The sequence below is a fragment of the Triturus cristatus genome, chromosome 1_2 (assembly GCF_964204655.1).
Source record: "Triturus cristatus chromosome 1_2, aTriCri1.1, whole genome shotgun sequence".
Classification (NCBI taxonomy): domain Eukaryota; kingdom Metazoa; phylum Chordata; class Amphibia; order Caudata; family Salamandridae; genus Triturus; species Triturus cristatus.
This window is the reverse complement of record NC_140580.1, coordinates 190619636-190763814: the sequence shown is the minus strand read 5'-3', so window position 1 is coordinate 190763814 and position 144179 is coordinate 190619636.

Below are 144179 nucleotides of genomic sequence, written 5' to 3'. Positions count from 1 at the left end.
ATTTTTGGTTACTTAGGGCCATATGTAGGAAGCTGTTTTGCGATCGCAAACACTGCGAATCGCAAAAAACAGGGTGTTTGTGATCGCAAAACAGACCGTTCCTATGTAGGAAAGGTTTCCGCTGCCCAAAAAATGAGAATCGCTAATTTTGCGATTACCATTTTTGCGTAACACAGATTCTGCTAATTCTTTTGCGAAATCGCAGTCTGCGTCACATCAGTTGCGAAAATCGCTATTACCGATCTCGGTAATTGCGAATTCGCAAAATCAGTTGTTGGAGAAATTCGCAATTAGCGATTTTAGGAAAATCGCAAATTTGCACTTCTCAATTACCACCAACTCTGAGCAGGTGGTAACCATGTGCAACCTATTTAAACAGGCCCACAATGCCACTGGGACTTCCCACCATGGCTGGCCTGTACTTGATAACCAGGAGGCTGCGAATCAGAGATGCCACACAGAGAAGGAGACACCAGAAAAGGATCTACAGAGCACGCATCACCCTCTTGCAACTGACCGAGGAGGAGATCCATGTGAACTACAGGCTGCACCCAGACAGCATCCCAGATTTAATAGAGGAGCTGACACCTATACTTGAACACCCCACATGTAGGGCACACACCATTCCCACCCATGTTCAGGTCCTGTGCTCACTGCACCTCCTGGCATCAGGGAGTTTTCATGGGGTGATCGCCACAGCAGGAGGTGTCTCTCAAAGTGCACTTTCGCGCTTCTTCCACGCTTTCCTTGATGCAATGGTACAGAGGCTGCATCACCACATATAATTTCCAAGCACACAACAGGCACTAGATCAGACCAAGCAGGATCACATCATTGGCTGCGTAGATGGGACCCATGTCGCAATCTCACCCCCATCACAGAATGAGTATGTGTTTAGGAACAGAAAGTCATATCATTCCCTGAACATCCAGGTAGTGTGCAATGCCCAACATATAATCACTGATATTGCGGCCAAATACCCAGGAAGCACACACAACTCATTCATGTTTCGCCACTGTGCATTACATTGCAGACTCAAAAATGGCGAATTCGGAGAGGCCTACCTGCTAGGTAAATGCATGGCTTACAGACACAGAACCAGTAGAGTTATGTAGTGGCAGGAGAGTATTGAACATGAATCTACTTATACCCTGCAGGTGACAGTGCATATGCTGTACGTGACTACATCCTCACACCGTACCTGAATCCAGCAACTGCAGGTGAGAGGAGGTACAACAGCGCACACACGCTGTGCCATTGAGAGGACCTTTGGAATCCTAAAGAGCTGTTTCCGATGCCTCCATTAGAGTGGAGGTGTGCTACAGTACAGCCCTGAGACATGTTGCAAAATTGTGGTTGCCTGTGCAATGCTACACAACATCGCTATCAAGAAAGGCACCCCAGTGGATCTGACAGACTCTGAATCATCAGATGAGGGGGGACCAGCAGGTGGGGCTGGGGCGGCTGCCGGGCGCATGAGACGAGATGAGATCACACAGAACTACTTCTAAGTGAGTAATGAGGACCCAATGTGACTGAATGGTGTTTAACAGTGATGTTTAGTTCCTTAGTTGCAGGAATACATCTGTCACACAGCGTGACTTTATTGTTAGTGCTTGCACGTATTTGTGCCACAGTGCAAGAATTGCCATCAGCCACTGAGTCAATATGGAATGTATTGCTTCACACATGGCCATTAGTCCCTGGTGTCCCTTCACCTCCTACGTGCATGCCCTGTTGCCCCTCGCTCTGTCTGCCCACTGCCCTCCCTGGAGACATCATCCACTCTCCCCTGGTGCGCACTCCGGTATCTGTTCGGTGGAATTCGGGGAGTGATGCTGCTCCTGCTGGACTGTTCATCCGTATGCATTGCACTAAGTGGGCCTATGCCACCTGTGGCAGCTGCACGCATCTGGTCCACCGCATGTGTTACCTGCACCAGGACACTGCCCACGTCCTGGCAGCAGTGGGCCATCTCACGCTGCATACTGACACATCTTCTGGCCAGCAGGGATGTGGCGGTTGACTGGTGGTTGACTGCTCTTGTGTACAAGTCCAGCCGTGTGTGATGGCGATGTCTCTCCCTGCGCCGGGCTGCCCTGTCCCTCCTTATCTCCCTGCAGAGTCCCTCCAAAGCACCAGTCATGGCCATTACACCAGCCCGCAACTCGGTCATGTTGTGATTGTGTGCAGCCAGTTGGCACTGTATTGACCTTATCCCCTTCACTTGCAGGCACTGTTTTTCAGCATGCTTCCCTCAAGGCCAGAGAACACCGTGTCCTCTTCAACAGGAGCAGTGCTGGTGGACGGCCGTACCCTGTGTGTCAACCCTCTCCCTTTTCTGGATTGTTCAGGGGACTGTGTTGGCTGCTGTCCTGCACGCTGTCTGTGCACTGGCTGCGCCTCTCCTGCTATGTCTAGTGCCTGTGCCTCCAACAGTGGCAGTGGTGACACTATGTTGCGCCGCCTGCATGGTGCAGAGACTGATGGTCTTTCTTCACCCTGCTCCTCCTGCTCTGCCTCGTCCTCCATTTCTGCTGTTTCCTCCCCTCCAGGCGCGATTTCCTGTGTTGGTGGTGGTGCTGTGAATTTAAAGACACACATTAATTCTGTGTCCTGTCTCGCATTTGTATTGCATTACAGTTTACAAAATAAAATTCACATGGGTACTATCTGTCTGTTTCCCTATTTTCATGACAGACTCATCCCTATTCCACCTGGCTGTGTCTCACTGGCCCAGGTCTCAGTGCTTGTGACTACATCTCCCATAATGCATTTCTGGGTGTGCTGGTGGACATGTACTGGAGTTGCACTCAGGTTCCCTTTCGGGGTGTGTGAGTGGGTTGGGTATGTATCAGGGGGTTTTGGCATGCATCTTACCTTGTCTGGTGTCTGTGTGTTCGGAGCTGTCCAGGTCAGCCAAGCCACTCACACTCTCAGGCTGAAGGGTGCCCTCCACCAGCTCCTCCAGGGGCGTTGGGTCTGTTGCTGGAGACAGACCGCCACCGGTCTTTTTGGCCTCGGCCAATCTTGTAGCAACCCTCTCCTTTGACCTTTGCCGCATGTCGTACCACCTTTTTCTGAGGTCTTCGACTGAGCGATGTGGCACGCCAATGGAATTGACTTTTTCCTGGATGTCACTCCATATTTTTCTTGTTCGTGCCTCTTGCACACATAGGGAACTTTTACCAATCAGGAGGTCATGGCTGCTGACTATTTCCTGAGTGAGGACCTCCAGCTCCCTTTCACTAAATTTCTGTTTCCTCTTTGTGGGTAGTTCTTCCTGCTGCTTCTATGGCCCCTGGGACTCCATTTAGCTTGCTTTCAGTAGCTGAGCACAACTCTCCAACTCTCCACAAAGACTCTCACTCAGCTTCTGGCTCTCACTCAGCTGCTGGCAATCAGGTGCAGCATGGGCAGTCGCACTTCTTGGTTGAGATGTCATCATTCTGCACCTGAATTGCAGATTCCCAGATTTGCGAAGGAATCGCAATTTTGGTAATCGCAAAATAATTCTGCGATTTTTGGGGAATTGCTATTATTTTGCAAAAAATTACCTACATTGGAATTTGCGATTCTCAAAATGTGATTCACGGAAAATCGCAATTTCAGAATCGCAAATTGCTTTTTACCTACATATGGCCCTTATTTCTTTAGCGCGGTATGACAAGTCTTCACAAAACTTTCCAAAAATTAAAATCACCTCAGCTCCTCCCTGGAACATTTTAGGTAATCTGTCAAACAGGGCCAAGAAAAAGGGGGGCTCCAGATTACATTTTAGCCATTAAAAATTCCATACAAACTTTAGACACTACTCCAGCCGAAAACACTGAATGGATTTACCCCAAATTTGGCTAAAAGCTAGATTTTTGTCCAGGAAAAGTATTTTTTGTGATTTGGTATAAATACAGTCAGTAGTTTTTGAATAATTAAAGCACAAATAAATTGCATATTTCACATTGTAGAGTGTCCAAAGTGGCAGGTTAGGGTTACCCTGACCCCCTGAGCCTTGTGGGGAGGGGGTCTCAGACAACCAACCCCTGTGGGTATGTAAAAAAATTGGTATTTTTGGTGTTCCATGAATCCGTGAATCCACTACGAGATCCAACACAACTCCCTTAGGTGTCACTCTGGATCCACGCTTTGAAAGTGACACCCAGGGGTGTTGCGCTGGGTGTCACAGTGGACCCGCGGATCCATGAAAATACCCCCAAAAATACATTAAAAAGGGGGTTGAGCACAAACAGGGAGTTTTGGGATGGGCAGGAACTGCCCCTAACCCAACTTTGTGCAGGGCCAAAGGCCATTTGTTGCGAGGGCCTACCCCAAGGAGTTGGCTGAAGGACAGCCTGCCCTGAGGCCAACCCCATGACACTTATGGCCATGGGACATGCATGGATTGGGCTTAATTTACGTTTGATAATGAACTATAACTTAAGTGTAAAAAAAAACTAGAAATTCACTGAAAAAGACCTTGATTAAAGTGGCATTATAGTTAGGAATTGTGATTATATCATACATTACATTAAAAAATCAAAGGTTAATAAGACCTTATGAGGTAGAAATGTCAGTTTAAACATGCAATTTTAAACAAGTAAAACCACTGAAATTCACCAATTATAGTTGACTCAAGGAACTTTACCTCCAGCCCTAAAATACCTGTAACTCACGCCCGCACCATGCACTGATAATTAACCCACCTATTACATCACTCATGACATGATCTATCACATCACTGATAAAATGTTTTGCAATGATATTAGTGCTAATTAATATTTTATTTCTGATATTTTTGTACTTAGAATTACAAGTAAAAGGACACAATTTTTTGGGAAATGATAGTTTGACACAATATTTGTGACAAGCGATATTGTTTAGCTTGATATTGTGTCAATTATTCTGGGCCCTAATATGACCAACTGAATGTGAGCTCTAAATATCTAGCATTTAATGATATAAATAACCCTACTTTGTCACAAAATGTAAAACAGCCACATGTAAAAACGGACACAACTCCCTTGGATGTAACTGTATCTTAACAAAGCACTCTAAAAAAATAAATAATTATACAGTTTCAGTCCCTGTTTCATGATTTCTGTTTCACACAATGAATAGGTGCACCGTCTCCACCAGGAGGCCTGTTTGCTAAGGTGCTATAACATTTTCCAACATAACTAAGATTGATCAAGAATAAACCAGGCCTAATTATCATTTTCAGAGTCAATAAATCCCATTCTCCAAATCTCATAGCAGTTATAACTGAAATGGGAAATATTTTTACTACACCAGAATTAAAGGTCAGAATTATACAAGACAAAAAGTCAATTTTCATGACCTGTGCATGCCGCCGGACAATACACCTTAATCGATTAATACTTAATTTTAAGAGGGCTAGAATATAAATATATTTTATTGCTCTTTAAATGAAGACAATTACTAACCTGTAACACATTGATTGACACAAGAAATATATGTACAAGTAGAGGTCAGTTTTTAAATGCGGTCGTAAAAGGTTAGTGGTAAGTGCAGATTCATTGCTAATTTGGTTCCACATTATTATACTGCAGTGTAAAATGAAATGCAATCTCTGTCTCTGTATGTATATATACATATATTTACATCCATATATGTATATATATATATATATATGCACATTACCCACTGGTCGCCAGTAGGTAGTGATAGTTAGTTCCAAAGTTTCCATAGGAAAAGCATTTTTTGTTTTGCCAATAACTTTGGTGCTGCTTGACAAATCTTCCCAATTTTTTTTAAAACGTCCCCTTTTTGGGGGGCAGAGAAAAAAACAAGGTCCCAAAATGCATTTTTCCCATGTTATGCCTATAGGTATTTTTCATTTTTTGAACATGACTACATCCCGAACTGCTAAATGGAATTATGGTAACTTTGGAAAAAATCTAGATGTTGTTTCAGAAAGCATGCTTTTTGTGATTTGGTGTAAATCCATTCAGCAGATTCAGAGATATATAAGTTGAAAAATATAGATAACTGAGAGCCCAACAGCCTATTGAGACCCTACTGAAATTTCATTGGGTGCCAACACTTCAACCAGGAAGTATTGGCAGACATCTTGGCACTCGGTTGAACCGAATCCCACAAAAATTGCAAAAAGAGAAAGAAATGGGGAAGGGTAGAAACACCCTGAACCCCTAGACCACTTGGATGCATCCTACTGGGACTCATCCAATTTTGACCCCTGGAGCCCCATTCCACAGGGCCCAGCCATACATTAGCGATGGGGAGGGGGGTACATAGCCCCCTTCCCAGGCTGATTTTCAACTCCGGGACCCTAACCCCCTGGGCCCAGCCGCATATCCATAAAGGAGGGGGGCCACCTGGACCCCTCCCGGAGTCATCAATGTATTTGGGTACCCCATCCCCCAGGGTTGGCTCACGGCTACCCCCTTCCAAGACATATCAGTTTTCCTGGCTGCATTGCTGTGGGCAGGGAAACCTGTGTTTGCTCTTGCTTGGCGTGAGCAATTGAAAGTTCACGCCAAGCAAGAGCAAACACGAAGTCTGCTCACAGTTGGTGGGAGCTTTTAAAATGCTCCAGCCAGCTGGCAGCGGACTTTAGATCTGTTTGGTAAACAGATCTGAATATTGCTCCCACCTGCAGGGAGCAGCATTTTGTGCTGCTCCTTGCAGGTGGGAGAAATGCTGGCTCCCACTGAATGATGGGAGCCGGCTGGGGCCACAGTGGCCTTGATGCTCCTTCACAGCCTCAAGAGGGGGGGTGGTGGGTACCCTGGGCACCAAACCCTCTTTGGCCACACCCCAGAGAGATGGGGCACCTGGGGCCGAAATCAGCCCAGAGAGCTGGGCGGTATGCCCCACCCTATTAAAAAAAAATGGTCCTGGGGTATGGGGTTCCTGTGGCCTAATTGGCTTGGGGAAGAGGACTGGGTGTCTACCTCCCACTCTATAATATGGCCAGGTCTCAGGCCACAAATTGGCATTGGGAGGGGGACTGAATGCCCCCTCACTCTTTACAATATGGGCGGACCCCAAGAGATGGGTCTCCAGGGCTGAAATTGGTCTTGAGAGGAGGGTCTACATTCCCCCTACCCCATAAATCCACTGGTAGGACCCAGGGGATGTGGTCCCTGTGGCCAAAAACATGGGTCCATAACACCCTCCCCTAAAATAATGTGGCTGGACCTGGAGAATGGGTTCTTGGGGCCTAAATCAGCCTAAATCAGCCTAGGAAGGGGCACCACATGCACCCCTCCCAGGTTGGCTGCCTTTGGAGTTAACTACAACTCATGCCCTAAGGTAACTAAAATTCACACCCTCGCCATGCACTGCTAATTACCCCACATATTACATCAATCATGATATGTTAAATGACACCATTAACAAGGAAATAGTGTTGAAAATTGGAAATTGAATTCCAGTGAATTGTTCAATTGTGGGACACAACAGGTACATATGTAGCAAAAATATAGGCACACAAACTTAGAGAAAGTGCCACAATCGCAATTCCTGAACCATAGATGGAGGGACTGAGGTACACTAGCTGACATAACACCTAGCAATTTATCACAATGAACACAGGAAAGGGATAACATTATCAGTGCAAATTCATGTCCAAACATCATCATCTATATCACTTTTAAAACACCCACAGGATGGGAACTGTGACAGGATGTCACTAGGGAAAGTTCAGTTCACTTCCCCTACTCCAAGCTCACAGGTACTCCTTTTGAGGACAGAATTGAGACTATCTACAGGAACCTCATCACCGGCTCCCTTCCTACTGACTCTTTGCTCATCACTCTTTCTACTAACAACGCTTCCACCACACTGTTGCATTTTGAATCCTTCACTTCAGAATTAGTTTTAGGCATGATAAGCAAAGTTAAGTCAGGTTCCCCCTTTGATTCTTCTCCCCCACACATAATGGTGGCACTTGCCAATCATTTGCTCCCAGCTACCACAGCAGTCTTTAACCTTTCCCCTGTTAATGCCATTCTACCTCAGTCATGGAATATAGCCCAGGTCATGCCCATTTTGAAGAAACCCAATGTGGATCCTCTAAATCTTGCAAATTATAGGCCCATGTCTCTTTTTCCTTTACGTAGTAAGATCCCAGAAAGCCAATACCTTTCACAATCTGGATGTACAGCTTCCCATAGCACTGAAACAGCGCTGATGGGGGTTCTTGATACCATAAGTCTTTTACTTGACGAGAGCTGTCCAGCCATGTTGGTGCTGCTTGATTTCTCACTTTGTTTTGACAACATCACACACTCTATCATGATTCAAAGACTTTCTGAGATTGGTGTAGGAGGCAAAGCACTTGGCTGGCTTCAAAGCTTCCTCAGTAATCGAACCCAGACCATAAATCTCGGTCCTATTAAATCTCGGGCCATGTAGTGGGCAGAGGAGCTAATCAGGGCTCCTCACTGAGCCCTGACCTTTTCAACATCTATGTGGCACTCCTGGCTCAAGTAGTATGTTCTTACGGTTTCGGTGTCATATCATATGCAGATGACACACAACTAATCCTCTCCATGTGCCCAATCCCGAACTCCACTAAATTGAAGTTCAAGGAATGCATGAGGAAAATTGGTTCCTGGATGTTCTGCAATAGCCTACAGCTCAATAGTGAAAAGTCTGAAATTGTGTTATTTGGCAAGGCCCATGACTACTGGACAAATGATTGGTGGCCACCTGAATTAGGCACCCCTTATCAACCCAAAAAGTTGGTCAAAAACCCAAGCATTTTAATTGACCACTTCAAAACCACAATGGCGGACCATAAATACTGCACCTCACTTTCTGGTTCTTCTTTATTAAACTGTCCGTGCACAACAATTCCTGTACCTGCCATTGTTTGGTACAGCTGCTCTGCAGAATAGAGAATTGTACTTGATATGGAATGGGGCATGGGTAATATTCTTATCCAAAATAATAATCCAGGCAATTTTGTGATTTTGTGATGGATATTCCTTTTTATTTCATTTTCTGATCTTTTTTCATATAAATCATCAAGCCAACATGTCTTGTTAAATTTGCGTTACTTACTTCGTCAGGGCTTCCACATGTAAAGAATTGGAGTGCTCCCACTTAGTCATGTATGAAAATATTATGAGGATCAATCCATACGTATGGCCAGGGGTTGAATGAAACCGTCAATAGTACCTCTAGAGTAACAGTGCCATCCGCACACCAAATATCATGAATATTTGTGCCTGGCTTCTTATTTTGAATAGGAATACTACCGGTGCAACATTCCATTTCATGTACAAAGCATTTTAATTGACAAAAGCCTCTCAATGAGAGAACAGGTGAAATCTACATGCAGCACCTGTTTTGGGATAATTTCAATGGCTGCCTCTCCACACAAGAAAGACTCTAATGCAGGTGCTTGTGGTTAGCTGGGGCGGACAAGGCTAACTCACTGAGGGAATCAATGTCAGTAGAGATATAGGACAGGGTTGAGTACTGGCACCTACACTTTTCTCCCTTTTTATGAATAGTGTTACAGTTATAATCCCTGACCCTGGCTGATGCCCCTAAGCGGGACGGGGGGGGGGGGGGAATTGTGAGGCTATAGTTTGCCAATGATACGATGTTAATATCTAAAACATCATGAGGTGCTCCAGTTGCTCCTAAATCATTTTAAGGACTTCTGCAAAATGCGAGATTTAGAGGTCAACACATCAAAGACAAAGCTTTTAATGATTAATCCTTACAAATCTAATAGAAGGAAACTATCCCTGGGAGATGTTGCGCTGGAAAGGGTTAGTACTTTAGAATACCTGGACATTACGCTTTCAGAAGGTATGTCTTAGAAATCCCACATGTCTAAATTGACCCTGAGGCACAGGCAAATAGCTGGAATCTTGACTAAAGAAAAGAGCACCTCATTTAGTAAACCTGTGTCAGATGCTCTCCAAATGTATAAGTCAAAAGCAGTAAGCTCAGCCCTCTATGGAGCTGAGCTGTGGGGTTTTGAAAGGCTGGATGATATCTCCAAGTCTGAGAACAAGTTTTTGAGGTTCTTGGTCTCGCTCTCCCAGAGTACCCCTCTCCATCCGTTAATGCTAGATCTGGTCAGGGTCCCCTTTACAGAAAATGCTAAGCCATGTCTGTTACTGTACTTGCAGCACATTAGGTCCACCCCTCAGTTGCTTTCATATGAGAACGCCCTTGAGGGAGTTAGTGCACTAGACACACATAACAAGATAGGATGGATACGAAATGTGAAACGCCTACTGGCTGTAATTGGGTTGGAGGGACATTGGGAAGCCAGAGACCCGTCATTGCTTCCTAGTAGAGATCACATAAAAATGCACTATTGGGACTGGGCAGCGCAGGCCACACTTAGCAATCTGTCATGGGGACGCCTAACAATGGAGTTCATTGGAATTTAAATTGATTAGTTGCCTTGAACGTTATTTAGATATCATTAAGTCACCCTTAGATAGAAAACTCTATATGCAGTTCAGGTTTGGGACTCTCCATTTGAATTCCCTTGCAGGTACTTGACAACATCTCCCTGTTACTTCCCAGTATTGCCCTAGATCTACCTTAGTGATTGAGTCAACTGCCCATGTATTTTTGTCTGTTCCTTGTATTCATTCCTGAGCGCTAAGAGGCTTAGAACAATACGCAAATATCTGGGTACACATGGTGAAGGTCTCCACATTCTCAGAATACCCAAGATCAGCATTTGCTTGTTCAATTGCAAAGTTCCTGGGTCACTAGTGGGCAATCAGGAGACAATTGAAGAATATGGAAATAGGTCCCTCTTTTGAATTGCTTTGCTCTATGAGCTGCCCTTATTTTTAATGCAATTATTTATAGGATTTTATTTAAAGTGCACCTGAGAGCTGTGACTGCACAGTGGTCTATGTTGTTATCTTAGGAACAGGCATAGGTTTGTCTTGTTTTGGCCTCCCTTGTGCACTAAATGGCCATTGTATACACTTATTGCATTGTAGATTAATATTTGACTGGTGTTTATAACACAATTCATGTCTATTCTTAACATTTCTATTTTATTTTTATGAGCTGCTTTGCATCTTGCATTTTTATGGTAGGACAACCGAAATACAGTTTTGAAAGCTTGTGGTTATCTCCCTAGATTATGGAAATGCCTTGATGGCAGTGGCTAATGACTCGCTCCTGTCTCGACTACAAGTAGTCCAGAAAACTGCAGCCCATCTTGTCCTCAAGATTCCACCTCGCACATCTTCTGAATCTGCTCTGAGATCACTGCACATGTTTCCTATTAGGAAGCAAGAGATTTTCAAGCTTTTGTGCCTGGTACATAGATCTCTTTCTAGTTAAGGGCTGGCATATCTGCAAAACAAACTCTCAATCTATAAGCCCACCAGAAATCTGAGATCCAAGGATCAATTCTTGCTCTGCCCATGCCGTATCCGTACAGTCAAAAATGGTGGTCAGTCCTTCTTATACTTGGGCCCTTTCCATTGTAACAGGCTTCTGTTTCCTAATCGAGTTTGCTCTGATTTTGTCTGTTTCAGAAATTACTTAAAACCTGGCTTTTTTAATTGAATCTTCTCCTTCCCTCACTTTTCTTGAACTGTGATTTTGTCTTTTTTAATTTCTACTTAACTCCTGGCTCGTTTTGATCATATCTCCTCCTGACCTTCTTTTCTGGAACTGTGCTTCAGCGCCAAGATACCCCTGTGGAGGTGATTTTGCTGTGTTATATTAAATTTTGGTACCATAAAATAACATTTATACAAAAGACTTGAGTGGAGACTGAGGAAACAGAATGCACATAAGAGGAGTGATGTCTTTGAGAGCAAAAATGTGATGTTAAGTCTATAAATACAGTGAAAATAAATGTAATGTCATTTGAAAGGTGTACATGTACAGTGCTCAAACCCTTTCCTTTTCTTTTGTTTCATTGTACATATGTATTTTGAACAAAATACTCCAACTCCAACAATGCTGCATAATGGCCATATTTAGGGTCTGCAATATAAGTTGAAAGGGAGAAGGGAGGGACTCACAAACTGTGAGCAAGACTTAGTTTCGAAACGCGTCAGTGCGTGGAGAAATGTGGATGCTTGATTAATACATTTTGATAATTTAAGAGGTTCACTGACAAAATATCAACACCTAGGGCCCGAGTCCAATGTCATGCGGAAGGCCTCTGAATCGGATTCGGTTTTCCCAGATGAGATTTGTAGTCCTTGTTTACGACCGAATCGTACGATGCCATGATCACATACGCGCCAACCGAATCATTTCCGGGACCTACACCTGTCAATTTGACTTGTTCCTAGCTAAATCATGCCGCGCAATGGAGCCGTATTCTGACCGAGCGCATACGATGCATAATTTGGACAGCTGCTTTGCCTCGATCTCAGCAAGTCAAAATGACTGCCCGAAGCGTACTTCAAGGGGCTGCAGCAGGCCCCCCTTCAATCGGGGCACTCTGAATCTATCATGGGGTGTACCCATGGGTCACTCTGATCCAGGCATTCACAGTGTAGCGGGCACCATGGGGTGCCTGCCACAGGGCGTATGCTTTTCTCGACCCATCCCTTTTCTGCTATGGGAGCCTGTGTACACGTATGTACACAGGCTCCCATACGGCAGCATCGTACTCGCTTGTGTGGACTCACGGATCACCTCTCACTTGGAAAGCCCTCCGGATCCAAGTCATACGGAGGACTTACCTGGCAAGATCGGAATCAGCCCCTAAAATATCCCCATACCACAATATCAAGTTTTAAATTTCGATGACGAAAATATTGATATCCTATATTTATAATGGTATGTAAAAAAATATTGAAAAAAAAATATTGATGTCAAAAATATAGTTGTACAAAATATTGTTTGTTATATATATATAAAAAATGATAAATATTAAATAGTAAAATGAATTAAATAATAATTTATATATAATGTACATTTGAACAAATGTAACAAATATGTAATAAATAATATTTAGATATAAACATATTTACTTTAAAACAATTAATAAATTGCTAGTTTTAATTTATTTTATCATTTTAAAATTATATAAAAATGTTACAACTATATATATATATATATAAAAGCATTGTGCCTGTAAGATTGTAATGAGGCCGAGTCATCCAGTCAGTGGGAGCATTCAAATGGGCCCCAGGTGTGACGATTTAGGACTGAGCGCATTAAATAAACCCATTGAGCTTAAACCCTTGCTGAGTCAGACCCCCCTTTATTCTGAGGGGGTATTGTCTTCTATATTTCACCAGCAAGCTGCTGCTGGTCACCGACACACCCTCGCGATCTGGAGCAACGCATCTGACAGAAACTTTGTTGTGGTATGGAACTACAACGGGTCACCCCCCCCAGTATTTATATATTACAGTGTGTTTACTTTTATGTATGGGGAGAAAGGAAGCAGTATTCCACTGCGGATGGAAGCTCTTAGGGAATGAATTTATTCAAAACAAAGAACTGTTACTGACCACCAGCATGAGGGTGCTACCCGAAGCTAACCTTTTTGGAACTCCACTGTGTGCTCAGGAATGCTGTTTACTGAATGGGCTTTCTCTTCGTGTGTAGCACATCCATGTCATGGTGTTTTGAACTATTGCGCTTTCACCAATCGTCCAGAGAAGCATTGTGCTTTTTAGATTGTAATGGAGCCGAGTCATCCAGTCAGTGGGAGTGACTACAAGAACATTCAAATGGGCCCTAGGTGTGACAATTTGTAGTTGAAGCTGGCACTGAGGAAAGCGGATAACCCTGAAACGCGTCTGCCGAGGCGCTCCATAATTTCTAGGACTGAGCGCCTTGAATAATCCCCTTGAGCTTTAAGCCTTGCTCCGTCGGAGCCCCTTTTTTTCTGAGGGGGTATTGGTATATATATATATATATATATATATATATATATATATATATATATATATATATGTATATATATATATATATATATATATATATATATATATATATATATATATATATATATATATATATATATGTTACCTACTGGCGGGTAGGGTAGGTAGTTATAGTAGACCAAGTTTCCATAGGAAGAGCATTTTTTGTTTTGCTTATAACTTTGGCGTCATTGATGAATCTTCATGAAATGTTCCAAACTAATTCTATGTTCATATCAACAAAGTTAGGGGGTGATTCATCAAGGGGGTGCCAAGAAAAAAGGGGGGTCCCAAAACGTGTTTTCTCCATGTTAATATCCATCGGAAACTTTAGACAAGGCTACAGGTCGAACGGGTGAACGGAATTACCCCAAATTTGGTCTAGAAAGCACGCTTTTGTTTATTTGGAGTAAATCCGTTCCGTAGTTTTGGAGAAGTATCGAAATTTACAGATATCGATAGGTGGGAATTCTGCCTTCTGATTGGCTGAGGCGTTATGAGCATGAGCTTGCTGCTTATTGGCTGCGAGCGGTGCCAGTTGTTGCAACTAGGCAGTGTTGGCAGCCATTTTGTGATTCCGTTGAAGCGAGTAAGGGGAAAAAAGGGCGAGTGAAAATACAGACAGCTAGAAAAATGCATGCGCCAGGAGCAAAGCAAATGGTGGGAATCAAAATCTTTACAAGGCTACATCGATGTGGGTCGAATACCACGCGGCCTCAGAATATTTATTGCCCCAAGTTACGAGAACCCAAACCCAAAAATGATGCAGGAATGGGCACAATGCAATCTAGAATCATCCAGAAATTTGGTCCTAATTCTAATCAAATATGCTGAAATTGACCGCACTGCACTATTGGAACAGATTGACAAACTCAATGAGGAAATCTCAAATTATGAAAAAACTGAGGCAAATCAAACGCAAATTGAAAAATTACGTAAGGAAATGTTAACACGCTTGAAAAGGGAGGAGGATAAAATAAAGGAAAGGAAAGCCTATAAATTCATAAGAGATAAGAAAGACTATGAACTGGGTCAGATCTTCACTTTCTCTAGGAAATACGATTCTCTGAGACGAACCAGGGCAAACGAAAGGGAAAAACAAACAAAAGACACAACAACAAGAGATAACCTGGTTACCCCTACATACAATTCCGATTTAAGCTCCGCAATAGACAGTGGTTCAGACTCTGAATTAAGAGACAAAACGGTGGGAATATCAGAACCGGTGCCGGAGCCAGGAGATGAGATAAATTTTTTATGTATGGACAGAAGGCAAACCCTGCGCCCACGAATCCAACCGATAGAAAATCAATAAACTATAAACGAAGGCAGAGGCGCAAGGCGAGAATTCGGCCCATCAAATCCCAGAAGGAGAGGCAGGGGACGATGGATGAGAAAGTGAATGTAAACGCCGAAACCAAGCAAACAATCATAAACTTATCTGACATTGACTTAACCAAAGCGGAGGAACAAATTCTAAGTTTAGGCCTATCTTTCTGCCCGGAGAGTAACTTTAATTATTCAAGAACCAGGATGGATATTTACAGGAGCATTAGAAAACTAAAATTAAAAAAACACTTTCTACTACAAGAAAAAGAGAAAACAAAAACAAAAAAAGTAAATCCTGAAAATCCGACAACGACAACAGCAACCGGGGTAACTGAGGCTAATCAAGAAAATATACTACTGGATACTCTCAATGACCTATGGTGCGAGGGCAATGTACAACCCGACAATGATCTAATGACAGAGCCGGACAGTAATATCAGAAGGAAAGGAGCGGAAATTCCATCACCTTTCAAACCCAAATCCACTTTCGCACCAATTAGTCAGAGAGACTCTATTGATGTTTTTAATGAACATTTAACTGGGGCCATCAAAAAATTACATCACAGGGTACGAAATGAAAAAATGAGATATAAAAAGAGTTTAGCGGATTACAATAAACTAATGTCAAAATTGAGCAATGAACCCTCCATAGTCATACGAAACTCGGATAAGGGGGGCAACATTGTAATCTGGAAGAAAACGGAGTACCATAAGGAAGCATTATCACAACTCAACGATGGAAAATGTTACACTAAAATAAATGGAGCCGATCTAAAAACAATATACCAGCAGTATAATGCAAAACTATTAAATTGGAGAATTAAAGACCTTATAACCAAGGATGAATACAACTTCCTAAAAAATGACAGCCCAATAACAGCAGCCATGTACTTTATTCCCAAAATTCATAAGAACAGAACTCAACCACCTGGCAGACCAATTATATCGGCACGTGGAAGTTTACTGGAACATACCTCACAATATGTGGACTACTACTTGCAAAGTCATGTACAAGGTTTAAAATCATACGTAAGAGACACAAGTGATTTCCTCCACAAACTGAAAGACATTCAATGGCAGGAGGACTATCTAATGATGGCATTAGATGTAACATCGCTCTACACGAGCATTAAACACTGTGATGGATTACAGGCACTCCGACATTATTTGAGTGGGGGGACGGCAGAATTAACTCACCACAGTAAAATGTTAACAGATATGGTCGAATTTTGTTTAAATAACAATGTTTTTATGTTTAACAACATGCATTATCAACAGTTAACAGGAGTAGCGATGGGAGCCAGCTTCTCCCCCAGCTACGCGTGTCTCCACATGGGCTGGTGGGAGGAGCTGGTTCTGGCCAGCGAATTCAAGGAAACTATGAAAAATAACATTATCATCTGGTTAAGATTTATAGATGATTTGTTTATAATCTGGAAGGGTGAACAATGTGAGGCAGAAAGATTCCTTAACTCAATTAACAATAACAACTTAAATCTCGAATTACTGGCACTATTAACAACTCTGCTGTTAATTTTCTTGATACCACCATTTACATTGATAAAGACAAAATTCAAACCAAACTTTATCGCAAAAAGACAGCAGGCAACTCAACTCTGCACAATTCTAGTGCCCATCCTCGACACTTAATTAACAGCATTCCCTATGGGGAAATGCTTAGATTGAGACGTATTAATAGTGACGAGACAATCCTCAGACAGGAACAAACACTTGCCAAAAAAAGATTCCTTGCCAGGGGATATTCCCACAAAACTATACATTGGGCAATAGCAAAATCTATGAACAGTGATCGCCTAGACTTAATTAAGCCCAAAGTAAAGTCCTTAGTAGTAAATACTATGGAGGATAGTGGCAAAGGAGAATTTCGCTTCATTGTAGACTATAACAACCAACACAAAGAGCTACGAAAAATCATAATGAACAATTGGCCACTCATTCTTAGCGACCCAGTCCTAGGTGATTCTTTGCCCACAAAAGCATCTATCACATACAGGAGAGGAATGTTTATGAGGGACAAACTTGTGACCACAAGCCCAGAAGTAATTGAATCTTGTAGTTGGCTCAAAACACATTATGGTTTTTATAGATGCAAAACGTGCAAGGCATGCCAGTTAGGCATAAACAGGACTACATACACAACACCCTTTTGCAAGGAGGAGGTTAAAATAAAAAAGTTACTTACTTGCAAGACGGAATATGTTATTTATGTTCTAATATGTCCATGTGGGCTACAATATATCGGTAGCACCAAGCTACAAGCACACAAACGGATTCTTCAACATATTAGAGCCATCAACAATCATGACAATACATATCCGGTAGCCAGACATTTCCGTGAACACCACAACTCAAGAAGTCAGGATTTAAGATTTTTCCTAATAGACTGTATTCCACCAAGTAGACGGGGTGGTAACAGAGAGGTTAAACTGAGAAAATTAGAAACCCAATACATCTTAAACCTCGACACAAAGACCCCAGGTGGTCTTAACATCACGGAAGATCTTTATACTTGCATATGAATAACCTCCTACTGGTCCAGCACGTACTCCTATAAACCAAATAATGACATTAATACTGTATAGAATTTTATGAAATTTTATGAGGAATTTTAACATGTGTGATATTTGGACATTGTAAATATTGGTGTATATATTTGCTTATTTTTGTATTTACATATTATATATTTATTTATATATTTATATATTTATGTTTATATTTATGTGAGCGTGATTTTGCACCATATATTTGTGATGTATGTTCGGGTACTACACTAGTGCCTCTCATGTGAATTACATACATATTCACCCATGCATCTTTCTAATCTGCCAATACTGGACACTACTCAGGATACGTTCCGAGTAGAATCAATTTGGAAATGAAACAATATCCAAAAGGAAAACACTTCCAACAGTGACATCGGTGAAACTAAGAGTAATATACATATACATATAAACTTGTAACAAAAATTTTTTTTAAATACGCACTGACACATTTTACTTCTCACTAATATAGCACTTTATAGCACTATTTGCACAATTTTGATCACAGGGCTTCTTTTTTCAAACTATTATACGATGAATTAATTCTGATAAATTGCAGTTTTATTAAGATGATGTTTCAAAAACGAAAACCGCATTTAAGCAATTATTAATCAACAATTTACCATGACAAAAGACGGAATTATTAATAACATGAGGAGCAATTGTTGAATTGTTGAAACATCAAAAAAGCGTAGTATCAATGTCAGGAAATGAATTTGATAATATGACAAATTGAAATACCTTTTCTATGTCCATTGATTTGTGTGAACCAATCACGGAGCACGTTGTAAGTTTAAAAGTGTCTCTGCCGCTAAACAACGTTACCATGTGAACAAGACTCGCAGGAGTTGAAACGCGTTATGGTGGCATCTAAATAAAAACGATTATTGGCACTATCCTGTGGTCCGTGTCCCTGTGTTGCTGCGAAGAAAGCTGAGACGCTGTGGAAATCGTGAGATATATATATATATATATATATATATATATATATATATATATATATATATATATATATATATATATGTTACCTACTGGCGGGTAGGGTAGGTAGTTATAGTATTATAGTAGACCAAGTTTCCATAGGAAGAGCATTTTTTGTTTTGCTTATAACTTTGGCGTCATTGATGAATCTTCATGAAATGTTCCAAACTAATTCTATGTTCATATCAACAAAGTTAGGGGGTGATTCATCAAGGGGGTGCCAAGAAAAAAGGGGGGTCCCAAAACGTGTTTTCTCCATGTTAATATCCATCGGAAACTTTAGACAAGGCTACAGGTCGAACGGGTGAACGGAATTACCCCAAATTTGGTCTAGAAAGCACGCTTTTGTTTATTTGGAGTAAATCCGTTCCGTAGTTTTGGAGAAGTATCGAAATTTACAGATATCGATAGTTGGGAATTCTGCCTTCTGATTGGCTGAGGCGTTATGAGCATGAGCTTGCTGCTTATTGGCTGCGAGCGGTGGCAGTTGTTGCAACTAGGCAGTGTTGGCAGCCATTTTGTGATTCCGTTGAAGCGAGTAAGGGGAAAAAAGGGCGAGTGAAATGGTGCTGAGGTGAGGTGACGGAACACTCGGGGATGAAACCGTGAGCTGATTGCTGTGAACTGATGTGCTCTGGGCGCTGTAGGATACTGGCCGCTGTAGCATAAATGTGCAAGTGGTGTTAGTATGGGTTTAGAGTATAGCGGTGTGAGCTCTGTGGGGTGGTTAGGGTGTGCTACACAGGAAGTGTGAAGTGAAGTATTCACCCCTAGCGGTGTGAAAGTGCTGTTTTGACCAGAGTGAGATGGTGCTGAGGTGAGCTGCCAGTACACTCGGGATGAAACCGTGAGCTGATTGTTGTAAACTGATGTGCTCTGGGCGCTGTAGCATACTGGTCGCTGTAGCATAGCTGCGCAAGTGGGTTAGTATGGGTTTAGACTGTAGCAGGAGTGGGAAGTAAACTTCTCACCCCTACTGGTCTGAAGACTCGAATGGAGGGTTTTAACAATCAGGAATAAAGAAATAATCGTGAAGAATATAATGCAGAATGTTGCAATGCCACAGAAGACAAATGGTGAAATCAGGTGTGTTTAAGAAAGTGGCTGTGTGGGATAAAGCGATGGAGTCTGCAAGTTATATGAAAGGTGTCTTTATGAAAGTGCCATAAATGGAACCACTGGTGTACGAGCTAAGGCATCCAGCTGAGGCAAACTCCAACCGCTTCTGCTGTATTCAAAGCTAAGCTTCTGCATCAGTCAATTCCACATTACATGATACAGTTCCATGTGACATAAACAATACCTATTAGACATGAATGACTGTAAATTGTAGAATGAAAATAAAGGTTGGATACAATTACCACACTGTGCCAACCAGTTCCTAAACAATGCCGTGTTTTCACCAGTTTGTGAACAGAGGCTGAGGATGAGCTAATTTGTGTGAAAGGGCTTCATGGATAAGAGGCAGGCAGAGTGGTGTGTGTACAAAGAATAGATATGGTTTCAAAATGGATGTCGGGTTTAGGCTAATTTAGCAAGTAAATAGCGTATTTGCATAGGCCACACATCATCCATCCCTGGATAGTGTGGAGAGGTAAGGGCCAATAATGAAAACAGAGTTCAAATGCCTAAGCATACTTAGAAAGTTAATATATGAAAATAGTTCAATTGAAGTGTATTACAAAATGTAATAGGAAAAAGTCAAAAAAGTTGGAAAAAAATCAATCCAAGAATAAAGTGAATTTCTTACAAGTCTTGGAGATTGCAGTCCGGAAGTTCTTCAGTAGCTTGATATGCGTAATGTTCCAAGAGGCGTTTGTTGTCATCGTGTGAGAAAAGTGAAGCGATCCAATTCATATCCTCGAAGGGACAGTACTGTTCCTCAAATGTTGGAGCGGCAATTTGAATTGGCAGGCAATCTGTGATGTTGTCAAAGGTCGCACGTTGCAGGAGATCTTATGCGGCTGCGCAGGAATCCCATTCCGCCAGGATACCTTTATGCATTGCATCCGCCATTGCTCCACTGCCCGAACAATCAAGTTCATGGTTTAAAAGATACTCCACTACCTGCTGGATATCGGGAGCGTTCGCCAGTCGATTGGGCAAGTTTTGCAATAAAAAGATGGTTGCACGCAGATTGTATATGTGTAAATAAATGTCATGTTGTAGCTGGCTCCAATAATAGATAGAGGCAGACAGCCGAAAAGTTGTTCCATTTTTTCACGGTATTGATGCAGCTTTGCGTAGAGGCGTATTCTGTCGGACATGTTTGTTACCCCAGGGAGCGTAGCCATTTTTAACAAGCTAAAATTGTAGTAGGATGGCCGCAAACAGAGCGAGAATTATGGGCACTGTTGCTGTTATTCCAGAGATGATCGAATGAATGAAGTCTGGTATTCGATTAAAAACAGTTTGAAAGCCTGAAGAAGGCCGGAGGAGACAATGTTAAAAAAGTGTGCCAGACCTTAAATGTCAGAGGTGTTGAAAATTTTGTAACAATTCACAAAGTGTAATGGGAGGTTCGTATTTAAAATGGAGTGCACTTTACTTGAAATTTGTGCTATCTGCAGTCGATAAATTACTTTTGGAGAAGTGAGGGACACTTCTGTTTGAAACAAAAGCGCTTTCAGTTTGCGCCGTTTAATAAAATCTGTTTTCAAAGTAGGTATTGAAGGCCAAGTTGAACTTTGGGAGATACTTTGTGTGGGGAACCCTGGACTTCTGGAATACCATCTACCTCCCTACCTGCAGTTGAATCTTTCATGCCGTCCTTGGCGTTTTGGTGCTGGCGCTGCTGTCACCGTTTGCGGGTGCCTCCTCGCTGCGTGTCTCCCCACCGCCATTTCCACCCCTCGCGGCCGGAGACCTGAGACCACAGCCCCCAGAGTGCCTTGTGCTTCACACGCGCCCGGAGGCGCATAAAAGAGCGACGCTCTTGTTGCGGAGTGGGAACTCTGGACTTCTGGAATACCGTCTACCTCCCTACCTGCAGTTGAATCTTTCCTGCCATCCTTGGCGTTTTGGTGCTGGCGCTGCTGTCACCGTTTGCGGGTGCCTCCTCGCTGCGTGTCTCCCCGCCGCCATTTCCACCCCTCGCGGCCGGAGATCACAGCCCCCAGAATGCCTTGCGCTTCACACGCGCCCGGAGGCGCATAAAAGAGCGACGCTCCTTCCGCGTCGCGGGACGCGCGCAGGCGGCGTCGGGCTAAGCCCGGGACAAGGGCGGGACCGTCTGTGGCCGTCCGGGGCCGAGCAGGCCGGGCTGGGCAAATCCCTTTTTACACTGAGCACACGTAGTAAGTCGTATCTGGCTACGTTATATGACGTTATATGTCTATTGACTTTTGTGTTACCCTGTCATATTTCATATATTGTGTCCCCACTTGCACTGTGTCAAATGGCTGGAAAGGGGAAGCGTATCACGGCCCCTCCATCAGTGTCCGGGACTATGGACCAATTCATTACTCGAGCTGTCTCGGTACTCGAACATGAAATCGCTATCACCGAAAGACGCCTCTCTATAGATCCCTCGTTTGCCAGACGCTCTTCATTGGGCCCGTTAGCTCTTGTTAATTCACCAAATAAACGCAGAGGGCACGCACGGGGGGATGCACCTTCGCTTATAGAGTCTGAAACACTACAAACTTTGTCATCACCCTCCGGGAGGTTATCAAATCCCCAGTGATGACGGACATCGTACCAGTGGTGGAAGCTGTGGTCACACCTAAGTCTAATGCCACTCGCCTCCAGACCAGGGCTGGGGCCAGATCCTCTAGAATAGCGAACCAGAAAAGGAAAAGGGGTGGGGCCATGGACGGCGCTAGGCTGGCGAAAATATCTAAGTCATCTAAAAATATGGCACTCCCCGACACTTCAAGCCCTATAGCTTGTCCTACTACGACCGATGTTAGCACACACACCCCTTCCCCGTCAGACAACAATGACATGGTCTCTCAGTTAGAACACACGGTTCGCTCCTTAATTTTACCACTATTGGAAAGGATTAAAATGGTTGTAGAAAAAGTTGACAAGTTGGAACAAACTATTTTAGATAATTTTTGTTCGCTAAAGAATGTCGTCCAGCTGTCTACTAGGGATATTGCTAAAACGAATTGCCCTTATGGCGCGAATCCTATGCTCGTTGCACCGTCCCCAACTGATATACCCCCTGCTTCAACCAACATAGGTATTGGCCCAGGTACAGATTTACCTATACCAGTGCCAAATATGCTCCAGCCACTAGGGCGGGAGGAAGTGCTAAATACTAACCAGTCTCTGGGGCGGGAGGGTCGGCCAAGTGATGCACCCTTGGGCATTAACACCAAGAAATCAGTGGGTATGAGAATGGCTACTGATAAAGACCCCTTAGGAAAAGCACCTAGGTCACCCTCAATCCAAATACACTTACCACCTGAATCCCTCCCCTATGTTGTGGTATTAACCGGTGTTCCCGTACTTGCCATTAATAAAACTGAATCCTTTCAGCAACTAAAAAATAAAGCGACACACTGGCTTAACATGCATAGACCAATCCCTAATTACTTGAATGGGCGGATTCTATTTGTCAGAAGAGTACAATGGGTAGGCTCTCAACCCAAAAACATTCAGGGAGTTTGCATTATTGTCAATTTTGAAGATCCACGTCTCCCAAGGTTCATCACTGATTATACACCCTACGGACCCAGAACAGGGATAGAGGCCCATAACTTAAACTTTTTCTACACCCCAGGCTTCTGTGATTGACAATCCTACAATATGATTACTGCCTCACCTCCTAAGTCAGCGAGGGCAAATGACAGTATACTCATGGCTGGTCATGTTGTCACCCCCATGGATACGCCAGGTTCGCACATAATACCCAGGGCCTTACCGTCGCCCCCGCCTAGGTTGGGAGAGAGGGCAAATGTACCTAGCCAGATCATTGCGCATCATATTACTTTGCCTAGTAACCATCCAGGCACTCTTTTGTCTTGGAATTTAGCTGGCATCAAGACTAAAATGGATTCACCTGAATGGGTTAGTTTTGTAAATAACTACGACGTTTGCCTTCTACAGGAAACATGGTCCTGTGAGGCTCGGTTCATGCCGGGATACTTGAATTTTTACGTCCCAGCATCCCAAGGCCCGAAAGGCCGTCCAACGGGTGGACTAATCATGTGGGCTCGTCAGGACTTATTCTCGAGCGCTGTCATGATTGACACGGGGTCCCTGGATATCCAATTAGTGAGATTAACTCTCGATCACAGGGGCTCATTGGATATTTACAACATATATCTCCGTGGCACAAAAGGGAAAAAGTCAAGGGAACTGGACATCCTGACCAGCCTTATAGCAACTAAATCGTGCAGTAGGGACCTCATTGTTGCTGGTGACTTTAATGTCACATTTGAACCCCTTCTAGACCCGGACTTAGAATGGGGCCTTGACCCCGAAGAGGATCGACATTGGGGCATACCAGCTCTTCCACTCTCCCCTATCAAAAGGTGGTCCACGGTAGCAGTGCAGGTAAATGCACTTTGCTTTGATAGAGGCTTAAGGGCCTTGAATGGCAGAACCCAAGGTGATAAGTTGGGAGCACCCACCTTTGACAACGGCCGCTCAGCAAGCCAGATTGACTATGTTCTTTGCTGCTTGGGGATGTGGCGCCAACCTCTTGATATTGTGGTTGAGCCAAGAATACAGAGTGACCACAACCCTATCTGTGTCTCCCACAGCTGGTGGGGGAAACCCCGCTCGGCGAGCGAGGAACCAATACTGGCTCCCACTGGCTGTGTCCCAACCAACGACATGCGGAGGTTAAAGTGGACCCAAGCAAAGACCAATGCCTCAGCAATGGCTAGCATTGACACCGAACTCTCCGTAATTAATGTGAGACTCGAGGAAGTTTTGAGGGTTAAAGATAATAACGATCAAGCAACCAGATTACACGAGACCTTCTTTGAGGGTCTACGTGGCTTTTTTTTCAAACAATCAAGAAAGGGTAGCAAGCCATTGTTCAAGCGATTGAGGTGGTACGACAAAGAATGTAAATGTGCTAGAGGAATTTTGGCACAAGCCCTCTCTAGCGGGAACAAGATATATATTCAACTAGCCAGATCCTCTTACAAGAAGTGCCTCGCCCAAGCAAAAAAAAGATGGGATGAATCGTACTGGCTTGACTTGAAGGAGGCTTGCCATGCCCGAGACACTAGACTGTTCTGGAATGTGATAAAGTGGAACAGAGGTGGCTCGCCTGAAAATCCTTCCAACCATGTTACCCAAGAAGATTGGCTGGGATACTTCAAACCCCAATATGCATGCGACCCTCTTTACAGAAACTCGGGGCTAACCACATATGTTTTTTACTCGTCTGGTCCCTTTAGCCCCAAGGATGTTCTAGCTGCCTTGGCCTGAGTTGCCGCTGGGCGGGCCCCAGGCTTGGATGGTGTTCCATCCGACCTTTTTCTTAATAACAAGACCTCCTAGAGCAAGTATATCGCCCATATAGCGAACGCTGTGGCTGTAGGAGCCCCAGTGCCCAAATCCTGGGGGGGTGCTATTATAATCCCAATATACAAAAAGGGTGATAAAACCCTCTGAGGTAATTACAGGCCCATCAGCCTAATCGACACAATCCAAAAAATCATTGGGAGGATGGTACTGAATGAGGTACTCACTTGGATAGAAGATAATCGGATCCTTTCTAGCTTCCAAGCTGGTTTCTGCAAATTTACCAGCACTGTGGACCAGGTGTTTCGCTTCCAACAATTGCACTGGAAGGTTGTTACGTTAGGCAAAGGCTGTCTCTATGTCACCTTTGTGGATTTAAGAGCTGCCTTTGACCTCGTCCCCCGAGAGCAACTCTGGAGGGTCCTTGAAAAGCTTGGGCTCCCCTTGGAACTATTGACCTTAATTAGGAGGCTCCACGAGCCTAACTTTGCAAAAATACAATGGGGAGGCCCGGGGGATACTACCCCCGAGTTTCCTGTTGAGCGAGGTGTGCGCCAAGGCTGCGCCATGGCACCCACACTTTTTTCCCTGTACATCAATGGAGTAGTTGATTACATGCTTCAAGTCAACACTGATGCTCCCAAGTTGGCCGGAGCTTCTACTCCAATATTGATGTTCGCCGACGATACTCTCATAGTATCCAAAACTCTGGGTGGCATGCAAAGGGCTCTGTCAATTTTTGAAGTTTTTTGTAAAGACCATGGCTTGGAGGTCAATGTGTCCAAGACTAAACTTATGACATTCAACCCGCACCCAAGTTACAGAATAGGCAAGCTTTTAATGAATGGTCAAATCCTCGAGGAGGTAAAAAACTTTGCCTATCTGGGCATACACGTGTCTCAAAATAATAAGTGGAACAGACATCTGGAACTGGCCACGTTGAAACTTACCCAGATTACGGGAACGCTGGTTAACGAGCATAAAAAATCCCTTACTAAGCCGGTTAAACCCGTCCTACAAATATATGAGGCAAAGACCCTAAGCTCAGTCCTGTATGGGGCAGAGCTTTGGGGTATCGACGCACTATCACCCCTAACAGCTGTCGAAAACAAATTTTTCCGTCGCATTATTGGCCTCCCACAAAGCACGCCTCTGGTCCCATTGCGTTATGACCTAGGTAGAAAGGCCATCAAGGACTTGGCCAAACTTCGTCCGGTCTTATACTGGAGGAGATTATGGATTACACCGGAGCTACGGCCTTACGCAATGGGCATCATGGACGTAATGCAGGCCGACAAGTTCCACAAGATTGGGTGGCTCAGGAACCTCCGAGAATCCTTGAAAGATCTGGGAATGGAGGGTCTATGGAACGACCCAGTTGCTGCTGTGTTCCCCGCAAAAAAGCTCCTGAAAACGCTCTACTGGGAACGGGTAAATCATAGGGTGTGGAGTGACTCTACTTCTCCCACGATGACCAGTCGATTTTTAGAGGCAAAGGCCACCCCTCTCTTCGAACCTTACTGGGATTCGATCACCATACCAAGAGACAGGAAACTCTACTTTCAATTCAGAGCAGGCTCCCTCCCACTCGGGGCTTTAACTAGTGGGTGGTTTGGTGTAAGCGCAGGTACCTGCCCTGTCTGTGGTGCTAAAGAAGAAACCATTGCCCACTTCTTGTTTGTTTGCCCCGTATATGCTAACCCCAGACGATTCTGGCTTTCACCTTTATGTAAATTACTGGGCACAAGGAGCTCTGCTGTAGCTATTAGAGTCTTATGCACAAGCACTTTACCTGTCCACTCAATTGCTTTAGCCAAATACTTGGGCTGGGCATGGTCTCTAAGATGTAACGCCATCCGGGGTACTGAGGAGGCACACTCGTAGGGCCTCAACTACTGATGTTGTTTGCTAAAATTTCTTGCTCTACTTATTGTTTTTATCATGTATCTGTATTGTATTTCATCCTAAGTCTGCTTTAATGTTTAATTCTTTTCTTAAATTGTAAATTGTAATTATTTATTGAAAGATTTTATATATTTCTAGTGAATGGGATCTTTTATAATTCTGTTTTATGTACATGCTTGTGTCTTGTATGAATTATTTTTTTAATTCGAATAAAGACTATGATGATAATGATACTTTGTGTGGGTGGGAATAGAGATTGCCAGAGGAATTTATCCGGTTTCAAACAGTAAGGACATTCGGTATGCCAGCTCACATTGTGTAGCAGTCCATGTTATTAAGAACCATATAACTGCTGTTAAAAAAGCTGTTGGTCTGATTGTGAGAGTTGGTGTGCTTTTAAGAAAGCACTCAAGATTGGGGGCTGACATACAACATGACAAGCAACATGTACACCTAGCAGACACAACGACACTACGTACTGTGGGAACCGTGGCTAGCCATGTACACAAACCAAACATGGCATGGCACCTCTGCCACACAATGCAGAATGCGGGGAGAGATGGGAACAAAGTATGTGCGAAGGTGGCAAGTAATTCTCGATTATAAAAGTATACAATGCAAAGTGTTGAGGGGATGTGCCTGACAGACTTGAGTATGCAGAGCACAGACATGTACATGTCAACATACACTGATGGTCTATTGAGTGAAGTCGACAGCGGACGCAACCATAGTAGTAGAGTCAGTAGGGAAGATTATGAAAACATAGCGCGGACGTGCCCCCTCCCCCCCAAATCTTTAGCATAGTATGTTGGCTCAGTGTGCACAGGGCTAGCGTAGGGATATGAATAAAAGTCACATTTCTCTGAGTGTGGGTCTCTTCCGGAATGGCGAACATGTTTGTAAGGACTGCGCAGCTTACACCACCACGAGGCTGATGCTGTGAGCGAAGGTGGCTGTGGGAATAATGCTCTCAGCCTGCTGCTACCCTGAAACTGCCATGGCCGCTGTGACGCACATATGCCCCACAGTTCACCTTTAGACACCGTCGTATGTGAAAGAGGGCTCATCACGTGCCGGCGGATGCACCTGGGCCGAGGTCTGTGAGCTGGGAAGGCTCCTGAGATCATCGCTGGCTACCGCGACACAGGCAGACAGCGCCCAGCCTGAGGTCCAGTACCGTGGAGTGCTCTGTATACTACTAACACAGTAGTCCAACAGGTACCAACAGTGGAACGGTGTCTTGATCCCACAATGGACGATGTTAGAACTGCATCTGAGAGTGCAGATGAAGGTACTCCTTTCGACCAGCTGTAACCAACTCTAGGTCCCAACAGTGGAACGGTGGCTTGATCCCACAATGGACGATGTTAGAACTACATCTGAGAGTGGAGATGAAGGTACTCCCTTCGACCAGGTGCAAGCAACTCTAGGTCCCATCAGTGGAACGGTGTCTTGATCCTGAATGGACGATGTCCGATATTACCTGCTGCTTGGTTTTCAGAAAACTCCCTCCGTTGAGGTGCATCAGACTCTGTGCTTCCGTAGCTAATTGCTGCACATGATCATTCGGCTTGGAATACACCGCGGTACAGCAGGTCCAAAGAGTGAAACGGGGTCTTGATCCCAGAATGGATGATGTTAGAACTGCATCTGAGAGTGCAGATGAAGGTACTCCCTTCGACCAGGTGTAACCAACTCAAGGTCCCAACAGTGGAACGGCGTCTTGATCCCAAAATGGACGATGTACGATATTACGTGCTGCTTGGTTTTCACAGAACTCCTTCCATTGAGGTGCATCAGACTCTGTGCTTCCGTAGCTAATGCTGCACATGATTATTGGCATTGGGTGACTGCAGTTGGTGGAGTACACCGCGGTGCAGCAGGTCCGAAAAGTAGAATGGGGTCTTGATCCCACAATGGACAATGTTAGAACTGTATCTAAGAGTGGAGATGAAGGTACTCCCTGCGACCAGGTGCAAGCAACTCTAGGTCCCAACAGTGGAACGTTGTCTTGATCCCAAAATGGTCGATGTCCGAAATTACTTGCTGCTTGGTTTTGACAGAACTCCCTCCGTTGAGGTGCATCAGACTCTGTGCTTCTGTAGCTAACTGCTGCACATGATTATTGGGCTTGGTTGACTGCAGTCGGTGGGGTACACCATGGTACAGTGAAACGGGGTCTTGATTCTGTGATTGAGGATGTCAGAAGTTAAAGTTTGTGATGATTTGTGTACCCCCTCTGATCAGGTGCAACCAACTGCGTGCTTCCGAATCCAACGGCACGTGGCTGTGAGGCGTTAATGACCACCGCCTCTGGCTTTCACTGTGGTCAGCAGGGCTCACAATTCAGATCGAGTGGTGATTGTTGAATTACAGAATCCAGTAGGCAACTAACTACAACGTCTATTGAAATATACACAATAGCCTTTTAGTATACTTGCTTGAAGAAGTTTTTTAAGATGACTTATAGGTCTAGTACAATGACCAAATTTTTCTTGGTAGTGGTAAAGAGCACTGAATAACAGTGTACACAGTGGACAGAGATCGCAATTCGAATTGTTTTGATTTATTTATTGCAGAGTTTTGTGTAATATATGTTGTTGTATTTTGTGAAGGGGAAGTGAGAAAAAGTATTCATGGAAGACTGTGCTCACTACTGCCTTCAATTTACACTGCAGACAGCAGTGTTCACAATTCAGATCGAGTCGCTATTGTAGATGACGCAGTCCTGTAGGCAAAAGACATTGCTCCAGTGAGCGTTGTCCGCACCACACATACATATCATCACAGGGTCCGCACATGGTTTTTGTTGCTTCGGTAACGGCAAACTGGGCAGCTCAAGTCAACGCCACCTGGCTGTGGGCTCTTGCTGACCGCTCTCTGGCTACACTGCAGACAGCAGTGTTTACAATTCTGATCGAGTCGCTATTGCAGACGATGTAGTGTTGTAGGCAACAGACATTGCTCCAGTGCGCTCTGTCCGCCCCATGAATACGCATCATCACAGGGTCCGCACAGGGTTTTTGTTGCTTCGGTAACGGCAAACAGGACAGCTCAAGTCAACGCCACGTGGCTATGGGCCCTTGCTGACCACTCTCTGGCCTACACTGCAGACAGCAGTGTTTACAATTCAGATCGAGTCGCTATTGCAGATGATGTAGTTTTGTAGGCAACAGACATTGCTCCTAGTACCGCCCGCCCGCAGCACGCATCATCGCTGGCTGTGCACATGCTGAATGCTTTTGATGTGGCTATCTAAGTGAACTAGACCTGCTGGACCCTTTATGATACAATCTTTTTGTGTATTATTTTAGATCTTCTGCCTGTATCTTAGTATACCACAAGTTATGGTTGTTTTATGATAGAATTTTTTCTGTATTATTTCACATCTAGTGTCCCTACCTTACTGCAGCACAAACTATTGACCCTTTTATAATTGAATCTCTGTGTGTGATGCAATGATTACTGTTGTAGTTGATGCTAGCAGCAACCATTCCCTGAGGGCTGGTTAACACTTACCCCACACGCATCCAGCACAGACGTCACTGGATATGTGACCCTGGTAATAAAAAGGAGTAGAGCGCATGTGCCTGTACCCACTTCCACTATCTATCTGTGTCCGTGTGTTCATTATGTATGCATGATACTGCCCCTGGGCCATACTACATTACATTGTGCGGTGGACAGCGTATGCAACATTGTTACCTCTGGCAGTGGGGAAAAGTTCTGTTATGTAGCTTTTAGATGCATGGCTATCACAGGTGGAAGGCTACTTTACAGAGCATGAATATTGATCAAGATGATGGTTGCATGATGTGTGTAGTGTCAGATATGTGTACATAGCAAAAAGTTTTCAAAAACCTCTGTAAGCAGAAGAGGAGTCTCTCATCAAACGCTGTAGAGAGAATGGCTAAAATGGGTGGGGTCCTCCAACTGTTACACTGGGAAATGTTATGAACCAATCAAATGCTTTTCTTTAAGGTCACATGGCAATCGAGCACCGAACACGTAAGGAGGCCGCACCCGACATGATTTTGAGAAAATACTACCATAATATAAGTTTATTACAGTTTGAAATAGAAATGTTTAAAATATTTTAGATTAACGCTTGTTCTCATATACACTTTAAACTTCTTTAGATATAGTTTTGAGACGGAAAAAAAATGAGGGAATGGTGTTCCCAGCGCGACTCCATATGTCTATGACATAACACAGGGCCTGGCAGCGTGCACTCGTCACAAACACAACGCGCAGCGGGCGTGACCCCATACGTACATGACGTAACGCGTGGCTTGGTACTGCGTAACCGTCGCATACCAAAGTAGCAGCTGGCTTGACCACATACATATATGATGTTACGCGGGACGCGGTGCCACAAACCCGTCGGATACAAAATGCTCATCCTTTACGAGTTTAGCAATATGGCGGAAAAGATTCGTGTGCTGATGGAGCTTGGTACACTACCGGTACGGGACTTCAGTTTTCTAAAAAAAAACATATACATACTTTTTTTTGAAGATATAAAACATTAAATTTTTTTCAAATAAAAAAATGATAATAGAGTTCCAAAATATTACAAAAAAAAATTGAAAAATTATAGGTTTTATAAATATTAAAATATGAAATTAACATTTAAAAAACCTTTGAAATTCACTGAAACAACCATAGGTTTTACAGACATTATAGTTAGGAATTAGCATTTAAAAAACCTTAGAAATTCACTGAAAAAACTATAGGTTTCAGGGACGTTATAGTTAGTTGGACATTTGACTCATATAAAACCAGAGAAATTCGCCCGTTATAGTTAGTTGAGCTAACTGTGACTCGCGCGCCCGCAATACACTGGTGATGACATATATATATATGTGTGTGTGTGTGTGTGTGTATATTACCTACTGGCGGTCGCCAGTAGGTAGTTATAGTTAGGACCCTGTTTCCATAGGAAATCCGCAACATTCTATTTGGAATAACTTTGGCGCGAAATTTTCAAAATAGGCGGGGCGCTCCGCTCCGCTCCTACCCTGAAAGTCTCGGGGGGATTCGTCAAGCGGGGGCTGAGAAAAAAGGGCGGTCCCAAAACGCGTTTTTCCCATGCATTTTTCCATAGGACCTTTAGACACAGCTACAGCCCGAACGGCTGAACAGAGTTACTTGAAATTTGGCAGAGAGGTAGTCCTCAGGTCAAGGAAGTGCCTTTTGTAGGTCTGGTGTAAATCTGTTCAGTAGTTCCTGAAAAAATAGCATTTAAATCAATATATATATCTGTGGCAGCTTACGGTGCGCTTACCGTGCGCTTACGGAAAGCTTACCGTACGCGTACGGTGACGTGCGCGAGCGCGATTCTGATTGGCTGTTAGATCTTAGTAAACATTTGAATCGGTCGAAACCAGGAAGCTGCGGCCGCCATTTTGTGTGTTTCACACAGAAAAAAAAAGGGAGATAACTTGAAAAGGGGGCAAGGAAGAGAGTTACAGACCCCCTAACATTTGAAAGGGGGTCAAAGAAGGACAGAAAAGTACAAAAAAAACATTTATTAATTTTAAAAAAAAATCGCGGGGTACGCGTACGGTAAGCTTACGGTAAGCTTACCGTACGCGTACGGTAGAAAAAAAAATAAAAAAAGAAATAAAATTCAGATTTAAGTGTTCAGATATTAGGGGGCTCTAAAAAGAGCCGTTGTGTTTATGAAGTGATTTGATTTTTTAGTGGTACCTACAAGTAAGTACCGATGCAGAGTCTAAGGTTCAAGAGGAAGACTCTGTTCCCTTCATCAGTGAAGTGTACACCATCTCCTCTATAAATGTCTTGCATGTCGTAACGCAAGTTGTTGTGGTAAATGGAACCCATACCATAGTCTCGGAGGAAAGCAGAAACAGATTTGTTGACGTGCTTTCTTGCTTTGTCAATCTGCGGACAAAAATGATTGGACCAGTTCCATTTTTGCCTTTGGCATATGTTAGAATATACAAAGGCAGTTTTAGGGAAAAGTGAAAACAGTTGTGCAAAGGTCTCCTTCATAAGTATTTCCAGACCTACCCCAGTCAAAGTGCCTAGGTCATTGCCACCACAGTGCACTATTATGAGGTCAGGGTGTTGGATTTGCATGAAGGATTTCACCAATGGCATCAATTGGTGCCACTTTAACCCTCTCTGACCAATCCATTTAATGTCTACATTTGGCAAAGCAAGGTCTCTCACCATACCTCTTTTTTCTGCATACTTTTCACTCCAGAAGACATAGCTGTGCCCTACAATCCACACTGTGAACATCTTCAAAGGAGATCTGGATGCACTCAGGAGGTGTCTTTCAGTAGAATGGGAAAAAGAAATGAAAGACAGTTTGGAAATGGAGGCATACATATTTTTTTTAAATAAAAAGAACTGATTGGCTGTTTCATACCATTCTACACTAAAAACTAGGCTGTATGTGTAAATATATAGAAGCATGTTTTGTATTGGTACAGAAAAATGTGTTACCAAAGAACAGTACTATGGATTTGCTATTAGGTTTGAAAAGTCAAGCACTCCTGCTCTTTGGAAATGAAACATTGTGTGGTGAACTTCTGACCTAACTCTACACAGCAGTGTTTCAAGAGCTGTTGCTATGGTAGCAGGCAGAAGTCAAGTTGGGGGAAGGGCACTAGGCTGAAGTCAAGTTGGGGGAAGGGTACTTTTGGAAAAGGGTTGGTTTTCAACCAATAGAAATGTGTGATTACATTTGAAAAAAAGGGGGAAGCACTGAGATTTGAAATTAACATGTATATGTGTGGAAAAAGAGAGGGAAACATTGCCATTATCTGGTTCTGCTGAGAGGAGAGAGGTGTACAGAACAGAGATCCTGGCTCTGATAATCTGCTGTTTGAGTGCCACATTTCTTTCACAACTAACTAATTTTAAAGGTGAGTTATGAGTTTGAGAGGGGATGTATATGGTAAATTAAGAAATGAATAATAGAATTGGAATTCCTTTTGTTGGAATTGTGTTTATCGTTTTGTGTTTTGGGAGAAATTTAAATGTGAGGAACATGTAAAAAAATATGGACTATGTTTTCACCATAAAATAAGGTGTATTGTTATAAATGAGGAATACTTTTAGGGTTTGAGGTTCCAGTCAGTAATGCAAATACATTCAGCATCACTAAGGCTGGTTGCCTTTGCTGGAGTGTAGTCAGTCACATAGGTTACACATGTTTCTGGTCTCAAAAAGCTGTTTGGACATGTACTTTTTTCAGAATCTGAAAAGTGGATTAAAAATGTGTCAGACTGTAAAAGTACTTATCACTTGCAAAAAAAAAGAGTAGTAAGTGTGCTTTCAAATTGGCAAAGAAATTTCGTTTTCTGACTAATATGAAACCATGACTCTGTGTGCAAAGAGGAATTATAGACAGAGATTTATTGCGTATTACTCTGGTAATTTTACAGTTGCATTAGTAGGAAAGGGGGAGGTATTTTTTCTGCAGAAGCAGACTCTTAGCACACACCCAGCTGCTTATCCTGTGGAATCATGCATAGTATTCACAACGGAGTGGGGTTTGAGGTTGCAGTCAGTAATGCAAATACATTCAGCATCACTAAGGCTGGTTGCCCTTGCTGGAGTGTAGTCAGTCACCCAGGTTACACATGTTTCTGGTCTGAAAAAGCTGTTTGGACATGTGCTTTTTTATGAATCTGAAAAGTGGATTAGAAATGTGTCAGACTGTAAAAGTACTTATCACTTGCAAAAAAAAAGAGTAGTAAGCGTGCTTTCAAATTGGCAAAGAAATTTCGTTTTCTGACTAATATGAAACCATGACTCTGTGTGCAAAGAGGAATTATAGACAGAGATTTTTTGCGTATTACTCTGGTAATTTTACCTTTCCATTAGATGGAAAGGGGGAGCTATTTTTTCTGCAGAAGCAGACTCTTAGCACACACCCAGCTGCTTATCCTGTGGAATCATGCATAGTATTCACAACCGAGTGGGGTTTGAGGTTGCAGTCAGTAATGCAAATACATTCAGCATCACTAAGGCTGGTTGCCCTTGCTGGAGTGTAGTCAGTCACCCAGGTTACACGTGTTTCTGGTCTGAAAAAGCTGTTTGGACATGTGCTTTTTTATGAATCTGAAAAGTGGATTCAAAATGTGTCAGACTGTAAAAGTACTTATCACTTGCCAAAAAAGCAGTAGGAAGTGTGCTTTGCAATTGGCAAAGAAATTTCGTTTTCTGCCTAATTTCAAACCATGACTCTGTGTGCACACAGGAATTGTTTTTAGATATTTAATTTGTGAAGGTGTTATTGTGATTTTCACTTGTAGGAAAGGGGTACATAGTATTTTAAGATTTGAAAAGATCATAAAAAATGTAGTAATATATTTAAATAAAATAAAGGAATTTTTTTTTAGTTTTTTTCAGGTATTGCTGAAGAGCAGTGAACAAAATTTAAGATGCCTACAAAATCCAGACTAAGGAAAAACCACAAAAAAAACTATATTTGAAGACAACTGGAGGACCTAAGTTAGTTGGAGCTGCTCATGTTGGGAAAAAGAGAAAGTCTTCTGGTAAGCAGACAAAATAATTTTTAAAGAACATCTTCAAAAAAAGGAAAAATGTACAAAATGTCTGTACTGGAAAGAATGTTTTAAATAGAAAGCAACAGGAAAAAATTGAGCATTTAGTTAATGCAAATATACCTTCAGAAACAATAAAGAATAACTTAAAAAGAAAAACAGCGTTTAAAGAGATACGTAGAAAAATGTTTCAGAGAAGAGTTATGTCCAATTTGATAAAGGATGTGAACAAATATAAGCAAAAGGCTAAATTTTATAAGAGAAAAAAATAAATTGAAGCCATTGCAGCAAAGGCATTAGAATTAAAAAGGAAACTATTCATTTTAATTTTGAACAGGATGCGTACATTAGATAAAATGGTTAATGTACTGAAATCACAAAGCAAAAGGAAAAGAATAGTGAAAAGAACAATTTTTTGTAAAGTGTTTTTAGGAGAATGGATGCATAGTTCAAGTAGTGAACCTTTTTTTAATGAAGAGAGTTATTTTCAAAGTAATAGTTTGCTGCATGCAGTTGACACCAGAGGTCGTGCTTATGAAGTGAAAAATGGTTGTATAATGGAGAAGGAGAAAATGGTTCCAAGAGATGAGGTACAAGTGATGGCGGATGAGGCTATGGGGAGACGTCCTAAAGCCCCAGTGTACACTTGGAATTGTAGTAGTATTTGCACTGTGCGTCAGGAATCTATTGATAAATTTCGTGAGTTTCTAAGAGAATATAGTCAAAAAAGTGTTAAACAGAAGATTAAGGTGCTTCAAAGTCTAGATCCATGCAGAGTGAGAGAGAATACTGGTTTGCAGGGACATTCTCTGGCTTGTCTATCTAGAAAAGTGTGTAAAAGTGTTTTTCATCATTTTAGGATGCTGGCTGTTCATCATACTGAAATGAGAAAGTTTGTGAGACGGTTGTATTTTGCTAAAAGTCCAGCAATAAAGTTAGATGAATTGAATAGGGCTCTGTTCCGTGGATCGGTATCAGATGTAGAGAAGGTTACTGATGAAATTCAGTTTTGTTACTTTGATCCTGAACAAGACAGTGCAGAAAAGGACACAGTAAATGAGGAAGAAGTGGAAGAGAATGTATAACCCTCTGTAAGTAAGACATTTAATGATCACATAACAAAATTTGCAATAATCTCTAATGAAAGACCAAATATTACTTGTATTTGTTGCCGCAGAACTCAATATAGAAAACAAACCAGGAATGTTGATCTCTACAGAAAAAGTGAAAATGAAGATAATTATAAGTGGAAGGATTTTGCCACATATATATTTCTTGAAAATTGTTTTGAATTGGGTGAAGATCAGCGTATTTGTAAATACTGTTACAACAAGTTAGAGGAAAATAGAATGCCGACCAGAGCTGTACATAATAATTTAGAATTGGATGTTATTCCTGCCGAACTTTCTGAATTAAATACATATGAGTCTATACTTATTCAATGTGTTCATCCGTTCCAGACCATAGTACGTATGGAGCCCAAAACTGGTAAATTACCTCCTTCAGATTTACTGAGAGGTTTAAAAGGTAGAGTGGTGTATTTGCCCTTGGATTTGAAAAAAAATATGCAAACTATTGATGCAGATACTTTGGAAACTGAACCATTAGTTATTCTGGTAAATGGTGTACCTACAAAGAATAAGAAGATTTGGCAGGAGCTGGTAGATGTACGGAAAGTACAAAGAGCAAATTTGTATTTGAAAAGGAATAACAAATGGTATGAATCAATTTATATAGAAGAAGAAGAAGAAGATTTACAAGAAGACACAGAAACACCAACTGGACAAATTGAAAAAGTGGACAAGTCAAAGGAAGAAGAAATTTATGAACATTTTAGCATACATCCTCTTCATTCAAAAGAAGTTATGGGAGACAATATTGATCTGTTTCAGATGAAGAAAGCAAAAGGAACTCCTGTGAGTGTATGGGAGGAGAGCTTGGAAGCTCGATGTTTTCCCCAGCTGTTTCCTACAGGATAAGGAGGACGATACGATGAACGTCCAGAACAGATTCCAGCTTCTGAGTATCGAATTACAAGACTATATGCAGAAGATCCCAGATTTCGACAAAGTATTCCTTATTTGTTCCATCTTTTATTTGAAAGCGACTTGTCAGCATTATCATATGCAGTAAATCACATTTTAAAAAGTGGAGTACATTTACAAAATGTGTCTGCTAAGGATTTTATGGAGAAAGTTCAGCACCGAGATGATCATTTGGAAACACAACTGATCAATCTGATGGCTTGTCAGCGTGGGACAAATGAATATTGGTACCGACGTCATGGTGAATTAAAATGCATGTTACGGAATTTAGGAACACCAACATGGTTCCTTACTCTAAGCTGTGCTGAGTACGCTTGGGATGATTTACTGGATTTTCTACGAGAGGCAAATTCAAACATTAAAAACATCGAATACAAGACAGCAGGAGAACTGTGCTCATTGGATCCGGTTAATGTTTGCAGATATTTCAATCATAGATTTGAGGCTATGATGTCCTTCATCTGCAATAAAAAAAATCCACCTCTTGGAGAAGTAGAGGATTTCTTTTGGAGAAAAGAGTACCAGGCAAGAGGTGCTCCTCATATTCATATGCTGTTGTGGATCAAGGATGCCCCAAAGTTTGGAACAGATACTGATGAAGCAGTGTTATCTTTCATTGAAGAATATGCAACATGTGCTATACCAAAAAGCACAGAAGAGAAAAAGTTAAAGGAGCAAGTTTTACGTTTCCAAAGTCATCGGTGTGGAAAATACTGTCGACGGAAATACAAGAGCAAAGATAAATACTACACTAAATGTCGATTTGGATTTCCTAGACCTGTTCTTTCAAATGGAAGAGTAAACAGTTTTATGTCATCTGTGAGACATACTATTACAAAAAAATCACCTAAGAATACCTACAACCTTAAAAGAAAAGAAGAATCAAAAAATATAAATGACTACAACCCAGTCATTTTATCCATGTGGAATGCTAACATGGATATACAGCATGTAGCTGACAATTCCATTGCTGTTGCTCGATATGTAACGTCTTACATTACTAAATCAGAAAAAAATGAATTGAAAGAAATGTGGGAAGAGATTTCTCACGAGAAGACTCTCAGTAAGAAGCTGTACAGTTTCAGTTTAAAGATGTTATCGCATCGAGAAATTGGATCCTATGAATGTTCAGATAGGTTATCTTCTGCAAGTCTCTACTCGAAATCAAGAAGAATAATTTGGGCAAGTTTAGGCCTTGCAGCAATGAGAAATCGGGTACTGAAATCTGTTGGAGAAATTGAATATTTGGCCGAGAATGACCCAGAAAGTACAGATATTTTGAAATCAAACATGTTGGACACATATTATCGCAAGAGAAGTCATCATCTAGAGAACATGTGTCTCTATGAAGTGCTGCAGAACTACATTTATTCACGGAAAGCCACAGAAGACATCAACAATGGAAAATATAAAGTCATTGGTGAGGAAGGATGTTTGGTGAAGCAAACAAAAGGAAGTTTGATAAATCACAGGAAGCTCAGTTGCGACACTACTGACAAAAAGGAATTTTACTACTTGGCTCTTTTACAGCTGTTTAAACCATGGCGTACAGAGGATGACCTACTGGGAGAATTTCAAAGCTATGAAGATTCATTTAATGCTTGCAAAGACACCATACAATGCAGTACATTAACAAATTATGTGCAAATATTAAATGAAGAAATTGAACAGGAAACTACAATTGCAGCTGAAGTAGCTAGAGACAGTTCTCAAGACAGCCAAAGTTCAGGAACACTCAGTCAAGATCCCCTAGGACAACCAATCGTTGAAAATGAAGCTGCAATAGCCATGAATGAAGTGGAAACGGCTATGAATCAAGCTCAAGAAGAATTTATAGACTTACCAAATTTGGAAAGACAACTGAATGAAGAGCAGCAACAAATTTATGAAGAGATCAGAAACAAAATTGATCACGGATTACTACATGAAAAAAAAGAGTGCTCATGCACATCATTTCATCCAATCAGGATGTATGTAAGCGGACAAGCTGGAACTGGAAAATTTTCTTAATGAAAGTCATCAGAAGCTACCTACAACAAACAACAGATTCAACTTTGTCTTGTGTGGTTACTGCTCCAACTGGGTTAGCAGCATATAATATAAAAGGAATCACCTTACATCATTTGCTAATGTTACCAGTGGAGCATGAGAACAAAATACAATACCACAAGCTAACTGGAGAAGCATGCTTGGAAGTTTCAAGAGTATTGAAGAAGATGCAAGTTCTCATTATTGATGAGGTGAGCATGGTATCAAACTTAATGCTTGCCTTTGTGCATTTAAGAATTCAGCAAATTCTAAGGACAGACTATGACGTGTTATTTGGTGGAAAACATGTCATAGTTTTCGGGGATCTTCTACAGCTTACTCCAGTTAAAGGACAACCAGTGTTTAATACTGTGACACATGAAGACACAAAGAAGTCATTGGGAAGCATTGGTAATGCAAATATTTGGTCCTTCTTTGAGTACAAGGAACTTACTACTAATATGAGGCAAGCAAACGATGAAGAATATGGAAGTTGTAGGAGGAGCCAAGATGGCGATCGGGACGGCAGCGTAGGCTCCCGGCTCCGTGAACCTCCACATCCCGCACAGATATCCTGCATGAGATCCTTAGCCTGCGCTATATGCCCGTGTTGGTGGCTGAGAGCGGCAACCGATCGTGTGATTCTGAAGTTTCTGGCGGCGGTACCGCCAGAGAAATGTCCATTTGAAGTTTGCGGCCTGTGCAACCCTGGAACCGGGACCTCGGGTGGACAACATGGCGGGGCGGCAGTTCAACAACAGCGGCCATTGGTGACTGGGTGGAGTCGGAGTACCGGAGCGGTGCGAATATTGGCCTGAATTTCGCTGTGGTCATTCCTACCACTGAGCGTAGCGGAACGAGTGCATGCCCGGGGTGGCAATTCCAGGATTCTCCAGTAATTACCGGAGCCTTCGCCGGTGAGCTGCCCGGACGCTGCCCGTAACTCGTCCCGATTTCCGCGGGCTGCTCCCGGATTTCCGCGGGCGCTGGTCCGTGGTGGGGATGACTGTTACCTGTGGCCACACACTGGATATATATTTTTGCCTGCCCCCGGAACCCTGTTTCCAGTGACATGGAACTTGATGCGCCTGTGCCTGAGTCCTGGTCCCAGTCTGGGATGACCCTACCCGGCGGCCATCTTGCTAGGATGGAGTCTATCATCCTGTACACTGGGTCTCAGCAAGATTGGGAGTGTGTGCCTAAGAGGAGCGTAGCGGAGTGGGCGCCGGGAGCTGTGCTGGGGTACGGTGACCTTCTCGGAGCTCTCGGTGCCCTTCATTCCACCCTGGTTCACGGCGCCTCGGTATTGGGGAGAAAGCTTGATAGTGTTGCTTCAGCGTCGGAACAGTTGCGATCTGCCTGTCCCCAGGTACACAGGGACTTGTCACACTTCACACAGGAGGACAGTGTCGTGGCCGCCCCTGTGAATAGGGGAAAGCTGGAAACTTCGGACAATGTGCCAACGTGTGATCGGCTGGCTGTGGGTCCGGTCTGTTCCGGAGGTTTTGGATTTGAGCGGGGGGTGGTGGCTTTGTCCCACGCGCAGCCTCCGGCGACCCAGGCAATATTCCAGCAACAGTCGCCTGCTCTGGCTGATTCCGCCTTCCTGGACCTTGTGTGTAGTACGGATCCTGGGGCAGTACTGGGAAAGATGGTCCTCCATAATGTTGACTGTGTTGGTGTTCAGAGACGTCCACCCTACATGTGTGTGTCGCTTCCTGGTCTTTTTTGGACGCTCCTCTCCCTTGTAACATTGGACATGGCACTGGGTCGATGGGTATGCATGGGTGGATTCGCAAAGAGTGGCCAAGGATAAGGCTGATCCTTCAGAGGTTGTCATCTAACAGGCGGGCGGGCATAGGGGTTGCGTGCTCTCACGGCATAACTAATAGTGTAATAGGTGCATAATGCTCCCCATTTTTTTCTTTGACATGGTCGATTTTGTGTTTGTTTACTGTTTGCTTTGGGGAGGAACATATTGTGCGGGAGGGAGAAGCCGGGGGCATGTTTTGAAGGCCCTCCTCCAGTTTATTAACACTCTCTCTACTCCCCCGTCTGGTGGGGTTTCCTTTCTTACTCCTTTTTCTCTGTTTCTTCTATATTTCGGGTCTGGTTCCGGGGCGACAGGCACACTGCTGGGGGGGGGGGCCGTACTCATCTGCAGAGGTGCAGGGTGGGGGGTTGGGGGAGGGGATTCTTTAGTTTTTTACTTTGTTTCTATGGCCTCCTTTTTCTTCTCTTATTCTTCTTTGTCTTCTTTTCTGGGGTCAGCACGGTAGGTCTCCTTTGCTGCCAATCACTGCTTTTTTATGTGTGCCTCAATTTCCGTGGTGTTTTCTGGGTCTTAGGGCAGGGGATTGCAGGCGCAAATGGCCGTGATATTCCTCCACATCCTGAACCTCCTGTTTCAGCGCCATTGCCTTGATAGATTGCGGTTTATTGTTGGCGTTTACTATTCTGCCTGCCATTTTTTGCTGCTGGGAAATTGTTTGGCACCTGATCCTTCTATCCCTTATTATAAAATGAAAACCTTTTGTATCCTGGTCCCTACTTGGGCTGTTCAGTGGCCAAGAGTATGCTAGCATGTAGAATCTGCTCCCCGAGGTGCTGCCTGTGATTAAAATTTGCTTCTGTTACTCTGACTGCTTAGCGGCCGGCCCCGGGGGTTGTAGGCCCATACTTGTCTTTTGTTGAAATGTCAATAAAGGTTTTTACAAAAAAAAAAAAAAAGAAAAAAAAAAAGAATATGGAAGTATTCTGAAAGATATCAGAATTGGACTACTCACTGAAGCTGACACAAAAGCATTACAGAGTCGGTTGCTACATAATTTATTTCCAAAGGAAGAAATAGTTGCAGAGAAGATATACAATAACATTGCAGAAAAGAAAAGTGTCATCTGCTTAATGCCAACTCTACGTGAATGCTCAATATTAAATGAGGAGCTTTTGAAATTGGAAAAGGAAGATATCAGGAAATTGGAAGCAGTGGACAAAATTCAGGATGGAAGAATTACTATCACATTAACAGGCAAACTGAAAAATAAATTGGATTCACTAGAGAAGAACATTTCCAAAACTGCTGGATTAGAAAAAAATCTATATGTTTGCATGAACTGTAGAGTATTTTTAAGGCGAAATTTGGATGTTGAAAAAGGTTTAGTTAATGGAGCTATGGGAAGAGTTGTGGGTTTTATTAATTATCAGAAAAATGATGGAATTGAATGTTTAAAAATAAAATTTGATCAGATAGAAGAAGTTATAGACATTTGTCGTTGTACAGTTCGTTTCATGCTTGTGAAAGACTTATATGTACAAAGGAAACAGTTTCCGTTTTCTCTAGCATATGCTGTAACTATTCACAAGTCTCAAGGATTGACTGTAGATTGTGCTTTTGTAAACATTGGTTCAACTGTGTTCAAAGAAGGTATGGCTTATGTAGCTTTGTCACGAGTGAAAACATTATCTGGTTTATTCATGATAGACTTTGATGATTCAAAAGTTAGTGCAGATACAAACTGTGTAAAGGAGTATAATAGATTACGAAGAACCTATGCTCCTCATTTAGGTCAGTATCCTGTGTTAGAGAAACGTGTAGTTTCTCGTAAAAGGAGAATTGAAAATATCTGTAATGAGGATGTAGAGAGGAGGAAAAAAAAGAGGAGTGATGTAATTGCAAGCAAAAAGAAAAAGGAAAATGAAGAAGAGGTTGTAGGATGTCATTTTGAAAATAGCTCTGGTGTCAACTGCTACGCTAATGTAGTGCTGAATGTTGCTTTTTATCTGGAAAGTTTGCAAGAGCAGATAATAGTAAATCAGAGAAAAAGATTCTGTTCTGAGTTGAGTCTCCTTTTTCAAAAGCTGAGTAATGATAAAACTAAAATAGAAAGTGCTACTGAAATTAGAAAACTTTTAGATGTATGTTCAGGACGAACACAGTTTTCTCAAAATGTACAGCAAGACGCACAGGAATTCTTGATGTATTTTCTTCAGGTACTGGAAGAAGAAGGGGTGCCAATTCAAAATATGTTTGGTGTCTCTTATAAATGGGAACATAGTTGTGAAAACTGTTTCAATACATGTGGCTGTAATGTTGATTCTGAAAGGTTTATTTATTTAACATTGCCAGACAGTAAAACAGTCACTTTTGCTAAATTAGTTAAAGATGCTAATCATAGCATGGAATGCGGTGAGTGTAAATCTGACATGTTTTCAACGTTAATTTTAAAGGAATACGGACAGTATGTAATTTTCAATGATGCAACGATGTACAGCTGATGGTTCAAAATTGGATACTTTAATAAAGAAGTTTATAGGACAGCAATCATCAATTTCAGGAAAAACTTTTGTAACAGTTGCAATAATTTTCCATGAAGGACCTACTGTTACTTCTGGACATTACACAGTTTATCTTAAATGTGAAAAAGGCTGGACACTGTGTAATGATTCCCAATTGATTTTCAAGCAACGTTTGCCTTTTGATTTAGCAAATTCCTATCTAATCTTCCTGAAACGTAAATTTTAGAGAGACTTGGCAAGATCTGTACAAAACAATTTTACCATTTTATTGGATTAGCATTGGAATTTTCAAAAAAAAAAAAATTTCAAATTACCATTTGGCCTAATGGAAAGGTAACCAATTGTAATGTGGACTTATTTAATTCCTAAAGAATCTTTCGGAAACCAAAAATGTAGAGAAAATCGGTAACATCTGTACAATTTAAATTTTGGAATTTTATTGGATTACCATTGGAAATTTATTCAAAAAAGATTTTTTAAATTACTATTTGGCCATAAGGAAAAGTAACCAATTGTATTGTGGACTTATTTAATTATTAATTAATCTTTCAGAAACCAAAATGTTAGAGAGAATCGGTAACATCTGTACAATTTAAATTTTGGAATTTTATTAGATTACCATTGGAAATTTAATCAAAAAAGAATTTTAAAATTACTATTTGGTCTAAAGGAAATGTAACCAGATGTATTGTGGAGTTATTTGAGATATATTATTTTTGAGATTATGCTTCTGTAACAAAATTGTCAGACGGTATTTTAAGGAAATAGTTATTGTTATTAGATGATATTTTTTTAGAATATTATGCTTTTCTATAATGTTATGTTTAAGTAAAAAGAGATTCTGGGCTTTTTTTAAAAAATCTTTGAGATTGTTATTTTTTTTTTGCCCGCTGTTATGTGATGAATGCAATTGCTTTCACGATTTATAGTGAAATGCAATATATTCTGAAAACAGCAAAAAAAAGGCAAAAATTTTTTGGGGGAAAATATGTAAATACGTGTACTGTGTTATATAATGATTTATTAAATATTAATACTTTTTTCTTTTTTTTCAGATTGTGAAAGAAAATTTTCGAAAAAAACCTACCATTTTTTCAAGTAATTTCAATTAAATTTTAATTAAAAATTAAATTGTTGGGTGGGTCAGGTAAGTCAGAAATTAGATGGTCCCTTTCTTCCACTTCTCCTCAAACAGATTTTTAGTATTTAGTTATTAATTCCTCTAGGATCTTGAGATGTGGTAATTGATTTTTTGTGTTTTAAAAAAAAAAAAAAAAAAAGTTTTAAAGAAAAAAAAAAAAATTGAGAGGTAAGGTTGGCTCTTAAAAGAGCCGTTGTGTTCATGCAGGGACAGAGGAAAGGAAGAATGGGAACATTAGCTGGTAGGACATATGTGCTGGTCTATTTTGTTGTTAATGAGGGGAAGACTGGTCTCCCTATGAACAATTAGACCATGGCAAAATGAACACCGCATAGTAACCCTCGCAAACCGATGGTTCGTTTCCACAGGATCAGAAAAAGGTGAATCTGCCCCCACAGATGAAGGGCTCTGCTGAGCTTCCGAAGAAGGACTCAGCTGAGCTGCTGTGGATGTGCTTGCTCGACTTACTGAAGGGTTGCCTCTAGTATGTCGTGCATGTTTCCTAGGATGTACATCCTCAAGGTGTCTCAACATAGTGTGATTCCCGAAGGAATACTTCTTGTTGGGATTTCCTCTCGAAAGTACACGCTGGCACAGCTTGCAAGTCACCAATGCAGCATTGACTTTTTTCTCACCCTCAGGAAAACTGAAATACTCCCATATGAAAGAGCTCTTCTGTTTTCTCTTTCTCTGCCTGATGGTGGTGCTGCTAGCCTCACTCTCAGCAGAAGAGTGCTGTTCTGCCATCGTATCACAAAGACAAGTCAGCTCCTTCTCCTAAGGGATCACAAGCAGAAATGAGGGGAATGGGTGTGGTGTAGGAGAGTTCTAGAACTGAAACTACTTTGAACCAATCAAAAGTTTTGTTTTATGATCACATGACCCACCGTGCGTGTACGTTACGCTTACGTTACGCTTACGGAGCGCTTACGGTGCGCTTACGGTAAAAGTACGCATGCGCGTAAAAAAGACACGCGCTCGCGCGCATGCGCATAACAGTCACTCCCCAACTTCCGCGTAACGTGCGCGTGTAGCGTACACGCTTACGAGCGCCATACGCAGTACGCACGGCTACGTAAATTGCGTAACCATACGCAAAATTAGTAGTAATATTACGAACATTACGCAAACCGTACGCTTACCGTAAGCTTACCGTACGCGTACTTAAAAAAAAAAAAAAAAAGGAAAAAAAGAATTTCTATGTTATACTAATATATCTTACCTGTTTGGTTAAAAAAAAAGAGAAAAATTAATATATTGCAGAATTTAAAAAAAAAATAAATAAATAGTGTTTTAAGAGAATATAAAGTTAAAAAAAAAAAAAACTTGCATTTTTTTAAAAAAAACACATATAATATAATAATTTATAATAAAAAAATCATACAAAATCAATGAAAAAACCATGGAAATCACACATGTTTTAGGTAAGAATTATCATTTAAAAAACCATACAAATTCACTGAAAAAACCATGGGTTTCACACACGTTATAGTTAGGAATTAGCATTTAAAAAACCTTGCAAATTCACTGAAAAAACCATAGGTTTCACACACGTTATAGTTAGGAATTAGCACTTAAAAAACCTTGCAAATTCACTGAAAAAACCATAGGTTTCACACACGTTATAGTTAGGAATTAGCATTTAAAAAACCTTGCAAATTCAGTGAAAAAACCATAGGTTTCACACACGTTATAGTTAGCGGACATTTCACTCATAAAAAACCATTGAAATTCCCCCGTTATAGTTAGTTAAGCTAACTATAACTCGCGCACCCGCAATCCACTGCTGATGACGTCACATATTACATCACTCATGACATGGTCAGTGACATCACTCATAATTTGTTCTTTACATGTATTTATGTGTGGAGCAACAAAATTATAGACAGAACAGCACCAGGGAGAGAAAGAAGCAGGGAGTGGGGGGACGGGGGGAGACGGGCAGAATGGCAGGCATGCACAATTAAGGATAGCACAAGTTTAGACAAACAGTGGCCAAAATGAAACACACCAACAAGGAGCACAAGTCACACAACTCGCCAACATCACACCAGTGAACGAGCATAGAGGTGAAAACCACGCTGCATTCATAGAGGATGTGTACAAAGGCGGGTCGTTGGTGTTGTGGGATGTCTGTGGCCGTGGTCATCATGGGTGAGATGCCCAGCACGTGGCACATGGGCGAGTTCACTGTCTGTTACGTTGCAAACAGCTGCACCTCCCTCCTGACACAGTGTTTTGCTCTAATTAGAGCTCTTCAGAGAGGTATAGCTTTGTCCAGACACAAGGGAGCACCCAGTATAAGTCAAAGAAATACCCTTTCAGGCATAGAGTGATGAATAAATTATGCAAAAAAGAAGCAGAGAACTCTGGGTAGTTCTCAAGTTTAGGTGGAAAGCAGCTCCTGTATGGAGCACTCTCAACACCAGCGACACTCTAGATCTGCTCACCTCAAATGTCTGTTTTTCTATCAAAATCTTTAAGCATAGGATTAGCACAGTACCATCCACGCCGAGATAGATAAGGACAAAGTCTTTTGCCATTTGTACAGCAGAGTCTTTAAGCATAGGACTAGCACAGTGCTGTCCTTGCCGAGCTGTAAAATGACAAAAGCCAATTACCACGCCAGGCACAGTATTACAGCTTTGATTTGGTAAAATACCAATCAAGCCAACCTGAAATGAGTAAAAGCAAACCCTGACACAGTGTTTCGCTCTAATTAGAGCTCTTCAGAGAGGTATAGCTTTGTCCAGACACAAGGGAGCACCCAGTATAAGTCAAAGAAATACCCTTTCAGGCATAGAGTGATGAATAAATTATTCAAAAAAGAAACAGAGAACTCTGGGTAGTTCTCAAGTTTAGGTGGAAAGCAGCTCCTGTATGGAGCACTCTCAACACCAGCGACACTCTAGATCTGCTCACCTCAAATGTCTGTTTTTCTATCAGAATCTTTAAGCATAGGATTAGCACAGTACCATCCACGCCGAGATAGATAAGGACAAAGTCTTTTGCCATTTGTACAGCAAAGTCTTTAAGCATAGGACTAGCACAGTGCTGTCCTTGCCGAGCTGTAAAATGACAAAAGCCAATTACCACGCCAGGCACAGTATTACAGCTTTGAATTGGTAAAATACCAATCAAGCCAACCTGAAATGAGTAAAAGCAAACCCTGACACAGTGTTTCACTCTAATTAGAGCTCTTCAGAGAGGTATAGCTTTGTCCAGACACAAGGGAGCACCCAGTATAAGTCAAAGAAATACCCTTTCAGGCATAGAGTGACGAATAAATTATGCAAAAAAGAAGCAGAGAACTCTGGGTAGTTCTCAAGTTTAGGTGGAAAGCAGCTCCTGTATGGAGCACTCTCAACACCAGCGACACTCTAGATCTGCTAAACTCAAATGTCTGTTTTTCTATCAAAATCTTTAAGCATAGGATTAGCACAGTACCATCCACGCCAAGATAGATAAGGACAAAGTCTTTTGCCATTTGTACAGCAAAGTCTTTAAGCATAGGACTAGCACAGTGCTGTCCTTGCCGAGCTGTAAAATGACAAAAGCCAATTACCACGCCAGGCACAGTATTACAGCTTTGAATTGGTAAAATACCAATCAAGCCAACCTGAAATGAGTAAAAGCAAACCCTGACACAGTGTTTCGCTCTAATTAGAGCTCTTCAGAGAGGTATAGCTTTGTCCAGACACAAGGGAGCACCCAGTATAAGTCAAAGAAATACCCTTTCAGGCATAGAGTGATGAATAAATTATTCAAAAAAGAAGCAGAGAACTCTGGGTAGTTCTCAAGTTTAGGTGGAAAGCAGCTCCTGTATGGAGCACTCTCAACACCAGCGACACTCTAGATCTGCTCACCTCCAATGTCTGTTTTTCTATCAGAATCTTTAAGCATAGGATTAGCACAGTACCATCCACGCCGAGATAGATAAGGACAAAGTCTTTTGCCATTTGTACAGCAAAGTCTTTAAGCATAGGACTAGCACAGTGCTGTCCTTGCCGAGCTGTAAAATGACAAAAGCCAATTACCACGCCAGGCACAGTATTACAGCTTTGAATTGGTAAAATACCAATCAAGCCAACCTGAAATGAGTAAAAGCAAACCCTGACACAGTGCTTCGCTCTAATTAGAGCTCTTCAGAGAGGTATAGCTTTGTCCAGACACAAGGAAGCACCCAGTATAAGTCAAAGAAATACCCTTTCAGGCATAGAGTGACGAATAAATTATGCAAAAAAGAAGCAGAGAACTCTGGGTAGGTCTCAAGTTTAGGTGGAAAGCAGCTCCTGTATGGAGCACTCTCAACACCAGCGACACTCTAGATCTGCTCACCTCAAATGTCTGTTTTTCTATCAAAATCTTTAAGCATAGGATTAGCACAGTACCATCCACGCCGAAATAGATAAGGACAAAGTCTTTTGCCATTTGTACAGCAAAGTCTTTAAGCATAGGACTAGCACAGTGCTGTCCTTGCCGAGCTGTAAAATGACAAAAGCCAATTACCACTCCAGGCCCAGTATTAGAGCTTTGAATTGGTAAAATACCAATCAAGCCAACCTGAAATGAGTAAAAGCAAACCCCTAACACAGTGTTTCGCTCTAATTAGAGCTCTTCAGAGAGGTATAGCTTTGTCCAGACACAAGGGAGCACCCAGTATAAGTCAAAGAAATACCCTTTCAGGCATAGAGTGATGAATAAATTATGCAAAAAAGAAGCAGAGAACTCTGGGTAGTTCTCAAGTTTAGGTGGAAAGCAGCTCCTGTATGGAGCACTCTCAACACCAGCGACACTCTAGATCTGCTCACCTCAAATGTCTGTTTTTCTATCAAAATCTTTAAGCATAGGATTAGCACAGTACCATCCACGCCGAGGTAGATAAGGACAAAGTCTTTTGCCATTTGTACAGCAAAGTCTTTAAGCATAGGACTAGCACAGGGCTGTCCTTGCCGAGCTGTAAAATTACAAAAGCCAATTACCACTCCAGGCACAATATTACAGCTTTGAATTGGTAAAATACCAATCAAGCCAACCTGAAATGAGTAAAAGCAATATATATATATATATATATATATATATATATGTATATTACAATTTGTTTCACCACATCCCCTTGTTCAGGTGTAAACAAGGGAACGAGGTTCTTCGAAACGCGTAACCTGGTGCAATAAAATCTAAAGCTGGTGAAACTTTATCCTGAGTGACCGCCTATCTGGTGAAATTAATTGTAATTGGGAAGTCGGTGGGCTTTGCCAGCATGACACTCCAAATGCCACGGGCGAGAGAAGGGCAGTAGAAGCAACCCGTATTGATATATATATATATATATATATATATATATATATATATATATATATATATATATATATATATATATATATTATCTACTGGCGGTTGCCAGAAGATAGTTATAGTTAGGATCGTGTTTCCATAGGAAATCTGAAAATTCTATTTTGAATAACTTTGGCGCCGGTTGACGAATCCTCGCGAAATTTTCAAAACTAATGGGGTGCTCCGCTCAGCTCCTACCCTGAACGTCTCGGGGTGATTCGTCAAGCGGGGCCGAGAAAAAAGAGGGGTCCCAAAACGTGTTTTCCCCATGCATTTTCCCATAGGACCTTTAGTCAAAGGTACAGCTCGAACGGCTGAACTGAATTACTTGAAATTTGGCAAAGAGGTAGTCCTCGGGTCAAGGAAGTGCCTTTTGCATATATGGAGTCAATCTGTTTAGTATTTCCTGAGAAAATAGCATTTGAAAGAATATAAATATCTATAAGCGCGCACCGTGCGCGCACCGTGCGCGCACCCTAACGTGCGCGAGTGTAATTCAGATTGGTTGTTACATGTCAGTCAACGTTCGAATCGGTCGAAATCAGGAAGTGCCGGCCGCCATTTTGTTTGTTTTGGGTGCGAGAGTGAAAAAGAGAGGTGGCGAACGTGAAAAGGGGGCAGGGTAGAGAGTTCCTGACCCCCTAGCCTTTGTCATGGGGTCCCTAAAGGACCCCGAATGGTGAAAAAACATTTTAATTTTTTTTAAAAAATATCACGAGGTGCGCGCACGGTGAAAAAAAAATATAAATAAATAAATAATACATACATAACTTAGCATTTAAAAAAACGTACAAATTCACTTAAAAAACCATAGGTTTCACACACGTTATAGTTAGAAATTAGCATTTAAAAAACCTTGCAAATTCACTTAAAAAACCATAGGTTTCACACATGTTATAGTTAGGTGGACATTTCACTCGTAAAAAACCAATGAAATTCCCCCGTTATAGTTAGTTCAGATAACTATAACTCGCGCGACCGCCACTCTATCACAAGGATGATTTCATCAGTGATGTCATGAGTGATGCCACTGACCATGTCATGAGTGATGTAATATGTGATGTCATGAGCAGTGGATCGCGGGCGTGCGAGTTATAGTTATCTGAACTAACTATAACAGGGGAATTTCATTGGTTTTTTACGAGTGAAATGTCCACCTAACTATAACATGTGTGAAACCTATGGTTTTTTAAGTGAATATATATATATATATGTACACACACACACACATATATACATATATACATATGCCAATAACATGAAATCTATTTAAAAAGCATTCTATTATAAATCAAAACATTAAACTAATACTCTTTAAACTTACATTTCCCACTCCAGTCAGTACAACAGTAGGGAAAGTGTTGGATAGCAGATAGGTAAAAATTACTATTCTCTCGCTAGTCAGTGCAACATTAGCGAAAGTGTTGGATTGCAGAGGGGTAAAAATTAGTATTCCCGCTCCAGTCAGTTCTATATTAAAAAGAAACAAAATATCAACAACAACAACAAAAATATTAAAAAAACAAAATAAATTAAAAAAAAAATTGTTTTTAAACTTAACATACAGATTATATGATAAAATGTACTTCCATAATCAACATAATTAATTATTAATTAAAGAAATATTATTAATTAAAAAACAAACTAAAACACATAAAATGTACTTCACTTTCCACCCTTTACCCCTATAATCTCCACAACCCATAGCTAAAATGAAACTGTAAAAAAATTACTTACACAATTAAAATGTATTTTCAATTAAAAATACTACTAGTATTCAACAACTAATTATAAAGTAAGTAAAATGTATTTACTCCCCACCCTTTACCCCTATAAAACCAAAACCCACACAATAAATAAACAAGTACCCTAATTAAATATCAATTCATTAATTAATATTAATGATCTACTAATTATTAGTTTGTTAAACATAAATTGATTCCCACCCTTTCCCCATGTAAACCTCACAACCTGCATCTAAAATTAATTACACAATTTCCATATTTAACTTTCAATTAATTAGCTTATGCTAATTAACAACTAAGGACCCGATTACGATCGAGCTTTCCGATGACTCGCGCTGCTTCCTTTTTACTATTAGCTGGGTAAAACATAGTTTCAAACTAGTTTCATTTCAGTTTCTCAGACAACATTTCGATAGTGTGTTTCTTCTAAAACGGTGTAATCCTGCCAAAGGGGCAAGAACCTTTTGTCTTTTAACTGGGTTATCCAGACCATGGACATTTCAGAAAACAATGTCAACTGTGAGAGATGTAGATGTGTAACATAACAGATAGAAAACACAAAAGAATAGAGAGGGAAAGAAGATGAAAAGAGATTAAAAAAACCCACTAACATGGAGGATCAAGGGACAGAGCCCTGTCCTGTAATACCCCAGCATGAGAAGAAAAAAATGATATACATGTCAGTAACATCACAAGATAGATATCAGAGCATGAATAAAAATGTTTTAAATAACATAGACTTAAGAATAACATATATGAGTAGGCTAAGACATATATTGATAAACATCCATATAATTTATGCCACATCTCATATTGAATTTTTTAAGCATAGGTTGCAAACCAATACATTATGTTCTTTGTGTCATTGCATTTGTGGAATCAGACAAACCTGGATATATATATATTTACCTTTGATAAAATGTTCCTTTTTGTGTGGTTAACCCCATTTCGTTGCTGAATTTTATTGCTGGTTTTTAGACACTACATACTGAGGTACTCTGTGCAATGACCCTTAAAACATATAGAAACTGGATAACTCCTGATTGGCTTATGTAATGTTTCCATAAGGCCATACTATATGGCATGGAAAACACCTTCGGCCTAAAAAGTCACCTATGGACCGGAGCACTAATTGTGCTATTCACTATTGTGGCAAAGAAAAACATGGCTTCAGGCTTACCATTGTAACTTCGCTATTACAGTGTAAAATCTGTGGTGTGACCTATTAAAAAAACTTTGGAAACAGGTAAAAAGTTCAGTTTAAATATTAATAATATACCCCATGTAAGTCGTGTAGATCACAAGGTTCGGCACATGGTATTTAAAAGTAGGACATGTAGAAATATAATGTTAACATGTCTCTAGAGTGACAAGACCCTGAAAGCTATTTTCACTGTGGTGAGCCTAGCTGTTAAACTCAGAAAATAAGAATACAGATTAAAATAATAATAATAATAATAATATTAATAATAATAATGTACCTTAGGAATGGGACAAGTTAAAACAAATAATTAAAGTACTCTGTTTAGTAAGTAACTAAAACCCAATCCAATAAGGAAGTTGGATTTTTATTAAATATTAAGGAATATTAAGGAACTGTAACTTTAGGAAATTTGCCTATTCCTTGCTTGAAGTTCCTGGAGGCTTATTTGCTTCAAATCTCCAGCTCTCCCAGCCTGTTCTCAGATCAGGAAGAGGTGTGAAAGACGCATGGAATTCCTCTCAGGAACAGAAAATAAGGTAAACTGAATGAAATGAAATGAAATGAAATGAAATGAAATGAAAAGAGGAATTTAATAAAGCGCACTGCGGCCAAAGCGGCTTCCTGGCGCTGGGGGCTCAAACATGCTCACAGAGAAAACCCAAAAGGACTAGCCGGGAAAAGCCTGGGAAAAAAGAAAAGTTTTGAGGGCCTTGCGGAAGTGACGGTAGATGGGGATGGAGCGGATAGCAAGAGGAAGGCTATTCCAAAGCCGAGGGGCCAGAACCGAGAAACGAGTGCCCCCGGTACGAGTTTTACGAAAGCGGGGAATGTGAAGCAAAGACAATGATGAGGAACGAAGAGTGCGAGCGGGGGCATGAGAGGTGATAAGGGAGTTAATGAACAGTGGGGCAGAACGATGGTGGGCCAGGAAGGCCAGGCAGGCAAGTTTAAAAGAAGATCTGAAATGTACTGGGAGCCAGTGGAGAGACCTAAGGGCCGGAGTGATGTGAGAGCATTTGGGTAAGCGAAGAATAAGTCGGGCCGCCTGATGTTGGATGGCCTGAAGACGGCGGGCTTCATAGGCCGGGATGCCAACATACAGGCTATTCCCATAGTCAAGGCGGGAGATGATTAAAGCGATGACTATAGTTTTGAGAGCATCAACCGAAAAAAAACGAGAGATCTTGCGAATGATACGAAGGGAAAAGAAACATGAAGAAACAACAGAACTAATTTGTGAGTGCATAGACAGGTCTTGGCTGATCTTGATGCCCAAAGTCCGGACAGAAGAGACGGGTACCGGGGGAGGACCAAAAGAAAGAGGCCAATGAACAGGGGACCAAGGGTTGGAAGGACCACCGGTGAGGACAAGCTCCGTTTTATCCGGATTGAGCTTCAAATGATTGGAGCTCATCTACTGCGAAATAAAAACTAGAGTAGAGCAAAATTTGGGAGGGGAAAGAGAAGGGGATGAAAGATCGAAAACAAGCTGGAGGTCATCAGCGTAGTTATACACAGAAACCCCCAGCTCGAGAAGAGAAGAGACAAGAGGGCGGATATAAAGATTGAAAAGAAGAGGGGAAAGAGAAGAGCCCAGAGAGAGAGAGACAGAGAGGACTCTTCTGAGCTCAATTAATATGTAGGATGCTGAGTATACCCTTCCTATCGACATCCCAGTGTCAAATCATGCATGGGACAAGGTTCTTGTGTCCTTCAAAAGAGAGCAAACAGGATGCCAAGACAATTCTTGTGTATTCCTTTTGTGGATTCTGAACAACTCTACTTTTGTCCTATCGGACTACTGTCTCTAAATTTGTTGTGGGAACAGTACCTGCTTCAAAACTAAAAAGTTACATGTGGATTTCCCTACAACACTCCCACACACATCTCTAGTCCTCAAATCCCAGGTTTAGTGTGGTTGAAAATGTTCACAATCTTTAAAATGCCTTAGCACATGGTAATGTGAGTCTGTCTGAAGTAAGGGAACGTTTACCCCTTTGGTTAGGGAGTGCCCAGGAGCCACCCCCACTCAATAGCTAGTGCCAAGCATAAATGTGGCACCTTCTTAAGAATACTGCTAGACACGTGAAAGGTTATCAGGCAGACCAAAACCTGCTGCACTTTTCATCTGTGACCTGTGAAAAGGATCTGAGGATGTTGCACCCCCTTTCACTTCAAATCCAATGCCTCACCGACTCCACCCTGACGCCAAGTGACTCCGTTTTCGCCGCTACCCATGGTTTTCTACTTTTACAATTGTCCTATGTATTGTGTATTCACAATTACTATAGCCTTGTGTACCTCCGCATTGCTCTGTCATTCAACATTTTTCTTAGGTGTAATGCAGTCGTGTTTATTTTCCTATTCATCAAGGTAAAATAAACACACCTGTATTGACACTTTTGCTTTGGTGTTTGTGGGTATTGTGCTTGTGCTGCCTGTGTGTGTGCATTCAATAGTGTGTTTATGTTGTTTGTGCGGCATAAGGGGCATAACACATTTCCTACATAAACATTATGACACATTCACAACACATATGTAGTAAATCAGTACACCGCTGCTAGTACACCGCCAACACAACACAAACATCTAAATCAGCTTGCCACAAACCCGCCAGCATGACAGCAAAGGAGTACTGTTAGACAACAGAGAAAACCGCTGCAGTCTCACTTGCCGCAAAATCTAAATACAGAGGGCAGACCACCATCAGCTTGACAGAGTACCTGGGACTGCCGCCATTCAGGCTGTAGCTCCACCAAATTATAAATCAGGCCCTAAACCTATTTTCCAGAACTCATTTTAAGATACTTTTGAACTTGTCCTTCCTTATTTTCTCCCCATGTAATTAGAGTTATACAACATATTTATTTCCCCCGTTAGAGCTAGTGGTACATTTTTAAAGGCACCTATCACTGACATCCTGAAAAAAGCTATAGACACGAGATATTGCAAAAATGATAGACCTATTTTACAAAATAATTATTGCAAAACATATTTAAACAGTTAGCAACATGCCTTGAATCTGTTTCTCAGTATCATATTAAAACCAATCAATCTTAGACTTATTTTCTCCAGTAATTTATTACATGCTTCTAAAGTTAAGACTCCCATTCTTTCCTTATCTCTTGACACTGACATGTATGTTTCTGCATTAATTAGAACTATGTATTTAAAGATCTCAATTGGTTTGACTTTGGCCCATAGTACATTTCATTAGTTGAACTGCTTTATTTCTCCCAAAGAGTAAATACTTTTGATAATAATTCTTTCTCTTGTTATTTTACTCTCAGCAAGGGTACTAGACAGGGTTGTCATCTCTCTCCTGCATTCTATGTTTTCTGTCTAGAACCCTTTCTACAATGATTGAGATATAGCTCTTCCATTGCTTGTTTACAATTCAATGGCTTAGAATTTAAAGTCCAATCATCTGAAGATAATGTTTTGTTTTGTTTTATATGTCTAATCCTGCAACTTGATTGACACAATTGTTTGGATCCAATTTGGGGCCCGATTACGCCCTGGCAGTCTTTGAACTGCAGTTGTATTTTGGTGGTCTGACCACCTGCTACCCTGACGGTTAGACCATTGGATCATGAGCATGGTGGGGGGACCACTGCAAGACCGCAGCCAGTGCAACATGTCTGCTACCACGGAGGCAGTTTCAGCAGTGGCCCATAGAGTCGGTTCTGGCATATTCACTGCTAGGATAATCGTGACCTGCCTTTAAACCAGTTGTTTCATGGCAAGAACACCACCATGAAAAGGTGGGTTGAAAGGCAGGTTTTGGGATGCAAACATGTGTCCAGGACGAGTGTGCCCTTGAGATATGTTTTTTTTTATTATTATTTTTTGTATTATTTTATTTTTCCATCTAACCAGCAGTGACATAGCATTCAAGACATTTTAAACATCATTATTCGAAAATACATAGTGCTTAGAGTTACAACTTGCATCATACACATAGTAGTTATTTCCATTACAGTAACCGCAGCGGTAGGCGGTGTCTCGTCTTACATGTGTCTCTGCACTCCCCATTGGCGCAGCTCTGCTTGTTATTCACAGCACCTAATATATGTGCAATAACCCAAACATGTAATCGTGTGAACAAAGTACTTCATGAATCAGGTCATGGTGCAGGCTCCGACATGCCCTGTAAATCTTGGACAAGTGGCTCCCAGAAGTCCCTGGGCCGCGAGGCTTGTGGAATGTCCTCTGCATAAGTTTCCAGCGTGGTTTTACAATATGTCATGTCCATGATCCAGTGTTTAAGTCTGGGGTGTCTTTTGCTTCCCCATCTCATTGCTACACGCATTTTTGACAGTAGCAATGCTACCGCTAAGAATTTCCTGCGCTTAGCATGTTTAAGTTTCTTGGCTCCCAGAAGGCACACCAAGGGGGTATTGGAATCCGCTCTGACAGCATTGCAGACAGCATGGTGGTGACCTCGTCCCAGAATAGCTGTAGCTGTGGGCATGATCATGAAGTATGTAAAAAGTCAGTGTTCAGTGCATTGCATCTCTGGCAATTGTCTGACTCTCTGAGGCCTAGCCTGTGAAGTTTAGCTGGCGTGTAATATAGTTGGTGAAGGAATTTGAAGTGAATGATGCGCAGGTTGCAGTTCGATGTGAGAAGAGCGAGTTGTGTGCAGCTGTAATGCCAATCTTGTTCGTCTATCGTCTCGCCCAGTGCTATCTCCCATCTGCTCAATGCTGCAGTAGGCTTCACGGCCTGTTCCTCCTGGGCTGCGTTATATAATCGTATTACCAGATTTTGCCCGGTTGGGAGCCGTTAACAGTATTTGTAGTGTATTCAATTGTGAGGGTTCGTCTGGGAATGTTGTATATAAGGATCGAATAGCCGCACGTAGTCGTAAGTATGCAAATTGCTTTAGGGGGAGTCGGTGAGCACAGAGAGAGGGGTCTGTCCACTGAATGAAGGAGCCATTGGGGTACAAATGTCCCATAGTGGTCAATCCCAATTCCGTCAGTAGTGTGTGCATTTTCTTTTCTTGTGTGACGGTAAGTTTGGGAGCGCCGACACATACCATGCCCTTGACGTGCATTGTGCAGCGCGGATCACGGTACTTGGTGTGTATTTTAACAGATCAGCTATAAGCGCAGTCAATGGTAGGGGAGCGACACTGTCCTCCTCCACTGCTATGTGTGGTATGTATACATGTGGTTTTGTCCAATAGTGGGGGTGTTGTGCCTGTACACAGAGGTAGTATAGATGGAAATCTGGCGCCTCAAAGCCTCCCAGGTGAAATGGTTGGGTTAAGACCTTCCAACTCGTTCTGGCCTGTTTACCTGCCCATGTAAATTTCTGTAGGATAGAGCGTAATCTGACAAAAAAGGCTGCATTTAACCATATTGGTATATTCCAGAACAAATATAAGAACCTGGGCAATATGATAATTTTCTGTCAGGCTATCCTATCCGCCATTGAGAGAGGCATTTGTATCCATTTGTCTACCTGCGTCTCTAATCACATCAGCGCTGTTCCATAATTCTCCCTTGCGACCAATTCTGGGTCACGATGGATCCAGACCCCCAAGTATTCAATTGGGTCCGTCCTCCACTTCAAAGGGAAATCCAGCTGAGGTGCCACTGTTGCCGCCGTTAAGGGTATCACAACAGATTTGTTCCAGTTTATACGGAGGCCGGCATATTTCTCATATCTAACATACTCCCTAATAAGCAGGTTTAAGTTCCTATCCGGGTGCGTGGTATAGAGGACCATGTCATCGGCTTACAATGATATTCCAATGGGGCGTAGGCCGAATTGCAGCGCAGAGGCCGAGTGTTTCTGGTGAATCCTACAGGCCAGTGGTTCCAGGATTAGTGCAAATAGCATGGGTGACAGATGGCAGCCCTGCCTGGTGCCACGCGTTACCTCAATTGGTTTGGATGTATAGCCATTAATTCTAACCCGAGCCTTGGGTGCAATGTACAATAACCCTATCCATTTCAAGAATGGTTCAGGGAACTCCATTTTTTGAAGGGTAGCGAACAAAAAGTTCCACTCTACCGAGTCGAATGCCTTGGCAGCGTCTAATAGTTCCGCCATCGCCGGTGTATCCGGGTCTAGTTGGTGGTACAGCGCAAAGATGGTGCGAAGGTTGTGGGCGGTGGACCGTGTCGGCATGAAGCCTGCCTGGTCTGGCAGCACTAGGTTACATATCAGCAGTTGTATTCTGTTGGCTATTATTTTGGCTAATATCTTAGTGTCTATATTTATCAGGGATAGGGACCTATATGATTCGCACTCGGTGGGATCCTTGCCAGGTTTCAGGAGTGCTATTAGGAGTGCCTCACTTAGTGTGGTCGGGAGTGTGCCCTCTTCATAAGATTCTTCCAGCATTTCAGCAAAATGCGGGATCAGCAAATCACGGTACTCTTTATAAAATTCACCCGGAAGGCCATCCAGTCCCGGCGCTTTATTATTGGGTAGAGAGTTGATGGCTTCTATTATTTCCTCGGTGGGTGTCCGATAACCATGCCAGTGCCACGTCATCTAGATAGTCACGTATTTCTGACGTGGAGGATGCGGCCTGGGCGGTGTAAAGTTTAGTGTAGTATTTGGTGAAGCATTCTAGTATGGTTGGAGTGACGTAAACTGTTTTACGCTGCTCGTCTTGGATCTGTGTAATGTACGTGGAAGTGTGAATGGACCTAATTTTGTATGATAACGCTCTGCCAGGTCTACCTCCCTCCCTATAGTTCCTAGCAGTGAACTTGCGCGAGATGTACTTTATCTCATCGTCTGCGAATTCATTATATTTATCAATCTGTGTTCTGATGTTGGCTAATAGTGTTCCGTCACATGTATCTTCGAGTTCACGTTCCAGTCTGTTAATTTCTGCCTCTGTTCTCTCTAATTGTCCCTGTATGTCCTTTAGGATGCCAGCATGTTTACTGATGCAGTGTCCCCTTATGGTGACTTTAAAAGCCTCCCAAAAGTTGAAAGTGAAGTAGTCTACAATGGCTTGGCGTAGCACTTCTCTGAATACCTGGTCCTGTAGTGCCGTTTACCTCAATCTCCACGTGACCTGCCTTGGGGTGTGTGTCGGGATTTGTAGTGTGATGCGAACTGGTGCATTGTCCGAGAGTGTCTTAGGTAAATGCTCAATCACCGTGGTCCACGTGCTTGCATCCCTAGATATCAACCAGTAATCGAGTCTGGACCACGTCAGGTGGGACAAGGAGAAGCACGTGCCCTCCTTACGGTCCGGGTGTCTATGTCGCCATATGTCCAGTATGTCCCAGTCCACCATCCCATCCCTTAATACTTTGGCCGAGTGTTTACCATATCTGTCAATTCCAGTTGACCTATCCAGTGTGGGGTCTAGGCAGGTGTTAAAATCTCCCCCCATAGGATAGCGCTGGGTTGGAAGTCCCGCAGTTTCGTCCAGATTTGTGTGTAGAAGGATGGGTCGTCAGTATTCGGTCCATATACACTTACAATTAGTAACACTGTACCCCCAAAGCACCCCTGTACCATGACATAGCACCCCTGATCATCCTACACAGATTTGATAAGCGTGAAGGGTGTATTGCGTTTAACCCAGAGCAGGACCCCCATCGCATAAGAGGAATAGGACGATGTCAATCTATATGTAGCCCACCTCGCTCCTATTTGTGCCTCCCTTACTTCCGTCAGGTGAGTCTCCTATTAGCAGGCTACATCTACTTTGTGTCTGTCCAAGTATGCTAGTACCTTGCAAATTTTCTGTGGGTTGTGCAGCCCCCTAACATTCCATGTCAGGAGTTTCAGCGGTCTGTGCTGCTGTAAGGTATTAGCCATCTGCCAGTTCTGCGCTTTCCAGCTGGTGCAAGTGTCTGTGGTGGTTGTAAGTGTTTCTCATGTGCCTGTCTGCCACTTTGCCACCAGTCAGGTTTTTCTGTGTACCCACCTTGCTCCCCTCCACCCCCACCCACTCCACCTTCCCCTGTCTATTGGAGACATTCCCAACAGTGACGAACATCATATTTCCTCCAGTGAAGATACTAAAGAAAAAAAACAATTTGCGTGGTACACACGTGGGGTTCGGAGCTGCCCTCCCGTGTCTTGTGGCTTAGACCACATGGGTAATGCCCAGAACAAAAATAACATAAGTTCCAACCCTGTACAAGAGCACAAATCAAGTCCGTACAGTAGCCCGCTCCTGTGGAGGCATATGCACCCACCCCGCATCGGAACCCTTAGGGGCATAACAGCGTATGGGGTCATAGAACTATAAATGCATGGTGACAACTTATCTGATCTCTCAAGTCGTGGGCCTCCAATAGTCCAGCAGCTACTGTCTGGCGCTCGGTGAGTGAGGTCACACCCAGCGCACAGGCATGTCGCCACCTAATCAAATATACGACCAATGGTGGTGGACTGCTCCCCGTGTTCTCCCCATGGTGATCTTCTCCGTGCTCCCTGCTGACAGCACTGTTGTAAAAACGTCAAAATTTCCGATGGTTCGGAGAAAATCCGTGCCCTGCCCTCCACTGTGAGTTTGAGTCTGGCCGGGTATAACATGGCATATGGAACATTCAAGTCTCTCAGTTTCTGTTTAGCTGCTGTGAATTTTTTCCACGCCACCTGCATAGATGACGTGAAGTCCGGGTATATGGATATATACATACCTTCATGCGATAGCTTGCCAAGTTCCCTGGCCTTTCGGAGTGCCGCATCCCTATCCCTATAATTTAGGAGTTTAGCGATAATCGGTCTCGGCCGGGAACCAGCGGGAGGCTTCGGCGCCAGCGATCTGGGGGCTCTTTCCACGATGAAGACCTCTGAAAACGTTTTGTGACCCAGCATGGAGATGAGCAGTTGTTCCACATATTGTTCCATCTGGCCGTGTTTGTCGTTTCCGAGACCCCCATTAAACGGACGTTGCTTCTGCGGGACCTAGCTTCCAAGTCCTCAGACTTTGCCGACATGGCCACCAGCTGCTTCTTCATCCTCGTCTGTTTTGTGACCAGCTGTGCTTGACCATCTTCGTCTTCAGATATTCTGCGTTCTGCCATGTTCAGTCTTTCTGTGTGTTTATCCATCCACTCTGACATCCTAACAATTCTATATGTCAGCGAGTCTATTTTCCCATCGATATTCGACAGTGCGGTCTGGATTGAGGCAAACATGGTTTGGATGTCATCATTTGTTACGCCGCCTGTGGCTCCTGCCGGAGTTTGCGCCATCGAGTGATCTTCAGTACTGCGATCCTGATGTTTCTTAGCTTGCTCAAAGGTGACCTTTGGTTGGGCTTGGTCTGTTTCACCCATTGTGCAGGTTAGAGGTTATCCAGAGATGTGCCGAGGACCACAGCGACTCTAGGGCAATGGCGTCTTGGGTATAATTCCTCTACCTGGTAGGTGGCAGGAAGTTCATTTATAACTAAGGGAGCATGGAGGTCCCAAACTTTTATGGTGAGCACAGTGTTGTAGCGAAGTGTAGCTGTGGCCACCAATGTATTTACTGGGTTCGTTGGCCTCAAATGGATATTGGTGCAAATTTACCAGCCCCTGACCTGACCAATGCTGGGTCCTTGCCGCCTGACGGCGGCAAGGACCCAGCCATCTGCTGGTCTAATGTTTTGCAACCACAATAGGTGTATTTCGCAGCCCCCACCAGTTGCCGATCTCTGCCCGTCTGTGTATGCACCTCTGGCCTCCTGACCATTCTGTCCCTTTGAATTTGACACTTAACTGAATAATATCGAGGAGGGGGGGGTGGCCCCTGCAATCCACGATCTGCGGTGTCGGCGTATGGGCACAGTGCAGCAAGCAGTCCTATTGTTATTTCAATATCTACAGCAATTGTCCAGCATAGGGGTGCAGTCTGCCCACTGCACGGGTCTTCACTCTTCTGCAGGGCCCACTTACTCCTCCAAACAGCCCGCTCCAGTGCTCGCCTCACAAAGACGCGGTCGCAGCGGTCCTCTTCTCCTCACGTGCTTTGCGTCTCGGAGCGTCAGTCCGCCGAGACCCGCGGCTTCACTTTTGGTTTCGCGACAAGGCCTGAGATCGCCGCGCGCCGGTCCAGGGATTGCCAGCGACCCAGGAGACCGGAGTCGGTCCCGCAGCAGTCCCGTTTCCTCCTCCTCACGACCTCCGCCAGTTGCAGGCACTATGGATTGGTGTTGGAAGGATGGTTTTAAGGATAATTGGGCATATGGCGAGGAGCTCGCTCACCAAGTGGCCATCACGCTACAAGGCTAGCTCCGCCCCTAAAACCCACCCTTGAGATATGGTACTGATGCCAACAGTGTTTGCCCTCATGCCAATAGCACTGTTGCGCACACTGGTTCTCCTGCAGACTTTCCGGGTAAACTGTCTGCCTACCATCCAAGGGCTTTGCAGGATGGCCAGCATTGGCTGCAGGCTCTTTCCTAGAGCCATAAAATGCCACTGCCATGACTGAGCCACCAACACACCACCAGCCCCGCGGTAGTGTTCTAATGAGGCAGTCAGGATTCCACCAGCTTAGAGGCGTGTTCCTAACTGCAGCTGCCACGGACTGGTGGTGTGTCAGTCAGGGTCATAATTGGGCTCTTACTCACACATATTTAGAAATAAGCTAAATATATCAATAACAAGGGAATCAAAACAGACTGAGTCACTCTGACCCGCATCATTATGTAAATTACTTTTTTTGGGTGCAGTAGTCCTGTCTCTTCAAAGATAGCGATTTTGTAAAAATTGTCACAAATACCTCCTCTACCCTGCCTATTTTGTGTAGGAACACCTGTTCAGTTTCATTCTGTAGGGTTATATGCTCCTACTTAACCAGTTTTATATTTATTTATTTTTATAAACCAGAACACTTTTTGACCTATCAATGAAGAATCCCTGGGCATTTTTGCTGTGCACCCAGAGTATTGTTAGGACCAAATCCGCATCTTAGGGACCTTTGTTCTTTATATCTCTTAATTAGCCTTGGTACCTAAGTAGCCTTGGGGTTCCCTTGTTCCGTGCAATAATATTAGCAATATTTACAATGTAAGAATCTGAAATGTCACAGGCAAATACTAAAATGGATCCTACGTCATCTTTGAATGCTAAGGGAACATCTATTCCTTCACTGTATGCCTTCAAACCTCTTGTATTTCTGATAATTCTCTCTTTTTATTTTTTTTAATCACCTGCAGTGGAAAGAAGGTGATTTACTCTGCTTTCACTCTGCCTGTGTAAAGGTTTACTGAGTCACAGAGTTTGAAAATAGTTTTAACATCTCCCACTAGTTATCTTGCAGATAAGATACAAGTTTAGATCGAGCTATGGCTTATTCCGAGGTCTCACTAGGTGATTTGTTTTTATTTATTCATGCACTGAGTGGTCTGTTATAGAGTCCAACTAAACATTTATGATAGCATTCAGCATCCTGTGCATGCATATCACCCACAGACAATTTTCCAATATGTGCTGTGTCTTGAACTTACTCAGCACACTGTCGAATATTAGCATCAACATGATCTGTTTTCACTTTCTGCGTTACAGATGTATCTGATACATTGCATAGGAAACATGCTTTTTTCCATGTTTTTTAGCTGGAACTAGAATTGCTGAAAGTTTTTTAACTGGCTACCATATAGATCGGCATCACTATTTTTTTCTGAGCCCATTGCAGCTTTAAATTGTCACACTTGTTAAAACACCATTTATGCCACACTGCATTGTTAGTCCTTAATGTCTGTTAAATACTAGAACCATCATTAAGCCATTCTAGCTCCATATTCATAGGTACGTATTCCAATTCTTTAAATTTCTTCAGGTTATGGCCTAAAAATCTATATTCTCTAGGCTAATAAGTCTTTTTGAACTGCTGCTTTCCTGACAAAGAACACAGATGGACCAATTTGCTGTAACAGCATCATTGTGCTGGACAGCTGACCACTGTTTGTGGGTGTTGTAATAAGACACTGTTTCATCATGCTATTCATTTTCAGGCACTACAGAAGATGTGTGAAAGTTGAAAAGAAAAAAAGGTACATAATTAATATATAATACATATTAATAAATGTTGATACATGCCAATAATTATGAATATTTAGATTGAATTTATAACAGATGTTCATGTTAAAGTTTTCTACATTATTTTGGTGGACATTTTTGTTTTATATTTATGACGTCCTTCTTAGATTCCAATTAGACTATAGGACGTCATAGGGAAGATCCACTTGGGGTATTGCTCTTATATGATTACTATCACAAAGATGAATGTCTGTATCAACTTTCAACTTTGTAACACAAAGTGATCAATTTTTTAGTACCGTAGTATAGGGTACTATGGTCCTTGCGGAAGATGTGATATGATATGACGGTCATCCATCAAAACCTCGAGCCGAGATAACAGTTTTCCAAATATTTTTCCAACACCATCCAATAGTGAGATGGTGTGGTAATTGGCAGGATAGTCTCATCACCCTTTTTAGTGGATAGGAGAAATGAGGGGCGATTTTTATGAAGCTAGCACCACTTTTCAAGCCCGTATTGAATTAAAGGCGGTTGTTGATGTAGCAGACCTCAGGTCCGAGTTATCACGAAATACATCAACTGGGACTTCATCTTGGCCCTAGCTTGATGTATGTTTTATATAGATTTATAATTATGTTGCCTTATCTTTAGACTCAGCAAAACAATATCTTGATCTTGTTTCCACCTTGCACTTTCTAGCCACTGGAAAGAGACTTGTAAAGCTTAAACACCCTGTAAATATATATTGAACGGCAAAACAGCAAAAGAAAAGAAAGGTGTCATTTGGCTATAGACATCTTCATTGAATTTATTTTAAAAATATTTACTAGCTCAGAAGAACAACATGTTATTTGTCAAACTTACATATGTGCACCTGAAGAAGCCCACATGCCCCAGGACAATGAATCATTGATAATATAAAAAAGCAGAAGACAGATCTGGGTTTTTAAAACAACATTGCAGACAATGAAACAACCCAAATGACATTAAGGATGCAAAATAATCCCAACACTCCATATAGTTCCACAAATGCAGAACCATTTCTGAATACCACGAACCAGAATGAACTGCCACAAAAAGCACACACCCCTAGATTCCTGTGAATTTGACACTATTAAATATGTTTATGTAAGAATGAAACAGGAACACTGCCTCAGAGCAAGATGACTCACTAATTATTAATTCAACATACTGGTTAAGGAAGGCGGGCCAGCTAACCCCCCTTCAGACTCTTGGTCCACAAGCTTGCACAACATAACATTCAATATGTCTGGTGCCTGCGCCAGCAGCCATCCTTATCAACATGCTTACTTCAGGAACTTCCCCATGACCATTCCTAAAGCAAAATAACCTTGAATCAACAGAACCAGCTAAATAATAAGGGGTCCATGATGGCCCATGCACTGGAAAATTGATTGAAAGAACTGTCTTTATTCAAACTCAGCCTTCAGAGAAGAAATAACCCACTGTCACCAAATGGGGTTTGTGAATAATTGTGGATTTAAATGGAGTGACTGCAGTAATAAAGCTTTCGCCATGTGCATCTTCAGCTTCTTCTGCTCCAACTAGAAGCACTGAGCATCTGAGGATGCATCCTGGTCTCAATCCTATTCTGTCTTCAAAGCAGGGCTAAGACCAACATGTTACCCTTGATATTACCAGTTTCTTTCACCGCTGTTTTTGGTGGAATTCAGGGATCAACCATCTTGCCACTTATTTTCAGCCTCACCCTATTACCAGACCTATTTAAGTGGCGGATTCTGGGTCTGGCAGTCTGTGGACCGCAGTGACATCAGCAGTGGGACACCGCCACCAAGTTGGCTTTCCACCTGCCTGATTATGAACATGGCAGTCGGACTGCCACTAGACTGCTGTTACCGCCAGGATCCTGGATCCCGCGGAGGTGGTGGTGGAGCAGGCTTGGGTTTTGAAGGCTGTGCCAAAGCCAGCACCGCAGTGCCAATTACGAATAGGATTTCCACCGACCTTTTAATGGCGGGACCCCACCATGAGAAGGTCAGCAGAAAGCCCCGGAAGAGGCCCCTGGGTTCTATTGCCCATTAGGCATTGGGGCAGGGGGCACATGTTGTGCCCTCCTATGCTAGCACTGTCATGCGCGCACTGTGTGCTATGTACTACATGGTGGATAGCAACAGTGCATACATGACAGTGCAGGCGCTGCAGTAGAGGTAGCACTGCCTTCAGGCTTACTTTGTGAGCCACAGCATGCCACCACCTTAAGACAGTCCGGCAGTTAACTCGTAATGTGGCGGTCGGGACACCATCGGCTTGGCAGCCTTCTCCCGACCACCACAACAGCGATTCGGCATTCAGACCACCAGACTCAGAATCAGCCCCTAAGTCCTTTAACTTAATCTTCTATAAGTAACGTGAAGACATACAGATTTGTCTAGAACTGTGAAACCAAAAGTAGCTAGACTCATCAGTGCTTGACAACTGTCCCATGGCCATCAATGGATGAATCTTCTGTAAACACTAAAACACAACTCTTGCAAACTTATATCCTAATCTGTGGAGAATGGAAAAAAAATACCAACCAATTGCATGTCATCCAAGGAACTACGCACCCCATTAGTAACTTTGAATGAAACAAGACATCATGGAGTTATAATGGACTCTAGCCGTTTCCTGTTCTCCCAAGTCACAATAAGTTCCTTTTACCCCATTAGAGATCCTCATTTATCTAGGCTACTTTACGAACTTGAAGACCAGCATCTCTCTTCTGCTATATCAACTAGAGTGCATAAATTATCTTTGCCTGGGACCAGGTTCTACCTACTCCAGAAACTGCTGAGGTTTCAAAATGTTGCAGCAAGACATATCCTTCATCTTTTTTCCTATGTGAACATGGATGTCGTTTAGGGGTTCTCAGGGGTAGCAGCTGATACACGTGATATTCTCCTTTCGATTACTAGGCACTTCCTTGAGACACCTGACTAAAAGCAAAAGAAAAACCCCACAGTGATATTACTTGATTTCCCATCATTCATCTGCAAAGGAATTTATATCACTCCTCTCCCTCCCAGAATCCACTTAATGGCAGGCACATTGAAGATGTGCTACTAGCACACCAAAGGCATGCCAAAGGCAAATTAATTTGTGCCTATCCGAGTCTGGACATTGATCAGAGCCAGGAACCATGATCCTCCCACCGCTACCCCATTTCGGCCGTCAATCCTGGCCACTACTCCCCACGCTGCTTCCTCCACTCACTACTCAAGATCAAGCGAGCATTCTCCTGCTCTACCTGCAGGTTCTCATACGCACATCCAATTCTCACCATACCAACAGCACCCAACAACCCACTCTATCCCTTTCATACAGTCCTGCAGCCACCCACATGACACTCAGCTCACTCATCAGACGTGCCAGAAAGATCTAGTACCTGCTGCATCACATTGCCCCAGACCTTTTTTCCTCATGGAAACCTGGCTAAACCAGCAATGGCCTCTTGTATCATCACAGCTATCATCCCTGGCAACAAGATTGCAATGGCAAAACAGATTTTACAAGCAAAGAGGCAGAATTGCCATCCTCCACAAGGCTGCCATCAGCTGAGCCACATCCATGGACACATCACCATCTAATATGGAACAAGTGTTGTTTAAGCTCCACATCACAGTCAACTTCACCCTAAGCCGAACTCTCATCTACAGACAACAGAGACTGTGCACCAACTTCAACACCATCATGGACTTCATTGCACCACTCTTCCTCGACGATATAAATTACATCCTACTCAGAGACATGAACTTTCACCTAAAAGACCAAGTCAACACCAGATCAAAAGCACTAGTTGAAGACATTACAAGCCTGGGCCTCACCCACACCATCTGGGCCTAATTTTCACCACTTTCAAAAACATCCACGTTGACAAACCCACACTAGTCTACTGAGAAGACCATGCTCTTGTTAAGTTCAGCCTCAATGTCCAGATCCAATGCACACACACTACTTTCACACCAGTCCACTGAAATTGGATTAGCATCACTGACAAGGACTAGACCACCAATCTCAACACCCACCAATCCAAAAACAGCAACATTCTCCCCAGACTCATCAAGAATGTCAACAATTGTATCCACTCCTGCATGGACACACTGGACCACCTCAAACACAGCAACATAACAAGATCTAGACCCCAGACCATCTGGTATATGGAGGAAATCTGACTGATGAAATGCCACAGCAAACAAAGTAAACTGGAGCGCAAATGGAGAATGAGCCAGGACAATGCAGACAGGAGCACATACAAAATTCGCCCTGAGACAGAGCACTAAAAGATACGGACCACTAAATGTGCTGCTCTGACAGACCACATTGATGCCAGCACCAAAAGAAGCAAATAAATATTTTCTATCATAAAGGACTTCACTTCCATTGAATGCCTCTAACTAGATCACCCCCTCGCAACACTTCTGTAACAATCTCTCTCAGTTCAACAACAAAATCAGTGCTATTTACAGCAACTTCAATCTGCAACCGGACACAACAGACCTCACCAAACATCTCACAATTTTATCCAAATATAAATGCTAAGCATATGGTCCTCAGTCACCAGAAAAGAAACTGCAGACACCATGAAGTCCATCCACTAGAGGGCCCCATTGGACCCCTGCCCCATCACGCCTAATCTAGAAGAATACAAGCCATCAACACCGTGCATACACCTACTTTGAATGCCTCCACCTATTCTGTGACCTTTCTCCAATTGCTGAAGAAACCCTCTGCTGACCATTCAAAGCTCACCAACTACATACAGAGCTCACTGCTACCATTACCAGCCAAGTTCTTAGAGAAAATCATCAGATGCCTAACCAAATATCTTAATGGCCACCAAGTCCTCAAAACCATTCAGTCTGGTTTTAGAGTTCAGACCCCATCACACTACCGAAACTGCCCTTATCACCTCCACAGATGACATCCGCATTACTCTGGATAAAGGACAAATGGTGACCCTCATCCTCCTGGTCCCCTAGCCCAACCAATAAGAATACGATATTACAGTACAAGGACGCTCACTCTGATGGATCTGCTCCTCCCTGAGTGGAAGAACTCAGTCAATCAGTCTGGCACCTTATACCTTGGACACCTGTGGCCCCATTCGCAGAGTTTCACAAGGATCCTTCCTGAGCCCGACCCTCTTCAACGCATACATGACCCCTCTAGCCAGCATCACCCACACTCTCAACATCAAAGTCCTCTACCATGCCGCTGACATACAAATAATTCTCTCCATCATGGACAAGATGCCCAGTTCCCAGATCAACTTACCTGCATTACTGAAATTGCATACTGGATGAGAGCCAACTGTCTGAAGCTGAACACCGTCAAGACTGAAATCGCGCTCTTCAGGAATAGACTTCAGACTTAACAGAAAATTTGATATGACCACCCAACTCAACTCAACACCATCACCTCCTCATGCTTCCACACCCTGCAGATGATGAGGAACATTTTCAAATGGCTCCCAACAGCATCCGGAAAGCCATTACCACACAAACAAACTGGAATACCGGAATAGACTCACTGCCAGGGTCAATAAAAAACTCATGAGAAGGCTGAAGACCAATCAGAATTCAGCAGTCACAATCACTTTCCAACTCCCACATTGTGCTCATGTCACGGAACACCTCAAGGAGCACCACTCACTCCTCATACACAAACAGGCACACTTCAAACTCCTCACACATTCTTTCAAGTCACTACATACCACAAGCCCAGCAACCCTCAACAATCACATCTCCTTTCAATATCCTTCCATATGTCTATGCTCAAATGGGCTCTCACTTGCACACATCCTATGCATATTTAAACCAGAATTGGAGGTTGACCCTTCTCCTCATTTGCTCCTAAAACATGGACTGACCTTCTGCTGCATATTCCGCAAGAAGTTAAAGAGCTGACCTTTCAAGTATTTCCATTAGGCTCTAAGATTCACTAGCCCCACACATGCTCAGTGCTACAAGACCCTACTGGGTAATGGTACACTATACAAATCTGCATACCTTATCATAACATAACAGAAGGTAAACAAAGTTCTTGATCCATGTTTACAATCTGCAGTTTTCCACTGCGCCCTGCCTCTTGATTCTCAGGAGCAAACTAGAGGCAGACGAGAGGCTAGGGATAATTACAACTGATTTTTTTGTCCATCCTTTAGCCCCTAGGCAGCCTCTGTTTGCATTTAGAAGAAAGATGCTTGGCAAGGGCAGGAGAGCTTTTCCTTCCTATGACATATGCAAGAGTGGAAAACAGAAGAAAAACCACGCACACTGTGCCAAAAAAAGAATAGACACACCTGTGCCATTTGCAGTTGCTGCCCTATTTCCCCAGCAAGAAGGATGCTGGCAGCAACGGGAAATGCACCAGGTAACATTGAGGAGGCGAGATCATGAGGGTAATCGTGCACTTGCAAATTTTAATGTATGTTACTCGATCCCCATTTTCCATACTTCTATCTTTCATTTTCTTAAATCTTTAATAAATAGCGTGCTTGAAGATTTAGGTTTGCAAGTTTCTATCATACACATGCCTGTCTGCATTGGACGGCAGGAGAAAGGAAAATCCCAATGAAACATGTAAATTAACAATAAATACAGTTGTCTTAGTCACTACGAGGGTAAAGTGACAACTATTGATTTAATTTGCAAATGTCTAGGGAATGTTTGGTGTCCCTATGCCAGGGACTCATCCGCTCTCAGGATAACATTGCAGGCTTTGCATGAACATGCTTAGAATGATATTACTGTGTCTAAATTTGAAAAAAAAAGCTGAAAAGGCCTTTGACCGGGAGTCCTGGGCCTTTTTATGGAAAGCGCTGGAAGACAATGGTTTGGGGGAGACTTCATTAGTGCAATGTATTATAAACCTTTAGCCCATGTACAAATAATGGGAGTTGAATCGGAGCCCTTTTTAATAAAGAGGGATACAAGACAGGGCTGCCCTATCTCCCCTCTGATTTTTGTCTTATTAATTGACCCTTTTCTCAAGAGGCTAGAATCTTTGCCTGATATCCCGCCCGTTTGCTTATAGGGCTGGGACACAAAAACCCTGGCCTATGCTGATGATGTGGCCATAATTACCAGCGATCCGGACAGAGCTTTGCAGGCAGTGGAGGAAATTGCAGAGAATTTTGGGTCCAGATCTGAGTTTCTGCTAAATAGGGCAAAGACTCAAAGTTTGATCAACAGTCATACACTGGCTTCTGAAAATATGATCATGAGTGAAGCTACTTATTTAGGAAATTGTATATCTCCCAAGGTGGGGCGTTTAATTGATTTAAACCTGACCCCTATTCTGGAGAAAGCCAAGCAGGTTTTTAAACAATGGGACAATCAGAGACTCTCTATAAAGGGGAGAAGTAACTTAGTTAAAATGATTCTTCTCCCTAAACGGCTGTATGTGTTTCGTACTGTCCCACTGCAATTTAACGATAAATGGTTTAAGAAAACTGATAGACTGGTCGCAAGATTTATTTGGGCAATTGGGAAAAGTAGAAGAGCTAATTCTTTTATGGGCTTACCCAGAGAGAGGGGGGTTGGGTGCTCCCCAACTTCAGATTATATTACCTCTCCACTGCTATGCAGTGCTATAATATATTATTTAACAGTCAAGCAATGGAATGCCGTGTAAGCAGATATGTACCCTCCATCTATGAGCTTTTAGTTGGAAATGCAGCTCATGGATGCCTATTGAAGTTTTTTGAGACACCTATTTTAAGCGAATCTGCTTTAAGACTTTATATGCCGCATCTCGAAATTGGGTGGCGGGTCGGAAGAAACTTGGAGTAGGTAGGTATAGCAGATATACTCCCCTGATTCACAATGAACAACTGCCCAGCATATTTCATGATAGCTGTTTTGCTAGGTGGGGAAACGGTGGACTGGGCTGGATTAGAGATCTTCTTGCGGGGAATCTGTTTGCACCCTTTGATGTGGTTTGTAGAAGATTTAAGGTTGGACCATGGGAATTTTTTAAATACCTACAGATTAGGGATTTTTTCACGAGAAAGACGGGGGGAATAGACGGCTTCGAAAAAATATCATTATTGGGAGTATTGGTAAGGAATACTGCCCCTTCCATTTCACGGCTATATGGTGGTCTGATGGAACTGGTTCCCGATGATTTGGAGAAACAGAATGGGAAATGGCAGGACAGACTTGATTTAGTCAACTCACATCACTATATGACGCTGTTTGATCTTTATGTAACTCCTTCAAAGATTGCAAAATGGGGTGGCGTGGCAGGGACTAGGTGCCCCAGATGCCAGGAATTGGAAGCAGATCATATGTTTTATTCTTGCCCTAGTTTAAATCTGGTAGAATCAGAAATCGTAGGCTTTCTGGTGGAAGTTTTAAAGTGCAAAATCATTCCATCACCACAACTTATGTTATTAGGATTGTACAAGACATCGCCAGGTTCTGGGATGGAAATGATTTTTATTGCTAAGACAGTTTTCAGATTGTGCATTTCATCATCATGGCTAGATCCTTTACCCCCAACCTTTCAGCAATGGAAGGGGCGTTTTCTACATGTATATCAATTTGAAATGGCATTGTATGCACGCAAGGGCATGTGGGCTCAAAAGAAGGGGAGGAAGATTTGGGGAGTTTTAACAACATGGCTCGACATGTTTCATTAAATATTATTGTATGAATAATTTTTTATCCCCAGTGCCTGGTGACAATTTTGAGTGTATGCTGATTTAGCGCTGCCACTTTGTTTATTTATTGAATATTATTTATCATGGCTTACATCATGGATTCACATGTCACTATTTTTGTACACTTGCTGATTATGTATTTGTAATATTGGATCAAATAAATATTTAATAAAAACAAAAACAATTGGGAAAATATTTAAAGAGGAGTGAAGAGCAGTGTCAGGACGATGGCGTGAGACTAAGGGCCATATGTATCAAAAATCCTTTTTTCATGCTCTTTTTAGGTAAGCGCTACTTAATTAATGCAAAATGTTATTTGAGAAAATAGCGATTACCTAATAGCGAGTCAAAATCGCAATTAGATAATTGCTGTTAGGTAATACTACTCCATTCTTAGGTGCTAATGGTTTTGGATTACCTAATTTGCGATTACCTAATTGGTAATTCAAAACCAAGGGTGCCCAGGGACCAAAGGTCCCCCTGAAGAACCCCAAAAAATGTGCACATGTAAAGCGGACTTAGCACTTAGTGCTACGCAGCACTTTGGAAAATGCATTTTTTGTGCATTTTCAAAAATTACATATGGTTACTATCTATGGTACTAGTCGATGGTAATAGCATTTCCAAAATGCACTGTTTGCATTTATAAAATGCATGGTAAATGTGCTTAGAGAATCGCAAATTGCGACTCCCTATTTGTAGTTGCAATTTTAGGTAATCGCAAAAAATTGTGTTTACCAAAACTGCAATGCCAAAGCTTTTTAGACAGCTTGAAAGGCTATTTTGCATTTGCAAACAATCAACTTTAGTGATTGCCACCGTTTGCACATGCTAAATATATTGGTACATGTGGCCCTAAGTTCTTGCACAGGCCAAGAAATATAAACATCATTTTATGCTCGTTTTGACTCCGAGTTAAAAAAATTCATAAGTGCTCAATTTAAGTGGATGAATGATACAATATCCATTGTCCCTGATTTATAGCTTTCTCTATGAAAACGAATATTGAAACCTTGCGGATACATTAGTGAAAACAATGAAGGCGAACATGCAAATAATATTTTCTCCTATTTTGTCTTTGGGATTTTCCACAGATATTTTTTTCATTTTATTAATTTCATGAACTGTTGAAGATAGTCATGTTTTGAAAGTTTGAAGAGTGCATATACATCCTGTACTTTGTTTTAACTAACCCTGTACTCCCCTCTTCTGTCTTTACTGCTCATACCCTGTATAGTGGGAAGGATGTAAAGTTGTGACAGTTGTCAAACGTCTCTACTAGCTGATTAACTTACATTGCCACTGGGCATTTCTAACATGATTGCACCTTTTGATTTCTAGCACGGTACGAAAAAACAGTATTTTTGGTGTTTGCAACAAATCAGCCAGATCCTCAATAGAGCTATTATTTTTAAATGTCAGTGCCCAACTTCTTCTGTGGCTAATTCTTAAATACCTTCTTCCTCATGGGATAAAGTTAGTGGTTGTTTACAAACTCATTAAAATAATACAGTACCTTCCTGTCCTCCAGTGTTTTCCAATTTTTCAATTGTTTTATCTCTCCATTTTTATTATACAAATTGAAACAAAAGTTGCGTAACTTGATTATCAAGCACCTACATGCTTATCTTGTCTCAATATGTGTAATAGGATGTGTGGCTATAAAGAATCTCACCCAAACAGTAAACCTTCCAAGTTTTATCATAGAAGAAACATGTATGTTGTGTTAGTTACTATCCTCCCAATGTAGGGGTTGTCACTGTATATCTGTTCTCCCATTCTTATGCGTGGTTTTTAATTTGTATCTTTTCTTCATGTATTTTCTTCATGTGATGTGAGCTGTTTTACTTCCCTTTAAACATTCTGATTGCTTTGTTGTGCTCTTTGATGACAACCTGCAAGGAACAGTGCCAATCTATTGGATAACGAATTGTGGTTTTACAAAGGACGTGAATAAATAGGATGCTTGCACTTTACCCTCCAATAGGACAACACTTTCTCTCACTGATTATTTGTAACAATGTTTGTGCATTGTGAGGCTGCTCTGCGCAACAGAGGCAGTATCCGCACAATCTGAAACTGTACTGAGTATTTCAGACTTTTTCTGTAAACTACAAAAGTGACCTCAGCCGTTGATGTCATTCTGGAACATAGGAAGGCGAAGTGGGAATTGAAGGCTAAACCGGTACATGTAGGGGCGGCACTGCATTGTTCAGGGTACATCTGAGCAGTTTGAGGCTACACTGGGCATTTAACTCTATATCAGAGCATAATTAAGTCAAACATATTGTAGTTTAGGCAGAGGTGGCGGGTGGAATTTGAAAGTGGTAGGGCACAAGTCCAGTTAATGAACTTTGGTGCAGAAGCAAGTGCAGTGAAGGAGTTTGACATTTCCCAGGGAGATCGGGGGGGGGGGGGGGGGTTCAGACTGAGAAAATGTTTTAAAAAATGAATGGTAAATTGGGCATTTTCTGTAATAAATTGACCAAAAACACATAGAGGTCTGTCCTGATGTAGCGCCCACTATTACTTCTCCTCATTAATAGCACATTCAAATGCAGTTGGTTGAGGGCAGCTCAAATCCTATTTCTGAGATGGTGTCCAAAACGTAGATTACACTAAGAAAGAGATGCTCTTTCAGTTAGATGGTTGCCTACACAGTAGCATTCCAGACAACGTGCATACAGTATGCTATCTGACATGGTTCTGGAACACAAGTTAGCTGTAATGAGAACAGTGGTTGAAGTGCGTAAAAAAACACAAAGTATGGGAAGTGTGACACTGAGTACCATGTGGTGTGGGGGTCAGTGAGTGTGAAAGACTTACATAAAGGACTAAATGTTCTGTAACTATTTTTTTTGTGTTCAGGTAACTGCCTATGAAATAACGCATGTATCTTAAGTAAAAAATAAATGTAATTTAAACTAAACTGTGAGAAATTAACGTTTTATGTTATGAAACCTTTAGTTGGATTATGCAATAATGCAGATGTTACTGTGTGTATCCAGAGAATCACAGAATGTAATCCCGGGTGGCGCACTGGAGACTATTGACTTGTGTATTTACGGTGCTATTATGTCCCTTGTCCCAGTCTGTAACTGAAAGTACTGTGAATCTGTAGTTATTAGTTTGCACTTGAATTACACACAATTCATTTGTGAAACACAGTTTAGTGATTAAAATAAATCAAGTGCTTTCAACATACAAAGTGTAGCAACAGTGCATATTGTTATGAGTCTATTAAAAAAGACACTCCAGAACTCACCAAGTAACACCTTTACATTACCTCAGTAAAAAAAAATGTTGTCACCCACCATCCTCACTGATAATTATTTAATGATAACACACAGTGTGTAATATAATTATTAAATTACCCAGGTCTATGGCACATAGAGCAAAAACATATTGGGCGCAGCCCCAGTGACCAAACCTCGCAACCGCCCCTGAGTATAGGTTGTGCATTGCATTTGGTGGGTGTCCTACGACACGTTGTCGACCAGGCTATGCCTGATAGCACTCCACCCTACTTATAAAGTTGTTTCAGATTTCAGACAGTTAAAGATCGCTAAGAAATTACAATTCTCTCCTACCCAAGCCCCCTAAGTTAAGAATCTTTACTGCTCAAGGACACTTTTTTCTCTAAGACAGTCCCTTTAACCTGGAACTCCCTTTCTCCAGCCATCAGAACTTTTACATGATACTCTCTCTCCCGAAAATTCAAAAGGCCCATTTTTTCCAAAACATGTTTACTAATGTACTAAAACGGGCTGATGATTACCCTATTATGCTGGACTAAAATGGGTTTTTTATGCTTGTTAATATAATCCTCATGCTCCCCAAACTTCAAAAAAACATGGAGTGACCACCTGGAAGTGGTAAGGGTATGCCCAGACGTGGGTCCCAAGCTCACTACACCACTGGACTCCAGCTAGCCTGGCTGATGAGGGGTGATGCCCCGAAACCACTCCCAGGTGCTTGTTTTCGGTCCAGGGAGAACCTGGTTTTTCAGTTCGGGATGGACTGTTCCCATGAGGAACAGGGTAAAGACTGATTTGCATATGGCTGGGTCCAAATTGGGTTGCATGGTGAGAAAAAGAATGATGGATTAAACCCACATCCTTTTGACTAAGGGTGAATGTTTGCATTGTTTAGCATTCCGTCCATCATTTGTTTCTTTTGCTTGTCACCCTAAGTAGGGAAGGGTATGCCCAGACATGGGTCCCCTGCTCACTGAGCTACTGCATTCAAGCTAGCCTGGCTAATGAGGGGTGATGCCCAAAAACTTGTCCTAGGATGCTTGTCTCCGGTCCAGGGAGGATTCAAGTTAGCCTAGCTAATGAAGGGTGATGCCCCAAAACCAGTCTCAGGATGCTTGTTTCCGGTCCAGGGAGAACCTGGCTTGGCAGTTCGGGCTGGACTGTTCCGCTGAGGAACAGAATCAAGATTGATTTGCATATGGCTGGGTCCAAATTGGGGTGGCGTGGTGAGCAAAGGAGCGATGGATTAAACCCAGATCCTTGCGACTGGGGGTTAATGTTTGCATAGTTCAGCATTCCATCAATCATTTGTTTCTTTTGCTAGAATTATACGAGTTACCACAAATTGTTACCACTTGCACAGTGTTTTTCTCCCTGTGTTGCAAAGCAATTCATTAACTCTGTTACCTTAGGTCTCTAATATTAACTATTTTATTTTCTTCATAAAAATATACAATGGCTATTTGAAGTGTATGACGTGATTAAACAAATATGTCTTTATGTTGCCTTAAGATCAAGCAGCAAAACATTATCAATTTGTTGTTTTATATATCTTTGGATGTTTAATAACATATTAGACTTTACCACATATCATATTGCTTGATTGCTATGCTACTTTTTTTAGCTGCCCAGGCACAGGATTTTAATAAGTTTAACACACAATCACACAGATGAAGCGTTTGCACTATTTTGTGTTATCCCTAACGGACCAACGTCCTCAGCAGGTCCGCTGTCGTGGATCACGGCGTGAATGCATTCCTGATGTGAGGCCAGTCGCATGCACGCTGACCTCACTGAAGTACATCTTGGACTTCAGTCATGGAATGCTCATGTAGATGCAAGACGTTTCCAGGACACAAAGTAGCTAAAGTTAATAGAACAGGCCAGGCTGCCCGTCAGTTTTTCTTCCTGTAACAGAATAGCATTAAGCTGGTTTTAACGCACACACATATCTCTTTTCTTTTAGAGTTTGTACCTTCATTAATCTGGACGACTCTAAATATATATATATATAGATTTAATTGTGATTGGGACAATCTTTTTCCTTTAAGAAGCCCATTACGCCTAGGGTGAGTATCAGTACCTGTAGGCAGTCAGTGTTACTGCTACTGTTTGTTACATTGTAGTAAATAGATTTTTGTGCTAATATTTTCAGCACAATCATATATTGGATCAAACTAGACCAATAAGAAGGGGCAATTGCGTTTGTTTGTAGATAAGGAGCTGGTTGGACCTCAATGGTGATATCAAATTTCAGTGACTGGAATGCGGTGGATTTTAGGTGAGCTTGATCACCTTATATGAGTGTACCTATATCAAAAAAACACCTTCAATAGTTTTCTGATTGGTGTTCTCTTCCCTATATTTTAGGTTGCTCCTAACTGTCTTGATGAAGTCTCTACAATAAGCTTTAATTGGTCTTTCATCCTTTTTGGGATTGAAACGTCAACTTTCCTTTTCAAAGTGTTATACCACTGAGTTCTGAATTGGGGTGGATTGACACCCTTTTGGAGTCTTGTCTGGTTAGTAGTATTGGCATATCTATATAACTCCCTTTGGGATCAATTGTTTGGTATCAAACTGTACCCTGGTACTGTGGTATACTGGATTTCCCCATTGTTGTGTATTAATATTTCCCTGGCTCATATTCGATGTAACCATGTCACTTTTCGAGGTTTCATCGTAAAGTGCCTTAATATGGTACAGGTCAATCACCAGCGCACTTTCTCTGTTTGCTCCACGACGCTCCTGTAAGCAGGAGCGCTGGGTGCACGCAGGGAAAGTGCATCTTGTTATGAAGTATGCACTGCCCTCAGGTCAGCCGCAAACTTGTGCTGCCCCAAGGGCAGCACATTCAAGAGAAATATGGAGCAACTGTTTAAAAGCTGCTCCTTGTTTCATTGTGCAGGTGGCAACATGGGTTGCACGTTCAAGAGGTAAATCGGAGCCCCTTGCACGGCCGGGTGAAGTGAGTGACTTCACACCCCCTGCAAGGGGATGTCTGGGGGTCCATAGGACCCTTTTTCTTCCAAGGCCAGACTGGCCGTACAAGACATCAAGCATTTCCCTGGTAGGTTGGAAGGGCGGGGAGCTACTTTTGTTACTGGGGGCCTTTCTTTTTTAGCAGTGCAGCTGTTCTGTAAGCACTGGAGAGTTCTTTGTATATCCAACAGTGTTCAGGCAACAATAAAAGTGCCAAGATAACTCTAGTGATTAATGAACCTGCTGATCGGAGTTTGATTTAGTGGCAGATTTGACTCATCCAATGTAGCACAAAGGGTTAATATGCCTTCTGCAAAGAGCGTGTTTTATGCAGATCACAGAACAGTATATTATGCGCATAGCTCAGTGGGTTACTGCTTTTGTCACAGATATTCTTTTTTATAACTGCGCAGTTCATAAGTTACATTCGTAATCTCAGTTAGAAAGGTATGTTTTTTTCCCAGTTTTTCATTATCCTAATTTTGCTAAAAAGGGATTGTTTGGGTAGAAATAAATTCGTATTAGTAAAGTCAACCCTAACCACCGTGTTACATTCGGAATCCTGACACGGTGCTTCCCTAGTCCCCCCTGTCTAACATTTTCTATACACTGATTTTCATACGTATGATTCATTGTCTCATTATGGGTGTGTGATGTAAAATCCTGCAACACCGCACACCGGTAAGAGATGCTCTGTACAACAAATGAAATACATGTGAGTGAGGGGCTATGGAGAGATCAGAGACACTGTTGGAGGGCGATAGTGAGGAAATAATTGACGTGCATTAATAAAGATGGCTGAATACTGGTGCACTGTAAGGTCATCCTTTACTATGCTTTAAAAACTAATAAAATTGAATGTATAGTGAAAAATGTGTTGTAGAGGGCCCGATTTTTGCAATTTTCCCCACATTGTCTTGGGGGAAGAACCCCCAATACTCCTTGTAGTGGTCAGGCTTTCTCCCTGTGCTCACTCGCTATGCTCCGTATTGGGGATGGTCTGATAAAGTTTTCCAGGGCTGCTTTTGGTTTCCAGTCTGGCCCTACTTTTACCCATCCAGAGGGTGCCTTTAGTGCACCACCTTTTTGTGGCACACTTCCAGGATTTTTGCCTCTGTGCAACTTCGGTAACACAGTGTGGACCAGAGGCAAAGAAATCCTGTTGTTTGTGTGGGGCCACGCCCCCATGCACATGAGGGAACACCTACTAATAATAGAGCTGGCACTACATGTGCGCCAGAGCTATCATCTTCCAGAAGGGGCCACAAAATGTTTCCAATCCCCTTCTGTAATACCAAAGTGCTCTGGGGCAGACAAAGCAGGCACACACGCTCACTGCCCCCGGGGCACTTTATGTAATATGGCCCCTGATATGCTATAAATCGCAAAATAAATACAATATTGTACTTGGGCCTATATGCTTTAAAATGCAATTATGCCATTTATTGTGCTATCACCATTGTCAAAGGTCAAGTGAGGCAGCCTGTTGTAATAAATTGGTTTACTGGCTGAGGAGGGTGAAACCCTACTCAAACAGCAACCACCATTCTCTCTTAGGGGGAATTCACAAGTAATTCCTAAATTAACCTTTACTCAACCCTCCGGTAGCTTGGCACAGAGCAGTCAGGCTTAACTTAGAGGCAATGTGTAAAGTATTCATGCAACACTTCAAACAGTAATAGATAGAACAGAACGCAAGAAAAATCCCACACTAATTTAGAAATAGGGAATAAAATGTAATAAATAATTCAATATCAAAACAACAAAAATCCAATCGGTTTAACCAGGCATATGCAATTTTAAAGTTTTAAGCGAAAATAGAATCAAAGAGCACAAAGCGCTTATCTGGCTCTGCCAGACTGGGACAAAGTCACAAGTTCATGGCCAACCACGATGGAGTGCGGGCAGGCTATAGGGATTTAGTTAGGCCTGCTGAAAAAGAGCACCTTAAATCTTGGTTGCAGAGTGTTGCAAGATCCCGCGTCGAGCATACGTGGTGCACCTAGGCAATGCAAGGTCATGGTGGGGAGATGCGTTGCAGAGCGTCAGTTCAGGGAGGATATTATATGAGGTCCTGTATTACTGTGGAGGATTCTGTCATTGAGGGGCTTGCAATGTGATGACCTACATTGTGGATAAATCACCCAGCCGTGGTCCAGAGGGAGCTGCTGGGCCCTGTTTTAAAATTGAGGATTCTGTTGATGAGGGACTTGCAAGTTGCAATGCAAAGTCTGGCACAGTGGTTCCGTTGTGGAGTTTGGTGAGGCAAAGTGCCGCTCAGCACCTCTAATTCAGAGTTTCTAGGAGGTGATACATTGGTTCTACTGGTTTCACAGTTGAGCTTGCAGTGGAATTTCACGCCCACTTCCAAGGACCCATGACTGGAGTAGCTTCACTTGTGTGGGCAGGACTCACACCTGGCTTAGTCAAGATCCTGGGTTTAAATTGCTCTTTTCCTGAGGCTTCTGATCAAGAGGCCAGCCTACTAGCCCTTGGAGTCACTCTGGTGGTCCTGGGTTCAAGATGCAAGTCCAGGCCTTCTCACTCAGGCAGGGCAGCAGAATGGCAGCCCTAATTGCAGCAAAGTAGAGCAACAGCCCTCCTTGTGAGGCTTCCACAGGTCCAGCTGTATACTGGAGTGTTTGGGTCTGAGGTCCAATATTTTTACCTGGTGTCTATTTTAAGAAGGAGAAGCTTCCAGAGGATTCTACCCCCTCTTCCCCTACGGAGATGTTTAGAATTTCCTGCCTCTCTTCCCTGGCCTCAGATTGTATGCGGTCACAGCAGACTAGTGTCAAACCCCTTTCTTAGAGTGCCCAGGCAGGGCCTTTGTGATGTGCAAATGTGGTAAGTGATAGCTCCTTCTCCTCATTAACTCAAAGTGGACTATACAGTGAATACCTGGCTTCTCTTTGTCTCACTGTCTGGGAGCAATACACAAAGAACAAGTGCCAACTACACCTAATCAATCATGTGACCAAAGATACAGGCAGCAGACACTAAATGGTTGGGACAAGAAAATACCAACTTTCTAAAAGTGGCATTTTCAAAATTGTGACTAAAAACTCAGGTTTACCATTAAAGAAGGCTTTTAATTACAATTCTTTAGACACCAAACTCAACCTGTCAACCACTACCATTTGAAAGTTATCACTTATTAAAGGTAATAAGGTCACTCAATGTTATCCTATGGGAGAGGAAGCCCTTGTAGAAGAGAAATATGAATTTAGAAGATTTTCACTACAAGTACATGTCCAACTTTTTAAATGCACACTGCACCCTGCCTCTGGGCTGTTCAGTGCCCATGCTAGGGCTTACTGATGGATTGAAAAGTAATGTTTGGGTCTGGCAACATTTTTATTTTGCTAAGCTTAGTGTGCAGAGACCTGCACACTTTTTTCAAAGTACACTACATAGTGACCCGAAAGGGTTCTAACCAATTAACATACTTTGTCAATTATAATGTATATACTATAAAGTTCATCACATTCAACAAAAAATATCCATGTATTAAATACTTCTTCACTGTCATCAATGTTACTGTTTTAGTACTTGTACCTGAATCAATGTTACATTACATCTTTTCAATAATATGTAAATGTACAATTCAAGGGTACATAAAAAAGTTGCATAAACAGCTCAATACAAATGCTTCTGATGAGGCCCAGTGCATTTTGAGGACCAAAAACCCTTCATCAGGGAAACAATTTTCAGAACTATGAAGCTGTTATCGGCCACCTGCCGGAACGTATACAAAAAGCACCAATCATTAAAACGTAGTTACAATGTGTCAAGCATGCACAATAGTGCGGAAATTACATACACGCTTCATGCATAATCCTATTGCGTGCTAACATGTGGAACAAAATGGTGAACAGAAAGATGTGTGGATAACCTGATGATGATGGTAATGATCAAAAAAACAAATAAACAGATACTCATGCTGGTGCACCAGCACCTTGTGCTGTTGATTCAACCACTGTCTGATAATGATAAGTTAATGGAAATGAACAAATGTGACATGCATCACCCATGCTTAACATGCACCATTATATTATTTGGTGTGTCCAATGAATTCAAGCATACCTTGACTGAAAAGCCTGTTACCTCGCAATCAATGAAGCTACAAAGTAAAGTAATGCAATGTCACTCGTCAGAACTCCCGATGCTACATATACAGTGTTGCAAAAATCACCCATATATGCCCAAGAACACTTACTGATGTAAGTCTCAACCGTGTTACCAATCTCCCTCTGAATGCCGTACACGCAATCTAAAAACAACAACATAAGAGTTGCTCAGATTTCAAACATAACAAGCTACTGCCAGATACCATGCAAAACCATTAATATAACTGAATACCTTACCCGCTTAAGAGCCGTGAGTTCACGCCCGTGTACGAGTGAGTACATGTGACTTCTCCTCTTCCTACTTCCTCAATCCGGCGCCTAGAATGCATCGTGACGTTACTTGTGAAAAGACTACCGCGTTTATAAAGTGTTCAGGTTTTGAACAACTGTATTTGAAAACAGAAGGAACTGCATTGACTAAAAAGTAACTTATGAAAAGATTAGCATCCATAAGTAGCTGCAGTGCAGCAGTCACTCTTGCCAGCTTAGGAAAAGCTTAGGAAAATGCTCCTAAATGGACTTCATATGTTTTGGATCCTGGGACACTGAATACTCAATGAGGGCAACAGAGTCAAGCTCATTTAGATTTGAATATCTCATCTGCTCTTGCTCTTCCTTAAGCACTATCCCCTCAGCCCCTAGTCTTCCCTGTGCACATATTGCAGCTCCTTCTCATGAGTGAGCTTAAACAGCTCTCAACTAAAAGTCATCAATGTGCTAATGTCATTGACCTAGTGGAATGTGGCACAGTAGCAGAGTACTAACACATAAGCCATTAGGTCTGGCTTATAAATGAAAGGGAAAGCCACACATACGTGCTTTTCCAATGTTTACTAAAAAGAGGATTATAGATTTTACACCCTCATTCTGTTACAAACAGTTATAGCTTGGAGCTCACTATTGGCAGTAAAAAGTACATAGGTATTGTTAAAAGCACACTACCTGAAGTTAAAAGAACACATATGTGTCTTTTTACTTTTACTTTCTTGCTGACAATGGTCAAAATATATTTCATTTATTTTAAGTCAGAAAGATAAAACTAAGACAACCCCCTAAACACCGAAAGTATGTATTGAGCAGTAAAATGAATGTGGAGATGTTTTCAAGATTGTTTTTTTTTAAATACATTGGTTTACCTATGCCTTAATTTGAAAGTAGAAAAACACCATTACATTAAACGTATGTTTGTGAGTAAGATAGTGGTTATGTTTATGAAGTGAGTTGGCTAAAAATGTGTGTCCTATGTTAGTATTAAATAACTTAAGTTACTGGTCAGCAGCACCGCTGATGAGCGGATGTATGTCGTTACAACGCACACTTTTACAACGCATGCACTTACAACGCATTTTTTACAACGCAACATCCACTACAACGCATTCCATTACATAGCATGACACTACAACGCATTTTTAAAAACTACCTTTCCAACGCATTCCATTACATCGCATACTACCTTTACAACGCATACCATTACAACGCATAATATTAAATTGCATTTAAGGTAAGTATTAGATAGTATAGGGGTAAATATTACTTTTCTAACTCCAGGGGGTGCAACAGTAGGGTAAGTGTTGGATAGTATAGGGGTAAAAATTACTTTTCTAACTCCAGGGGGTGCAACAGTAGGGTAAGTGTTGGATAGTATAGGGGTAAAAATTGCTATTCTAACTCCAGGGGGTGCAACAGTAGGGTAAGTGTTGGATAGTATAGGGGTAAAAATTGCTATTCTAACTCCAGGGGGTGCAACAGTAGGGTAAGTGTTGGATAGTATAGGGGTAAAAATTACTATTCTAACCCCAGGGGGTGCAACAGTAGGGAAAGTGTTGGATAGTATAGGGGTAAAAATTACTATTCTAACTCCAGGGGGTGCAACAGTAGGGTAAGTGTTGGATAGTATAGGGGTACAAATTACTATTTTAACTCCAGGGGGTGCAACAGTAGGGAAAGTGTTGGATAGTATAGGGGTAAAAATTACTATTCTAACTCCAGGGGGTGCAACAGTAGGGTAAGTGTTGGATAGTATAGGGGTAAAAAATACTATTCTAACTCCAGGGGGTGCAACAGTAGGGTAAGTGTTGGATAGTATAGGGGTAAAAATTACTATTCTAACTCCAGGGGGTGCAACAGTAGGGTAAGTGTTGGATAGTATAGGGGTAAAAATTACTATTCTAACTCCAGGGGGTGCAACAGTAGGGTAAGTGTTGGATAGTGTAGTGTAATATTATGCATTGTAATGGTATGCGTTGTAAAGGTAGTATGCGATGTAATGGAATGCGTTGTAAAGGTAGTTTTTAAAAATGCGTTGTAGTGTCATGCTATGTAATGGAATGCGTTGTAGTGGATGTTGCGTTGTAAAAAATGCGTTGTAAGTGTAGTGCTTTGTAAAAGTTGCGTTGTAAAGGTTGTTCCCCCTGATGAGCAATTATTCAACAAAGGAATGGAATGGGACCCTACAGTGTTTGCAAAAATTATTCTACTGAGGGAAAAGATTGGACGCATAGGAATACTACATGTTTCAATTATATTTCTATAAGGATATGTTAGGAAACATGTAGTTGTTGTTAGAACTGTCAACCTTGAGGTGGTCTTCCACCAAAACTTTTGTCTACCTCTTCTCCTTTTTGCTTATCTCGTTTTTGCTGGTCTTAGGACTCTGCACACTTTACCACTGCTAACCAGTGTTAAAGTGGATGTACTCACTCTTTAAACTTGGTAACATTGGCATATCCCCAATTGATATATTTAATTTACTTGTAAGTCCCTATTAAAGTAGCACTACAGACACCGTGGGCCTGTAAATTAAAAACTATTAGTGGGAATGCAGCAACAACTTTGTCACCCATCTAATTAGCCCTTTAATCATGTCTCAGGCTAGTCATTGCAGCCTGTGAATGCAGTTTTGCACTGCCATTTCGACCTGCCAAAATAAACGTCTTGCCAGGTCTAAACTTTCATTTGTAATAAATATAAGTCACCCCTAGGGTAGACCCGGAACAACTCAAAGGGCAGGGTGTAATTTATGTAAAGAGTTGGACATTTACTTTTAAGTTTAACGTGCCATGGTAGTAAAAAACTCTTGAATTCATTTACACTAATGCAAGACCTACCTCTCCCATAACATTGGAGTTACCTTATTACATTTAGTGAGATGCAATTTCCAAATGGGAACAGATGACAAGTTCATGTTTAGTGTCTGTGGGATTGTAATGAAAATCCTGACTTATGGTGAAGTTGGATTTTAAATGACAATTTTGAAAATGGCACTTTTAGTAAGTTGGTATTTTCCTGCCATAGCCATTTATGGCCATATGTATGACATTTCAGATTTGCAATTTCCAAATTGCGAATCCATGGAAATCCCTACTTGGGAATCAAAAACGGCATGTATGTAACTGCCAATTCCACTAATAGTGATTACTTCGGATTTGCATTTGCCGCAGTTTGCCGATCACAGCAGAGTGACGTGGCTCCCCCCCCCCTCCTAACATTTCCGCTACCGGGGGCCTATTAAAACAACATAGGTGGCCAGCAGGCGTGCCGGCGGTGCGCCATATGCGTGCCATTGGCAAGCCCGCCTGCTCCCGTCCACGCCGGTCTGTCGCCGAACGCCAGACATGCTGCCAATTTGTTTGAAATTAGCTATTCTTATTCCCAGACTGAGCTGCTTGTGATTGGGAGGTGTATAACAGAGTGCACACAACCGAGGTTATATGGTCTAGAGGGTTGTTGTGGTTTTGCTTCTCTGATCCCGGCCAGGACCAGCAGCCCCCTTCCCTGCACTCCTGCGACTGTTTTTCATCTTAATTGCTGCTCACTAGCTAAGAATTTTGCTGATGTTCATGATCTCCTGGAAGATAAGTCCCCTGATATCTTATTTCTTACTGAGACTTTGCTCTTGGAAGACATGGTGACGGAGCAAGTACTTGCTCTTCCGGAAGGCTATACGATCCATACCCATAATAGGTCCACGAGAGGTGGGGGCATTGCGGTCATCCTTAAAACTGGGTACACCTGCACCTTTGTTAAGCAGCCTGTCACTGATTGTGAATGTGCTTTTTTCAAAATCACTCTCAATTCCAATTATACGGTGTCAGGTTTACTGATTTATCGACCCCCAGGTCCGTCCAGAGGGTTTAGATATGCTCTCTCCGAGACAGTCAGCACTTTGGCGGTCAATGCCTCTAACTTCTCAGTTATAGGTGACCTTAATTTACACCTAGACAATCTCTCTGACCCTGATGTGACATCTTACCTGGCTGATCTCGCTGCGTGTCAGCTTGATCAGAGGGTATTAGGCCCCACGCATTCGGCTGGCCACTTACTAGACCCTGTTTTTTCAATCCCTTGTTGTCCTACCTCCTGTTCCGATGGATTGGTCTGATCATTATTTAGTCCCCAAGTTGATTCATGATTTCATGCCAGCGCGCAACTTAGTAAATACCTTTTCTCTTAAGCGCCCCTGGCATAAACTGAATTGGGAACAATTTCAAAGCCATCTTGCTGCCACCTCTGCTGCTCTTCCGGCTGACCCTAACAAGGCCAATTTGGTCTTCTCCAATTGGATTACTCAGCCTTTGGACGGCCTTATTCCAGCCAAGTTGTCCAGAAATCGGCACACCAAATCTAATCCTTGGTATAACGTTAAATTAGCGGCCTTACGTAAGACCTGTAAGAAGCTGGAGAGAACTTGGCGACAAGACTTTGATCCTACCTCCAAGGATCTCTAATGAGCTGTCGTTAAGCGATACCACAGGGCCATCCATGTTGAGCGCGCAGCATTCTATGCTGAGCAAATCAGCAGGAGCACTAATTCGGCTAAGAGCATTTTTTTTATAGTCTCGGAGCTTAAAACACAGAAGGACGCCGTAGGCTCGTTGATTACTTCCGACTGGCAATGTAACGAGCTTGCAAACTTCTTTGTCAGGATGGTTGAGGACATTTATAAAAGCTTCTCTACGGTCCTTATAGGCCCCCCTGAGACATCTTGCGACTCCACTGAAGGTATCCTTGAGGTCTTTCCCCCATTACTCAAGAAGTTTTACTGACACTTTGTTCCAAGGTCAAGTCAGGCTCCCCTGCTGATCCCTTGGAGCCTGACCAATTCCCAAAAATTCTACCTACCATCATACACCCTTTGGAACAGGTGATCAATGGTTCCCTGAGTGGAACAGTCGTGCCCAAGGCTTGGAAGCAGGCCAGGGTAATACCGCTGCTCAAGAAACCTTCCTTAGACCCCAAAAATACCTGAAAGTTTTCAGCCTATTTCCCGGTTACCTTGGACTGCGAAGATTACAGAGGCTTACATCAATTCCCTTCTCACAGAATATCTCACTGCAAATCACAGGCTCGATCCCTCTCAAAATGGTTTTCGGCCTGACCACAGCACCGAGTCAGCGCTTTTGGCCGTGACCAAGTGACCCTGAGAAGGACGCCAGGAAATTTCAGGGCGACCTCTTGGCAGTTGCCGAGTGGATGACCACCAACCGTCTCCAACTGAACGCCAACAAGTCGGAGGTGTTGTTGGTGGGAGGGAACCATGACCGTTGGAATGAGCTATGGTGGCCCAAGAGTCTAGGTACAGCCCCTATCCCCAAGCCTGTAGTGAAGAACCTGGGGGTCTGGATGGAAACTTCACTCAATTTTCAGACTCAGACTAAAAATGTGGCGGGAACTTCTTTCTGTCTGCTGCTCGGGCTGAAACCCATCCTAGCCTTCTTTGATGCCACGTCTAGGTAGATCATTATTCAGGCCCTTGATCCTGTCTAGGCTCGATTATGCTTGCTCTTTGTATTTGGGAGATAACAAGTCTGACATACAGAGGCTACAGAGAGTCCAGAACGCGGCCGCAAGATCCCTCCTGGGCCTGCGTAGAACCTGTGCAGTGACTAGTGCCATCCATCGCCTCCACTGGTTGCCTGTGGCCAGGCGAATCGAGTTTAAGGCACTGTGTATAGCCTACAAAATTCTGAAATTGGCATCCCAGCAAATTCTGACTGACCTTCTGCTACCTTATACACCCACGCAATTGCTTCGATCCATGGGGCAATGCCTAGTAGTGATCCTCCGTGTGAGAAGGGTTCGCGCCGGCAGCCGCTCTTTTCATAACAGAGCTGCCATTCTTTGGAATTCTTTGCCTAAAACCCTAACATAACATAACATTTGCAATTAGGAATTTACTATTTTGGATGTAGCTAAATTGCGATTTACTAATAGGAAATCGTAAAATAGGAAATGTTGCATTCTGGATGCAGATTGATGATGTCAGTCCAGGACTTTTACAAATGCAGGGTGTGGCCACAACCCAGAAGCCTAGGAAGGCTATGTAGTGGTTCCTGCATCACTACTGCCATTGTATGACACCATTCCTGGAGTACTCATGTCCAAGAAGATGGGGACAAGAAGCAAGAAGCGGAAGATGACATTTTTAGAAATGGAGCTGGTGCTCCTGACAGAAGAATGTGTCTCCCATATGAACCACTTGTTTAGGAAGGCTGCCTTCACAGTACCACAATGCAAAAAGCAAAGACCTGGAGCAGCTTCTGGAAGAAGTTGAATTTCCGAGGTGTCACCAAAGGGACTGTCCCAGAGATGGGCAAACACTTGTATGACTTGAGGTCTTGCACAAGGAAGAAGGTGGCCAGCAGGATGGCTGACGTTCGTGGAACAGGTGGTGAACCCTTAAAACACCCCCTCTGACTCCCATGGAGACACTCATCGAGGGGCCACTGAAACCAGGAAATGTGGTGGGAGTGTCTGACATTGACACCTCCAATCCTGCAGGCACCAGCCGGGTAAGTCATCTTCCCTTTACTTACTTAGCATAAAATAATGTTAGCAAATCCATAAGTCAGACATCACAGCATAAATAACTCTTTTGAGATGCTTGCGCTCCCCTGGCAATGCATCATGGTAGTTGTAGTACACATGACTACAGCAAACATATCTGTCCATTATAAACATGTCACAACATATGAAGCACACTTACAACAGTATTGTGAGCAAACATGAACCATTTACTAACACTAACTATATACATGCATTTCCAGAGATCACGCCCAGGACGTGCCAGAAACAATTGATGTTAAAGGGGCTACCGACACCCATGTGTAAATTGAGGACACAACATAACCGTCTACTCAACCCATCACCCCAACTACAATTGCTAGGAGAGCACAATCTCACCACTGCTAGACTTTGAGGACAGTGATGAGGGGCAATCACAGACTATGGACACCACAACATCTGTGGGCAGGACACACAGACTGTTTAGAGGCCAACTATCAACAAATCACAATGATAATGTCCAAGACAACATGTCAGAGAGTTCTCCTGTGCTTGGTGGCTTGGAGAAGTCCATCATCTCTTTACAGCATCTGCAAACAAAACAAATAAGGACAGACAGTCTGCATCTGTTATGAAAGTCTAGGTCAATGCAGAAATTGGAGAAAGGGCAGGACCAGTTGTTTGCTGCCATGGAGAAAGAGCCCCGTATGCAGAGACAGAGGCACAGGCTGTACCTGGCATGCTTTGTTTCCTTTAACTGATTGGCAGTCGCAACAACAACACTAGCAAGGTGAACTGCCAACATACAAACTGACGTGGGGCACTTGAGTCAGTATGTTGCACGTGGGCTAGTGCAAGTGACAACAGCCCTTGAGAATATTCAGATCCACATCCTCTTTATTCCCAACATCCTGCCCCCAACTGAGAGCAAAGAGAGCTCTAGCTTCAGTAGCATATCTATTCAGAAGGCAAGCTGTTCCCGGTGTTTGCACAGAAACACTTCTGGAACAGACATTTCAACAGTTCTACAGCTCAGTGTTGCTGACAAGGCACCTGCACCCAGAGGCCAGAAGAAGTGAACCACTGAGCACTCATGAGTCAACTTTGTTTTGTTTTCCATTACATACTTTGTTGCTTAGTTGAAACACTGTTATATCCACAATGGATACAGTTGATACTTGAGAGAGAAACAATGTTTTCAATATCTGAATAAAATGTGGTCTCTCAGTTAAGCACCATGCATTACCATCATGTGGGATGTCCATTTCTAAGATGTGTTAAACGCACTTCAGAAATATTTGTTGGTGATCTCTGTGCATCCTGCTCATCCCTCTGCTGCACTTGTACCCTCCCACGGCACCTGTAGTGGTCGTAAATCATCATCTGAGTTGGATTCAGACTATAGGGGGATGTTGCGCAGACCCTTCTTCATTGCAATATTGTGCAGTATGGCACATGTGGCAATGATCTTACAGCACATTCCAGGTCTGTATGGTAGTTCCCCAACAGTCTTGTGGAGGCAGCGAACCCAGGACTTCAGGATCCTAAAGGTCCTCTCTATGACTGAACAGGTTGTCTTGTGTGCCCTGCTGAACTGCCTTTCACTTCTTGTCCTTGGAGTCAGGCATGGTGTGAGTATCCAGAGCCGCAAGTTATATGCACTGTCACCTTTAGAGCATGAGAAGGAAAACCATTAGGTCACATTACACAAACTGCCCTGGCCACTGTATTATTTGAGTCTGCGATCTCATATATAGTAAAAAAAATCAAAATTCACACTGTGGCAGTTGCTTTTGTATCCCACTGTGGCGGAACATAAATGAGTCGTGGATGCTGCCTGGGAATCTGGCCACAAAGTCTGTTATGATGCAGGATTGTAATTCAGCAATTAAATCAAGAATGATCTTACTACTGAGTCTGTACCACTCATAAATCTCATTCTCAGTTTGAATATTCTCTCCTGTCTCCTCCTCCTTCTCTGCCTACCAACCAACATTCTCATTCTCCTCTCCAGAACATACAAAGCTGCTTTTGTGAAATAGCCTGATGCATTTTGGGTGTCTTTCTATAGTTTGAACCTGGTTACCACCTGATCCAAATCAATAGTAATTGCATATCCTAAATAGCCATTTGCAACTAGTCATAATCAGGAAATCCTTTGTACATGTGGTTAGCGATTCACAAGTTGAAAATCCGTATTTGCGAGTTCCATTTTTCAATTACCAAAATCCAATTTCTACTAGGAAGAAATCGCTTTTTGTACCGCTGAAAATTCCTTTCATACATACAGAAATGGCATTTAGCATTTTCTAATGGACTGAAATTAAGATTTGCACTGCTAGGAAATGCTAAATGTCTTTGTACATATGGCCCTTAGTGCCTGTAGTCTGTTCTGGGTCACAGTTGGTGACAGTTGGGCTTTGTGTATCCTTCCTAGATAGCTGCACACAATCGAGATCTTAGGTGGACCTGGATGGGCTAACACTGGCAGGATGGGTGGGTTAGCTGGACCCAGCCCTACTTATACTTGAATAGGCTGTGTTCTGTCTCCACACAAAGGGCTCCATACCCCCTGTAGTTATTCTGGAGTAAGGTCAGGGGAGACAGGATGCCTGGGGACTTCAAAGGGAAACCTCTAGAAACCTCTAGCCCACTTCAAAGGCACAACTGGGTATACATACTGAACCTCTGACACCAACTCTTTAGGTCACTTCTGGACAAGTGGATATTCTGCCAGGAAGAAGGAGTGCTGACCTGCTGCCTTCTTACCTAAGTGAGAAGGACTGGAACTGCATCTCTTTAAACTAGAAACCAGAGAGACTCCAAGGGCTAGTTGGCTGGCCTCCTGATCTGTAGCCTCAGGGACACAATATGCTTCCAACAACCTTGCACCAGCACCTGGACTCTTCTCTCTGTGAGTCCATCCTGCCAACTGGTACCTTCCCAGTCCTGGACCCTTGGAAGTGGGCCTAAGTTACTCTGCCACCCTCTGTGGATCCAGCAGAACCAATACATCACCTTAGCTGTGCGGTGCAACCCAGAGCAGAACCAATGCATCGCCACTGATACATGGATCGGAACCGCTGCAAAGACCTGCGTTGCATCGCAACATGCCACCGCATCCCAACTACCATTTTGTGATGCATCCTCCGCACAGGCCCTTGCATCTGTCATTGACGGCAGCATCAATAACAAAGATGTATTCCGCCTCGCAGGGCTGCAGCTCCTCGGAATCCATGCATCACCCGACTGTGCGACACATCCTCGATGCCAGACTTCATATCGCAAGCCATCATTGCTGGGGTCCCTAACGATGCCACAGGACCTCGCATCACAGTCTCGCCACATCTCGAACCAATGCATCACTTCAAAACTCCGCTGCTGATGAAATCGACAACGTGAAGAAGGCAAACACAGGACCCAGGATTGACGCTAGCAAGTGCCAGCTGAAAGGAAAAACTTAAAGTCAGCAAAAAAGAAGGGATATTTACTGCTTGACTAAGACGTCCAACACGTCCAGGACCAAGTACACACTTCTGGAAAATCGTCTGACTCATTCTATCACCGAGTCCTACACAAAAACACCTAGCCCTGAGGAAGACTTTCTTAAAATCCTCTTGGTCCCCCGCACGAAGGTCGAAACGCGTTGGCACCCCCTTCACAGAGGCCAAGAGATCCCTCTCTCTTTTTTATTGAAGAATTGAAGATACCTAAATGATAGGCACATAGGCTGGACACATACAGCTTACGCCCTACAGATTTTTCATAGGCCTTCCCTGACCTCTTCACTTTGGACCTTCTAATAAGTCTGTATAGAGGTCCTAATTAATTCAGAGACCCATACTTTATGATAGCAGTAGGACTGTACAACAGACATAAATGAGATGACAAAGGTTTATGTTTTATGTTTTATATGCTTTGCTTCTGTAAACATTGTATATAGATTCATTTTATACACTGTCTTGTGTTGTGTATAAAAAACATCTATTGTTTGAACTGTATAATTTTGACAACATTCAAAATAACGAAAAAGTGACAAGTATAAACAATGATTGTGCCAATTGCACATTGTGAGTTTTGGTGTTTATAAAGATATTGGCTCAGGATAGGGGTACTGTTAACCAAATGTTGAGAATGAAATAGTTTAAGCTATTTTTTCCTGCAGATAAAGAAAGTATTTTGTAGCTCTAAACAGTTGGTATAATCCATGGTATAGGAGGCACCTGCTTCTCGCTCACTTCAACTGTGTGGCACATCTTCGATGAGAATCCTTGAAATTCTACACAAACTAGCATTTAAGGTACTCTATTCAATGGGCCGAACTGGATGCCTGCACCAGACCGCCCTCCATCTTAGCCAGCCTGAACTTGGGACTTTGCCCTGGTCCAGCGCGACAAGATAACCACAGTTGGTGCTTTATGCCTTTGAGCTCCATTTTAATTAAAATCTTTAAAATGTAATATCTCCAGTTCCACTGATTGGAGTTTTGTCATTTTGATTTTGATTTATTTATCAAAAATAATTTTATCTTTATTTGACACATTTCCAGTGGCATAACAAAACTTGAGGTGGCCCCCCTGCAGGGTAATTGGAGGGACCCTCTCCGAACTCAATCTGGAGTTCTCCAGCCGAAGTGCGGTGCTGAGGGGGCCCCTGGAGGTTGCCCCCCCCCCCACTGCAGGGGCTGCAGGGGCCTGTGTTACGGCCCTGCACATTTCCTCTGAATTATGCCTGACTGCTCTGTGCCAAGCTGCCAGAGGGTTGAGCACTGTTTAATTTACGGTTTGCTTCAAACTTCTCCCTGAGGAGAACTATGGTTGCTGCTTGAGAAGGGCTTAACCCCCCTCAACCAGCAACTCAATTTCTTGCAGTTGATATTACCAATATTTTCTCTACCTCAAATTTCTTTTTCTCAGAAATGTTTCTAGAGATTTGATACACATGAAGCCTGCAAGCATTCATTTATCTGTCAAAGCCTCCCTAGTCTGTTTATTCTCTACAGGTCACTGCCTTTATGGCGTCTGACTATATCTGTTTTGTTTGTGACTATCTGTGTGTCCTTAAGTTTGTCACCTCTGTCTGTCAAAATGTGTGTCTTGTTTTGAGTACATTAGCAAGTTGATATCCCTGACTCACTTGGCATATTGTAGCATGTTTTTAAATTGTCTGGCACCGATTCCTGTAAGTTTTCACCCACACCCTTTGCTTTTCAACTTCCTCTCAGTTACTGCTACCTTTTTCTCCTTTTCATCTCCCTATTTTGTAGCTCATCTGTTCAACTTAGTGGCCACACACTTGACGTTGCCTGTCCATTACTGGCCTCGTTAGGAGTCTGGAGGAGGTCTCGATTTTTCTGGTAACAGGAGTTATCAGCAAAATGAGATTTGAAGATCCATGTTTACATTGTGAATCAAGAGAATTTCATCCCAGAGTACGGCTAGATAGAAAAAAATGGATATGAATGTTTGGAAATGTGGATTCCCTCATATTATTCCACAAACTTCTGTAATTGTGAGTGTTTCAGGTCTCCAGATTACCAGTTCCAAAAACGCCATGGAGAAGGGGGAAATACCTGGAAGAAAACTACTCACCTTGCTATCAGCCCCTGGGTAGAAGCATTCCATCCGGTGAGATTCAATTTTTTTGGAGATGTTCAGCCAATTTACAAAGCTTCTATCTCATTCCCCTTCCCTCTTGTGCTCTGCTTACATTTTTGGCAGCCTAAAACACTGAAGGGCTGATTATGATGTTGGAAGGACCGCAAACGACTGACCTTGAGTTGCGGTCCTTCTGACATTTCCCCTGTGGTCCGCCCACCACATTATGATGCGGAAGGCAGAGGCATCAGGAGAATGGACCGTCAGCTTTTTTTCTGATTGTTTCCTTGAACCCATCTGATCATTGGAAAGCCACGATGATCACCAATGATGATGGAGCCAGCAGTCAGAAAGTGTCTTTGGGGGCCCCTAGCAGGTCTCCCTATCCCACTGGCTTTTCACTATGGGGCCTGGGGGGCACCATAAACATCACTTCTGCAATATAAGCTTATGCTGTGGGCCTTTTCCGCCCAACTAGCAACCTTCCATTGTAGAATGGATATTTGTGACCACCCTATGGGCGGTTGCATCCTAATTGTGTGGTCATCAGCCCCTTATGTGTTTTTTAAAGTGGCATATCTGATATAATTCGAATTGCTTTTAACTGAACTTAATCTCTTCTCTCTATCTCACTCAATCCAGAACAGATCATAATTAAAGGTTTTTGGAATTGGTTAATTACCTATCCTTCTGGACTCTCTTCTGTGTACCTAACTGGTGTATTGTATTGTGCCAACCCTCTATCAAGTGCTCCGAAAGAAACCAAAAGGGCACACACAGCACTCTAGAATGAACTGTAACAAATAAATAAATTAAATAAATAATACAGGAAACTAGCAAGCCAGAACATAACAGATCTGCTTCTCGCTGTGCATGGATGCCTGTGTTTCTGCTGGTCTAGATATCTGAGTGTCTGTAGGTGTGTTAGTCTGAGTATTCCTGAATTGCTCTAGCTATGCAGCACTGCATTCATTGTGCATTTATTTGTGATCTATGTCAGTTCAGTTAGATGCAGTTTATCTCTGCCATACACTAGACAGAAGTTTCAGAGAATGCAACGCAGTAAGGGCGCCAGAAGCCGTGAGACTACATACAGCCACTGACGTAAGCACATATGTTAGTCAATACTAACTTACTCGAGGGGCAAGTTATCAAAAAATTCGCCTGTTTGGACCTGTGCCGCATGGTGAACGCGATGGAACAGTGAGCGGGACCGAATTATTCTTTAGGATGGTAATTGATTCCAGACTGCAAGTAAATCGAACAGATTTGTTTTTATGAGTATGTTTACACACAATGCTGATACTCAATTCCCCGAGCTCCATGCTCATGCCATCTGTCCACGTTTAATTCACTGTGTTTACCGTCCACTGGAATAGATTTCACGAGTTCTTATGCAGTAATGTTCTGAGTGCAAAGTAATTCAAACAATCAAAATCCTGCTCAGCGTCCACAATTAGATCATGTTTTACTGCCTCTTGCAAACCTTTGCATGCGATTAGAAAAGTGAATTCTTCATATAATATTTAATTCAATCATCGACTTCCGGTAGGACAAATTAATTAGAACGAATCGGTTCTAATAGAGTTGTTAAAACCCTCCCTTATTGGACTTCCTTCGGTGTTTAGTAAATAGTTTCCAGGTCTGTGTGTCTTCTATGTACAAAACGACTTGCACTAACAGCAAAATATAGTTGTCGACAACAATCCCTCCTAATGTATGCGATTGGATGAGAAATGTCCATACTTTACTCCAGGAAGCGACAACAAGTCCACTTTTTCAAGCTTTATGAAATGTGATCAGTGAAACATGCTATATTTTTAATGTTTATGTTTACAATCCCCACTTCTTCTTCAAAATACATGTGGCTGCTGGTAAAAGACAATCTATGAATGTAGACTCACATCCAGATCAACAGCCCATTATTATTTGGTGATGGCTGTTCTTGTTTCTCCATTTAGAGGGATAGTGTGGCCAATTTCGGGAATATATTCAACAAACAGTTGATTAGTGCAATATCATCTGATACTTCTGGTAGGTGATCTCAGAACAGTGCTTACATTGAGCTGGTGGTTGCAGGTGGGACACGCCAGCTCTCATTTTTGTGGGACAGCACTCATTTTCAGGGGCGTAGCTTCAGGGGGGTGTTTGGGGTGTTACACCCCCCTAGTAAATGCATTTTCTGGTAAATATTCAGCTACTGGTGCTTTCAGTCGGGTGTGGTGAGGTGTCTGTTGGATTTCACCAGAAATATTTACATAGACACGCACAAAAACACTCCTCTCCCTGTTTTTAAACTTTAAAAAAATGATTATTTTACAAAACATTGTAGTTTTTCTCACTTAGGACCCGTACCAATCCACATTCCTCTCACTTTCCAGTGCCCCTTAAGCCCCGCTCGCGTGCTCTGCTTGTTGTAAAATGTATTTTAGCATTATATAATTGTTGTACAATATGAAGCTCACCCCCTTATACTACTGACACAGCTGCATCCCTGCTTCTTTTCCCTCATCAGACTTTGACCCACAGAGAAAAAACAACAGAAAAATGATAAAGAAGGAAGAAAAGAAAGAAGGAACAAATAGTGAAAAAGAAAAAAAGCAGGGACGAAAAACAAACTGAAAGACAGAAAGGCAGAGGGAGTGTCTGGTGGAGGATGAAAGAGGCCTGACCTAGAATCTAGTATACACATCCTTCGTATTCGGCATCCCCAGCATTGATAGCTCTGGCTGTGGGCTTCTGAGCAAAACTTTGGTCTCTGCACCGTTTCAGAAGGATATTGTATTTTAAAAGAATAATATGATTATTCTGATTACTTTTGACCCTACTAAAGGGGATTTGGTTTCTTAGGAGTGTGCAAAGCAATTTTTTCTTGTCCCGTCTGCTGTTTATTTCTGTTAAAAAGCATGAAATATATGCCAAAGGTGTGATGGTCTACCCAATTTATTTAGGATCTCATAAAAGAAATTTAACATTTGCAATGCCACTAACTTCCACATTTACTATTTGTAGGTTAATGTAAATTAACATAGCTTGCCTGCATGAGGAAAAAGGTGTGTGGGTTTGATGGCAGCATACAAATTACTGGCATATCACATGCTGCCAAGGCACATTACATACACACGTGAGTCAGCCCTTTTTCTTATCATCAGTGGCTGCAACTTGGTCTATGCTTTCTACCATCGTTTTTGTTGACATCTGACTGCGGCTGACTATTATTTCTGCTTGTAGTGTTTTTTGGTCAAGCCTAGGGCAGCGTGCATGCGCTGCCCTAGGAAATCGGCCTCTTGGAATCACTTCAGCATCTGTAGAAGCTTGTGTGTGTGGTGCTCACATGCTATTGACCCTTGCGTCTGGCTTTAGCATGCAATTTGCCAAAGGCGTGTGGATGTCACAGCTTTTTGGGAAATGTTTACTCCCACAGCGTTTTGCTCTCGGGAGCCAGCAGCTTCGCGCAGGGGCCATCTGTTTTTAATTAGCGTGGCCGCGCTTGTCTCCCACACAGTCTCTCTCCCCCCTCTTGCAGCATCTCCCTCATTGACTCGAGCCGCTTTGTGTTTCCCCTTGTTAACAGCCTTTTTCTTTGACCAGCATGCAGTCTCTTGCCCTCAGCTGCTTCTACAATGCTGTTACCGCCTTTTTCATAAACACATACAAACACAAGAGTCACTGCAGTTTGTAATTTTCGCCGACTACACACACAAACACACGAGTCGCGGCAGTTTGTAATTTTCGCCGCCACCGCCGCATGAGTAATTCATCCTCCGCACTTTCTTTGCATCTGGGCATCTCCGGAGAGGATGATTGGTGTAGGGGCCGCGGGAGGTATACCTTTCTGGCAGAGTAAGGGATTTATTCCGGCTCTGGGCGTGGGGTGGACTCGACTACGTGATTGTGTTTAGAAGCGGATTGCGTGTCACTGGGGAATTATCTTTGCTTCAAGTGGAATACTGATATTTTGGGGTTTTTACTTTCAACTGCGACTGAAATGAGGATTACAGTTTCACTCACTGTGCACCTGTCATATTGTACACCTGAATGTGCGCGCTTCTCTGTGGTTGCACGCAGTGTGGTTATTGCGATGTCTGCGTGAGGCTGTGTGTGGTTGCTGTGCCATGTGAATGCCGTACAAGGGACCATTTAAAGCACTGTGCACACATGTGCCTTCCGGTGCCTGCCTGCTTATCCACTCAAGCGTGTCAGCACATGTAGTCATGTTTTCTTCTGCCATGACATGTTTTATTTTGAGTTTATGTCACGGCGGACGTGGGTTGCTGCCCATGTATGTCTCTTTTTGAGGTGCGTCGAGTGTTGGTGTGTGTGTTACTGTCAATGATACTGTGCAGGTGTTGGTATGTACATATACATGTAAGTGTGGCTAGTAATCCTAATGGTGTTGTACTGATTTGTGTTAACTGCCTTTGCTACTGTATGTGTGGGTTACTGGAAGGAATGCTACTGTGTGATTAGCATTGATGTATGTGAGGAGGTGTATTGTGGGGTCTTTGTGCTTCCTTGTGGCTTTAGGTGCAGCAGCATGCCTGAGTGTGTTGCTGTTATTGCCAATGATGCTGCGTGTGTGTTGATGGATGTCTGTACTATTTAGTGATGCTGTAAATGGGTTTTTAATTTGTGCCCGGGTTCCTAGCACTGGCAGTAAAGCATTTGGCTTGTTGCTGTTTATGTGTGAGTCTGTGTCTTCACAGCAATCTATGTGTGCTAGTATGTATGTTACTGTGTGTGCATGTTAATGATAGGGAATGCTGTGTGTGTTTTTGTTAGTGTTGCTGTCTGTGATACTTTGGTGTGTCTGTTGCTGTCAGTGAAGACGTATCAATGGTGACTGCGTTACTGTCAGTGATGCTGCTCGTGTTTTGTGCCTGCGTCTTTTGAGGTTTATATAAGTGTGCTTGTTTTCCTTGGTTCTGCTCTTTGTGCAGTTCGTGTCATTGTCAGCTGTATAGTGAGTGTTCAGGTGTGTTTGTATCAAAGAGGCTGTTTTGTTGAGTCCTGGTCTGTAACTGTGTGGTTGTGTGTAATGTACTGTGTTGTGTGTCTGTCTGTGATGCTGTGGCTGTGTTATTGCTCGGCATACTATCATGTGAGTTCTGTTATTGTTTGTTACAATCAGTTATGCTGTAAGCGTATTGTTGTATCAGTTTCAGTAGTACTGTGTTGTGTAGCTGTGTGTCAATGATGTGTGTTGGTGTATGAGATGCTGTGTGTGGGTGTGTCTGTGACACTTGTGTAGGTGTATTGCACAGTTCTATGTATTAGTGATGAGAGCGTGTACACGATTCTTTGTCAGTGATGTAACTGGGTGTGTCTGTATCAGTGAAGGTTTTTGAGTTCTCTCTCTCTCATTGGATTTACAAATGAAGCAGTATGTTGCGAGTATATCAGTGTTCTGTATCCGTGGCGTATATCTTTGTCGGTGGCACTTTTAGTGTTGTGTATCTTTCCATCTTCTCTGTCAGTGACTCTGTGTGTTGGTGATTCTATGTGTGTATGCATGAGTGACACCACAGGTGTGATGGCTTGTCTGCGTTACCTTGCATTTTGTGTATGTTTATGTAGGGTACATGTTTAGGAATGTTGCACAGCTCTGTGTGCATGTGTCAGTGACACTGTATTTGTAATGTGTGTGTGTGTGTGTACCAGGGTCTCTGTGAGTGTGTTGGCGAATCAGTGATGCTTTGTGTGTTCAGTGGCGTGAGTCAATGATGCTGTGTAGTTACACTTGCGTGTACCCTTCACACTGTGAGTGTATTGTTGTGTCAGATACACGGAGCACGTAGGGTGACTCTGCATGTCAGTGATGTGCTGAGTGCATTGCTGCTTTACAATCAGTAATATCGTGCTCTGGGGGTCTGTGCCAGGGGTACTTTTGGCCTTGTGCAGCCTTGTGAGCCTGCATGTGTACGTGATGCATTTTATGCAGAGTGTGTGTGTCTGTACGTGGTGAGACTATGATACTTTGCATGTTGTGTGGTTCAGTGCAGCAGTACAGCTGTTTATTTGTGGGTCAGTGTTACTCAATAGTGCTGTAATCATATACACAGTGCGTTTTGGAGGTGATCTTATAATGTGTTATCAAGCCAAGCGATGTTATAGTCATTACTGCATTCTATTGTTTTTTGCCTGCATGTTGTTATGGTTTTTATTAACTAAACAATAAACGAAACAAAACTCAATAATGCGGTGTGTGCTTTGTGTAACCGTCAATTATGTTTGTGTACGAGTGTCAGTGTCTTTAAAGTTGTTTTTGTGACTCTCTGTACTAGTGATGGTGTAGATGTGCTGGTGCGTGTGTGGCACTGTGTGTGTTGTAGCTGTGTGTGCATTTACCAGAGAGCTCTGTTTGTTGTAATGCTCTCTATGTGCACCCATGAGGTTATGTAGCTCCGTTTGGCAGTACTGTTGTGCTAGTGTGTAGGTGTTGCTCAGTAATGCTGTGTGTGTGTGTGCGTGTGTATGGGTGTGTGTGTGTGTGTGTGTGTGTGTGTGAGTGTGTGTGTGTGTGTGTGAATTGGGTATTATGTTGTGTGTTAGTGTGCCTGTGTCAGTGTTGTGTGAATGTCTCTTTGTACTAATGATGATTTCTAAGTTTTGGTTTGAGTGACGCTGTGTATCATGTGTAGCTCTTTGAGCACGAGTTTCAGTGATGGTGTGTTTGTTGCGTGTCTCTCTATGCGCACCAATTGTGTTCAATTCTCTGGCAGTTTAATTTGCTACCCTTTTATTACTATTGTTCATATGTACCTTGCAGTTTAGTTATACAAAATAACACACTAAATACGTTCTTCTCAATGCAGTTCTATAATATGCCTAATAAATATGTTAGCTTTCACTTACGATAATGTAAAGCAAAACTAAAAAAATTATAAGGCCCTAAAGACGAGACCTATTGTCTATGCCAATGCGTGTTTATTTTGGTTGACATGATTTTCACAAATGTTTTTTGCCAGGCAGCATTATTGACTTGGACCTGGCCCCCACACCAGCAGCAGGTGCAACCTTCTTACAAAATTGGATTTGGTCTTAAATATTCTAATTCAACTCATTGTGGAGAGGTTAAAAGTGGTAAAATAAAGGTAAGCATTCATGTAGTATTCTAGGTTTCTTAAAAGACTTCCCCTCCTCAATTAAGAAAGGGCCTCTGCTTTTTGGCCCTTGTTGCATCTGCAAGGCACCTTTGGTTTGACTTTCGGCTTCTGGTATGAGCAGCCCTATGTCAGGAAAGGCAGATGTGACACGTTTTCAGAGTGGTTAGAGAAGCATTGTGGTGGATGGGGTTGGCAGGGAAGTGAAGGGAGACGAAATAAGCACTGGGAAAGCTGATAGGTCTGGTGTTGGCTGCCAGCCTTTTGGCAATTCTTGTTTTGTCATGCTTTTTGCAAATGTTTACTATTTAGTAAGCTGGCAGATCCTCTTTAAATCGAAAAAACAATGGACAAACGTAAAAGTGTATTTCTGGTCTCAAAACCTATCAAAAATACACATTACCATGGTACACCCAGCACTGAATGAACTACAGAGTGAAGGGAGGGAGGGAGAAAGGAAGGAGGGAGGGAGGAAGGAAGGAGGGAGGGAAGGGACTGCCCAGTCTGGAAGTTTGAAAAGCCTTAGTTAACTATGCCAGAATTCATAAACTAAATGCAAGAATGGATCCTGATGTTTCTGCAATGTTCAAAAGATACATCATTTATTTGGGACGCTTTAGAAGGGGCCATTCCATAATATTTATTATATATTTCATTCCACATAGAAAGTTCTAAGACATTAGTTTAGAGGGATTTTTCAGGAAACGGACAAGGCAGATGTGGATCATTGATTTTTGTTTCACATGCTAAAGCCTTATGTCATAAATTAAAGACTGCTAGCTCTAAACTGAGAGACCGTTTTACTGCATGAGATTATTAAACAATCTCATTCTGGCAAGAGAGAAAGTAGATGAGAACAACAATATTTGGGCTAAACGGAAGCAACGCTTGAGAGACAGAATTAAACAAACATTCTGGTATCATTACAAAAGTATACATCAAGCAAGTTCCACTCCTAGCTATCTCAAAGAAAAAAGACTTTCTTGTTAAAATTTCTTTATAGCAGCCGGACCAAGTAGAAAATGTATGTTTTCTTTGGCTATTTTTGTAGCAGAAAGTAAAAAAACGATTGTTATCTTCCTAACACTAAAGCTTTTGGGAGAATGGCTTTACTTTCCAGTGTTGTAAAGCTTTTCCACCTTGATAATCCTAACCATAAGAAGTTCGTTTAGCAGCATTTTAGTGAGGGCAAAGGTGGGAGGGGCATTTTTCAGCATCATTTTTGAACTAGAGTTTTTTTTTTAAACATAATCTCATGTAGAGCTTCATATAGCCCTGTCAGCATCTAGAAACTGCCTGTTAACTTCTTCATCAACTTTAAGAAACAAAGCCCAAACAGGGTTCATTTTTATTAAACAGAGACCAAACAGGGTTCATCTAGGAGAATATCTTGTGTCTAATACAATTTGTCTGTCGAGGTTAGGGATTTATATTTCATGATGAAAGTCCCAGCAGTAGTCACTTTATTGGATGCTGAAAAGCTGGATAATTGTGTTTCTTGTGTTAAAGGCGTATTGTATTCATATCCGGCACACATAGTTGAATGCATCTTTATAAAATATTTCCAAAGAACATATATATTAATTGTGTATCAGCAAGTGACAACTTCGGTGGCTAGGGGCACACATCAAGGGCGCCCAATGTCCCCAATTGCATACCTATTATTCATTGAGACTCTTGCTAGTCAAATTCTCGGAATTTATTTTTATCACCAATTGATGCTTTTCAGACAGAAAATTATGTGGATGTAATTGCACTTTGTCTGAAGGCAGATCCTTTAATTATACAGTCGTATTTTATTATTGTACAATGGTTAGTGGGAGGCTATAAAATTTATGTAAATGATAGTAAACCCAAGATGAAGTTATTTAATTATTTCAAGCATGCTATACCTACTGAGTTAGGAGTAAATTATGAGGGATAACCTAAGAGCTATTCTGGGGTCCTCTTCTGAATACCCAACCAATATCTACTTGGAAAAATATCCCCAACTGTTGGAAAAATGTAATATTCAAATGACTTGCTGGACTGCCACGAAGCTGATAATATCAAGATAGCCATTTTCCTTGTATTTGTGTGTGCATTCTTTTTATACATGAGTTTTTTGTTTTTTTTAAATGGAAAGTAAATTCATTAATATTATTTTTAACAGGGCCGTTAAGGAACCACAACGTAGGGCCCTATTACGATGCGGTTGGAAATGTCTCCGACTGTCGGTCGGAGCCTTTCCGAAGGGATCGTAATATGCCCGTCGGATTCCATTCCGACCTCCTCATTACAATGGAGGCGGTCGGAAAGGAATCCAAATAGTCATTCAAACTGGCTTCTGACGGGCTCAGGGAGCCCGTCCACCAGATGGCATGTGGCCAGAAATCCCAAAGGCGGCTCTTTCTGCTATTGGCATTACAATGTTGGGTTGCGGCAGCCTTTCTGTGCCGGCCTTACCGACATAGAAAGGCTGTCATAACTCGACTTTGGAGGCCCCCAGCAGGGTCCCTTGGGTGCAGTGCCTCTGGTTACAGGCCAATGGGGACCACTATGTGGCCCCCTGTTGACCCTGCACCCCCTGGCAGGCACATTGAAGTGCCTGCAATGGGGTGCAGGGATGAACTGCACCTCTTATTTTACAATCGGAGTAGGCATTCTGGCCATTATATACATGGTGGAACAGAAAACAATTCCAGATTTCCCATATTTCTTTTGAAATCCCTGCACTCGTTTATGATTTTAATTTGATGAAAAATTGCCCTACCTTTTCATATTTTTTAAAATTTCCAAACTACATATGGATTCTTTACTTCAACATAGTAATACTTCTTCAAGCTCTGGACATACTACACCATCTTTAAGATGGAATTCAGTCTTAATTATAATAAAGATAAGTGATTTTTTTTTATTTGGATTGATTTAAATAATTTAAGCAACTTAAGATTTCTGAGCAGGTAAAAAAACGTGATGTTTTGCTTTCTTTCAATCAACTCAGTTCTATACTGTATTCTCTCTCAGAAAGCTCTCATTCAAAATTATTTGTGCAATATTTGCATAAACTATACTCAAAAAGCTGGGCGTCTCTGATTGGTCCAGTTTGTTGCAGGACCAACAGCTTAATATGTAATTCAGACACTGTAATAATAGAAGGATGGCGTTGGTTCACAGTTTCTACATTTGAATGGTGAAGACCATGTTACCTTCATTTGTAAAGTATTTGGGGAAAGAAATCATGATATATGCAATATTATAGCATTTGAGTGTTGAACTATACGTCTGCCTGCTTAAGGAAGATCACCCCTTCCTCAACTGAGACTTGCCCTATGAGTAATGATTTACAGACTGTCAATTGGATTCATATGTTTTGGTCCTGTAGTCAACTTACTATGTATTGGGAGTTGGTTCATAAATACTTTCATCGGTTTATATGTATGTACATCTATTGCAGTGTTCGTATAAAGCAAACCCAGCCAAAGGCAACAGGGTACTGTACAGGGTCAAAGACAAGAATACGGTCAACCAAAAATAGAAAAGGTAGCTGGATTCTGAAAAATGAAGTGTACTGCCCCTACATTCTGATTTACCTCCTGAGAATATGATGCAGATGGCAAAAACAATTTAGATTGGATGAAAAATGAATTAAGTTTAACATTGGGTGAGGTATCTGGGTTTATAGTAATTGCAATGCCCATGACATGCTCGAAATCATTAATGGCCAACTGGAAATCAAACGTATCTCCCAATTTTCAAGAAAGATGGAATAAGTGCAGTAGAATTCAGAAGCTAAGACATTGCTATTATACTTGTTGTCATTCATTAAATGCTCTAATATATCTAAAATATGCTTGATTTGCTTGTTTGATACTCAATTAACTTTCACCTTGTGTAGTACGGCACTTTAATTAATGTAGTGCTTTGTGATTATTGTAGAATGAACTAGAAAGATTATTACTAAAATGTGTTGTTATGAAAACAATTTTTGTATAAACCCTAATTTTATATTTGTGTGGTTCTTTATTTTCACAAAAAGGGAAACAAGAAAATACCAAACAAATGACAAAAATAATGAGGAGGTTTTAAAAATAAATGAAGTGCAAGAAATTGAATATCTTTTCTGAAAATTGTATCAATCAAAATCAAATTCAGCTTTATTCGATTTTTCATACAATAAAAATCATAAAAGCACAATTAAAAAGAAACATTTTACTTATATTGCACAGTAAAAAGCAATCAAATATATCCATAAAAGCAAGAGTAACATAGCTTTAAATCTTTACATTGTATTCCTGAATCTTATAAAAGTCTTTAAAAATGAGGCGATAGCCATTATAATCAATTGATTTTCTAAGGATTGTAACTTCAGGAAAGCTATTCTGCATTGTCTTAGGCCCATACTCCTCAAGATGAGTATTAAAAACCTTTTCCTAGAAGAAGTATAACATTTACAGAATAAAATACAGTGCATCGTGGTTTGAGTTGAAATGTCATCACACGGGCATGGGAGTAGTTTCTCGACCAGTCATTAACTTCTGGGAAGGTAATCATTCTGTGGAAAGTCCCAAAACGAAAACGGGTTAAAAGCATACGACCAAAACTTCCCTGGACCTGTACCAAATAGGGTTGTATACCGGGGCATACTGTCATCAAGTGGTTATCCATGACAGTTTTTTTGTCTCGCTCTATGAGCCATCGCTTATTCTCTAGATAGGTCAAACAATCTGTTATTAGGGTTTTTCTATGGATTGTTACCATGATCTCCGGCGTTTCAAAATATTCAGGATGGCCAATTTCATTCGCCATTTTTTTAATATAACTAAGCCATGGTATATTAGCAACCCTATCCAGTTTTAAACAATCCATAATTACATCACGGTTAAAACCAATCTCAATAAAAGCCTTGCACTGATAAAATCTCTCACTTCCCAAGTTTCAGAAGCACTCTCAATTGTAGAAGAAAATCATGTTTTACCATAATTTTGCATATTTTTAGGTAGTAGTCTATTTTCCTATATTTTGTGGTGTCTACCTACTTGCAGTTTGTGGTGGTCGCTGGTGTGAAATCCATTAGTGAACCTGGAAAGCTATACATTTATTAAAGGTAGACAAAATTAGAAATTCACTAATGGGTCATTTTAAAGCATGGGCATAATTTTATTATATCATCATAGTTGGAGAAATTCAGTACTTTTGTTGTTACTATTGTGAATCGTAGTTACCAATTTTATTGCCATAATGCCACATCACATAACCGATTCTCTCATTCCGGGAAAATCAGATTGCGAGAAACATTGAACCAGCACAGTAGCACAAATTCTCACATTCATCCTATTTTAGCGAATGAGTTCAGAACATTCCGTGGGCATTTATAACTCGAGCAACAATTCTTTTATGCAGGCATAGCCAGTCAGCATTTTGGGTAGATTTTTTATGAAAATCTACTCAAAATGTTTTTTTGTGTAGCAGAATTTACTCTGTGGAATTTCGCGGAGTTACATAAAAACTCCACGAGATTCTGTGGAGTTCCGCACGCCCCTAACTCAGAAGCTGTGTGTGATTGCACATGTGTGGGTCGCTGCCTCAAATATACAATCACTTGTAAACATGGCATGCTGTTAACGCACACTGACCTAGGGTGATCAGGTGTCCCAAATTTGCGAGGACAGTCACGGTTCTCGCCTTCTGTCCTGGCAGATTTCGGTAATTTTGGCTCACCTGCCAGTTTTTGGAGGAGATTAACTGAAAACAGTGATAGATACATTTGTGGGTGTTCTAAAGCTGTGCTAGTTGGCCGCTCTTATAAGTAAGTAATTTATTTAACAGGTGTGATGCTGGTTTAAGAAATTACACTTTATTTATTTCCTTAGTGCCCCTTCTGTGTTCCTATGTTGATGAGAGCTGTCATTCTACGACACTCTGTGAATGTGACATTGTAGTCCTTCTTCTATTTTTGCAAAATGTCCCGTTTTTTGCTTGTCAAGTTCTGGTCACCCTACACTGACCCCAACAAACTCTCAAAGGCCTGTGTGAAGCAGCGCATATGCTGGAAATACAGTAAGTACAGCTAGCCTGAATCAAGAGAGAAACCCGAAGCAATTTGGATGAATAGCTGCCTGAACAAAACCAGGTCTCTTAACTCACAATGTTTAAGAACGCAGAGATTTTCTTTAACCCATTAGAAAAACATTCACTTAAAGCCTCCACTTTACCCAGCTTCGTGTAATGTATTGCTTTGTCAGCTGCCAATTGCAGGGCCCACACTCTGGCATGCAGGATGAATTCCGAGTTGTTAGCCCTGTCGATCTTTCTGTGCCCCAGCGGCTACCGCACGCGCTCACAGCCAGTGTTAGGTGTGAAACTCGGAAACAACCCTTCCCTTTGAAATACGTCCAGTTTCTAGCCTGGCCAAAATAACATGTTGAATTACACACTTGTTTTTTAGAACATAACTAGTACAAACCACCCACACTGGGTTACATCAGGGTTTTAATGCTTTGTAAGTATTTTCTAATTCCAGATTAAAAATGAGGAAAAAACAAAGAGTTGAATTAAAGTAGATACATAGATTAACGGCTCTGCCCAGATTTAAGAGCAATGAAACAAAACAATAAGCATAGATACAAAAAATCAGAGCCCGAGATCTGGATTCCCTATTTATGCCTCCTATACAATGCCATATTACATGGCGCACCCATTCCGGGCACCTGGGCAGGCGTTGAAATAATCCCAGTATTCAAGAAAGGCTCCCCACTGCTTCCAACTAATTACCGCCCGATAAGTTTGATTGATGTCAGTCAGAAATTGTTTGCACGTATAATTTTAGACCGAGTGCAGACCTGGGTGGATGACCAATCAATACTGACCCTTTACCAGGCAGGATTTAGGGCGAAGACTTCCACGGTAGACCATCTCCTTCGTCTACAACTCCTATACTGGAAAACCGTGAAAGTAGAGGGTGGCAGCCTCTACTTGATCTTCGTCGACCTCAAAGCGGCCTTCGATTTGGTTCCACACCAGACATTATGGGCGGTATTGGCCGAGATGGGGATGCCAACTTGTCTACTTGCGATTATCAAGCGACTTCATGTATCCAATTTTGCCCAGGTAAGGTACGGCAAAAGGGGAAACTTAACATCTAATTTTCCGGTCAATCGAGGTGTTAGACAGGGGTGCGTATTGGCCCCTACCTTATTTGCCCTGTACGTCAACGCCTTAGTGGCCCATTTGAAGGGAGTAAAAGATATCGATGCCCCAAAACTTAATAATGAGCTGGTTGTGGCACTAATGTTTGCTGATGACACTCTTTTAGTGTCAAAATCTCCCATGGGGATACAACGTGCCCTAGACAGTTTCTCTGAATTCTGCTCTATAAGGGGGCTCGAGATAAACTTACAAAAAACGAAATTTATGGTATGTAATCCGCCCAAGGCAACGTGCCCCAACCCTTCCCTCAATGGTGTCATACTGGATAGGGTAACTGTCTTTGAATATCTTGGAGTTACCCTCAACGATAAAATGGAGTGGGGCCCACAAATTTCCAAGGCTAAACTTCGCCTCACCCAAATTTGTGGTGGGGTTCTCAAGATGCATAGAGCCTCCACCTCTAAGCCTGTAGCACCCATTATTGAGATTTACAAAATGCAAGCCCGTGGCGCAATTTTCTATGGGGCAGACTTATGGGGCCATTGTACATTTGGAGATATATCTAGCCAGGAAAACCAATTCTTAGGATCCCTACTGGCATTACCCACTAGTACCCCACTCCACCCTTTAAGACTGGATTTGGGCGTTAGACTTATACAGGAAGAACTCTCCCTGAAGCCCCTAATGTATTGGCGGAGGGTGTGGGCAACACCGGAGCTAATAAATTATCAGAATGATCTAAAAGCCTTGTTGGCTCTTCCCGGCTCATACAAAATACCCTGGCTTGCTTTTATTAAAAAGGAGTTTACGACATTGGGAATTCCTGCACTTTGGTACAACCCAGCAACAACTGTCGCAAAACTCTCCAAAGCTGACCTGGTTAAAACATTCTGGTCAAATAAGAAAGCCAAAATGCTCTCCAACAATAGGCAGGGGACACTGACCACAGATTTCCTTAACATCAAGGAAGAGTTTAAACTAGAACCCTTTCTTGATGAAATTGATTCATGTGCCTCAAGAAAGCTCTACACGGAATTTAGATATGGTACTCTTCCCATAAGAGCTTTAACGGGAAAGTGGTCAACTAACAACATCACCGATTGTCCAACCTGTGGTGATGTAAACGAGACAGAGATCCACATACTGTTTTTTTACCCGACTTATAAGTCCATAAGAAAACGTTGGCTTATACAACTTTGTAGAAATTTGGGTACCACCCATTGTAAGGAGGCACATAGAATACTGAAGACCGATACTTCCACACCTATAGTATTCTCGGTGTCTCGCTTTTTACATGCTGTTTGGCGGAGGCGCTGCTCCCTCGTTGCACCTCTCACCGGGGGTACTATTAAATAGATATGGACAAAATTTTAATTTTAGCTTTTTGTACTGTTTTATCTTTTTTAACTATTTAAATTCTTGGTCTCTGTAATCGATGGTATGATAAATGTCTGTATGTAATACGAATTTTTTTCTGATGAAATATTTTTTTCTGATGTACTTTCTTTTAAGGTCTATGACCGAAATAAAGATTACTTTGACTTGAAAAAAAAAATAGGAAATAAAAATAAGAAAAAACGAGAAACTGTGAAGACCAAGCCAGGAATAGGAAAAATGAATAAAGGAAAAACACAGAGGTGCCTATCACGATCCGGCAAAAACCGGGTACGAACCGTCGGACGGAGCATAATCTCCGCCCGACGCGTACCCGGTCGACAATTTTTACAAACAAGGAATTACGATTCGCACGGGTACACCATTACCGTACGATTCGTAAAAAAGCCCGACCGAACAAAAAACACCTACCAATGCGATCCGGGAAAGCGCCGACCTGACGTCGGGACGCTCGCAGCCAGCCATTCACGACCCAGGAATCACGATTCGCACCGACGTCACCCCGCACGGTGAATATTTTGCGGCAGCCAAAAACTGCCGGGAAATCAGGACGACGCGAACAAGGACCACCAGTACGCGACGGACAGACGACGACGCGAACAAGGAGGACCAGTACGCGACGGACAGACATGGACCCGAACCTACGAGTCATCCCTGCCCTCATAGCAGTACACCTCCTCTACAGGTTACGACGCAGACGCCGCAGAAGGTCAGAATAACTAAGGGAGGGGGGAAAGTGGGGTGGGGTGGGGGTGGCACGACCAGGGCAGGCCACAAAACAACCACATAAGTCACACACCACACATGGCCTGGACATACCTGACTCCCATGCCCTGGTCACCACGAGGGGGTGGGGGCGTGTCCTGATAAGCCAGCGACCGCCACAACGGAAGTCCGTCACCACGCGAACCGGCAACACAACCAGACAGGTACATCCCGTACCCACGCCTGAAGAGCGTGGGTACGAGTCGGACCACGCCCACACACGTCACCCCAACAATGGCGGGACGGATCGCACCCACGTGGCAAAGGCCTGGGTACGGGCCGCACAAACATCACATAGCGTGGGGACGGATATGTACGGACCCTACCCCCACCCCGTATGCAAGGAGCGTACCCCCCAGCCCAACAGTGCAAGTACGACCCGTACCCCCACCCGCGTATGCATGGAGCGTACCCCCACCCCAACAGTGTAAGTTCGACCCGTACCCTCACCCGCGTATGCATGCAGCGTACCCCCCATGCCAACAGTGTAAGTACGACTCGAACCCCCACCCACGAATGCAAGGAGCGTACCCCCCACCCCAACAGTGTAAGTTCGACCCGTACCCCCACCCGCAAATGCAAGGAGCGTACCCCCCAGCCCAACAGTGTAAGTACGACCCGTACCCCCACCCGCGAATGCAAGGAGCGTACCCCCCATGCCAACAGTGTCAGTACGACCCGTACCCCCACCCGCGGACGTACGGAGCGTACCCCCACCCCAACAGTGTAAGTTCGACCCGTACCCCCACCCGCAAATGCAAGGAGCGTACCCCCCAGCCCAACAGTGTAAGTACGACCCGTACCCCCACCCGCGAATGCAAGGAGCGTACCCCCCAGCCCAACAGTGTAAGTACGACCCGTACCCACACCCGCGGACGTACGGAGCGTACCCCCACCACACCAGTGTCAGTAGACTCGTACCCTCACCTCGAATGCATTGTGCGTACCCCCACCGTGTATGTGCCAAGCGCACATATCCTGAAATCGGAGGTGTGTGTGCAGAGTCCACCCAGCAGTGCCCTGAGACAGGAGGGGTGGGTGTGGAGTCCTCCCAGCAGTGCCCTGAGACAGGAGGGGTGGGTGCAGAGTCCTCCCAGCAGTGCCCTGAGACAGGAGGGGTGGGTGTGGAGTCCTCCCAGCAGTGCCCTGAGACAGGAGGGGTGGGTGTGGAGTCCTCCCAGCAGTGCCCTGAGACAGGAGGGGTGGGTGTGGAGTCCTCCCAGCAGTGCCCTGAGACAGGAGGGGTGGGTGTGGAGTCCTCCCAGCAGTGCCCTGAGACAGGAGGGGTGGGTGTGGAGTCCTCCCAGCAGTGCCCTGAGACAGGAGGGGTGGGTGCCTATCACTCCCAGCAGTGCCCTGAGACAGGAGGGGTGGGTGTGGAGTCCTCCCAGCAGTGCCCTGACACAGGAGGGGTGGGTGCAGAGTCCTCCCAGCAGTGCCCTGAGACAGGAGGGGTGGGTGTGGAGTCCTCCCAGCAGTGCCCTGACACAGGAGGGGTGGGTGTGGAGTCCTCCCAGCAGTGCCCTGAGACAGGAGGGGTGGGTGCAGAGTCCTCCCAGCAGTGCCCTGAGACAGGAGGGGTGGGTGCCCATCACTCCCAGCAGTGCCCTGAGACAGGAGGGGTGTAACACATGTGTGTGAGGCCAGAATTATCCACATGCATACTGGCTACAAGGGAACATGTTCCCATGAACTCATGTCAACAGACTCCACACACAAGTACAGTGATCACCAAGGATGCCACGATTGTCGCAGGTGGAGACATGGCCCTGCATGCATGGCCAAAGTAGAAGGGCTCCGTCACACACACAGCTCATGTAGACACAGCTCTGCGCTAAACATTGGGAACACCCTGCAGGGAAGAAAGCTGGGTACACAGAGGAAGGAATACACCCTGGGACAAGTGCACCATGCAGTAACTGCTTACATGAACAAAGAAAGTTAGCCAACACCTTGTGATGGCACACAGATCACAGGGTCCCACCAATGAGCAGTACACTACTACATATCCCACACACCCAAACCCTTACACACCACCCAAAACCATGTAGCAGCCCCACCAACACCAATACCAGCATAGCAGTAGTGTGATAATGAAAACAAAATTAAGCTTTATTCAGCATGAGCACAATGTCCGTGGATCGCAGGCAGTTCAATCTTCACAAAGCCCATAGGGCAGTCAATGATTCTCAGCTGGATGGGGGACACAGTGGGATGCGTGTCCCCTACATTGCCTGCACAGTCAAATGGCATCGTCTTCCACACTGGTGAGGGCATCAGGGGGGGGGGAAGCAACAGGCACCGCAGGGACATCAGGGCAAAGGGGCGGCGTTGTGGGTGCAGGGATGGAGGACTCCACCACAGGGGGTGGGTCAGTGCCAAAGGCGGAGGCCAGGATGGCACTACACACCTTTGCAAGGTCCTCCAGGGAGTCCCCTGCACCCGAAGGGACCTCAGGCCCCAAGGAGGGGGGGGGGTCAGAGGGATGGGTCGCAGCGCCACCGGGGGAGGGTGGAGACAGGGGGGGAGACTCAACCACCCTGACCGGGGACCTCATTGACCGCTTGCGTGGTGGTGTAACTGTGGGGCTCAGGGACAGAGCGGCCATGAAGGTGTCCTTGGGGGAGATGTGGCCAGGAGAGCTGAGGGGAGGGGATTTGGAGGGAGTGGACTGGGTGGAATGCGGACTCCCACTATGGCTGTGTGTCACACGTTTGCCCCCCGACCCAGTGGGTGTGCCTACCTCACCCTGTGTGTGCGTGTCAGGAGGAGTGCGGTGGACCTTCCCTGCTGGTGTGGTGCCCGTGTCCGTTGATGTGGGTGCATGCCGACGTCTGGGTGTACGTGTGACAGGCATGGGAGTGGGAAGTGTGGATGGGGCAGGGGTAGGTGGGGGGAGGTCGCGCTGCAGGAGACCCACTGCTGCAGTCAGTGTGGAGTCGATGGACCTCAGCAAGTTGCGTTGGTCAGCCTGCGATGAATGAATGCCCTCCAAGAAAGCCTCGATGTTGGTGAGGGTTTTGCCGTGGGCATGGAGGACATTAAGGATCGCAGCCTGACCAACCTGCAGTTGCCGCTGGATGTCCACAGACTCTGCATTGGCGGCAGCAGTGGAGACAGGGGCAGGGGGTGCGGTGCCTGGCAGGAAGGAGACATGCTGTGACCGGGCACGCTGGGAAGGGACACGAGCAAGTGGGAGGCGGCTGGTGGAAACTGAGGGGGCGGTGCGAGGTGTTGTTCCGCTGTCAGCTGCTGGTGCAGCCTCCGCCCACTCGGAGACATCGTCCCCGGACCTGTCAGCTTCGTAGTCTGATGTGCCAGTCGACAGGTCCTCGGCCACACTCTCCTCCGCCTCTGTACCACTCGATGTGCCAGACCCGATGTCACGGCTGGCACTGGTGCTCGGTCCCTCCGCCTGGTCTGTGTCCATGTCTCCCTCTGTGTCCCCCGACGATGCTGTGGGCAGGGTGGAGAGACAGAAATAATCAGACATCTGTACACATCTGTCACATGAGTCCAATCTACATAGGTAACATTGCATGGCCTGAAAAGGAAGATCCCTAACATCTACTGAACAGGGTACCGATGTAGGGCATGAAACACACAGTTGGTTGAGCCACCATGCCACTGAAATACCATGGAGAGCATGAGACAATAGCTAAACACAGGAAAAGGAGTCTGACATAGCACCCAGGCCCTGGGGACAATCCAGCACTGCATCTGCACCACACAGCGTTGGCGAAAATACCGATGACCAGGGACCATATCCATGAACTTGAGACACATGCTGCATAGGTAATGCTGAAAACATGCACAACATGACTCTGTCACTGCACATTGCGTGTGTGTCCAGACACATCACACACTGCCCAGACCCAGCAAGTGGTAATCAGGATTTAACACATAGGCATTGCCCGCCCCAACAAGACCCTACACGAGGCAAATTGTTGAGACACAGGTGGCACCAACATCTCATAGTCTGGGTGATACACACAGGGGCAGGCAAAAAGCGAGATTGGACGCCAAACAGCCAAGGTGCGCCTGTACAAATAATGAGGTACCAGTGCCCATCCTCAGATGAGTATAGCAAGACACACAGGCACTGGCAACTGTGAGTATGAAGAAGGACAATCAGGTCAGGCTGCACAGTGGACACCTGTACAAAATAGCACGTCTATATACATGGTGACAGGGGACAATGGCAGAGAGCACAACTTACGCTGTAGACACTGACAGTGGCCACGTTTATGATGACACATACACCACTGAGGAAAAGGTGCCCCAGGGGACAGTAGTGGGCACGCAACTACATGCTACTGAATGGTAATGACTGCAACACACGTCACCATCCCTGCACTATGTGTATCGCACACTCATGCACATCATGTCACAGGCCACTACATGGGACATGCGCGCTGTAAGGCATGACACATGAGAGACCAACTCCCATGTCTGGAGTCAGCATCAGTGCCAACTGATATGGAACCCACATGCAGTGAACTTGACAGTGCACAGGCAATGTCCCACAACCTGTTACACACCACCCCCACACATGATGCTACAGACATTGTTCCCGTGGACAAAGCGCCAGCCTACATTACCCTGTGAAGGAGTGACTACACACAGACCAGGGAACACATTGCAAGGAGGGGAAGGGTGGCAGGGGCACAGCGCTATACTGGGGCAAACAGGATCTGCACAGCACCTTTAAACCCTGCCAGTGAATTCATGCTACTGTGCCCTTACAAATGCCGGTGACACACAACAAACACACATGTACCTACCCCCTTCCGGCTGCTGCATCGCCTGTAAGCGCCTCTCCAGGTCTGGAAAGACCACCGGCAGCACACGCCTGTGGAGGTGGCTCAGACGGCGGCGGCCGCGGTTCTTGTGGCTCTCAGGTGAGTCCCCCAGCAGGAGCCGTGCAATCCTCCGCGTCCAGCACCGGATATCCTGCCAGCGTTTCCTCACCTGGGACAGGCTCCGCCTCCGACCATCCACACGCCTCACGGCACTGACGGCGGTCAGCCAGATCTGCTCCTTGGCAGTGGCGCCTACCTGTGAGGAAGAACAAGTGACACCACATCAATACACCAGCCACATGTCACAGAGAGACATATGGGTACAAATTAGCTGGTTACAACAAGGCATGTCATGCAGCCAACGCATTGCACCTTTGTCATAGGGACATCATCCCCTGGTGAGGGGAAAAAGCACTACGTGCCACAGTGGGTACACAGGTGGAATGATGGCAATGTCACAATCAATGATCAAGGCTCACACTGTGCATCACACCCACCCCTCCTGTCTCAGGGCACTGCTGTGAGTTCTAGGCCCCCACCCCTCCTGTCTCAGGGCACTGCTGTGAGTGATAGGCCCCCACCCCTCCTGTCTCAGGGCACTGCTGGGAGACATCAGGCACCCCCCCCCTGGGACCCCCCCGACAGTACATGGCATGTGTGTTACACCTGGACGCAATGGCAGAAGTCACAGTCACAACATAGGGACAGTCTGTGGCAGTGGCCTATGCACTCACCTGATACCCTGGTCGCCCATACAGCATGGAGTACTGTGGGAGAATCACATCCAGCAGAGCCATGTTCTCCTCCAGGGTGAATGGCTGTGTCCTCTCCACAGCCCTTGACATGGTTCCAGGGAATCAGTAGCAGCAGCTGGGTCGACGAATGCAAAGATGTGCAGGCAAGTGCTCCCTCATGGGACCTGGCTGCCTTATATGTGCCCTTCTGCCCAGTCTCATGCACAGGAGTACAGAGAGATTGGTCACTCACATTTGCATCCTATGTTTCCACCAATCCCTACAAACCTAGCAGTCTGTGGGTTCTCTATCGGTTTCATTCTCCTGCATGATGTCAGCCCCACAAACACATTGCAACAAAGTAGACAAATTCCAACTGACTTCTGATGTGCACCTTCCAGAACAATTTCGAATTTTGAACTTGGTCTCCATGACAACCAGCATGCATGTAGGCCTTAATACTTGTCCCCTATGTAATTTGGAGCATCACACACAGGTACGGTGCGTGTGGGGGCCCTAGGGCACCCCAAATGCATGGCAACGGCCCGTACATGCATGCCTACCCTCTCCATCACTATGGGTCTGCACGCGTATGCGTACCCGTAGTGGTACGGACCGTACACTCGCATCTACGCTCACTATCACTATGGGTCTGCACGCGTATGCGTACCCGTAGTGGTACGGACCGTACACTCGCATCTACGCTCACTATCACTATGGGTCTGCACGCGTATGCGTACCCGTAGTGGTACGGACCGTACACTCGCATCTACGCTCACTATCACTATGGGTCTGCACGCGTATGCGTACCCGTAGTGGTACGGACCGTACACTCGCATCTACGCTCACTATCACTACGAGTACGCATACGCGTGCAGACCCATAGTGATGGAGAGCGTAGATGCGAGTGTACGGTCCGTACCACTACGGGTACGCATATGCGTGCAGACCCATAGTGATAGGTCCGTACACTCGCATCTACGCTCTCTATCTCTATGGGTCTGCACGCGTATGCGTACTCGTAGTGGTACGGACCGTACACTCACATTTACGCTCTCCATCACTATGGGTCTGCACGCGTATGCGTACCCGTAGTGGTACGGACCGTACACTCGCATCTACGCTCTCCATCACTATGGGTCTGCACGCGTATGCGTACTCGTAGTGATAGTGAGCGTAGATGCGAGTGTACGGTCCGTACCACTACGGGTACGCATACGCGTGCAGACCCATAGTGATAGGTCCGTACACTCGCATCTACGCTCTCTATCACTATGGGTCTGCACGCGTATGCGTACTCGTAGTGGTACGGACCGTACACTCACATTTACGCTCTCCATCACTATGGGTCTGCACGCGTATGCGTACCCGTAGTGGTACGGACCGTACACTCGCATCTACGCTCTCCATCACTATGGGTCTGCACGCGTATGCGTACTCGTAGTGATAGTGAGCGTAGATGCGAGTGTACGGTCCGTACCACTACGGGCACGCATACGCGTGCAGACCCATAGTGATGGAGAGCGTAGATGCGAGTGTACGGTCCGTACCACTACGGGTACGGATACGCGTGCAGACCCATAGTGATAGGTCCGTACACTCGCATCTACGCTCTCTATCACTATGGGTCTGCACGCGTATGCGTACTCGTAGTGGTACGGACCGTACACTCACATTTACGCTCTCCATCACTATGGGTCTGCACGCGTATGCGTACCCGTAGTGGCACGGACCGTACACTCGCATCTACGCTCGCCATCACGATGGGTACACATACGGCAGCACTCCCACAGTGATTTGGGAACATGCACAGGCCCTCTCAGCAGCAGTACGGCGGATTTTACACATCACTGTGGTGATAGGCGACACACATGTAGGAATAGGGCGGACATACTTGTCCATGGATGGACATACTTGTCCAGGAATGGACATCAAGGCATCGTCTGTGCATTACCACATGTGTGGGGCACAGGTGTCACAGGCTGTGATGTGGAACATGCCTCCTGAGTGGAGAAGGCACCAGATGTATGATGAGATGTGTACATGTGTACTGTGTGAGGGTGCAATGTGTGCCAGGCATGCCCTTGACTCCTTTGACATGTGTGCATGTGGGACTGCGCACTTGGGGTGAGCGTCACTAGCATGGCACCGACACCAACACACGGAAGTGTCCCATGATGCCAGGTACAGGGGTCATGACACATGACTTATCACTACCCACAGTGCACAATGTGACTATGCCATATATGTGTCCGGGATTTACATCAGGTTGATGTTGTAGCACCCTCAAAAGCTGCAGCCGTTGCAGCAACCAACATGTGGCTGTGTGTAGATTGTCATTGCACACTGTTCCCAACACCATGCCACATGTGTTCTCGGATGTGAGGTGCACATGTATGCAAGGGACACGGAGTAGCGTGACAAGGCCATGTCAGCAAACTCACAAGGAATGTGTGGTGAGTCATGACATGTGCACCTTCATGGCAAGGTGTGTGGGCTGTCCTAGTGTAATGTCATGTGACCTGTGGCTCAAGTGTTCCGCTGCCAGTCTCTGCAATCGGCATCACACTTCTGCTGATGTGTGGGTGTATGTCACTCCTGTCTTGCGTCGGGCAGTGCACTTGCACTGGGACACAGCTATTTCCATGGCGTGGCATGGGGAGGTTCTCAATCACCGTGTGTAGCTGGGTCTTGGAAGGAGTGTCACCTTGCATCCATACGTGTCCTGGGCATGTAGCACATGCCTGACTCCCTATGTGGCATGTGTGTATTGCCAGATTTACATGTGCTCAGTAGACATGAGTTGTTCTCGTAGTGCACTCACTCTTCCTTGTCACTTCCAAATTACTGCAGAGCGCCTCCTGTTGCCCGAAGAATTCCAGACTTGGCCACCATGCAGGAGAATGACAGGATCCAGCTCTACCGCTTCACCCAACCGTTGATTCTGGAGCTGACGGCGAGACTGGCACCACACCTGCAACCGCAGCACAGGTATCCTACGGCACTGACACCCCAGCTGAAGGTAATGGTTGCCCTACATTTCCTTGCCACGGGTACCTTCCAAAATACCATAGCTCATGTTGGTGGCATGTCCCAGAGCATGTTCAGCGGTGTGCTGCATGATTTCTTGGAGGCCATGTTGATTCACCTGGATGACTTCATCAAGTTCCCAAACCCTGAACAGATGACTGAGGTCAAGCGTGGTTTCTATGCCCTGGGAGGGATGCCCCATGTCATTGGGTCCATAGATGGGACACATGTAGGTTTGGTACCACCACACGCACGGGAGGTGGCGTACCGCAATCGGAAGCACTACCACTCCATCAATGCCCTTGTGGTGTGTCTGTCCAACATGGTGATTTCACATGTCTGTGCTCGTTTCCCAGGATCAGCACACGATGCCTACATCATGAGGCGTAGCGGGATGCCTGATATGATGATGCAGCTGCGCAACGAACGAGCATGTGTTGTTGGTGGGTACAGTCTGTCTGTCCTGTATTCTGTTTGGCCGAGCAGCACTACCGCTTCGCCAGTTCTAACGATATCCATGTGCTTTCCATTTAGGGGACGCTGGCTATCCCAACATGCCTTGGCTGCTGACACCTCTCCGCAACCCCATCACGCCGGCCCAGCTCCGCTACAACACCGCCCATGGCCGGACAAGGCGAGTGATAGAGAGGACGTTTGGCATGCTGAAGAGCCGATTCCGGTGCCTCCACAAGACCGGCGGCGCACTCCCATATGCCCCGGCAAAGGTTTGCAAGATCTTCATGGTCTGCTGCATGCTGCACAACATGGCAGTTGAAAGAGCTGTGCCACTCATCCTGAATCAACATGACGAGGACCATCCACCCGTGGAGGACGAAGGGCTTGGCAATGGGGCTAGTGATGTGGAGGATGTGGAGCCGCAAGAGGACATCCGGACTCGGCTCATACGCGACTTCTTTGCTTAGTGGTGAGTACCAGTGTCTGAGTGTGCACGCCTTGGTCCCCGTGTGGCATGTGTTGTGATGCGTGTCTCCACCTGCATGTATGGCACGTGAGTCAGAGGTGTGCGTGGGTGTGTCACTGGAGTGATGGTGGCAGTGATGGTAGTATTTCCCCACTCATAATTGTGACCTAGCATTTTTTCATCCATACATGTGTCGAGTCAATGCACATGCAAGTGGCTGTGCTCTTTGTGGCTGACTTCTTGTGTGTCTCTCTTCCCCAGGTACCTGCGCATGCCGTCTTCTGGTTGCATTGTTGTGGCACTGCTATTCCTCATGGACATGGCATCGTGGGCTGACTCAGCGTTACAGGCACGGACACGTTTGGAAGTCTCCATGGGGTAAGGGATGCATCTGGGGTGTATTGGGTGTGGCAGTTGTTCACGATGTGTGCACACTGGCCCGGTCGGGGTTTGGTTCCTCTGCAGACATGTGGCATCCCCATGGGACACAACATGCAGCTGGGTACACCTGAATAGATGGGCTGCCTGGTTGTCAGTCATCAGTGATGGGATAGTGGATTGTGATGAAGGCATCAATGTGTGTGACACTGCCCTCGGACACATACGGTTAACATTGTCTTGACATGGCGTGGGACTTCCACATCAGCGGATGTATGGTGTATGGCAGTCTCTCCGTGAGCAGCTGTGGGTATTTAGCTGTTAGCCGACACTTGTGTGCCAGTTCCATGGCTATCACGCATTTGTGCTGCAGAAGGGGGGTGCCAGTGTTTGAGCCACATGTTACTCCACATGATGTGTTCATGTGTACTTCAAGTTGCCTCTGCAATCCCAAAAACATGACTATTAAAGGTGTCCCTATGCCTCCAAGGTGCCTCTTCTCAGTCAATGCTGGTGTGTTGGCACGGTGCATCCTGCATGTCTGGCATGGTATTCCCAGATTGTGGCTATGTGTCAATGTGTCGAGTGGCAAGATGCAAGCTGTGTGTGTGTGCTGAGACTGTGTATTGGGCATGATGTCCATGACTGTGTGGGTAGTGTGACATGTGCCATCCCCATGCATCCAACGTTGTCCAGGCCCCCATTCTCTGCATCCACCGGACTCAAGCTTGCAGGACATGGTTCTGCCACCTGTCTACACGTACCTGGGTGCCCCCCAGGACACGGGCCAGGATCCCTGACCTCTGCGCATGACTGTTGCTGTACTCAATGTGTCTGTCAGCACGGTTGTTCGGCCACCCCCTCAGCTGGTTCTGACCATCACGGGTGTGTATGGTGCTCCATGTCTGTCTTGCCTAATAAAATGTGACCCATGTGTCCTGTGCCAGACTCAGGCCCCAGGGTGTGGATGGTTGAAGTGAACAGATGACTCAGGCATGTTTAGACTGTACAAGACACGTGTTAGTTAATAATGCTACCAGCAGGCATCTACTCTTAATAGTGTGATTTATTATTGGGGGGGGGGACAAAGTGAGGGGCTTTCCGGGATTAGGGAATCCAAAGTTCAGTAGGGGAGTTGGTGTCCTTGCCATTGGAAATCCTCAGAGTCCATGCCACAGTCTTTGTCAACATTGGTCAGCCAGTGACCAGCAGGGCCATGTGGCAGAGAATGTCTCTTGATGCTGTGATGCTGTTGCTCCAGTGGGCCAGGTGCCAGGCCAGGTGTCCTGGGAGATGGTGATGTAGCAGCCACCCTCACGGTCCTTTCCGTGGACGACCCGGCTTCCTGCGGGGAACCTCAGCAGCAGGCCGTGACGACGTCTGGGATGCTCCGTCGGATGTTTCCTCCTCCTCCTCATGATCCCTCCCTGTGGGTGGTGATGTTCTCCGCCTTCTGGCACAGGGAGGGTCGGCCATGGTGTCGGCCATCCGACGGAGTTCAGCGTGAATCCCCTGGGACGCCGTCACTTGCTCAGCCTGTCTGTCCTCCATCCTCCGTTGGTGTAGCTGTAGACAGGCTATTAGCTCCGCATGTTGCTGGGCCTGCTGGACCTTGATCCCCTCGAGGACGGACACAACCTGGGCCATGCCCGTGGTGTCCTGCCGGTATGAGTCCAGGATGTTACGGACATGGGAAAATACCGGATCCCCAGCCAACTGGTCAGGCTCGCGCCTCCGCCGTCCTCCACTCGCACCACCCCTGCCCACTTGCGTCTGGCCTGCACTTGTGGGCACATCGGGTCTCCGGGACCCCTGAGGGGTGGCATTGGCGTTGTCGCCTGCCTCCTCCTGGGTGCCCGGGACACCGTGTCCCTCCTGGCGAGCCTGGCTGCATTGTGGTGTTGGGGCAGGGATCCTGGGTGTCTCCTGGGATGTGGCAGGAGTGGGGGTGGTGGTTGGCACGGTTGTACCTGACGCAGGTGCTGCAGGTGGTTGGACACCAGAGGGGCCAGGTCGGTCGGGGTCGTCCGCAGAGTGGTGAGAGTGGTCGCTGCCGGTGGGATCGGTCTCCTGCAGATCCGGGTCCTGTGAGTGTTCCCCCCCAGTGTTGGGGGGTGCAGCACGACGTTGACCTGTGTGTGAGAGAGAAAATGTTAATTTTGATCCATGCAACATCCATGTTTCATCCGTTACAAAGTTGGCACATTTCCTCTTGGAATTAGGATCTGTCTTGCATTCCACTCACAGTGCACTTGTGCATGTGTGTGTCCCTTGGGCACCAATTTGGCCCCTTTAACTATGTGTGGCACAGTCTTACTTGCTGCGTCAAGTGTGACTGCAGTCAGCAGTGGAGTGTGCATGTGTGCCGAGCTATGCATTTGCGCCTTCCTTGTAGCACTGTACATGTGCACATGGAGTGGATCCACACACTTATATGATGCAGGTGGCTGTCCTTGTGCTCGTGTACAGGTTGTGACATGGCCCTGCGTTTTGCCATGATGAAGAGGGGGGGTTCTGGCACTGGCCACCCTTGTCTACATGCACGCAGTCCACCTGCTGACGAGCAGACATTCCCACACACCACAGGACTGATTTGCTCTCCCTGTGTCTCCCTCCTTCTCTGTCCCCCTCTCCCTCCCTCTCTGTCCCCCTCTCCCTCCCTCTGTGTGTCAGCCTCCTCCCTCTGTCCATCTTCCTGTGTCTCCCTCCCTCTCTGTCCCCCTCTCCCTCCCTCTCTGTCCCCCTCTCCCTCCCTCTGTGTGTCAGCCTCCTCCCTCTGTCCATCTTCCTGTGTCTCCCTCCCTCTCTGTCCCCCTCTCCCTCCCTCTCTGTCCCCCTCTCCCTCCCTCTGTGTGTCAGCCTCCTCCCTCTGTCCGTCTCCCTCCCTCTCAGTCCCCCTCTCCCTCCCTCTGTGTCCCCCTCTCCCTCCCTCTCTGTCCCCCTCTCCCTCCCTCTGTGTGTCAGCCTCCTCCCTCTGTCCATCTTCCTGTGTCTCCCTCCCTCTCTGTCCCCCTCTCCCTCCCTCTCTGTCCCCCTCTCCCTCCCTCTGTGTGTCAGCCTCCTCCCTCTGTCCGTCTCCCTCCCTCTCAGTCCCCCTCTCCCTCCCTCTGTGTCCCCCTCTCCCTCCCTCCGTGTGTCACCCTCTGTCACCTTGGCCCAGCTTCCTGGGCACACACTGTTAGCAGATCTTTGAGTGGCCCTTGGCCTGTTGATGTGAGTTTGTTTCTGATCTCCAGGCACCCATTTTGTCTGCTGTGTGTCTGTGCACTGCTGCTGTGGTGGTGTGTGCTGCCACTCTTTCACACTGTTGGCTGTTCATTAGCTGCTGGCATGTGCAAAACAGTGCCTTCACCCCCATGTGTTGATGCAAGGCGTCCGCCATTTGCTGGCAAGTCATTCCTGTGTTGGGACACAGTGTTTGTCTGCCTGTGACCTAGGCCATATGGGCAGAGGGCATTGTTGTCTGCTTTGGAGTCGCACTATGTGATTCTTGGTGCCCAGCCTCCCGACATCCGGGTTACCGTGTCATGTGTTGTTGTCTTCTGTGGCCTGTGACTTGACATTGTCCAGCTGGGTGCATGGGGCATGGTGGCAGCAGTGGCATGTGCCTGCTCATGGAGTGTGGTTGAGTCATGCGATGGCTTGTGGTGGTTGCGTGCCTGTTATTAATTTTGGTTGTGGTTGCAGTTCCCCCCATGTGAGGTGCGTTGTTTGTGTACTCACCCGGGTCTCGGAATCCTTCTACTCCTTCAACTTCCTCCACCGGCAGTATGGCCATCACCCTCTCCTCCCAGGGATGGTACTGTACGGCTCTGCGGGAGGGCCCTCCTCCGGTGGCGTTGGCCTGGTCGTGTTCCTCCTGTCTCTTGGCTCTGACCCTCCTCCGCAGATCGTACCACCTGTTCTGGCAATCCTGCTTGGTCCTCCTGGTGTCCGCAACAGCATTCACAGCATCGACGATGGTCTGCCACATGGCTGTTTTGGCTGCCTGGCTGGTGCTTCTGACCAATGTTCCAAAGATCTGTGGCTCGACTCTGAGGATTTGATCAACAAGGACCTCCAACTCTCGGTGACTGAACTTTGGATTCTTGGTAGTGGGCATGGTGAGGGGTGTGGGTGGGGATGGTGTGGGTGTGGGGGGTGTGTGGATGTTGGGGGGGGGTGTGGATGGTTGTGTTGTGGTAAATAATTTTCCTTTACCTGGACTGAATTTGATACAGAAACATAATTAAAATAGCTCAGTAAAATGAGAGGCAGAATCCGTGGTATTAGAGGTTCGGAATGGGCTTTATTCCAATAATCGATTATAATCGGTTGCTCCAAGTTCCATCACCACGGAGGTTCAGGAAGTGAAGTACATACATTATTGACATGAAATGACTTTTATAGATCATACATTACAATGAGGCGAATGCAGTAGGCGTAACAATTTGATAAGGAAAATGACGACATATCTGCGTAACCAAAAATGGGTGTAATAAGGAGTAAAAAGGAACGTAATTGGTTATGATGTCACCTATAGGTGGATCCATAAGATAATACTTGGCATAGATGCGCGCGCAGCAGCATGACGTGTAATTGACGTGTAACTAGGGGGTGAAGGGGACTTGACATTTAGCTCTACATGTGGAGACGAAAAGTCTGGGGGGTCAAGTCAACCTAATCCCAAATCATATCTAACATCCTATGTTTAAAGAACTATGTTATCCATAAAGAAGGACTCTCGAACAGAATCTATTCTATACTGACTGTGCGTGCGTGTACAAGCGTCTAAGTGTCTACACTAAATGCGAGGGCAGGAATCTTCCATAGTAACAGGACTATGATTTACTTGCATAAGGGCAGAGAAGCCGGGCCTTTTGCTCGGTGGCTGGAAGAATGTTTACTTAAACTACTAGGCAGGAATGCATCGGCTGAGGGGGAAGCAGATAACTCGAAGGTGAAATACAGTTCTTGGCAGAGAATAGGCTGATGTCAGGCTTCGTGAGCCGCGCAGAGAATGAGACAAAGTTCATGGTCACAGATGCAGGCTCAGACTGGAGCTTTCAGAGGCAGAAGGCAAGAAGAGTTTGACGACGGAATCAGGGCCTACTTGCCTGGACTGTAAAATGGCATAAGTGAGCCATATAAAGCCGGTGGCCTTTTGTACTTAGGAATGGAATATCCGGCCTATTCATGGCGGATCTGACAGAGGACATGTTGACGGTGGACGCACATGTATTTGCGTCTTCACAACTGGAACTGGAGGGAACATACATGTACTTGTGACATGCACATAGAACCGTTGGGGTCCAAGATAGGGGACATAACTGACCAGAAAAATCCATATTTCCACATTCCCTCCTTGTCCCCTACTTGCCCGTTAAGAGATATCAATCTTCATCAATCCATTGATCTGTTCATATAGCATCATTTGTTCTTCTTTCTTCTTCCGGGATCTTGAATGAAATCTTGGTGGTGGAATACACGATGTGGCACACAGACCACAGATCGCTGGTCCACATTGTAGACATAGACAGCAACTGAATAGTATGAGAAGGCCAATACCTAGGAAAGATAGAACTCTCCATCCCCAGGCTGATATCACACTCCAAAACCAACTGGACCAAGTCCAAGTGCCTGGGTTCTGGTGTATCTGATTTACAATCTTATGAAGGCGAGTTATGGCTTTATATACTGATGGCGAATTTTCTGGTATGAATACGCAGCAGCTTGATCCGATGACCCTACAAGCTCCGCCCCTATCAGCCAGGATGACGTCAAGGACAAGACGATTTTGAAGCACAACAATCCGCATAGCAGACTGCTCTTCTGTTAAATTGCCTAAGGCGGAAATAGTTTCATTCACTACTGCTTCAAGGGTTCTAGTTAATCTACGTATTAGTTTACTATTAGTAACAGTACCTATATAGGGGAAGATGCCTTTATTGAAATCTGTGTATTTTTCCCATGCTGTTTCAGTGTAATCGACAATCGGGAGATCTCTCCGCTCTCTATTGTGTACTAAATGAATATTTCTATAATAATCAGGAGGAGCTAGGAAAACAGGTGGCAAAAGGAATGCAATGTAGCAGGTACCATCCCAATCTAGAGGTAGACGCATATATGCAGTCTGACCACATATAAAGTAGGAGTGGCGATAAGCTCTGAATGAGGATTTGCCTTGATCACTGAATTCTACTGTAGTAGTGCATTTACTATGGCCCATATGTATGGAACCAACCTTTCTTACACACAATTCACCCTTCGCTGGGAATACTGACATGGTGGGTAAGACTAGTTCAACTTCGGATACGACATTTAGAATCATGAGATTAGGTGTAAAATTACCTAATCCATATACTTCATTTTCTAGATCAGTTCCTGTTCTTTTGGGGCGACCCTCCTTGTCAGGATAGCAGACCTTGAGTAAAACTAGGTTCAGGTTTCCCCATACCCACTGATCTTGGTAAACTGCTGTGTCTGAGTCTATGGAATTGATTAAACTAAACCATGCTCCACAGGAGCCATTATGTGTAAATGGGTGCGGAAAGAATGGCAAGACTCCTTCATAATTCTGATAGGGAGGGAGCCGGCCACACACCCAACAATTAGTGGCATTACTAGTCTGATGGGAATGATGTAACATACTAATGAAAGTGTTATTGCGCAGCGCAAGTCTATAAGACAATTCATGCGGGGGTAAGTTACTAAAAGAATGTTCTGCGGTAACATTGTAAACGTTTCTGGCAATAGGGTAATATATGTGCAACAATATACTTGCAGTAATTATTAAAAGACTCAAGAAAAACAATATTAATAATGTCACTATACAGTGGCTACGCAGTGATTTACAATACGCCTGTCGTTTCATCATTTTCCGCGACTGTCCATTATTCAGGTCTAGAGGATACATGTCAGAGACAGATTCAACCGCTTCACCTAGGAGAGGACTTAAACAATCAAATCGTCTGACGTTCTAGGCCTCAACTTTACTTTATAGAGTTCGGTTTCAGTTTTTTCAACCAAAGGAAGTTTTGAATCAGTCTGTGAGGGAGTGCAGGGCACAATGTCTATATCCGAGGATTGTCCATGAAATTTCTTGATATGACTTGAATGAATCCAGCCCTTGCGGCCCTCGATCTTCACGGCTGTTCTTGTGGTCAGCAGAACCAACTTGGGTGTCTTCCACCTGGGCTCCAGCTGAGTCTTTCGGTCAAAATTTTTCACAAACACGAAATCACCCGGAACTACGTCATGGGGTTTCACCTCAGTGTTGTCGGGAAATGCTGCAGCAACCTGTGAACGACAAGATTGTAGTGCAGACATCAAGGAAGCCAAGTAATCTGTCAGCATATTACAGTCAATATCAGTTATTTTGCGTGGTATAGGCGTCCCCCACATATTTGGTGGTCTGCCGAAGATCACCTCATACGGGGATAGCCCTGTTCGAGAGTGTGCTACCATTCTCATGTAAAAGAGTGCAACTGGTAATGCTACTACCCAGTCGACACCTTTCTCTCTGCATATTTTGGACAATCTGATTTTCAGTATCTGGTTATGTCTTTCTACGAGACCTGCTGCCTCGGGGTGTCGAACACAGTGGAATTTCCACTGATATCCTAGCAGAAGTGAAACATGTTTCATTAATTCGGATGAGAACGGCTGGCCGTTATCTGAGTAGACAACACGTGGTAAACCGTATCGTGGGAAGAATTCTCGAACTAACTGTTTGGCAGTAGTCGGGGCAGTGTAATCTGAAACCGGGTATGCCTCCGTCCAACGGGACAGAGCGCAGACAACTACGAGAACATATTTGAATCCTCGACATCGTTCCATCTGGATATAATCCATCTGGAGGACTTCAAAAGGGTGATCAGGAGGATGAAATCCACCCTGTTCTACGGGAACGCTTTTTCCTGGGTTGAACTGGCAACAGATCATACAGGTACGGACTTTTTGTTTGGCTGCTGCTCGTAAATGTTTATTGAACCAAATGTGTTGAATGCTGTCTAGCATAGCTTTTTCTCCGAGATGTGCTGGACTATGTATAGTGTTAACTATAACTTGGACCATTGAATCAGGAAGGAACCATACAGACCTTTCCTTCATCATCCATCCTTGGTCCGTTTGGATCCCTCCTAATTCAGTCCATTTCTTTATTTCGTCTGGTGTAGCATGTGTCTGTATGTCAATTACGTCAAGAGTAGGATCTTTAACTGTCATACAATGTGTCGGCATCGGGACTATTGTCTTTGTCATGTCGGGGGTTTGAGTTTGAGCAGTCTGTTTAGCTGTTCTGTCGGCTAACTCATTGCCTTGAGAAATGATATCAGTAACTTTCGTATGAGCTTTACATTTCATAATTGATATTGCAGTAGGTAGATGTATTGCATCTAATAAGGCATGAATGAGGGGTCCGTGCTGAATGTGGGCACCGTGGGAAGTTAAATAACCTCTCTCTCGCCACAGCACGCCGAAGTCATGTACAACTCCGAATGCATAACGGGAATCAGTGTATATGTTGACTTTCTTACTTGTGGCTTGAATACAGGCTTGTGTCAGAGCGATGAGCTCTGCGGCTTGAGCTGACAAAGTATTAATACGATTAGTTTCAATGACTTCTGTATCTGTTGTGACTGCGTAAGCAGCCACTAACTCTCCTGTACTTGTTCTCATACATGAACCATCTACATACAACGTCAGGTCTGGATCTGACAATGGGACATCTGTCAAGTCTTGTCTGGGTTTTGTCGTTATAGTAATAACTTCAATACAGTCATGAGCTAGTGGGTCTGTTCCGGTTACTGGCAAAAGTGTGGCAGGATTCAATGTGTTACAGCGTCTGATTTCTATATGTGGCTGAAACAATGTAAGTTCATACCCTGTAAGTCGCGCTATAGTCAAGTGTTGTGTTTGCGTTCTATTCACAAGGACTTCTACTGTGTGTGGTACTTGAACTGTCAATGGATGTCCTAACACTATGGCATCGCTTTGTCTGATTGCTAAAGCTGTCGCTGCTACTGATTTCAGGCATGCAGGCAAAGCCTGAGCTACGGGATCTAATGTACTAGAAAAATAAGCACATGGTTTGTGTGCTCCTGCTTGTTCCTGTGTGAGTACTGACAAAGCAGTACCTTCGCGTTCTGTAACAAAGAGTGTAAACTGTTTTCTGTAACATGGCGTTGCTAAAACCGGTGCTTGACATAAAGCTTTCTTTAGGCTTTCAAAAGCTTGTGTATGTTCCTGAGTCCAAGGGAGAACAGTCGATGTGGCTGCCTCCTGGGTTGTCAACTGAATGAGTGGTTTTGCTAGAAATGCATATTGCGGGATCCACTGTCTACAGTATGAAGTGAGGCCTATGAAAGCCCGCACCTCCTTTTGTGTCTTGGGTATTGGCATGTTAGCTATTAACTGAATGCGGTCTGGTGTAAGCTGCCTTCCCTCCTTGGACAGCGAGTGTCCAAGATAAATAACTCGCTGGACACAGAATTGCAGCTTAGAAGGGGACACCTTGTGCCCCTTTTCGGCTAGAAATTGTAAAACTGTCAGTGATGCTTTTTCACATTCAGGTTCGCTTCGGGCGGTGATCAGCAGATCATCGACGTATTGAAGCAGAGCAGTGTTAACTGGCATGTGGATACTGTCAAGTTCTCGTTTCAGTGCTTGGCTATAGATGCTGGGGCTTTCTGTAAATCCTTGAGGTGCGCGTGAGAATTTAAAGCTACGTCCATTTAAACTAAATCCGAATAAATATTGGCTTTCCGGATCTATTGGGACGCTGAAAAAGGCATTCTTGAGATCGATTACAGTAAAGAATGTCGCTTCGGAATCAATAGCTGTCAGTAATGACGAGATATCTGGGACCACAGGGAATTGTGGCACAATGCATTTGTTTAACTCGCGCAGATCAATAACCAATCGATATACTGGCGGGGCCTTAGGATCTGTTCGTTTAAGAATCGGAATTATCGGGGAATTACATACATTGGAGTCTGTTTCCACAACCACTCCTTGGGCAATGAGCTCGTCAATGATTTGTAGTAAAGCCACTACAGCATCTGGTGGTAACTTGTATTGTCGCATTCGTGGTAGTACCACTCCTGCCTTTAGTGTAACTCGATATGGTGTAATATTCATGCAACCAACATCAGTAGGGCCTTGTGCCCATAGACGTGTAGGTAAAGTCTGCAGTCGGGGATCCATGTCTCTAGATACATAGTGACCTTTAAAATCACGTAAAAACAATCTTACACCTTCCGGAGAACAACATATTATAGCTCCTAGAGCTTTTAATGTTTTTATTCCTAACAGGTTTTCTGGACATGATTTAGTAAGCAATAAATCTGTAGTTCGGGTCAGAGGTCCTATCGTAAGTGGCAGAGGTTGTGACACTTCATTAACAATAGGTTTTCCTGAAAAACCAAGGGAAATATTTTGTGAGCCTGAGAGGGGTGCCCCTGGAACTTCACTACGTTTTATAGTTGTTCGACTTGCCCCTGTATCGAGTAAAAATTTTCTATCTTGACCTAATAATTCACTGTGTACATAAGGTCCTTCTTGATCTACAGGTATCTCGATAAGGGGTAAGTCAACTTCCCTCTCTACGCTAGTTCATGCGTAACGCTGATACTCAGGGTATTCATACTGTGCGGTCTGATACATTTGTCGTGTTGTTGTCTGTGTGGCAGCAACAGGCAACGGTGGTGCAGCCGGCACAAACTGTATTGGCTGTTGTGCGGCTGGCATGGCCTGGGCATGCTGCAGAGCTCCTTGTTCATTCTGATCTTGTCTAAATGGCCGTGATCTTTCTTGTGTTTTACCTATGGCGATATTATGTTTTAAAACTGGACAATCGTGTACGTAATGACCTGGCTTTTTACAATAATTGCATGTCCCTTTTACAGGTCCTGCTGAGTCGGAATGTGTCATACCCTTTTTATGTCCTTCAGCTGGAACTGTCTGGGAAACTAACATTTTCATTTTCGTGTCTTTCATGCGTCTGTGTTCATGTTCTTGTTCCTCTCTAATTCTATTATGATGGTACTGTAACATTTGTAACATTTGTGATGGAGTGTTACCTTGCCAGGTACTCTCGAATTTTAATACTCTATTCTTTACTGGTGGCAGGGCATTTTCTACTAATTTTGTTACAAACAGATGTGGGTATGATTCGCTACTTGCTTTTATGCCACTATTTATACCAAAACATTTTTCAAATCGGGCATAGTAATCACTAGTGTCTTCATCTTGCTTCTGTTTACAGGCTGAAATTGTACCCCAATCTTCCTTTTTCGTAGTTAATAAGCGTGGCAGTACCTGTACTAATAAACCTGGCAGTGCTTTAGTTTTATCCCCAAGTCCTGCTCCTGCAGTTCGGGCCTTTTCTTCCGCTTCTAACACTGACCATTCTATCTTTTGGTCTCCTACCTCCCACTCTTTTTCCTTGAGTTTCTCATAAATGCCAGCAGGCATCAATACCTTTAATATTGTCATAATGTCGGGATAGGTGTACTCTCCCATGAGTAACATGTCTTTAATTTCTCGGTGAAAACCCGCTGGGTCTTTGTCATGACTGGGTACCACTTTCTTCATATGTAACAATTCTATTTTTGATATGGGCGTATATACAAATACGCGCTTGAACTGATTGTCCTCGCCCTTTATTGGGTGCACTTCTCGTAAGGGATTCTGTCTATCCATGTAATACGTGGTTCTTTCCTTGACAGGCAATGAGACACGGTCTGAACATACAAAAAGAATATACTGCTTTCTTGATTCTAGAATTTCTTTAATTAATTTAGTACCTGCACCTCTCCATTTATTCATAAGTAATTCAGTCAGTATGTCAGGTAAGGGACCAGGGTCCGAATGCTGACTTCGATATAGTATAATGAGTTGTTGAATCATATAAATCCCAGCTAACCTCTGTTCATCTGGGGTAAGATTCAAGAATGTGCGTACTACTGTATCATCACTATATTTTCCGGGACTGTCCACCCAATGGACAGCTGCCCTGGCTAAATCTTGTTCATCCATAGAATCGAGAAAATGATAACCCCTTCGTTCTCGGAGTAGTTTGTCGGCGGTTTGGAACGAATGCTCGTTAGACCTTATATTAATTATAGGTATTTGGAAATTCCTGTTATTATCTGGACATATCGGACGTATTGGGTCAATAAGACATCTCGTACTATTATAAGATCTTCTTTTACCTACATAGGCTATAGTTTCTGACTGTCCTGTGGGCGGTCCTGACCCTTCTTCCTCGTTTTGTTCGAACTCGTCTACCTCTAATCTCTCTTCGTGTAGGCGTTCTATTTCTTTACGGATCTTTCGGCACATGGCTATTATACAATTTTGTTTATCATGTCTCCCTTCTGATATATTCTGGCTCCATCTTGTAAGAATTTGCATTGCTTCCGGGTCTACCCCCGGTCGGTCTTGATTTCTGATCACACAGTTTATGAGGAAACGTAACAGTTCCCCCTGTATCTCTACTTTCTGGTATTCCATAGCTCTGTTAATACATTCTGGATCTCGCCCTGTTTGGACAAAATGGTATATATTATCTAGATGCGCAGTCATTCCTGGTAACTTCCCTAAATACACTGCGGCTCGTCTGATACGCAATGACGCCAGGGTCATTTCGTCCTCTTTACCGGGCACAGGATCATATCTGCAATCTATAAGAAGTTCCTTCAGCGTACGGGCACTTATGAGTTTGGGTGTACGTGAATGTGCTGACTCTTGAAAAGTAAGTTTATTTATTCTGGGTGGCGTAGAAAAGATATTGGTAGCACCTCCCGTGGCCCCATCTGGGGTGTCGGGTGTGAAAGGATTCGTCGGACGTGACACAGCAACTACAGGTGTGGACACAGCTATAGAAGTAGCTGTAGGAGCGGATGCAGAAACAGATGTGCTTGCCAGAACTTGTGACTCGATTTGTTGCTGAAGGGATACGGGTGCTGGATCTTGGCGTTGGACCTCCCTGGTATGCGGTCTATGCGGGGCGGAATTAGCATATTCGGGAGCTGCGTCATCTAAATATGAGGAAAGAAAAACGTCTTCTGCGGATCTAGGATGCCCCTTAGGATGTACCTTTATTGGGAACAATGGGGGTGGCAAGTCTTTCGGTATTTCCGGGGTAGCCTTAGGTAATCCTTCGGCCAGAAGGGGATACATACCATTCATAAGGGCATTTCTTTGTCTGTCTACTTGTTCTGTTTTCACTCGGATACCTTCCTCAATTAATAGATTTTCTCGAACTTTATTGGAATTCTCTTTACTCTTCTCTTCCTGTCTACGTGCTTTTTCTGTTCGTCTATGTGATTCTTTACGCCATAATTCAATGGCATCTTTCTGTGACTGTCTGACTTTCCTTTTCCATAACTCTTCTTCTACTTTCATGATGCACTCTGCATCCCAGGTTCCCGCTGTGGGCCACCTCTGACTTTCTGGTAATCCCTTGGTGTAGTCTACCCATAAATCAAGAAATAATATAGCGTCTAAGCCATGTTTGTGATACATAAAGTGCCCTGGAGTGTCCCTAGGAGGAATAGGAACGGCTTCTTCGAGAATCCCTTTTCTAGTAGTGATCTGTCTTAATTTCGAAAAGAGCGGCATATTGAGAACTGACCTTATACTTGATTTTGACCAACTGACCTGATACTTGATTTTGAACAGACTTAATACAATAAACACGATAATGAACAGTCATTCATACCACAATATACAGAACATACTTAAACACATTAAACATTACACATTAAACCTTTAACTGAAACAACAATGATGATCGTCTGCATAACTAATCACCAAGCTTAATTCTTGACAATAACTAGATACTTCGGAATACTTGATATACTGCTAAACAGTACAGATACACTGCTGAAACAGTGCAGACCGGATTTGTGTACCCAAACCCGTCTTGACCGGCACAACCTATGTGCACGTCAGAAATGCCTCCCCAGCAATGGTACTCACCGGGTAGCTTCGGAAACGGAAGGCCTCGGTAACTTGAACTTGAACCGGACTGGACTCGACTCGACTCGTCGGACACTGGGCTTGACTTCGGACTGGTGGGTCTCTGTATACCTCGGATCTTGCTCTCTCAGCTAGGCTCTGGTCGGGATACTTCGCACTTCTCACCGCCTCGTCTGGGTGTTGATCGCAGTCTCAGTCGCCCCCGCTTGACCGGAGGGAGATACAGGAAATCCTGCTGGTACGCGTTATTGTCCGTCCAGCTGTGGCAGGAGACCGGGCCTGCAACGCACCGCCGGCGCGTGAGATGAGAAAGTGTCCCTGTTCGGGCGCCATTCATGTGGTAAATAATTTTCCTTTACCTGGACTGAATTTGATACAGAAACATAATTAAAATAGCTCAGTAAAATGAGAGGCAGAATCCGTGGTATTAGAGGTTCGGAATGGGCTTTATTCCAATAATCGATTATAATCGGTTGCTCCAAGTTCCATCACCACGGAGGTTCAGGAAGTGAAGTACATACATTATTGACATGAAATGACTTTTATAGATCATACATTACAATGAGGCGAATGCAGTAGGCGTAACAATTTGATAAGGAAAATGACGACATATCTGCGTAACCAAAAATGGGTGTAATAAGGAGTAAAAAGGAACGTAATTGGTTATGATGTCACCTATAGGTGGATCCATAAGATAATACTTGGCATAGATGCGCGCGCAGCAGCATGACGTGTAATTGACGTGTAACTAGGGGGTGAAGGGGACTTGACATTTAGCTCTACATGTGGAGACGAAAAGTCTGGGGGGTCAAGTCAACCTAATCCCAAATCATATCTAACATCCTATGTTTAAAGAACTATGTTATCCATAAAGAAGGACTCTCGAACAGAATCTATTCTATACTGACTGTGCGTGCGTGTACAAGCGTCTAAGTGTCTACACTAAATGCGAGGGCAGGAATCTTCCATAGTAACAGGACTATGATTTACTTGCATAAGGGCAGAGAAGCCGGGCCTTTTGCTCGGTGGCTGGAAGAATGTTTACTTAAACTACTAGGCAGGAATGCATCGGCTGAGGGGGAAGCAGATAACTCGAAGGTGAAATACAGTTCTTGGCAGAGAATAGGCTGATGTCAGGCTTCGTGAGCCGCGCAGAGAATGAGACAAAGTTCATGGTCACAGATGCAGGCTCAGACTGGAGCTTTCAGAGGCAGAAGGCAAGAAGAGTTTGACGACGGAATCAGGGCCTACTTGCCTGGACTGTAAAATGGCATAAGTGAGCCATATAAAGCCGGTGGCCTTTTGTACTTAGGAATGGAATATCCGGCCTATTCATGGCGGATCTGACAGAGGACATGTTGACGGTGGACGCACATGTATTTGCGTCTTCACAACTGGAACTGGAGGGAACATACATGTACTTGTGACATGCACATAGAACCGTTGGGGTCCAAGATAGGGGACATAACTGACCAGAAAAATCCATATTTCCACAGTGTGTGTGTGTGAATGTGATGAGAGGGTGTTTGTGAGGGTGGTCGTGTGAAGGTGTGCAAGTGTAAGATGTGGTGTCGCTTGTAGTCTGGTTCTGTGGTGTCTGGCAGCAGTGGGTCTGTTGCAAAGGCTCATGGTTTGTGTGTGTGGGCCCTTTTTATTGGTCCATGGGTGGGTGTGGCAGTGTTTGAATTTTGGGTGGGTGTGTTATAAGGAGTGGTGGTGTATTGGGCCTCTGTTTGTTTTTGACAGTTGCAGGTCAGTGATTGTGTTATTTTAGTGGTTGTTGGCCATGTTTAGTGGCTGTGTGCCTTTCGAATGGTGTATTGTTGAGTTGTTTTGTTTTGTCCTTGTTGTGTACGTGCGTTTTGAGCGTGTGTACGGTGTGTACATGGGCCATTTGGTTGTACGATTTGGTCCTTGTGTGTGGCTTTGTACGACTCGTACATGCGGTTGTGATGTTGGGGCATGGGGTGCGCTCCGTACTTAGGAGGTTGTGTTGGGGGTGCGCCAGGAACGTACTGGGGTGGGGGTACGACTGGAACGTACTGGGGTGTGGGTGGACGGGGCTATGACACGTCCTGGGGTAGGGGTGTGGCTCGCACGTACTGGGGTGTAGGTACACGGGGGGTACGACACGTACAGGGGGGGGGTGTACATGGACGGTGGTACGACACGTACTGGGGTGGGGGGGTGTACATTGACGGTGGTACGACACGTACTGGGGTGGGGGTACGACTGGAACGTACTGGGGTGTGGGTGGACGGGGCTATGACACGTCCTGGGGTGGGGGTGTGGCTCGCACGTACTGGGGTGTAGGTACACGGGGGTACGACACGTACAGGGGGGGGGGTGTACATGGACGGTGGTACGACACGTACTGGGGTGGGGGGGTGTACATTGACGGTGGTACGACACGTACTGGGGTGGGGGTACGACTGGAACGTACTGGGGTGTGGGTAGACGGGGCTATGACACGTCCTGGGGTGGGGGTGTGGCTCGCACGTACTGGGGTGTAGGTACACGGGGGGTACGACACGTACAGGGGTGGGGGGGTGTCCATGGACGATGGTACGACACGTACTGGGGTGGGGGGGTGTACATTGACGGTGGTACGACACGTACTGGGGTGGGGGTACGACTGGAACGTACTGGGGTGTGGGTAGACGGGGCTATGACACGTCCTGGGGTGGGGGTGTGGCTCGCACGTACTGGGGTGTAGGTACACGGGGGGTACGACACGTACAGGGGTGGGGGGGTGTCCATGGACGATGGTACGACACGTACTGGGGTGGGGGGGTGTACATTGACGGTGGTACGACACGTACTGGGGTGGGGGTACGACTGGAACGTACTGGGGTGTGGGTGGACGGGGCTATGACACGTCCTGGGGTGGGGGTGTGGCTCGCACGTACTGGGGTGTAGGTACACGGGGGGTACGACACGTACAGGGGGGGGGTGTACATGGACGGTGGTACGACACGTACTGGGGTGGGGGGGTGTACATTGACGGTGGTACGACACGTACTGGGGTGGGGGTACGACTGGAACGTACTGGGGTGTGGGTAGACGGGGCTATGACACGTCCTGGGGTGGGGGTGTGGCTCGCACGTACTGGGGTGTAGGTACACGGGGGGTACGACACGTACAGGGGTGGGGGGTGTCCATGGACGATGGTACGACACGTACTGGGGTGGGGGGGTGTACATTGACGGTGGTACGACACGTACTGGGGTGGGGGTACAACAGGAACGTACTGGGGTGTGGGTAGACGGGGCTATGACACGTCCTGGGGTGGGGGTGTGGCTCGCACGTACTGGGGTGTAGGTACACGGGGGGTACGACACGTACTGGGGTGGGGGTACGACTGGAACGTACTGGGGTGTGGGTGGACGGGGCTATGACACGTCCTGGGGTGGGGGTGTGGCTCGCACGTACTGGGGTGTAGGTACACGGGGGGTACGACACGTACAGGGGGGGGTGTACATGGACGGTGGTACGACACGTACTGGGGTGGGGGGGTGTACATTGACGGTGGTATGACACGTACTGGGGTGGGGGTTCGACTGGAACGTACTGGGGTGTACCTAGACGGGTGGGGGTATACATATACGGGGGGTACGTGTCGGACGTACGGGGGCTGGGGGGAGTGTTGGGCGCGTATGCGGGCACATGTCTCCATGGTTGCTGTAGGAGTTCGGTGCGGACGGTGTTTTTTCCATACGGTTGTAACCTCGGACGCACGGGATGGATCGTGATTCCTAGGTCGGACTTGGTTTTTCACGTTTGTAAGGTAAATCGTCCGAGGACGTGTCGGACACATTTTCCGACCCGGGGACGTGTGGGGAATGATTCCCAGTGCGGTTCGTATGGACTTTTTACCATGCGAATCGTGATTGCCAGTTCGTACGGCACTTGTACGATTCGTACGGTAAAAAGACCCGATACGAGTCGCACGGGGGAATTTTTTACCGGATCGTGATCGGCACCAGAGTAGCCATAACTTACATACCATCCCAGCATAACTCTGCGAACAACACTTACAAAATAAAACAAATAAGAACACAGCACGGGGCATATCCTGTACTATTAGGACATGGTAACAGAATGTTAAACGAATAACGGGATCTATAGAGGGTTTGAAAAAACATTATATAAATGAATATCATGGGTGATACTCCGAGGTCTCGCATAAACCATTCTAAAAATACGGAACATGCAATCATTTATGCAAAAACAATGTACAGCCATGAGCTGTATGCTATATTCTACTTTGATAGAAAGAATTTCCGAAAGGTGCTACTAGTGCAAAACGTGGGGTGATAATACAGTGCATTGTTCAGTGCATCACATGTTAAAGTGACAGGCAAGGGGCAGTTTACTCTAACAAAAGTCTAGGAATTCACCGATGCTGCACGTTACCAATATACCTGTATGAACATAAATGTCCACATGGAAATGCGAGATCCCACTATTGCCTCGTGTGTAAACATGAAACTGCACCTCTCTCTACAAGGCAATCCCACAGACTTCACCGTTGCCCTCCACGGGAATGCTGCACCCCTGCAGATACCACCCTGTCACCTCCTATACACAATACACGTGTCTACACAAAACTATCCAACTAGTTACTTACTTCATAATATTCAATCACATTTGGTGACCTTCTACTCTGTGAAATAATTTGTGTTTGCCATCTCAATCAAAGTGAATTTTCTCCTATCACTCTCATGGAAATTTCACTTTAATTTCTCCCAGAATAGGATTTTATTTTGTGGTTTCTTCAACTATTCTATTTCGTCGGCTTATCTGTCTAATTTTCATAATTTTCCTTTTACGCTTCTATCTATTGGTGCTTATTTGTTGGCTTGTCTATTTGTATTCATTATTTTAATTTTGTTTCTTATTGTTATTAGTTACCATTTGTCACTTGTTTACCTGTTAATTTGTATTAATTATTCTCCTTTACACTTCTCTTCATTAGTTCCTGTTTGATGTCCTGCTGTCATATTGTTTCTCTTTTGAAAACCGTGCCATTTTGTGTCTCGATAAATGGATACTTTGCACAGGTTTGCTAGTGCCCAGCAGGGCAGGCTATACATAGCAAACACCCCTCTACTCACAGTAATAAAATTACTACATGTGAGTGTCACCCTGTGAGTTGATGTCTGGATTAAATTGTATCTTTTCACTCACAGGGATACACAAGGTCAATCACTTTGACACACTATGTTACAGAATCCTGTGGTTACAAAAATCCCTGGACTCCAAGTCGCATCCGGCAAGGCTTGCTAAAGTGTTCAGTAACCCCCAACCATGTGGAAAATCACCCATTTGTGGGCTCCATGTTTCACCTTTCAGAGTTATTGTTGGAAATGGCCCTTTTTGCAGGGCTATCCCAAAACTTTTTGCTTCTTCCTTCTTTGTTTTTCCTGACCTGTGGCTGTTGGCTTTAGAACTCTGGGCACTTTACCACTGCTGATCAGTGCTAAAGTGCATTTGCTCTCTCTGTAAGTTGTAATTGTGATTGGATATCCATGATTGGCATATTTGTTTTACTAGTCGGTCCCTAGTAAAGTGCACTGAGTGTGCCAGGGCTGGCGTTTCAAATGCTACTAGTGGGCCTGCAGCACTGATTGTGCCACCCACATGAGTAGCCCTAAAATGGTGTCTCAGGCCTGCCACTGCAGTGCCTGTGCGCAGTTTGTTAACTGCCATGTTGTACTGGGATCACTGACATAATATCGATTACCAAAATATCGACTACTTAAAATATCGTTGCTAAATTATCGACTACAATATTATCGACTCACCATACTTATTAAACAAAATACAAAAATATCGAGTACACAATATCGTCTTAACAAAATATCGTATATCATTATATCGAAGTTAAAAATATCGTTAACAAAATTATCGTCTACTCTTAAATGACAAAGTAAATGACAAAATTATCGAAACCAGAAATATAGACAACCAAAATATAGAATATTTCACAATATCGACTATCTAAAAAACTATGAAGAAAATATACTTTAAGCACAACACATACATTAACATTGCAATACATAATAAAACACGTAAATAACATTAAAATTTTCGTTCAAACACATACATTTAAAAATAAACATTCCATAAACAATATGAATACATTTCACTACATAAATAATTTTATAATTATTATACATGCATTAAACCACATTTAAAAATATCTTTAAAGCATTTAATACTACAAATAAACAATGACTTACTACTAATAAGTTGCTAATTAGCGTTTCCCTTACAAGGAAACAAACAGCCAGAAAAGAAAAAAAAATTTAAGGTGGACCAATGACATGCTCACATTTCAAATTAAACCAATGAAATGAAGCAACTAATTAATTGCACACTATAAAAACACTACATTTCAACATCTCTTTCACACTACAAACTGAAAAGAAGAAATAAGACGAAACTCTACTCAACTGTTTCCTGAAAGAAGAATTACAGTCCAAAACAAAATTTAACAACTACAGAAAGTAAGTTAAACTCTGTTTATAAAGCAACTAATCTAGAATGCTACAGCTGAAACTATTTCTATAAATGAATGTACTACACTTCATTTAATTACATTCATTTCGCCTCTATAGATACCTTCTAAAAAGACAGAAATATTTTGGACATACCCACAACTCTAATATTAATCAATGTAAGTATTGTTTTACTTTTTCCTACCCACCTACAACTATTAAATAAAAAAATAATTCTAAAAAATATTTATTCCTTATTTGTCTCCTCTACAGAAAACCACTGAACCATCCAAAACTACCTTCTACGCAATCACCTACTGGACCAAAGAAATAAGTAAGTATATAAACCTCATAAATTAAACAGCCTAAAATACGCAGCCAGAATGTTACTTTCCCCTTAAAACAGTAGCACATTCAAAAAAATGTATCCAACTATTAACAAATTTTTTTCTCTTATCAACAGAAAATCTATCTCCAAGATTAAACTGAAAGCTTGAAGTCAGCTAATTAACATCTTTCAACACCTCAAATTATACATTGTAAGTATATTCACTAAAATGTAAATATATTTAAAATATAGATAACATTGTTTATATTTACAAAATATTTTTTCATCTCCCCTAGCATAATAC